The sequence below is a fragment of the Pelophylax lessonae genome, assembly GCF_965119305.1.
Source record: "Pelophylax lessonae genome assembly, chromosome: 5".
NCBI classification, from domain to species: domain Eukaryota; kingdom Metazoa; phylum Chordata; class Amphibia; order Anura; family Ranidae; genus Pelophylax; species Pelophylax lessonae.
In genome coordinates this window covers 1,013,201-1,135,258 of record NC_138772.1, presented here as the reverse complement: position 1 = coordinate 1,135,258, position 122,058 = coordinate 1,013,201, and the positions used below count along the sequence as shown (strand labels likewise).

The 122,058-nt window shown below is 50.8% G+C and overlaps 2 protein-coding genes across 7 annotated transcripts; one reads left to right on the top strand and one right to left on the bottom strand.

Annotated features, from left to right (window-relative positions):
- The first annotated feature begins 6,316 nt into the window (after positions 1–6,316).
- ADCK5 (aarF domain containing kinase 5) lies at positions 6,317–40,575 on the top strand. 2 transcript variants are annotated; one of them, XM_082258627.1, is made up of 14 exons: positions 6,317–6,421; positions 12,086–12,232; positions 16,210–16,285; positions 19,496–19,696; positions 24,484–24,624; positions 24,759–24,872; positions 32,852–32,983; positions 33,291–33,374; positions 35,312–35,393; positions 35,657–35,735; positions 36,777–36,868; positions 38,171–38,420; positions 39,880–39,981; positions 40,144–40,575. In XM_082258627.1, exons 2-14 carry the CDS (start codon positions 12,195–12,197, stop codon positions 40,247–40,249), a joined length of 1,497 nt encoding a protein of 498 aa, XP_082114753.1. In that variant the 5' UTR covers positions 6,317–6,421; positions 12,086–12,194; the 3' UTR covers positions 40,250–40,575. The 2 variants fall into 2 exon arrangements, with proteins under 2 accessions (XP_082114753.1, XP_082114754.1); XM_082258628.1 differs by lacking the exon at positions 6,317–6,421 and having other exon boundaries at positions 12,169–12,232; positions 19,501–19,696.
- A 14,613-nt stretch (positions 40,576–55,188) lies between these two features.
- Positions 55,189–117,202, bottom strand: LOC309556223 (cleavage and polyadenylation specificity factor subunit 1-like). Of its 5 annotated transcripts, none has more exons than XR_014225309.1 (28): positions 117,147–117,202; positions 115,250–115,375; positions 115,120–115,171; positions 113,855–113,949; positions 109,928–110,002; positions 109,442–109,522; positions 106,296–106,376; positions 101,070–101,168; positions 99,534–99,675; positions 92,149–92,327; positions 91,867–92,003; positions 91,603–91,777; positions 91,241–91,447; positions 85,758–85,838; positions 85,536–85,673; positions 85,303–85,455; positions 80,934–81,050; positions 80,284–80,374; positions 77,788–77,872; positions 70,040–70,181; positions 69,073–69,225; positions 68,556–68,732; positions 66,162–66,228; positions 66,033–66,080; positions 65,528–65,813; positions 56,307–56,445; positions 55,395–55,601; positions 55,189–55,227 (listed from the first exon to the last, which is right to left on the bottom strand). XR_014225309.1 is itself a non-coding variant. In XM_082258621.1 (27 exons), the coding sequence occupies exons 2-27, from the start codon at positions 115,373–115,375 to the stop codon at positions 55,554–55,556; spliced, it is 3,174 nt and encodes a 1,057-aa protein (XP_082114747.1). In that variant the 5' UTR covers positions 117,147–117,202; the 3' UTR covers positions 55,243–55,553. The 5 variants fall into 5 exon arrangements, 2 of the variants coding, with proteins under 2 accessions (XP_082114747.1, XP_082114748.1); XR_014225310.1 differs by lacking the exon at positions 55,189–55,227 and adding an exon at positions 55,243–55,352; XR_014225311.1 differs by lacking the exon at positions 55,189–55,227 and adding an exon at positions 55,243–55,310.
- Positions 117,203–122,058: the final 4,856 nt, after the last annotated feature.

Here is a 122,058-nt window from a genome sequence, read left to right as displayed (position 1 = left end):
AGGAGGGAGGGGATATGAGAGTATATAGGAGGGAGGAGATAGGAGGGTATATAGGAGAGATTATGAGGGTATAGGAGGGAGGAGATATGTGGGTATATAGGAGGAGAAATTGGGGTATATAGGAGGGAGGGGATATGAGAGTATATAGGAGGGAGGAGCTATGAGGGTATATAGGAGGGAGGAGATATGAGGGTATATAGGAGGAGATATGAGGGAAGATATGATGGTATATAGGAGGGAGGAGATATGAGGGTATATAGGAAGGAGGAGATATGAGAGTATATAGGAGGGAGGAGCTATGAGGGTATATAGGAGGAGATATGAGGGTATATAGGAGGAGATATGAGGGTATATAGGAGGGAGGAGATATGAGGGTATATAGGAGGAGATATGAGGGTATATAGGAGGGAGGAGGATATGAGGGTATATAGGAGGGGATATGAGGGTATATAGGAGGGGATATGAGGGTATATAGGAGGGAGGAGATATGATGGTATATAGGAGGGAGGAGATATGAGGGTATATAGGAGGGAGGAGATATGAGGGTATATAGGAAGGAGGAGATATGAGAGTATATAGGAGGGAGGAGATATGAGGGTATATAGGAGGGATATGAGGGTATATAGGAGTGGATATGAGGGTATATAGGAGGGAGGAGATATGATGGTATATAGGAGGGAGGAGATATGAGGGTATATAGGAGGGAGGAGATATGAGGGTATATAGGAGGGAGGGGATATGAGGGTATATAGGAGGGAGGAGATATGAGGGTATATAGGAGGGAGGAGATATGAGGGTATATAGGAGGGAGGAGATATGAGAGTATATAGGAGGAGATATGAGGGTATATAGGAGGGGATATGAGGGTATATAGGAGGGAGGAGATATGAGGGTAATATAGGAAGGAGGAGATATGAGAGTTATATAGGAGGGAGGAGCTATGAGGGTATATAGGAGGGGATATGAGGGTATATAGGAGGTAGGAGCTATGAGGGTATAAAGGAGGGAGGAGATATGAGAGTATATAGGAGGAGATATGAGAGTATATAGGAGGAGATACTGAGGGTATATAGGAGGGGATATGAGGGTATATAGGAAGGAGGAGATATGAGAGTATATAGGAGGGAGGAGGTATGAGGGTATATAGGAGGGAGGAGATATGAGGGTATTAGGAGGGAGGAGATATGAGAGTATATAGGAGGGAGGAAGGTATGAGGGTATATAGGAGGGAGGGGATATGAGGGTATATAGGAGGGAGGAGATATGAGGGTATATAGGAGGGAGGAGATATGAGGGTATATAGGGAGAGGAGGAGATATGAGAGTATATAGGAGGAGATATGAGGGTATATGAGGGAGGAGGGTATATAGGAGGAGATATGAAGGTATATAGGAGGAGATATGAGGGTATATAGGAGGGAAGGAGATATGAGAGTATATAGGAGGGGATATGAGGTTATATAGGAGGGAGGAGATATGAGCGTATATAGGAGGGAGGAGATATGAGGGTATATAGGAGGGAGGAGATATGAGCGTATATAGGAGGGAGGAGATATGAGGGTATATAGGAGGAGATAGGAGGGTATATAGGAGGAGATATGAGGGTATATAGGAGGGAGGAGATATGAGGGTATATAGGAGGGAGGAGCTATGAGGGTATATAGGAGGGAGGAGATATGAGGGTATATAGGAGGAGGAGATATGAGGGTATATAGGAGGGAGGAGATATGAGAGTATATAGGAGGAGATATGAGGGTATATAGGAGGGAGGAGCTATGAGGGTATATAGGAGTTGAAATGAGGGTATATAGGAGGAGATATGAGGGTATATAGGAGGGAGGAGATATGAGGGTATATAGGAGGAGAAATGAGGGTATATAGGAGGGAGGAGATATGAGGGTATATAGGAGGGAGGAGCTATGAGGGTATATAGGAGGGAGGAGATATGAGGGTATATAGGAGGAGATATGAGGGTATATAGGAGGGAGGAGATATGAGGGTATATAGGAGGGAGGAGATATGAGGGTATATAGGAGGGAGGTGATATGAGGGTATATAGGAGGGAGGAGATATGAGGGTATATAGGAGGGAGGTGATATGAGGGTATATAGGAGGGAGGAGATATGAGGGTATATAGGAGGGAGGTGATATGAGGGTATATAGGAGGGAGGAGATATGAGGGTATATAGGAGGAGATATGATGGTATATAGGAGGGAGGAGATATGAGGGTATATAGGAGGGAGGAGATATGAGGGTATATAGGAGGGAGAAGATATGAGGGTATATAGGAGGGAGGAGATATGAGGGTATATAGGAGGGAGGAGATATGAGGGTATATAGGAGGGAGGTGATATGAGGGTATATAGGAGGGAGGAGATATGAGGGTATATAGGAGGGAGGTGATATGAGGGTATATAGGAGGGAGGAGATATGAGGGTATATAGGAGGAGATATGATGGTATATAGGAGGGAGGAGATATGAGGGTATATAGGAGGGAGGAGATATGAGGGTATATAGGAGGGAGGAGATATGAGGGTATATAGGAGGGAGGAGATATGAGGGTATATAGGAGGGAGAAGATATGAGGGTATATAGGAGGGAGGAGATATGAGGGTATATAGGAGGGAGGAGATATGAGGGTATATAGGAGGAGATATGATGGTATATAGGAGGGAGGAGATATGAGAGTATATAGGAGGGAGGAGATATGAGAGTATATAGGAGGGAGGAGGTATGAGGGTATATAGGAGGGAGGAGATATGAGGGTATATAGGAGGGGATATGAGGGTATATAGGAGGGAGGAGATATGAGGGTATATAGGAGGAGATATGATGGTATATAGGAGGGAGGAGATATGAGAGTATATAGGAGGGAGGAGATATGAGGGTATATAGGAGGGAGGAGATATGAGGGTATATAGGAGGAGATATGAGGGTATATAGGAGGGGATATGAGGGTATATAGGAGGGAGGAGATATGAGGGTATATAGGAGGGAGGAGATGAGGGTATATAGGAGGAGGAGATAGTATGGTATAAAGGAGGACAATATGATGGAATATAGGGAGGAGATATGAGGGTATATAGAAGATATGTATATAGGAGGGTATATAGGATATATGATCGATTATGTACAGAGTTTTCAAGCTCTGAGGGAGTATGATGGTATATAGGAGGGAGGAGATATGAGGGTATATAGGAGGAGATATGAGGGTATATAGGAGGGAGGAGATATGAGGGTATATAGGAGGGAGGAGAAATGAGGGTATATAGGAGGGAGGAGCTATGAGGGTATATAGGAGGGAGGAGATATGAGGGTATATAGGAGGGAGGTGATGAGGGTATATAGGAGGGAGGTGATATGAGGGTATATAGGAGGGAGGAGATATGAGGGTATATAGGAGGGAGGAGATATGAGGGTATATAGGAGGGAGGAGCTATGAGGGTATATAGGAGGGAGGAGATAGGAGGGTATATAGGAGGAGATATGAGGGTATATAGGAGGGAGGGGATATGAGAGTATATAGGAGGGAGGAGCTATGAGGGTATATAGGAGGAGATATGAGGGTATATAGGAGGGAGGAGATATGAGGGTATATAGGAGGGAGGAGATATGAGGGTATATAGGAGGAGATATGAGGGTATATAGGAGGGAGGAGATATGAGGGTATATAGGAGGGAGGAGATATGAGGGTATATAGGAGGGAGGAGATATGAGAGTATATAGGAGGGGATATGAGGGTATATAGGAGGGAGGAGATAGGAGGGTATATAGGAGGGGATATGATGGTATATAGGAGGGAGGAGATATGAGAGTATATAGGAGGAGATATGAGAGTATATAGGAGGGAGGAGATATGAAGGTATATAGGAGGAGATATGAGGGTATATAGGAGGGAGGAGATATGAGAGTATATAGGAGGGGATATGAGGGTATATAGGAGGGAGGAGATAGGAGGGTATATAGGAGGAGAAATGAGGGTATATAGGAGGGAGGAGATATGAGGGTATATAGGAGGGAGGTGATGAGGGTATATAGGAGGAGCTATGAGGGTAAATAGGAGGGAGGATATATGAAGGTATATAGGAGGAAATATGAGGGTATATAGGAGGGGAAATGAGGGTATATAGGAGGGAGGAGATATGAGGGTATATAGGAGGGAGGAGATAGGAGGGTATATAGGAGGAGATATGAGGGTATATAGGAGGGAGGAGCTATGATGGTATATAGGAGGGAGGAGATATGAGAGTATATAGGAGGGAGGAGCTATGAGGGTATATAGGAGGGAGGAGATATGAGGGTATATAGGAGGAGATATGAGGGTATATAGGAGGAGATATGAGGGTATATAGGAGGGAGGAGATATGAGGGTATATAGGAAGGAGGAGATATGAGGGTATATAGGAAGGAGGAGATATGAGAGTATATAGGAGGGAGGAGATATGAGGGTATATAGGAAGGAGGAGATATGAGAGTATATAGGAGGGAGGAGATATGAGGGTATATAGGAGGGGATATGAGGGTATATAGGAGGGAGGAGATATGATGGTATATAGGAGGGAGGAGATATGAGGGTATATAGGAGGAGATATGAGGGTATATAGGAGGAGATATGAGGGTATATAGGAGGGAGGAGATATGAGGGTATATAGGAAGGAGGAGATATGAGGGTATATAGGAGGGAGGAGATATGAGGGTATATAGGAGGGGATATGAGGGTATATAGGAGGGGATATGAGGGTATATAGGAGGGAGGAGATATGAGAGTATATAGGAGGGAGGAGATATGATGGTATATAGGAGGGAGGAGATATGAGGGTATATAGGAGGGAGGAGATATGAGAGTATATAGGAGGGAGGAGATATGAGGGTATATAGGAGGGAGGGGATATGAGGGTATATAGGAGGGGATATGAGGGTATATAGGAGGGAGGGGATATGAGGGTATATAGGAGGGAGGAGATATGAGGGTATATAGGAGGGAGGAGATATGAGGGTATATAGGAGGGAGGAGATAGGAGGGTATATAGGAGGGGATATGAGGGTATATAGGAGGTAGGAGATATGAGGGTATATAGGAGGGGATATGATGGTATATAGGAGGGAGGAGATATGAGAGTATATAGGAGGAGATATGAGAGTATATAGGAGGGAGGAGATATGAGGGTATATAGGAGGGGATATGAGGGTATATAGGAGGGGATATGAGGGTATATAGGAGGTAGGAGATATGAGGGTATATAGGAGGTGATATGAGGGTATATAGGAGGGAGGAGATATGAGAGTATATAGGAGGGAGGAGATATGAGAGTATATAGGAGGGAGGAGATATGAGGGTATATAGGAGGGGATATGAGGGTATATAGGAGGGGATATGAGGGTATATAGGAGGGGATATGAGGGTATATAGGAGGTAGGAGATATGAGGGTATATAGGAGGGGATATGATGGTATATAGGAGGGAGGAGATATGAGAGTATATAGGAGGAGATATGAGAGTATATAGGAGGGAGGAGATATGAGAGTATATAGGAGGAGATATGAGAGTATATAGGAGGAGATATGAGAGTATATAGGAGGGAGGAGATATGAGGGTATATAGGAGGTATGAGGGTATATAGGAGGGAGGAGGGTATATAGGAGGGAGGAGATATGAGGGTATATAGGAGGGAGGTGATGAGGGTATATAGGAGGGAGGAGGGTTAGTCGGATGGTGAATTGTGCGGTGAAGTAATATGGAGAGATTTCCTTTCCTCTGCATCTCCATTCATCTCCATCTCCTCTATAGGAGAAATGCCCGGATCTCCGCACTCCGGATTGTTACATTGTTCCCACACAGAGGGGAGATACAATGTATACATCTGCAGACACTGACCCCGCCCACAGCCTGATCACATGACAGGGGAGGGGGGATGTCCACCTGACCAGAAACAGGCAGGAGACACCATGCTGAGACTGGTGAGAGACATCCACAGGAGAGACACAGATATATATATATATATATACAGAGAGAGAGATAGAGAGAGAATGCAATCTAGAGATATAAATATGTGTATATATACAGAGAGGGGAGAGACTGCACAGATATATATATATATATATATATAGAGAGAGAGGAGACAGTCTGGGTTGGTGATATTGGAGGCGGAGCCTCAGGAGGTGGAGCGTACATATTTAATTAGTGGACATGACAGGAGGCGGGGTCTGCATATGTAACGAGCCTATTACATGGACCGCCTCCAGGCTGCTATAGAATATTGCCCACCAATCCTGAGGGCCAGGATTGGACAGCTGTGGGTGGTCATGTGACATTTTCTCTCTTTCGCAGGTTCTGCTCTGTCGGTATCACAGTTCTGTGCTGAGCCGCTGTCACCGCGATGTCTCCGCCTCCGTCCGAGGATTCACCACACAGACCACCAGGTGAAAGACCCCCTATGTGTGCCAATAACCCCGCCCATTGCGTCTGCATCCTATCTTGTATATGTTTCAGGCGGTGATGGGGGCGCCAAACCGCCTGGAAATTACATTTTATAATCTGCACTCTAAAAGAGCCAAACTCAGAATGAACAGACTGCATGCTATTGGCTACTATTTGTGTATGGAGGATGAGGTGTCAGGCACAGTATACGGTATGGAGGACGGGGTGTCAGGCACAGTATACGGTATGGAGGACGGGGTGTCAGGCACAGTATACGGTATGGAGGATGGGGTGTCAGGCACAGTATACGGTGTGGAGGACGGGGTGTCGGGCACAGTATATGGTATGGAGGATGGGGTGTCAGGCACAGTATACGGTATGGAGGACGGGGTGTCAGGCACAGTATACGGTATGGAGGATGAGGTGTCGGGCACAGTATACGGTATGGAGGATGGGGTGTCAGGCACAGTATACGGTATGGAGGATGGGGTGTCAGGCACAGTATACGGTATGGAGGATGGGGTGTCGGGCACAGTATATGGTATGGAGGACGGGGTGTCAGGCACAGTATACGGTATGGAGGACGGGGTGTCAGGCACAGTATACGGTATGGAGGATGGGGTGTCAGGCACAGTATACGGTATGGAGGACGGGGTGTCGGGCACAGTATATGGTATGGAGGACGGGGTGTCAGGCACAGTATACGGTATGGAGGACGGGGTGTCGGGCACAGTATATGGTATGGAGGATGGGGTGTCAGGCACAGTATACGGTATGGAGGACGGGGTGTCAGGCACAGTATACGGTATGGAGGAGGGGGTGTCAGGCACAGTATACGGTATGGAGGAGGGGGTGTCGGGCACAGTATACGGTATGGAGGATGGGGTGTCAGGCACAGTATACGGTATGGAGGACGGGGTGTCAGGCACAGTATACGGTATGGAGGACGGGGTGTCAGGCACAGTATACGGTATGGAGGACGGGGTGTCAGGCACAGTATACGGTATGGAGGACGGGGTGTTAGGCACAGTATACGGTATGGAGGATGGGGTGTCAGGCACAGTATACGGTATGGAGGATGGAGTGTCAGGCACAGTATACGGTATGGAGGACGGGGTGTCAGGCACAGTATACGGTATGGAGGATGGGGTGTCAGGCACAGTATACGGTATGGAGGACGGGTGTCAGGCACAGTATACGGTATGGAGGATGGGGTGTCAGGCACAGTATACGGTATGGAGGACGGGGTGTCAGGCACAGTATACGGTATGGAGGACGGGGTGTCAGGCACAGTATACGGTATGGAGGATGGAGTGTCAGGCACAGTATACGGTACGGAGGACGGGGTGTCAGGCACAGTATACGGTATGGAGGACGGGGTGTCAGGCACAGTATACGGTATGGAGGACGGGGTGTCAGGCACAGTATACGGTATGGAGGATGGAGTGTCAGGCACAGTATACGGTACGGAGGACGGGGTGTCAGGCACAGTATACGGTATGGAGGATGGGGTGTCAGGCACAGTATACGGTATGGAGGACGGGGTGTCAGGCACAGTATACGGTATGGAGGATGGGGTGTCAGGCACAGTATACGGTATGGAGGACGGGGTGTCAGGTACAGTATACGGTATGGAGGACGGGGTGTCAGGCACAGTATACGGTATGGAGGACGGGGTGTCAGGCACAGTATACGGTATGGAGGATGGGGTGTCAGGCACAGTATACGGTATGGAGGACGGGGTGTCAGGCACAGTATACGGTATGGAGGATGGGGTGTCAGGCACAGTATACGGTATGGAGGACGGGGTGTCAGGCACAGTATACGGTATGGAGGATGGGGTGTCAGGCACAGTATACGGTATGGAGGACGGGGTGTCAGGCACAGTATACGGTATGGAGGATGGGGTGTCAGGCACAGTATACGGTATGGAGGACGGGGTGTCAGGCACAGTATACGGTACGGAGGATGGGGTGTCAGGCACAGTATACGGTACGGAGGATGGGGTGTCAGGCACAGTATACGGTATGGAGGATGGGGTGTCAGGCACAGTATACGGTATGGAGGACGGGGTGTCAGGCACAGTATACGGTATGGAGGACAGGGTGTCAGGCACAGTATACGGTATGGAGGATGGGGTGTCAGGCACAGTATACGGTATGGAGGATGGGGTGTCAGGCACAGTATACGGTATGGAGGATGAGGTGTCAGGCACAGTATACGGTATGGAGGATGGGGTGTCAGGCACAGTATACGGTATGGAGGATGGGGTGTCAGGCACAGTATACGGTATGGAGGATGGGGTGTCAGGCACAGTATACGGTATGGAGGATGGGGTGTCAGGCACAGTATACGGTATGGAGGACGGGGTGTTAGGCACAGTATATGGTATGGAGGATGGGGTGTCAGGCACAGTATACGGTATGGAGGACGGGGTGTCAGGCACAGTATACGGTATGGAGGACGGGGTGTCAGGCACAGTATACGGTATGGAGGACGGGGTGTTAGGCACAGTATACGGTATGGAGGATGGGGTGTCAGGCACAGTATATGGTATGGAGGACAGGGTGTCAGGCACAGTATACGGTATGGAGGATGGGGTGTCAGGCACAGTATATGGTATGGAGGACGGGGTGTCGGGCACAGTATATGGTATGGAGGATGGGGTGTCAGGCACAGTATACGGTATGGAGGACGGGGTGTCAGGCACAGTATACGGTATGGAGGACGGGGTGTCAGGCACAGTATACGGTATGGAGGATGGGGTGTCAGGCACAGTATACGGTATGGAGGACGGGGTGTCGGGCACAGTATATGGTATGGAGGACGGGGTGTCAGGCACAGTATACGGTATGGAGGACGGGGTGTCGGGCACAGTATATGGTATGGAGGATGGGGTGTCAGGCACAGTATACGGTATGGAGGACGGGGTGTCAGGCACAGTATACGGTATGGAGGAGGGGGTGTCAGGCACAGTATACGGTATGGAGGAGGGGGTGTCGGGCACAGTATACGGTATGGAGGATGGGGTGTCGGGCACAGTATACGGTATGGAGGACGGGGTGTCAGGCACAGTATACGGTATGGAGGACGGGGTGTCAGGCACAGTATACGGTATGGAGGACGGGGTGTCAGGCACAGTATACGGTATGGAGGACGGGGTGTTAGGCACAGTATACGGTATGGAGGATGGGGTGTCAGGCACAGTATACGGTATGGAGGATGGAGTGTCAGGCACAGTATACGGTATGGAGGACGGGGTGTCAGGCACAGTATACGGTATGGAGGATGGGGTGTCAGGCACAGTATACGGTATGGAGGACGGGGTGTCAGGCACAGTATACGGTATGGAGGATGGGGTGTCAGGCACAGTATACGGTATGGAGGACGGGGTGTCAGGCACAGTATACGGTATGGAGGACGGGGTGTCAGGCACAGTATACGGTATGGAGGATGGAGTGTCAGGCACAGTATACGGTACGGAGGACGGGGTGTCAGGCACAGTATACGGTATGGAGGACGGGGTGTCAGGCACAGTATACGGTATGGAGGACGGGGTGTCAGGCACAGTATACGGTATGGAGGATGGAGTGTCAGGCACAGTATACGGTACGGAGGACGGGGTGTCAGGCACAGTATACGGTATGGAGGATGGGGTGTCAGGCACAGTATACGGTATGGAGGACGGGGTGTCAGGCACAGTATACGGTATGGAGGATGGGGTGTCAGGCACAGTATACGGTATGGAGGACGGGGTGTCAGGCACAGTATACGGTATGGAGGACGGGGTGTCAGGCACAGTATACGGTATGGAGGACGGGGTGTCAGGCACAGTATACGGTATGGAGGATGGGGTGTCAGGCACAGTATACGGTATGGAGGACGGGGTGTCAGGCACAGTATACGGTATGGAGGATGGGGTGTCAGGCACAGTATACGGTATGGAGGACGGGGTGTCAGGCACAGTATACGGTATGGAGGATGGGGTGTCAGGCACAGTATACGGTATGGAGGACGGGGTGTCAGGCACAGTATACGGTATGGAGGATGGGGTGTCAGGCACAGTATACGGTATGGAGGACGGGGTGTCAGGCACAGTATGCGGTACGGAGGATGGGGTGTCAGGCACAGTATACGGTACGGAGGATGGGGTGTCAGGCACAGTATACGGTATGGAGGATGGGGTGTCAGGCACAGTATACGGTATGGAGGACGGGGTGTCAGGCACAGTATACGGTATGGAGGACAGGGTGTCAGGCACAGTATACGGTATGGAGGATGGGGTGTCAGGCACAGTATACGGTATGGAGGATGGGGTGTCAGGCACAGTATACGGTATGGAGGATGAGGTGTCAGGCACAGTATACGGTATGGAGGATGGGGTGTCAGGCACAGTATACGGTATGGAGGATGGGGTGTCAGGCACAGTATACGGTATGGAGGATGGGGTGTCAGGCACAGTATACGGTATGGAGGATGGGGTGTCAGGCACAGTATACGGTATGGAGGACGGGGTGTTAGGCACAGTATATGGTATGGAGGGTGGGGTGTCAGGCACAGTATACGGTATGGAGGACGGGGTGTCAGGCACAGTATACGGTATGGAGGACGGGGTGTCAGGCACAGTATACGGTATGGAGGACGGGGTGTTAGGCACAGTATACGGTATGGAGGATGGGGTGTCAGGCACAGTATATGGTATGGAGGACAGGGTGTCAGGCACAGTATACGGTATGGAGGATGGGGTGTCAGGCACAGTATACGGTATGGAGGATGGGGTGTCAGGCACAGTATACGGTATGGAGGACGGGGTGTTAGGCACAGTATATGGTATGGAGGATGGGGTGTCAGGCACAGTATACGGTACGGAGGACGGGATGTCGGGCACAGTATACGGTATGGAGGACGGGGTGTCAGGCACAGTATACGGTATGGAGGACGGGGTGTCAGGCACAGTATACGGTATGGAGGACGGGGTGTTAGGCACAGTATACGGTATGGAGGATGGGGTGTCAGGCACAGTATACGGTATGGAGGACGGGGTGTCAGGCACAGTATACGGTATGGAGGATGGGGTGTCAGGCACAGTATACGGTATGGAGGATGGGGTGTCAGGCACAGTATATGGTATGGAGGACGGGGTGTCAGGCACAGTATACGGTATGGAGGACGGGGTGTCAGGCACAGTATACGGTATGGAGGACGGGGTGTCGGGCACAGTATATGGTATGGAGGACGGGGTGTCAGGCACAGTATACGGTATGGAGGACGGGGTGTCAGGCACAGTATATGGTATGGAGGACGGGGTGTCAGTATACAGTGTAAAGGGTCCATGTATAATCTCTATGGCTCCTGCGGGGCCCCGGCACAGTGTGGCTCCCAGTGTCTCTCCTCTGTATCTGGTGTGTGGAGGACAGATGAGGAGATAATGGCTGCAGGTCAGGGACAGCCGGCTGCCGGGTGGGGACAGGAGGGGGGTGAGGGGTTTCTCTGTGTTTCTGTCTCGGCGTATATTTAACCTCCTGTTCTCCGGACGGATGTGGTGAGGCAGACATGGCTGCATGTGACCCGGGAATTCTGGGTAATGGGCCCCTATCTGAGGATGTGCAGTATAATGATGATATACTGTCGGTGCTCAGTGATCAGAATTTCTCTTTATCTCACAGATCCTCCCTGCGGCGATGGCCCCGAGTTCTGTGGCTGGGCTCTCTGCTTGGGGTCCCATCTTTCGGGGCTCTGGCTTATTACACATCAGATGGACCTAAGAGGAGAAGGATGAGGATATCGGCACAGGGCATGCTCCGCTTCTGCAGGTGAGACCCCGGATTGGCAGCGGGTGGTTGGGGGTTGGGGGTAGAGATAGTCTTCTGATCTCATGGCCTTCACACCACCCATCTGGTGTCTGCAGAACTTCCACCAAAACCGCCCGGAATCCGTCCCTCCATCCTCTATATGGGGTGGAATCGGCACTTCGCATTCATCCAGATATTCCACAGAAGAGGCCTCGGCGCTTCGCCTGGTTCCTCTGTAGGTGAAACCTGAAAAACTGATTTCCATCTATGGGGGGCGCTAACCAGCAGACGTCTCACCTTGTGTTGTGGTGTTGTACCCCCATCCACCCCTTAAACTCCTGAACACTCCTAAAACCCCGGTCACAGCTAAGTTACCATATACATGGGGGGAAATAATGATTTGATCCCTGCAGATTGTGTAAGTTTGCCTACTTACATAGAAATGGCGGGTGTATAATTTTTATCATAGGAGTATTTTATATGATAGAGACAGAATATCAACCAAAAATCCAGAATAACACATGATACAAATGTTATAAATGGAGTTGCAGTTCATGGAGTAAAATAAGTATTTGATCCCTTAGTAGTTGGTGGAGAAACCCTTGTTGGAAGCACATAGGTCAGACGTTTCTTGTAGATGGAAGCACAGAGGTCAGACGTTTCTTGTAGATGGAAGCACAGAGGTCAGACGTTTCTTGTAGTTGGAAGCACAGAGGTCAGACGTTTCTTGTAGATGGAAGCACAGAGGTCAGACGTTTCTTGTAGTTGGAAGCACAGTGGTCAGACGTTTCTTGTAGTTGGGAAGCACAGAGGTCAGACGTTTCTTGTAGATGGAAGCACAGAGGTCAGACGTTTCTTGTAGATGGAAGCACAGAGGTCAGACGTTTCTTGTAGATGGAAGCACAGAGGTCAGACGTTTCTTGTAGATGGAAGCACAGAGGTCAGACGTTTCTTGTAGATGGAAGCACAGAGGTCAGACGTTTCTTGTAGTTGGGAAGCACAGAGGTCAGACGTTTCTTGTAGTTGGAAGCACAGAGGTCAGACGTTTCTTGTAGTTGGAAGCACAGAGGTCAGACGTTTCTTGTAGTTGGGAAGCACAGAGGTCAGACGTTTCTTGTAGTTGGGAAGCACAGAGGTCAGACGTTTCTTGTAGTTGGAAGCACAGAGGTCAGACGTTTCTTGTAGTTGGGAGCACAGAGGTCAGACGTTTCTTGTAGTTGGGAAGCACAGAGGTCAGACGTTTCTTGTAGTTGGAAGCACAGAGGTCAGACGTTTCTTGTAGTTGGGAGCACAGAGGTCAGACGTTTCTTGTAGATGGAAGCACAGAGGTCAGACGTTTCTTGTAGTTGGGAAGCACAGAGGTCAGACATTTCTTGTAGTTGGGAAGCACAGAGGTCAGACGTTTCTTGTAGTTGGGAAGCACAGAGGTCAGACGTTTCTTGTAGTTGGGAAGCACAGAGGTCAGACATTTCTTGTAGTTGGGAAGCACAGAAGTCAGACGTTTCTTGTAGTTGGGAAGCACAGAGGTCAGACATTTCTTGTAGTTGGGAAGCACAGAGGTCAGACGTTTCTTGTAGTTGGGAAGCACAGAGGTCAGACGTTTCTTGTAGTTGGGTAGCACAGAGGTCAGACATTTCTTGTAGATGGAAGCACAGAGGTCAGACGTTTCTTGTAGATGGAAGCACAGAGGTCAGACGTTTCTTGTAGATGGAAGCACAGAGGTCAGACGTTTCTTGTAGATGGAAGCACAGAGGTCAGACGTTTCTTGTAGTTGGGAAGCACAGAGGTCAGACGTTTCTTGTAGTTGGGAAGCACAGAGGTCAGACGTTTCTTGTAGTTGGGAAGCACAGAGGTCAGACGTTTCTTGTAGTTGGGAAGCACAGAGGTCAGACGTTTCTTGTAGTTGGGAAGCACAGAGGTCAGACGTTTCTTGTAGATGGAAGCACAGAGGTCAGACGTTTCTTGTAGATGGAAGCACAGAGGTCAGACGTTTCTTGTAGATGGAAGCACAGAGGTCAGACGTTTCTTGTAGATGGAAGCACAGAGGTCAGACGTTTCTTGTAGTTGGCCCCCAGGTTTGCACACATCTCAGGAGGGATTTTGGTCCTCTCTTCTTTACAGATCTTCTCTAAATCCTTAAGGTTTCTTGGCTGTCACTTGGAAACTCGAAGTTTCAGCTCCTCCATAAATGTTCTATAGGATGAAGTTCTGGAGACTGGCTAGGCCACTCCATGACCTTAATGTGCTTCCTCTTGAGCCGCTCCTTTGTTGCCTTTGCGGTGTGTTTTGGGTCATTGTCATGCTGGAAGACCCATCCATGACCCATCTTCAGTGTTCTGGCTGAGGGAAGAAGGTTCTCATCCAAGATTTTACAATACATGGCCCCGCCCATTGGCCCCTCAATGCGGCAAAGTCGGCCTGTACCTTTATCAGAGAAACAGCCCCAAAGCATCGTTTCCACCTGGATGGTGGCTGTAGGGACGGTGGCTGTAGGGACGGTGGCTGTAGGGACGGTGACTGTAGGGATTGTGGCTGTAGGGACGGTGTCGTCTGTAGGGACGGCGGCTGTAGGGACGGTGACTGTAGGGACGGTGGCTGTAGGGACGGTGTCGGCTGTAGGGACGGTGACTGTAGGGATGGTGTTCTTCAGGTCATAGTCAGCATTTTTCTTCCTCCAAATTCTGAGTTAATGCCAGAGGGCTGAATTTTGGTCTCATCTGACCACAGCACTTTCTCCCAATCCTTCTCTGAATCATTTAGATGTTCATTGACTACATGTGCCCTCTCTAGGAGGGGGACCTCACGGGCGCTGCAGGATTTTAATTAGTGGTGGGCGTATTGTGTTACCAAGGCTCAAAATTTCAAGTCCTGAGCCACTAGCCAGGCCTTAAGAGTTACTCGCCACCAGTTGCCCCACCCAACCCCTACTCTGCCCTGCCCCTAAGTCTGTTTCTAAACACGGCCTCATCAGTGCCCATCAGTACAGCTTATTAGTTCTGCCTTATCAGTGGCCATCAGTGCAGCCTCATTAGTGCCCATCAGTGCAGCCTCATTAGTGCCCATCTGTACAGCATATCAGTAATGCCTCTTCAGTGGCCATCAGTGCAGCAGGGAGGAATCAGGAGGAAACTGTGAGGAGGATCTGGCGGCCGGATCACACAGAGCGGGGATCTCCCGATGTTACACAGCTTGTATATAACATAACTTGACTGGCCTGCACAGAGTCCTGACCTCAACCCAATCGAACACCTTTGGGATGAATTAGAGCGCAGACTGCGAACCAGGCCTTCTCATCCAACATCAGTTCCTGACCTCACAAATGCGCTTCTGGAAGAATGGTGAAACATTCCCATAGACACTCCTAAACCTTGTGGTCGGCCTTCCCAGAAGAGTTGAAGCTGTTATAGCTGCAAAGGGCGGAGCCAACCCAATATTGAACCCTACAGACTAAGACTGGGAGGCCATTAAAGTTCATGTGTGTGTAAAGGCAGGCGTCCCAATACTTTTGGTAATAGAATGTATGTGTAATGTGCTTTGCTGGTAGAAAACAAACTGGCACGTCACTGCTGTCTGTACAGAGCTCTGTGTTGTTTAGCAGCACAGAGCTCTCTTCTGTCCTTTGCTCAGCCCATTGGTGGGTCCCGGACATAAATCATTGGCCAGGACCCGCTCATCGGCTTGTGCTGCAGCCAACGACAGCTCGGGTTTCAGGGTGCAAACAGGGTATTTCATGGAGCCCTTTTTGGTGGATCTCTGGAAAATTGGTGGGAAAATCTAGCCAATCGATTCCTCAGATCCACCACACATCTACTCTGTAACAATTTGCACCTGGCTGGCTCCAGTACTTTGAGGAAATGAGCAGAGACAGAAGATCCAGATAGCTGCAGAGCGGGCACCAGCACAGCAGAATGCACCTTCCTACAAGCTGGGGTCCTGGATTGGGTTCTGAATCGGTTCTAAATGTTCCTCACTGATATCTCCCTGATTTCCTCTCACAGGTCTCTGAAGATCGGCACCCACATATCCATAGATTACTGGTGGACCAGAAATGTGACCCTGAGGAAGGAGGATGAGGTGAGTGCAGGGCGGATGGCGCCATGAGGTGTCACCGCCCTGAGAATGCTGATTCTGGTTCTGGGAAATCCAGAAGGGTTCATATACAGTGACGGCGTGGGGAAGTATGACCTGGCTGTGTTCCTTGGTTGCTGCCCCCATCAGGGTGAACGAACCGCTCAACACATAATTGTTTTTTTCAGTATGAAGTCAGGAGCGCCGGCACAGATAGTCCAATAATATGATAATGATATGAAATGTGTATTGGATACAGTATAACCAACGCATTTCAGGGGAAGATCTCCCCTTCTTCAGGGCTTAAATGTAAAGTATTGTGATTACATCTGGATGGGATTCTCCCCTGAGGCTACTAAACAAGATGAGGTATCAGCGTCTCCACATGGAGATGAGGCCCTTCCCCTGAAACGTATTGGATAGATTGTATCCAATAAACATTTTATGTCCGTATCAAGGTAAGAGGTGCAAGATCCTCAAACTGCCATCTCCATCATAAAGAATGCTCACCTACCAGCTTGCACGGACCTCCTATTACAGAAGATCCAACCTTGAGATGCCACGACGACGAGAAATCCAACTTGCACGGACCTCCTATTACGGAAGATCATTAACACTTGTGACTCAAAACCCAGCCAGGGCCTTTCTCCATCCAGGAGAACTTAAGGGGCATGAAGATCCAACCTCGAGATGCCACCAACACGAGAAATCCAACTTGCACGGACCTCCTATTACGGAAGGTCATGAAGATCCAACCTCGAGATACCACAACACGAGAAACCCAACTTGCACGGACCTCCTAATACAGAGGGTCAGTGACAATTGCGGTACAAACCCAGCCAGGATCCTTATCCGTTCAGAGAACTTATAAGAGCATGGAGTTCCACCCTTAAGAGGTCACCGGAAATCCCCCAAAAAATATCTCACCATAGTGTAAAATCCTTTCAACTTTCATTGTATCAAATATAGGTTGCACTTCAAGAAATCTTTAAAATCATGTTGGCACTACAAAAGCCGGCCGGCTAATTCACAGCCACCCATTCTTTCAGGATCAGAAAAGCACGGTGACGTCAGCACATCGCTTCCAGCCCAACGCGTTTCGTTACACAATGACATCTTGGCTTTATACCCAAACCAATTATCTGTTTGTTCACCACTATCACAGAGACAGCCGCCTAAGGACTTGTTCACACATGCGGCCAGGGGACAGTAAAAATAGGTGTCCAAGCTGTGATTTTACTCCCCCCCCCCCCCCCCAACCTTCCTAATACCAAACCCAACATGGTGTTAGAGGAGCTGATTGGCTGCCTTGTGCTAGAACCGCTCTTCAGCAGCTCTTATCAATGACATTGTTTTCAGCTCTGTCTGAGGACTTCAGAGCATCTCCACCCACAGTGGGGGAAAATAATGATTTGACCCTTGCAGATTGTGTAAATTTGCCCACTTACAAAGAAATGGCGGGTGTATAATTTTTATCATAGGTGTATTTTATATGATAGAGACAGAATATCAACCAAAAATCCAGGAAAATCACATGATACAAATGTTATAAATGGAGTTGCAGTTCAGAGAGTAAAATAAGTATTTGATCCCTTAGTAGTTGGTGGAGAAACCCTTGTTGGAAGCACAGAGGTCAGACGTTTCTTGTAGATGGTCACCAGGTTTGCACACATCTCAGGAGGGATTTTGGTCCACTCTTCTTTACAGATCTTCTCTAAATCCTTAAGGTTTCTTGGCTGTCTCTTGGCAACTCAAAGTTTCAGCTCCCTCCATAAATTTTCTATAGGATGAAGGTCTGGAGTCTGGCTAGGCCACTCCATGACCTTAATGTGCTTCTTCTTGAGCCACTCCTTTGTTGCCTTGGCGATATGTTTTGGGTCATTGTCATGCTGGAATACCCATCCATGACCCATCTTCAGAAGGTTCTCATCCAAGATTTTACAATACATGGCCCCGTCCATTGGACCCTCAATGCGGCAAAGTTGGCCTGTACCTTTATCAGAGAAACAGCCCCAAATCATCATGTTTCCACCTGAATGGTGGCTGTAGGGACGGTGTCTGTAGGGGCAGTGTCTGTAGGGACGGTGTCTGTAGGGGCGGTGACTGTAGGGGCGGTGTCTGTAGGGGCGGTGTCTGTAGGGCCGGTGTCTGTAGGGGCGGTGTCTGTAGGGACGGTGACTGTAGGGATGGTGACTGTAGGGGCCGGTGTTCTTAGGGTCATAGTCAGCATTTTTCTTCCTTCAAACACGGTGAGTCAACTTATTGCCAAAGAGCTGAATTTTGGTCTCCTCTGACCACAGCACTTTCTCCCGAATCCTTCTCTGAATCATTTAGATGTTCATTGGTATGACTGTAAATGTGCCGTTCTGAGGAGGGGACCTTGCGGGCGCTGCAGGGTTTCAATCCATGGCGGTGTATTGTGTTACCAATGGATTGTTTGGTTATTGTGGTCCCAACTGCCTGGAGATCATTCACAAGCTCCTCCCGTATAGTTCAGGGCTGATCCCTCACTTTTCTCATGACCATCCTCACCCCATGAAGTGAGATCTTGCATGCAGCAACACACAGAGGGTGATTGATGGTTATTTTATATTTCTTCGATTTTTGAATAATCGCTCCAACAGTTGTCTCCCTCTCGCCAAGCTTCTTGCTGATGGTCTTGTAGCCTTTCCCAGCCTTGTGCCGGTCTCCAATCTTCTCCCTGACCTCCTCTGACAGCTCTTTGGTCTTCCCATGATGGTGAGCTGTGATTGGAGGAAAGAGATTCTGTGGGCGTGTGTCTTCTATATACATAACGAGGTGTCGTTAGGAGCTCCTTCTTACATTGACAGGACTAATCTGTGACCACCTGAGCCCCTACTGTAACCAGTCTGTGGGAGGCAGAATTATTGTTGGTTGGTAGGGGATCAAATACTTATTTTACTCACTGAATGTACACAATCTGCTATTTTCCTATGGGGGGGGGGTTGCTCTGTGGTCCTGTCACACTTCCTGTTCTAGGGTGACAACGTGCTCCTCCATAAATACAGTACGGGGAGTGTTGTCACCCTAGGACGGGAAGGGTGTTACTGGCGGGATCACCAGATACACATGTATAATATTATAAAGCATGGTGGGTGGAGGGAGATGGCATTGGCAGGCCTCTAGGTGTAGATTTTTTTTTGTCCCTGTGATTTTTGGTGTCTGATGGTGTCACCTTTGTGTGTCTTGTGGCAGAACAGTCCGCTGCACCAGGCCGTCATGTCTCAGTGTCACCAGCGGACAGCAGACAGACTGGTGGACGGGGCCCTGCTGAACGGGGGTCTCTACATCAAACTTGGACAAGGTCTGTGCACCTTCAACCATCTACTGCCGCCAGAGTACATCGCAACGCTGCGGGTGCTGGAGGACCAGGCGCTGCCACGGAGGGCCAATGAGGTGAGGACGCCACTCCAGGAAGAGGCTTTGTCTTTAGATTCTGTTCTGTTAGTCCTGGAACTGGCCCTGCGACCCTCAGAGCAGTCTGCCCCTATGAAAGTCAAGGTGAGCTGTAGGTGCAGCTTGTAGACCAGAGGCGAGCTGTAGGTGGAGCTTGTAGACCAGAGGTGAGCTATGGGTGGAGCTTGTAGACCAGAGGTGAGCTGTAGGTGGAGCTTGTAGACCAGAGGTGAGCTGTAGGTGGAGCTTGTAGACCAGAGGTGAGCTATGGGTGGAGCTTGTAGACCAGAGGTGAGCTGTAGGTGGAGCTTGAAGACCAGAGATGAGCTGTAGGTGGAGCTTGTAGACCAGAGGTGAGCTGTAGGTGGAGCTTGTAGACCAGAGGTGAGCTATGGGTGGAGCTTGTAGACCAGAGGTGAGCTGTAGGTGGAGCTTGAAGACCAGAGATGAGCTGTAGGTGGAGCTTGTAGACCAGAGGTGAGCTGTGGGTGGAGCTTGTAGACCAGAGATGAGCTGTAGGTGGAGCTTGTAGACCAGAGGTGAGCTGTGGGTGGAGCTTGTAGACCAGAGATGAGCTGTAGGTGGAGCTTGTAGACCAGAGGTGAGCTGTGGGTGGAGCTTGTAGGTCAGAGGTGAGCTGTAGGTGAAGCTTGTAGGCCAGAGGTGAGGTGTAGGTAGAGCTTGTAGACCAGAGGTGTAGGTGGAGCTTGTAAAGCTTGTAGTCCAGAGGTGAGGTGTAGGTGGGGCTTGTAGACCAGAGGTGTAGGTGGAGCTTGTAGACCAGAGGTGAGCTGTAGGTGGAGCTTGTAGACCAGAGGTGAGCTGTGGGTGGAGCTTGTAAACCAGAGGTGAGCTGTAGGTGGAGCTTGTAGACCAGAGGTGATCTGTAGGTGGAGCTTGTAGACCAGAGGTGAGCTGTAGGTGGAGCTTGTAGACCAGAGGTGAGCTATGGGTGGAGCTTGTAGACCAGAGGTGAGCTGTGGGTGGAGCTTGTAGACCAGAGGTGATCTGTAGGTGGAGCTTGTAGACCAGAGGCGAGCTGTAGGTGGTGCTTGTAGACCAGAGGTGAGCTATGGGTGGAGCTTGTAGACCAGAGGTGAGCTGTAGGTGGAGCTTGTAGACCAGAGGTGAGCTGTAGGTGGAGCTTGTAGACCAGAGGTGAGCTATGGGTGGAGCTTGTAGACCAGAGGTGAGCTGTGGGTGGAGCTTGAAGACCAGAGGTGAGCTGTGGGTGGAGCTTGTAGACCAGAGGTGATCTGTAGGTGGAGCTTGTAGACCAGAGGCGAGCTGTAGGTGGTGCTTGTAGACCAGAGGCGAGCTGTAGGTGGAGCTTGTAGACCAGAGGCGAGCTATGGGTGGAGCTTGTAGACCAGAGGCGAGCTGTGGGTGGAGCTTGTAGACCAGAGGTGAGCTGTGGGTGGAGCTTGTAGACCAGAGGTGAGCTGTAGGTGGAGCTTGTAGACCAGAGGTGAGCTGTGGGTGGAGCTTGTAGACCAGAGGTGAGCTATGGGTGGAGCTTGTAGACCAGAGGTGAGCTATGGGTGGAGCTTGTAGACCAGAGGTGAGCTATGGGTGGAGCTTGTAGACCAGAGGCGAGGTATGGGTGGAGCTTGTAGACCAGAGGCGAGCTATGGGTGGAGCTTGTAGACCAGAGGTGAGCTGTAGGTGGAGCTTGTAGACCAGAGGCGAGCTGTAGGTGGAGCTTGTAGACCAGAGGTGAGCTGTAGGTGAAGCTTGTAGGCCAAAGGTGAGGTGTAGGTGGAGCTTGTAGACCAGAGGTGTAGGTGGAGCTTGTAAAGCTTGTAGGCCAGAGGTGAGGTGTAGGTGGAGCTTGTAGACCAGAGGTGTAGGTGGAGCTTGTAGACCAGAGGTGAGCTGTAGGTGGAGCTTGTAGACCAGAGGTGAGCTGTGGGTGGAGCTTGTAGACCAGAGGTGAGCTGTAGGTGGAGCTTGAAGACCAGAGATGAGCTGTAGGTGGAGCTTGTAGACCAGAGGTGAGCTGTGGGTGGAGCTTGTAGACCAGAGATGAGCTGTAGGTGGAGCTTGTAGACCAGAGGTGAGCTGTGGGTGGAGCTTGTAGACCAGAGATGAGCTGTAGGTGGAGCTTGTAGACCAGAGGTGAGCTGTAGGTGGAGCTTGTAGACCAGAGGTGAGCTATGGGTGGAGCTTGTAGACCAGAGGTGAGCTGTAGGTGGAGCTTGAAGACCAGAGATGAGCTGTAGGTGGAGCTTGTAGACCAGAGGTGAGCTGTGGGTGGAGCTTGTAGACCAGAGGTGAGCTATAGGTGGAGCTTGAAGACCAGAGATGAGCTGTAGGTGGAGCTTGTAGACCAGAGGTGAGCTGTGGGTGGAGCTTGTAGACCAGAGATGAGCTGTAGGTGGAGCTTGTAGACCAGAGGTGAGCTGTGGGTGGAGCTTGTAGACCAGAGATGAGCTGTAGGTGGAGCTTGTAGACCAGAGGTGAGCTGTGGGTGGAGCTTGTAGGTCAGAGGTGAGCTGTAGGTGAAGCTTGTAGGCCAGAGGTGAGGTGTAGGTAGAGCTTGTAGACCAGAGGTGTAGGTGGAGCTTGTAAAGCTTGTAGTCCAGAGGTGAGGTGTAGGTGGAGCTTGTAGACCAGAGGTGTAGGTGGAGCTTGTAGACCAGAGGTGTAGGTGGAGCTTGTAGACCAGAGGTGAGCTGTAGGTGGAGCTTGTAGACCAGAGGTGAGCTGTGGGTGGAGCTTGTAAACCAGAGGTGAGCTGTAGGTGGAGCTTGTAGACCAGAGGTGAGCTGTAGGTGGAGCTTGTAGACCAGAGGTGAGCTATGGGTGGAGCTTGTAGACCAGAGGTGAGCTGTGGGTGGAGCTTGTAGACCAGAGGTGAGCTCTGGGTGGAGCTTGTAGACCAGAGGCGATCTGTAGGTGGAGCTTGTAGACCAGAGGCGAGCTGTAGGTGGTGCTTGTAGACCAGAGGCGAGCTATGGGTGGAGCTTGTAGACCAGAGGTGAGCTGTAGGTGGAGCTTGTAGACCAGAGGTGAGCTGTAGGTGGAGCTTGTAGACCAGAGGTGAGCTATGGGTGGAGCTTGTAGACCAGAGGTGAGCTGTGGGTGGAGCTTGTAGACCAGAGGTGAGCTGTGGGTGGAGCTTGTAGACCAGAGGTGAGCTGTGGGTGGAGCTTGTAGACCAGAGGTGATCTGTAGGTGGAGCTTGTAGACCAGAGGCGAGCTGTAGGTGGTGCTTGTAGACCAGAGGCGAGCTGTAGGTGGAGCTTGTAGACCAGAGGCGAGCTATGGGTGGAGCTTGTAGACCAGAGGTGAGCTGTGGGTGGAGCTTGTAGACCAGAGGTGAGCTGTAGGTGGAGCTTGTAGACCAGAGGTGAGCTGAAGGTGGAGCTTGTAGACCAGAGGTGAGCTATGGGTGGAGCTTGTAGACCAGAGGTGAGCTATGGGTGGAGCTTGTAGACCAGAGGTGAGCTATGGGTGGAGCTTGTAGACCAGAGGTGAGCTATGGGTGGAGCTTGTAGACCAGAGGCGAGGTATGGGTGGAGCTTGTAGACCAGAGGCGAGCTATGGGTGGAGCTTGTAGACCAGAGGTGAGCTGTAGGTGGAGCTTGTAGACCAGAGGCGAGCTGTAGGTGGAGCTTGTAGACCAGAGGTGAGCTGTAGGTGAAGCTTGTAGGCCAAAGGTGAGGTGTAGGTGGAGCTTGTAGACCAGAGGTGTAGGTGGAGCTTGTAAAGCTTGTAGGCCAGAGGTGAGGTGTAGGTGGAGCTTGTAGACCAGAGGTGTAGGTGGAGCTTGTAGACCAGAGGTGAGCTGTAGGTGGAACTTGTAGACCAGAGGTGAGCTGTGGGTGGAGCTTGTAGACCAGAGGTGAGCTGTGGGTGGAGCTTGTAGACCAGAGGTGAGCTGTGGGTGGAGCTTGTAGACCAGCGGTGAGCTGTGGGTGGAGCTTGTAGACCAGAGGTGATCTATAGGTGGAGCTTGTAGGCCAGAGGTGATCTGTAGGTGGAGCTTGTAGACCAGAGGTGATCTGTAGGTGGAGCTTGTATACCAGAGGTGAGGTGTAGGTGGAGCTTGTAGACCAGAGGTGTAGGTGGAGCTTGTAAAGCTTGTAGGCCAGAGGTGAGGTGTAGGTGGAGCTTGTAGACCAGAGGTGTAGGTGGAGCTTGTAGACCAGAGGTGAGCTGTAGGTGGAGCTTGTAGACCAGAGGTGAGCTGTGGGTGGAGCTTGTAGACCAGAGGTGAGCTGTGGGTGGAGCTTGTAGACCAGAGGTGAGCTGTGGGTGGAGCTTGTAGACCAGCGGTGAGCTGTGGGTGGAGCTTGTAGACCAGAGGTGATCTGTAGGTGGAGCTTGTATACCAGAGGTGAGCTGTAGGTGGAGCTTGTAGGTCAGAGGTGAGCTGTGGGTGGAGCTTTTAGGCCAAAGGTGAGCTGTAGGTGGAGCTTGTAGGCCAGAGGTGAGCTGTAGGTGGAGCTTGTAGGCCAGAGGTGAGCTGTAGGTGGAGCTTGTAGACCAGAGGATAGCAGCCCACTTGTGTTCTGTGGCATTTTGTATTCCCTCTGCCATCCCTATTGATCATCATCCCAGGCCTGTTGGTGTCCTGAGACTCCCAGCCAACCAATCAGAGTCTCTGTGGGTTGAGAAGCAGTTGTATCTGGTTGGTGACTCTGGTGATGAGTGTCGGGGCCCCGGTGGACCTCCTTCTGAGATAAATGAAGATGCTTTTGCATTCCCGTTGACCTGTATGGAGGAATAAGTTCTGAACATCCCTGGGTCCTAACTGTCTCCATCTTCTGGCTCTGCTGCAGGTGAATGAGATCCTGCTGGAAGATTTCGGTGAACCCGTTGAGAAGCTCTTCCAAAAATTTGACCAAAAGCCGATGGCAGCGGCAAGTCTAGCCCAGGTGCACCGCGCCACCTTACATGATGGGATGGAGGTGGCGGTGAAGGTGAGGCTACCTACCTACCCTTCCCATTGGATGATGGGTATAATATGTACATAAGGCCCCCCCCCCCACCAGTGGGGTAACGTTTATCGGCCTCAGGGGACGTCTTTGTGATGCGGTGTCTGCGCTTTCTCCAGGTCCAGTACATTGATCTCCGAGATCGGTTTGATGGCGATATTAGGACTCTGGAATGGCTCCTCCGTCTCATTGAGTTCATGCACCCCAAGTTTGGGTTCAGTTGGGTTCTGAAGGTAAGTGTCCTGTCTTCTCCTCATCCCACCTCCATATCCCCCACAATGTATCACCTTCTATACACCCCTCCTATCTGATCTCCTCCATATCCTCCACAATGTATCACCTTCTATACACCCCTCCTATCTGATCTCCTCCATATCCCCCACAATGTATCACCTTCTATACATCCCTCCTATCTGATCTCCTCCATATCCCCCACAATGTATCACCTTCTATACACCCCTCCTATCTGATCTCCTCCATATCCCCCACAATGTATCACCTTCTATACATCCCTCCTATCTGATCTCCTCCATATCCCCCACAATGTATCACCTTCTATACACCCCTCCTATCTGATCTCCTCCATATCACCCACAATGTATCACCTTCTATACACCCCTCCTATCTGATCTCCTCCATATCCCCCACAATGTATCACCTTCTATACACCCCTCCTATCTGATCTCCTCCATATCCCCCACAATGTATCACCTTCTATACACCCCTCCTATCTGATCTCCTCCATATCCCCCACAATGTATCACCTTCTATACATCCCTCTTATCTGATCTCCTCCATATCCCCCACAATGTATCACCTTCTATACACCCCTCCTATCTGATCTCCTCCATATCACCCACAATGTATCACCTTCTATACACCCCTCCTATCTGATCTCCTCCATATCCCCCACAATGTATCACCTTCTATACACCCCTCCTATCTGATCTCCTCCATATCCCCCACAATGTATCACCTTCTATACATCCCTCCTATCTGATCTCCTCCATATCCCCCACAATGTATCACCTTCTATACACCCCTCCTATCTGATCTCCTCCATATCCCCCACAATGTATCACCTTCTATACATCCCTCCTATCTGATCTCCTCCATATCCCCCACAATGTATCACCTTCTATACATCCCTCCTATCTGATCTCCTCCATATCCCCCACAATGTATCACCTTCTATACACCCCTCCTATCTGATCTCCTCCATATCCTCCACAATGTATCACCTTCTATACACCCCTCCTATCTGATCTCCTCCATATCCCCCACAATGTATCACCTTCTATACATCCCTCCTATCTGATCTCCTCCATATCCCCCACAATGTATCACCTTCTATACACCCCTCCTATCTGATCTCCTCCATATCCCCCACAATGTATCACCTTCTATACACCCCTCCTATCTGATCTCCTCCATATCCCCCACAATGTATCACCTTCTATACCCCCCTCCTATCTGATCTCCTCCATATCCCCCACAATGTATCACCTTCTATACATCCCTCCTATCTGATCTCCTCCATATCCCCCACAATGTATCACCTTCTATACACCCCTCCTATCTGATCTCCTCCATATCACCCACAATGTATCACCTTCTATACACCCCTCCTATCTGATCTCCTCCATATCCCCCACAATGTATCACCTTCTATACACCCCTCCTATCTGATCTCCTCCATATCCCCCACAATGTATCACCTTCTATACATCCCTCTTATCTGATCTCCTCCATATCCCCCACAATGTATCACCTTCTATACACCCCTCCTATCTGATCTCCTCCATATCACCCACAATGTATCACCTTCTATACACCCCTCCTATCTGATCTCCTCCATATCCCCCACAATGTATCACCTTCTATACACCCCTCCTATCTGATCTCCTCCATATCCCCCACAATGTATCACCTTCTATACACCCCTCCTATCTGATCTCCTCCATATCCCCCACAATGTATCACCTTCTATACACCCCTCCTATCTGATCTCCTCCATATCACCCACAATGTATCACCTTCTATACACCCCTCCTATCTGATCTCCTCCATATCCCCCACAATGTATCACCTTCTATACACCCCTCCTATCTGATCTCCTCCATATCCCCCACAATGTATCACCTTCTATACACCCCTCCTATCTGATCTCCTCCATATCCCCCACAATGTATCACCTTCTATACATCCCTCCTATCTGATCTCCTCCATATCCCCCACAATGTATCACCTTCTATACACCCCTCCTATCTGATCTCCTCCATATCCTCCACAATGTATCACCTTCTATACATCCCTCCTATCTGATCTCCTCCATATCCCCCACAATGTATCACCTTCTATACACCCCTCCTATCTGATCTCCTCCATATCACCCACAATGTATCACCTTCTATACACCCCTCCTATCTGATCTCCTCCATATCCCCCACAATGTATCACCTTCTATACACCCCTCCTATCTGATCTCCTCCATATCACCCACAATGTATCACCTTCTATACACCCCTCCTATCTGATCTCCTCCATATCCCCCACAATGTATCACCTTCTATACACCCCTCCTATCTGATCTCCTCCATATCACCCACAATGTATCACCTTCTATACCCCCCTCCTATCTGATCTCCTCCATATCCCCCACAATGTATCACCTTCTATACACCCCTCCTATCTGATCTCCTCCATATCCCCCACAATGTATCACCTTCTATACACCCCTCCTATCTGATCTCCTCCATATCCCCCACAATGTATCACCTTCTATACACCCCTCCTATCTGATCTCCTCCATATCCCCCACAATGTATCACCTTCTATACATCCCTCCTATCTGATCTCCTCCATATCCCCCACAATGTATCACCTTCTATACACCCCTCCTATCTGATCTCCTCCATATCCTCCACAATGTATCACCTTCTATACACCCCTCCTATCTGATCTCCTCCATATCCCCCACAATGTATCACCTTCTATACATCCCTCCTATCTGATCTCCTCCATATCCCCCACAATGTATCACCTTCTATACACCCCTCCTATCTGATCTCCTCCATATCCCCCACAATGTATCACCTTCTATACACCCCTCCTATCTGATCTCCTCCATATCCCCCACAATGTATCACCTTCTATACCCCCCTCCTATCTGATCTCCTCCATATCCCCCACAATGTATCACCTTCTATACATCCCTCCTATCTGATCTCCTCCATATCCCCCACAATGTATCACCTTCTATACACCCCTCCTATCTGATCTCCTCCATATCACCCACAATGTATCACCTTCTATACACCCCTCCTATCTGATCTCCTCCATATCCCCCACAATGTATCACCTTCTATACACCCCTCCTATCTGATCTCCTCCATATCCCCCACAATGTATCACCTTCTATACATCCCTCTTATCTGATCTCCTCCATATCCCCCACAATGTATCACCTTCTATACACCCCTCCTATCTGATCTCCTCCATATCACCCACAATGTATCACCTTCTATACACCCCTCCTATCTGATCTCCTCCATATCCCCCACAATGTATCACCTTCTATACACCCCTCCTATCTGATCTCCTCCATATCCCCCACAATGTATCACCTTCTATACATCCCTCCTATCTGATCTCCTCCATATCCCCCACAATGTATCACCTTCTATACACCCCTCCTATCTGATCTCCTCCATATCCCCCACAATGTATCACCTTCTATACATCCCTCCTATCTGATCTCCTCCATATCCCCCACAATGTATCACCTTCTATACATCCCTCCTATCTGATCTCCTCCATATCCCCCACAATGTATCACCTTCTATACACCCCTCCTATCTGATCTCCTCCATATCCTCCACAATGTATCACCTTCTATACACCCCTCCTATCTGATCTCCTCCATATCCCCCACAATGTATCACCTTCTATACATCCCTCCTATCTGATCTCCTCCATATCCCCCACAATGTATCACCTTCTATACACCCCTCCTATCTGATCTCCTCCATATCCCCCACAATGTATCACCTTCTATACACCCCTCCTATCTGATCTCCTCCATATCCCCCACAATGTATCACCTTCTATACCCCCCTCCTATCTGATCTCCTCCATATCCCCCACAATGTATCACCTTCTATACATCCCTCCTATCTGATCTCCTCCATATCCCCCACAATGTATCACCTTCTATACACCCCTCCTATCTGATCTCCTCCATATCACCCACAATGTATCACCTTCTATACACCCCTCCTATCTGATCTCCTCCATATCCCCCACAATGTATCACCTTCTATACACCCCTCCTATCTGATCTCCTCCATATCCCCCACAATGTATCACCTTCTATACATCCCTCTTATCTGATCTCCTCCATATCCCCCACAATGTATCACCTTCTATACACCCCTCCTATCTGATCTCCTCCATATCACCCACAATGTATCACCTTCTATACACCCCTCCTATCTGATCTCCTCCATATCCCCCACAATGTATCACCTTCTATACACCCCTCCTATCTGATCTCCTCCATATCCCCCACAATGTATCACCTTCTATACACCCCTCCTATCTGATCTCCTCCATATCCCCCACAATGTATCACCTTCTATACACCCCTCCTATCTGATCTCCTCCATATCCCCCACAATGTATCACCTTCTATACACCCCTCCTATCTGATCTCCTCCATATCCCCCACAATGTATCACCTTCTATACACCCCTCCTATCTGATCTCCTCCATATCCCCCACAATGTATCACCTTCTATACATCCCTCCTATCTGATCTCCTCCATATCCCCCACAATGTATCACCTTCTATACACCCCTCCTATCTGATCTCCTCCATATCCCCCACAATGTATCACCTTCTATACACCCCTCCTATCTGATCTCCTCCATATCACCCACAATGTATCACCTTCTATACACCCCTCCTATCTGATCTCCTCCATATCCCCCACAATGTATCACCTTCTATACACCCCTCCTATCTGATCTCCTCCATATCCCCCACAATGTATCACCTTCTATACACCCCTCCTATCTGATCTCCTCCATATCCCCCACAATGTATCACCTTCTATACACCCCTCCTATCTGATCTCCTCCATATCACCCACAATGTATCACCTTCTATACACCCCTCCTATCTGATCTCCTCCATATCACCCACAATGTATCACCTTCTATACACCCCTCCTATCTGATCTCCTCCATATCCCCCACAATGTATCACCTTCTATACACCCCTCCTATCTGATCTCCTCCATATCCCCCACAATGTATCACCTTCTATACACCCCTCCTATCTGATCTCCTCCATATCCCCCACAATGTATCACCTTCTATACACCCCTCTTATCTGATCTCCTCCATATCCCCCACAATGTATCACCTTCTATACACCCCTCCTATCTGATCTCCTCCATATCCCCCACAATGTATCACCTTCTATACATCCCTCTTATCTGATCTCCTCCATATCCCCCACAATGTATCACCTTCTATACATCCCTCCTATCTGATCTCCTCCATATCCCCCACAATGTATCACCTTCTATACACCCCTCCTATCTGATCTCCTCCATATCCCCCACAATGTATCACCTTCTATACACCCCTCCTATCTGATCTCCTCCATATCCCCCACAATGTATCACCTTCTATACACCCCTCCTATCTGATCTCCTCCATATCCCCCACAATGTATCACCTTCTATACATCCCTCCTATCTGATCTCCTCCATATCACCCACAATGTATCACCTTCTATACATCCCCTCCTATCTGATCTCCTCCATATCACCCACAATGTATCACCTTCTATACACCCCTCCTATCTGATCTCCTCCATATCACCCACAATGTATCACCTTCTATACACCCCTCCTATCTGATCTCCTCCATATCCCCCACAATGTATCACCTTCTATACCCCCCTCCTATCTGATCTCCTCCATATCCCCCACAATGTATCACCTTCTATACACCCCTCCTATCTGATCTCCTCCATATCCCCCACAATGTATCACCTTCTATACACCCCTCCTATCTGATCTCCTCCATATCCCCCACAATGTATCACCTTCTATACATCCCTCTTATCTGATCTCCTCCATATCCCCCACAATGTATCACCTTCTATACACCCCTCCTATCTGATCTCCTCCATATCCCCCACAATGTATCACCTTCTATACACCCCTCCTATCTGATCTCCTCCATATCCCCCACAATGTATCACCTTCTATACACCCCTCCTATCTGATCTCCTCCATATCCCCCACAATGTATCACCTTCTATACATCCCTCCTATCTGATCTCCTCCATATCCCCCACAATGTATCCCCTTCTATACATCCCTCCTATCTGATCTCCTCCATATCCCCCACAATGTATCACCTTCTATACACCCCTCCTATCTGATCTCCTCCATATCCCCCACAATGTATCACCTTCTATACATCCCTCCTATCTGATCTCCTCCATATCCCCCACAATGTATCACCTTCTATACACCCCTCCTATCTGATCTCCTCCATATCCCCCACAATGTATCACCTTCTATACACCCCTCCTATCTGATCTCCTCCATATCCCCCACAATGTATCACCTTCTATACATCCCTCCTATCTGATCTCCTCCATATCCCCCACAATGTATCACCTTCTATACACCCCTCCTATCTGATCTCCTCCATATCACCCACAATGTATCACCTTCTATACATCCCTCCTATCTGATCTCCTCCATATCACCCACAATGTATCACCTTCTATACATCCCTCCTATCTGATCTCCTCCATATCCCCCACAATGTATCACCTTCTATACACCCCTCTTATCTGATCTCCTCCATATCACCCACAATGTATCACCTTCTATACACCCCTCTTATCTGATCTCCTCCATATCCCCCACAATGTATCACCTTCTATACACCCCTCCTATCTGATCTCCTCCATATCCCCCACAATGTATCACCTTCTATACACCCCTCCTATCTGATCTCCTCCATATCCCCCACAATGTATCACCTTCTATACACCCCTCCTATCTGATCTCCTCCATATCCCCCACAATGTATCACCTTCTATACATCCCTCCTATCTGATCTCCTCCATATCCCCCACAATGTATCACCTTCTATACATCCCTCCTATCTGATCTCCTCCATATCCCCCACAATGTATCACCTTCTATACACCCCTCCTATCTGATCTCCTCCATATCCCCCACAATGTATCACCTTCTATACACCCCTCCTATCTGATCTCCTCCATATCCCCCACAATGTATCACCTTCTATACACCCCTCCTATCTGATCTCCTCCATATCCCCCACAATGTATCACCTTCTATACATCCCTCCTATCTGATCTCCTCCATATCACCCACAATGTATCACCTTCTATACACCCCTCCTATCTGATCTCCTCCATATCCCCCACAATGTATCACCTTCTATACACCCCTCCTATCTGATCTCCTCCATATCCCCCACAATGTATCACCTTCTATACACCCCTCCTATCTGATCTCCTCCATATCCCCCACAATGTATCACCTTCTATACACCCCTCCTATCTGATCTCCTCCATATCCCCCACAATGTATCACCTTCTATACACCCCTCCTATCTGATCTCCTCCATATCCCCCACAATGTATCACCTTCTATACACCCCTCCTATCTGATCTCCTCCATATCCCCCACAATGTATCACCTTCTATACATCCCTCCTATCTGATCTCCTCCATATCACCCACAATGTATCACCTTCTATACACCCCTCCTATCTGATCTCCTCCATATCCCCCACAATGTATCACCTTCTATACACCCCTCCTATCTGATCTCCTCCATATCCCCCACAATGTATCACCTTCTATACACCCCTCCTATCTGATCTCCTCCATATCCCCCACAATGTATCACCTTCTATACACCCCTCCTATCTGATCTCCTCCATATCCCCCACAATGTATCACCTTCTATACATCCCTCCTATCTGATCTCCTCCATATCCCCCACAATGTATCACCTTCTATACACCCCTCCTATCTGATCTCCTCCATATCCCCCACAATGTATCACCTTCTATACACCCCTCCTATCTGATCTCCTCCATATCCCCCACAATGTATCACCTTCTATACATCCCGTTCCTCATACAGGATCTGAAGCACACTTTGGCACAGGAATTGGACTTTGAGAACGAGGGGCGAAATGCTGAGCGATGTGCGGAAGATCTGAGGAAGCTTCCATATGTCCTCATACCCAAAGTACACTGGAAGTACACCAGCAAGGTGAGGAGGAGGCAAACCAACCCCAAACCAACCCAAACCCAACCCAAACCAACCCCAACCCAATCCCAACCCAAACCAGTCCCAAACCAACCTTAACCCAAACCAAACCCAAACCAACCCCAACCCGGGGCTATAGATGGTGTGTAGATGGAGATTCTATGCAACTGTGATATGTAGAAGCGCCCCTCAGTACAGCTGTGATATGTATTGAATATTCAGTGTTTTGAGAGATGAAGATTCTGCTCTGTGCTGGTAGGCGGAGCCTCTGTGTGCTGCTTAGTATTAACTCCGCCTCCTCTCTCCACAGCGCGTGCTGACGGCGGATTACTGCGAGGGCTGTAAAGTCAGCAGTGTGGACAGGATCAAAGAGCAAGGCCTGGAGCTGAAAGATGTGAGTGGAATTACCCGCAGTGATGTGATGGATGGGTCTGATATACTCTGAGATTGTACATTGTGTGTTCCAGTATTGTCTACCCCAGCCAGTAATTGTTACCATGTGCTATGTTTATGTGTGGATTGGGAAAGATCCGATTCTCCGGCCTGTGGATTGGTAAGGATGTGGATTGGCCTGATTCTTAGGCCTGTGGTTTGGGAAACATGTGGATTGGTCCGATTCCCAGGCCTGTGGATTGGTCCGCTTCTCAGGCCTGTGGATTGGTCCGCTTCTCAGGCCTGTGGATTGGTGCGATTCCCAGGCCTGTGGATTGGTCCGCTTCTCAGGCCTGTGGATTGGTCCGCTTCTCAGGCCTGTGGATTGGTCCGCTTCTCAGGCCTGTGGATTGGTCCGCTTCTCAGGCCTGTGGATTGGTCCGCTTCCCAGGCCTGTGGATTGGTGCGATTCCCAGGCCTGTGGATTGGTCCGCTTCTTAGGCCTGTGGATTGGTGCGATTCCCAGGCCTGTGGATTGGTCCGCTTCCCAGGCCTGTGGATTGGTCCGCTTCTCAGGCCTGTGGATTGGTGCGATTCCCAGGCCTGTGGATTGGTCTGCTTCTCAGGCCTGTGGATTGGTCCGCTTCTCAGGACTGTGGATTGGTGCGATTCCCAAGCCTGTGGATTGGTGCGATTCCCAGGCCTGTGGATTGGTGCGATTCCCAGGCCTGTGGATTGGTGCGATTCCCAGGCCTGTGGATTGGTCCGCTTCTCAGGCCTGTGGATTGGTCCGCTTCTCAGGCCTGTGGATTGGTCCGCTTCTCAGGCCTGTGGATTGGTGCGATTCCCAGGCCTGTGGATTGGTCCGCTTCTCAGGCCTGTGGATTGGTCCGCTTCCCAGGCCTGTGGATTGGTCCGCTTCCCAGGCCTGTGGATTGGTCCGCTTCCCAGGCCTGTGGATTGGTCCGCTTCCCAGGCCTGTGGATTGGTCCGCTTCTCAGGCCTGTGGATTGGTGCGATTCCCAGGCCTGTGGATTGGTCCGCTTCCCAGGCCTGTGGATTGGTCCGCTTCTCAGGCCTGTGGATTGGTCCGCTTCTCAGGCCTGTGGATTGGTCCGCTTCCCAGGCCTGTGGATTGGTCCGCTTCCCAGGCCTGTGGATTGGTCCGCTTCTCAGGCCTGTGGATTGGTGCGATTCCCAGGCCTGTGGATTGGTCTGCTTCTCAGGCCTGTGGATTGGTCCGCTTCTCAGGCCTGTGGATTGGTCCGCTTCTCAGGCCTGTGGATTGGTCCGCTTCTCAGGCCTGTGGATTGGTCCGCTTCTCAGGCCTGTGGATTGGTGCGATTCCCAGGCCTGTGGATTGGTCCGCTTCCCAGGCCTGTGGATTGGTGCGATTCCCAGGCCTGTGGATTGGTCCGCTTCCCAGGCCTGTGGATTGGTGCGATTCCCAGGCCTGTGGATTGGTCCGCTTCTCAGGCCTGTGGATTGGTCCGCTTCCCAGGCCTGTGGATTGGTCCGCTTCCCAGGCCTGTGGATTGGTCCGCTTCCCAGGCCTGTGGATTGGTGCGATTCCCAGGCCTGTGGATTGGTCCGCTTCCCAGGCCTGTGGATTGGTGCGATTCCCAGGCCTGTGGATTGGTCCGCTTCTCAGGCCTGTGGATTGGTCCGCTTCCCAGGCCTGTGGATTGGTCCGCTTCCCAGGCCTGTGGATTGGTGCGATTCCCAGGCCTGTGGATTGGTGCGATTCCCAGGCCTGTGGATTGGTCCGCTTCCCAGGCCTGTGGATTGGTCCGCTTCCCAGGCCTGTGGATTGGTCCGCTTCCCAGGCCTGTGGATTGGTGCGATTCCCAGGCCTGTGGATTGGTCCGCTTCTCAGGCCTGTGGATTTGTGCGATTCCCAGGCCTGAGTGTCGGCAGTGTGGGAACGGTTGGCTCACTGTCCTTCGCTCTGTCTTGCAGGTGGCGGAGAAGGTGATAAAGGTCTTTGCTGAGCAAATTTTCTTTACGGGATTCATCCACGCCGACCCCCACCCTGGAAACGGTAATAACGCACAGCACACTGTATACTGACAGGGGGGGGGGGTCACACGAGTCCGGTGTGAGATTTCCCATCTGTGCTTGTATGCCAAAATATTGCCAAAAGTTGGACCACAGCCTGCAGATATTCCTGCAAGTGCCGGGCCAGAGCCGCATTCACAGATAGATGATGGGAACTGACATCAGATAACATGACCGCCGTGTCCCCATATCATTTACAGTCACCCCCATGGGCAGATGGTGACCCCAACTCTTTTGTCTCTGCAGTTCTAGTGAATGTGGGGACAGATGGGAAGGCGCGGCTGGTTCTCCTGGATCACGGACTGTATGAGTTCCTGAGTCAGCGGTAATGTGGTGTGCTTGTGTCACTTCCTGTGTGTCTGACATTGTGTACAGTGAGGTGTGTGTGTCACTTCCTGTGTGTCTGACATTGTGTACAGTGAGGTGTGTGTGTCACTTCCTGTGTGTCTGACATTGTGTACAGTGAGGTGTGTGTCACTTCCTGGGTGATATTCACAGTGTATAGTGTGGTATTAATCACCTCCTGTGTGTTATGTTGTGTGCAGTGAGGTGCGTGTCACTTCCTGTGTATCTGACATTGTGTACAGGGAGGTGCGTGTCACTTCCTGGGTTAAATGCACTGTGTGTAGTGGTGAGGTGGATGTCACTTCCTGTGTGTAGTGGTGAGGTGGGTGTCACTTCCTGTGTGTAGTGGTGAGGTGGGTGTCACTTCCTGTGTGTAGTGGTGAGGTGCGTGTCACTTCCTGTGTGTAGTGGTGAGGTGGATGTCACTTCCTGTGTGTAGTGGTGAGGTGGATGTCACTTCCTGTGTGTAGTGAAGAGGTGCGTGTCACTTCCTGTGTGTAGTGGTGAGGTGGATGTCACTTCCTTTGTGTAGTGGTGAGGTGCGTGTCACTTCCTGTGTGTTGTGGTGAGGTGCGTGTCACTTCCTGTGTGTAGTGGTGAGGTGTGTGTCACTTCCTGTGTGTAGTGGTGAGGTGTGTGTCACTTCCTGTGTGTAGTGGTGAGGTGGATGTCACTTCCTGTGTGTAGTGGAGAGGTGCGTGTCACTTCCTGTGTGTTGTGGTGAGGTGTGTGTCACTTCCTGTGTGTAGTGGTGAGGTGCGTGTCACTTCCTGTGTGTAGTGGTGAGGTGCGTGTCACTTCCTGTGTGTTGTGGTGAGGTGCGTGTCACTTCCTGTGTGTTGTGGTGAGGTGCGTGTCACTTCCTGTGTGTCCCTCATTCTGTAAGATGTGGAGTTTGTGACATCCAATCCCTAAGTTTGTAAGTCGGGGTGGGAATATCCTAGTTTAGTGTCTCCAGCACCCATGGGGTGTATGACGGGTGACTTGTATGATGTGCACTGACTGGTACTCTTTGTTGCAGGGATCGAACAGCGCTGTGTAAACTCTGGAGGTCCATTGTTCTCAGGAATCATGCGGCTATGGCAGAGCACTCAGCAGAGCTCGGGGTAAAAGGTTTGTGTCACTTTGCACTCCAGTGATTCTTGGGGGCCCTTTCTGTGTGTCCATCCCCTTGGGTTCTTCCTTTGTGTCCATCCCCTTGGGTTCTTCCCTTGTGTCCATCCCCTTGGGTTCTTCCTTTGTGTCCATCCCCTTGGGTCCTTCCCTTGTGTCCATCCCCTTGGGTTCTTCCTTTGTGTCCATCCCCTTGGGTTCTTCCCTTGGGTTCTTCCTTTGTGTTCAACCCCCTTGGGTCCTTCCCTTGTGTCCAGCCCCTTGGGTCCTTCCCTTGTGTCTAGCCCCTTGGGTCCTTCCCTTGTGTCCAGCCCCTTGGGTTCTTTCTTTGTGTCCAGCCCCTTGGGTTCTTTCTTTGTGTTCAGCCCCCTTGGGTCCTTCCCTTGTGTCCAGCCCCTTGGGTCCTTCCCTTGTGTCCAGCCCCTTGGGTTCTTTCTTTGTGTCCAGCCCCTTGGGTTCTTTCTTTGTGTTCAGCCCCTTGGGTTCTTTCTTTGTGTCTAGCCCCTTGGGTTCTTCCTTTGTGTCTAGCCCCTTGGGTTCTTCCTTTGTCTAGCCCCTTGGGTTCTTCCTTTGTCTAGCCCCTTGGGTTCTTTCTTTGTGTTCAGCCCCTTGGGTTCTTCCTTTGTCTCTAGCCCCTTGGGTTCTTTCTTTGTGTTCAGCCCCTTGGGTTCTTTCTTTGTGTTCAGCCCCTTGGGTTCTTTCTTTGTGTTCAGCCCCTTGGGTTCTTTCTTTGTGTTCAGCCCCTTGGGTTCTTTCTTTGTGTTCAGCCCCTTGGGTTCTTCCTTTGTGTCTAGCCCCTTGGGTTCTTTCTTTGTGTTCAGCCCCTTGGGTTCTTTCTTTGTGTTCAGCCCCTTGGGTTCTTTCTTTGTGTTCAGCCCCTTGGGTTCTTTCTTTGTGTCTAGCCCCTTGGGTTCTTTCTTTGTGTTCAGCCCCTTGGGTTCTTCCTTTGTGTCTAGCCCCTTGGGTTCTTTCTTTGTGTTCAGCCCCTTGGGTTCTTCCTTTGTGTCTAGCCCCTTGGGTTCTTCCTTTGTGTCTAGCCCCTTGGGTTCTTCCTTTGTCTCTAGCCCCTTGGGTTCTTTCTTTGTGTTCAGCCCCTTGGGTTCTTTCTTTGTGTTCAGCCCCTTGGGTTCTTCCTTTGTGTCTAGCCCCTTGGGTTCTTCCTTTGTGTCTAGCCCCTTGGGTTCTTCCTTTGTCTCTAGCCCCTTGGGTTCTTCCTTTGTCTCTAGCCCCTTGGGTTCTTTCTTTGTGTTCAGCCCCTTGGGTTCTTCCTTTGTGTCTACTAATACTGATACCTCTCTCCAGATTACTTCCTGTTCTGTGAGATTCTGCTGCAGCGCCCCCTGTCCCTCACAGGAACGCTGAGCAACGCCCTGACACGGGAGGAGACGCTGTATATGCAGGACATGGCCAAGGAGCATTTTGATGACATCATGAGAGTCCTCCGAGCTTTGCCACGCCCCATGCTGCTGGTATTTCGGAATCTCAATACGGTGCGGGCTCTAAATATTGGACTGGGGGCCCCAGCGGATCGCTATCTCCTCATGGCTCGCAGGTCAGTGTCCCATTTGTGGCTTTCAGTCTCCCACAATGCTCGGCTCAGACATTGTTCTCTTATTCATTTGACTTAATGGTCTTCCCATCCTTCTGCTTGTAGATTGTAAGCTCTTCTGGTCACAGTGCTTTGCTTGCCCTTATTTCAGTGGAGGAGTGTGTAGCGGAACAGGACACCCCTGACTGGGTACCTCCGTTGACAGAAGCTCCTAGTGCTTCCCGAGGGTTTCAAGCACTCCACACCAGACACCATAACCACTTCAGACCCCACGAACCGCTGCTGCTTGGTTGGGGTCTCGCCGCCTCCTACCCACCCTGGACCTACAACAAGGCTCCAGGTTCCTGTGGGTGAACCTCTCTTTCCCCAGAGAGTGCAGCAGAACAAGCTCTTACAAGAGCTTAGGGATTATCTAAGGGAGTATGGAGGACATAGCAATCCCTTGTAGGCGATTCCCCCAATGAGAGACAGAACTCTAGACTAAGGGTGAACTAAAGCCCCGTACACACGTACCGATCGTCGGCCGAACGATCGTCCGTCTTTTGTCCCCGGGCTGTCGTGTCCGCTGAAAAGTGCAAAAGACTGCACACGAATTTTGTCTGCCGACTGCAGAAGTGATGTCATGTGATGGTTAACTTTCCCTGTGTTTTTTCTTTTCTGAGCATGCCCAGTCTTGCAAATCTGCTGTCTGTCGGCCGAATTCTGTATTGACTGGCGAACAATCGGCCGTTCTGGTGTCGGCATACAAAAATTTTAATGCTTGCACGACAGATTCTGTTCGGCCGAAATTGCGCTGTCGGCTGTCGGAAGCATCATACTAACAAGCCGAAAATCGGCCGATCGGTCGTCGGCCGACAATCTGCACGTGTGTACGGGCCTTAACTCTAGAACAACTTTATTGAACAGACTTATATACAGTTTTCACCCACAAGGTTACCACCCAGGTGGACCTTGTTGAAGACTGGACGTAACATTCACCATCCAATAGGAACAGAGCTTTACACTCTCATACAGTGTACACAAAAATATACAATGTGGGACAATTCCCCCCTCCCCCTTAGCATCCAATCCACATACCTATATACATCCCATAATAAGTTTCTCTTAAGGCAGACAGACAGAACAATGGGAGGTCATTAACACTTAACAATGAGACAGGGCAATCCACATTCCCTCCCAATACACAAACAAAAGGAAAACCTGTCTGACATTGAAAGATATGTAATATACACAGCATTTAGGGAGAACAGATTTCATGGCAATTAGGAATAAATCTTTATATTCCTATATGGAGATATGGCTGGCAAATATGACCGTCCCATCTGTAGCAATTCAAACCATTAATTATCTGTTTTTAACTTCCAGTAATGGTGAATACTGTCACAGAGAGTATTCTGTGTTAGGTAGAGGACTCTGTACATTGGTGGTTTCTCTGATCCCCTCATTGTCTCTCGTTTTTCAGCGCGGTGCGAGCGTGGAGGCGCCTGGCAAAGCAGAATTCCTCGGGGATCACACGCTGGCTGTCCGTGATGTGGGAACATTTAAAGTTTGAGGCATCACTCAGGTAAGCAGCTACAACTGGATCTAGCTGGAGTTGTCTTAACTGTGGCGCCTATAGATCGGTCAGAGGTTAGTCATGTGACCTACACAATGACCTTTCACCCCTTGGTAGATTATGATGTATAATAAATGTGTTCTGACTGATCTTGTTTCTGTCATTCTCCAGGTGGGACAGCTTCATGCAACATTTCACCTTCTTCATTATCCGTCTTCTCATCCGCTTCAACTTCCTCGCTGAAAACGAGCAGATTCGGCAGTTCCTTCAGTCATAGATGGTGCTACAGGGACCTCCCACCACAGAATCGGCTACTGAACCTCCAGACGGGAAGCTGGTTTGGCTCAGAGGCTTGATACACATTTGCCAAAGCTGCCGCCAATGCCAATAAAACCGGTTTGTCAAGGTCTTTTGAGATGCCGGACAAAGCCAAAATCAGAACTTCCAGAACCTCATCAGAGGACAATGTGTACATAGAGGACTTTATTACAAAGGGCAAACAATAGACCTTACTTTGTGATGGCTCATAGCTCCATCTGGGTGCAGACATTGGAAGAATGGGATGCTGGGATCACCTTTTATTACAGGACAGTGATGGAGGGTAAAGTGTAAATAGTGGGAACACAAGTCTGGTCCTATGAGAGCTTTTTTAGGCCTGCAGATCTGTCCAAAAATAGGAGAGCTCCATCCATGCCTGAGTTGATTTTTATGCAGAGATGACCAGAGACACCCACTTGGGCACTGTGGGGCTCATTCTGGAATGGCAGGGCTTGTTTTCTCTGACTCAGGTATTGCAAGTCTTTTTCCCTCTGGCTTGGTTAGGCACAATGGAGCTTGTTCTCTCTGGCCCAGTTGGGCACCCCAGGGCTTCTTTTTTCCGGTTCAGTGAAGCAAAGTGGAAACTGTTCTCTCTGGCCCAATTCAGCACCCCAGGGCTTATTCTCTTTGGCTCAGTCAGACTTGACAGAGTTTGTTTTTTCCAGCCTAACATGGTGGAGCTCATTCTCTCTAACCTAGCTGGGCACCCTAAGGGCTCCTTCTCTCCAGCTAAGTCAAGTATGGTGGAGACTGTGTTTTCTATCTGGCCCAATAGGGCGCCCCAGAGTTCATTCTCTCTTGCGCAATTGGGCATTCCCAGGGCTCATTCTCTCTGGCCCAATTGGGCACCCCCATGGCTCATTCTCTCTGGCCCAATTGGGCACCCCCATGGCTCATTCTCTCTGGCCCAATTGGGCACCCCCATGGCTCATATTCTGTGGCGGAATTGGGCGTCCCCAGAGCTCATTCTCTCTGGCTGTATTGAGCATCCCCAGGGCTCATTCTCCCTGGCCGAATTTTGGCATTCCCAGGGCTCATTCTCACTGGCCGAATTTTGGCATTCCCAGGGCTCATTCTCTCTGGCCCAATTGGGCGCCCCACCGCTTATTCTCCCTGGCCCAATTGAGCGCCCCAGGGCTCATTCTCTCTGGACCAATTGGGAGGCCCTTGGGCTAATTCTCTCTGGCCCAGCTGGGCACCCACAGGGCTCATTCTCTCTGGACCAATTGGGAGGCCCTTTGGCTAATACTCTCTGGCTCAGTTGGGCACCCCAGGGATCATTTCCTTTGGCTCTGTCAGGCATGACAGAATTTGTTTTCCCCCAGCCTGGTATGGTGGAGCTTGTTCTCTCTGACCTAGCTGGGCACGCTAAGGGCTCCTTCTCTCCGGCTCAGTCAAGCAGGCAGTGACTCTAATGGTAGCACCGAGGCTAGTTAACCACTTCAACTGCGGAGGATTTACCAGGCCATTTATTGTGATATGGTACTGCGTTACTTTAACTGGCAATTGCACGGTCGTGGAACACTGTACCTAAATAAAATGTTTGTCCTTTTTTCCCCCACAAATAGAGCTTTCTTTTCATGGTATTTGATCACCTCTGTGGTTTTTATTTTTTGCGCTATAAAAAAAGACAATTTTGAAAAAAATGGGATTTTTGACTTACCGTAAAATCCATTTTTCTGATGTTCATTGACGGACAAAGCTTCAGATGTTCATAACCATTGGGTTATACTCTTCCCTACAGGAGTAGGGCACTAGGCAGAAAAAAAAGTCTGGCTGTGCCCATGGGCAGTCCCAGGGGGGGGTATACTCCCTCGGTCTACTATAGGCATTCAGTTTAGTTACAAGCAGTGTCAGAAGAATTACAACTCCACAGAGGAGTGGGGTGCTGGGTCCGTCAATAAATATCAAAGAAATAGATTTTATGGTAAATCAAAAATCCCATTTTCTCTTTTGTTCATTGACGGACACAGCTTCAGATCTTCATAACTGTTGGGACGTCCAAAAGCAGTGTTAGACATGAGGGGTGGGAACAGCAAAAAAATTCCCAAGGCTAAATAGTAGCCAACCAGGCAACAGGAGCTCAACCAAAAAAACTGGAACCCACCTGAAAAAACAATACACCCTCGAAGAGGATGAGGTCCTCAACAGCAGTCTGCAAAACCTTGTGGCCAAAAGAAGCATCCGCAGATGCCAACACATCCACTTTATAAAACTTTGTGAAAGTGTGCACCGACGACCAGGTGGCCTTGCAAATCTGCGTCACTGACTTATCAGAGAAAAAAGGAACTTGACCCTTGATGGAATAGGCCTGAAACACTGTCTGATCCGTCTGAAAATGGTCGCAGAGGAAGCGGACAACCCTTTACAAGTCCCATCCATGAACACAAAGAGAAAGTCTGACTTCCTGAAAGACTCTGTAGCTGCCAGGTACACCCTAATTGCCCAGACCACATGCAAGGCAATTTCCTTTTGGATGTTTAGGCCTGGGACACAGGGAAGGCAACACAATGTCTTCATTCAAATAAAAATCAGAGACAACCACCTTATCTCTGTGAATGACAGGATAACTCCGCTAGTTTTGACACCATACGCTCAGAGGTGAAAGCAACCAAAAAGGCAAACTTCTGGGACAGCGTAAGCAGGGGAATCTCCCGAAGATTCTCAAAGGGAGGCTTCTGGAGGACCGAAAGAACCAAATTGAGGTCCCAAGGTGGGAACGGAGCACGCACTGGAGGAACCAAGTGTCGGACACCCTGAAGAAAGGTATGCACCACGGAGTGAGTGGCCAAAGATCGTTGGAAGAACACCGCCAAAGCTGACACCTGGCCCTTGATGGTACTCGAGGCCAATTTCTGTTCAACCCCCCGGTTGAAGAAAGGTCAAGATCTGAGCCTCCGAAAAGGAGCGAGGATGAACCCCAAGAGACTCACACCACGCAATGTACATCTTCCATGTACGATGGTAGATCTTCCTAGAAGTTAGAGGGGCTTTTAAACTAGGAGATGGGGGGAGGATCCAAATGTAGAATTAGCCAGTGGGGAGCAAGGTTCTGTGGCCATTAGCGTAGGGTGACCAGAGATTCAAAAGGTAGGTAGGCTGACAAATCGAAAGTGCAGCCTCACAACATCTAACGAGGATTTAGTATGCAACCTGACAAAATTACGAGGTTTCTATGCCAATGCTAGAAGTCTGGCCAACAAGATGGGAGAACTGGAAATGCTAATGCATAAAGAGGATTTTGATTTTGTGGGAATTTCAGAGACTTGGTTTCACAGCTCTCATGATTGGCTGGCAACCATTCAGGGGTATTCCCTATATCGCATAGATAGGGAGGAAAAAAAAAAAAAGGGGGAGCGGTATGCCTGTATATCAAGAACAATCTGCAAGTAAATATGAGGGATGATATCATGAATGGAGCTAGGGAGGAGATGGAATCCCTATGGGTAGAGCTTAAAAGGGAAGGTACTATGGGGAAAGTAATATTGGGTGTATGCTATAGGCCCTCCAACCAGAGGGAGGTGGGGGAGTAGGACCTCCTATCACAGCTTGGAATGGCAGCAAGGATGGGAAATGTAATTATAATGGGGGTTTTAATTATCCAGATATAGACTGGGCAGAAGGAACCACGCATTCATTTAAGGCTCGCAGATCCTCCCCGAGAGGAAGCTTCCAATGAATGTCGGCGACCAGCTGCACCAGAACGGCGTACCAAGCCCGGCGAGGCCTATCCAGGGCCACGAAGATGAACGGAATCCTTTCTGCCTTGATCCTTTGTTGAAGTCTTGGCAGAAGCTTGAGAGAAGGGAAGCGTAAATCAGATGATACTGACCTCACGGGACCACAGCACTTCTGTGGCATCCGCCAGAGGATCCCATGAAGGAGCCACAAACCTCTGCACCTTTCTGATGAGCCGAAACACCAACAGATCCACCTCGGGGGTGCCCCATGGAGACCCAACTAAAGAAACACCTCCGGATGTAACGACCACTCCCCTCGGTCCAACGCCTGCCGACTAAGGTAATCCGCCTGCCAGTTTTCCACCCTGGGAATGTGTACGGCGGGGAGGGCTGTAATGAAACTGTTCTGGCTACCTCCAGAGCTGCCAGGACACTTCTTGTGCCCCCTTGGTGATTGGCATAAGCCACGTGGCGTTGTCCGATTGAATTCGCACTGGAAAACACTGAAGACGATCCGTCCAATGGTCCAGACACAGTCTGATCGCTCTGGGTTCAAAGATATTGATCAGCAGTCTGGACTCTTCCAGCGTCCAGATCCCCTGAGCAGAATGCTTGCCGAGGATGCCTCCCCAGCCGGACAGGCTGGCATCCGTGGTCACCACTGTCCAATACAAGGGAAGGAAGGATTTGCCCGGCCGAAGTGTCGGAGAACGAAGCCACGATATCAGGGAATCCATTGTTCCCCCACTCAGTTCTGATTGTACAGAGACTGCGGAGTCTTGCCCAATTTGGTCAGAATCTCCATTTGCAGGGACCTCGCATGGAACTGTGGAAAAGCCTTTTCATGCGCGGTTGCAGACGTGGACGAATCATCCTCATTATCAGAAGATTCCAGGCGCGTGGTTGCAGACCACCCAACAGGGTGACCCACGTCTGGGGCTGCTGACTCAGATTCAGGATCAGATGAGGCAGGGTAAGGTGGGGGACGCTTTTTGCCAGCCCGTCGCTGGAAGACCACCTCCACCCAGGACACAAAAAAACTCCAGGACTGCCGTCAGTGCATTGATGGATGGTTGGGACCGGAAGGCCCCGCAGCCTCAGAGAGGGGATCAAGCGTGGAGATGTGCCCCAAAGACTCCATGAGTCATCAGGGGGACCCCACAAAAAGTTTAAAACACTGCAAGGAACAATCCCCACAGCGATGGCAACACCACCAAGCGATCCTCAGCAGACAGGGAGAGAACCCCACCAGACTCACCACCCAGCAGAAACAGGCAACTGCAGCCACCAGGATAATCTGCACTCCACGTGCGACGATCAGGAAGTGAAAGGATCCAGGAGTCAGCACCAGGGGATGAGGAGGGGCTCCCACCGCCGAAATCGCCACCCATAGGTTTCCACTGTCATGGGCGCCTAACTAAAAATCTAACTAAAATAAAACATTTTGCCAGGACCAGAGATCCCAGCAAGGAACTAGGTCCATACTCCTGACTAGGCAGAAAAAAACTGAGTGCCTATAGCAGAGTATACACCCTGGGACCGCTCATAGGCGTAGACAGACTTTTTTTTCCTGCCTAGTCTACTACTCCTGTAGGGGGCAGGATAACCCAATGGTTATGGAGATCTGAAGCTGTATCTGTCAATGAACGAAATCGAAACAATATTTTTTACTTTCTGCTATATAACGGTATCAACTCTTCTGGGAAGGCTATCCATAAGGTTTAGGAGGGTGTCTATGGGAATGTTTGACCATTCTTCCAGAAGCACATTTGTGAGGTCAGGCGTTGATGTAGGATGGTAAGTTTGGGGTGGAGGAAGTTGACTGGCCTGCACAGAGTCCTGACCTTAACCCAATAGAACGCCTTTGGGATGAATTAGAGCGGAGATTGCGAGCCAGGCCTCTCATCCAACATCAGTCCCTAACCTTAAAAATGCGCTCCTGGAAGAATGGTCAAACATTCCCCCAGGACAGAAAGAGAGAAAAAAAAATCTCTAACTAAGGCAAAGACCTGAGGTGAGATCTAATGGTAAGGGAAATCTTAAATTGAGGAGAGATCTAACGTTCAGGACAAAGACCAGAAGTGAGATTTAACGTGAGGTTTAAGTGAGATTTAAGACAAAGACCAGAAGTGAGATTTAAGACAAAGACCAGAAGTGAGATTTAAGACAAAGACCAGAAGTGAGATTTAAGGGGAAAGACCAGAGGTGATATCTAACGTTGAGGGCAAAGACCAGAGGTGAGATCTAACGTTAAGGGAAATCTAAAATTGAGGAGAGATCTAACGTCCAGGACAAAGACCAGAAGTGAGATTTAACGTGAGGTTTAAGTGAGATTTAAGACAAAGACCAGAAGTGAGATTTAAGGGGAAAGACCAGAGGTGAGATCTAACGTTGAGGGCAAAGACCAGAGGTGAGATTTAACGTTGAGGGCAAAGACCAGAGGTGAGATCTAACGTTGAGGGCAAAGCCTAAAGGAAAGATCCAACATCGAGGACACTTGTTCTGGTGACAGCTGTCCAAGAGGAGGATTTTCTCACTTTGAATATATTCCATCTCACGTCCTCTTGTGTCTACAGGCAAGGAAGTAAAAGAGTCTTCTCCCCAAAGAAAAACAGGGATTTTAATACTAAAGTAGTGGGTGTAAATACACTTTAGGGTGGACTTTCCATAGTAAACATTTTTTTCCCCAGTCCTATGCCCTCCCTAACCCTAAGGCCTTTATCACCCACAAAAAAAAAAAAAAGAGAAAAAAACCTCAGTCCCCCACCTTGGAGATTTCTGGGAGCCACTGGTGACTTCATTGTGGCCATCAGCACAGCTGGGAGCTCAAATTCCTGCAAAAATGCAATCTTATTGGATTTCAAGAGCAGAGATTTGGATTCACTCGTGCCTACCAAAGATGTCTGAGGCTGGGGCATTATTTTGGGGTGAATTGTTTATTTACAAATTCTTATAGAAAGTCGGTATGAAGTCTTTTTTCTTCTTCTTCTATAAAGAAGAGTGTATGAGTCATGTCCTGGAAAGGTGCCGTATAGGAGAAGCAGAGAATACACTATGGCTGGCCATGCTGCATAGGCTCTCTTGTTCAGCCCATGGGATGAATGAGAGAAATTGAATAGATTCCTCCATCCACATTAACATCGTCGATGAAGGAACCACCATCACCTACTGTATTCAATCATCTGCAACGCCCATGGCTGCCTAAATAACAATGTTGCTGCTGATCAGTGACTGTACCTGTTTTTGCTGATACATCTGGATGCGGTCCCTCTTCCTCCAAAAATTTCCCACCGCCTTCAATTTTTATAATCAAAGATTGAAGCCAAGTGCTGACAAGCAGTGTATGGCCAGCATAAGATATGTGATCCTCCACCTCACCCATTTATATGGAGAGATGCCCTGGGGGATAATCAGAGGGTTATGGCCCTCCAGCCCACCCATTTATAGGGAGAGATGCCCTGGGGGATAATCAGAGGGTTGTGGCCATCCAGCCCACCCATTTATAGGGAGAGAGGCCCTGGGGGATAATTAGAGGGTTGAGACCCTCCAGCTCCCCCATTCATATGGAGAGATGCCCTGGGGGATAATTAGAGGGTTGAGACCCTCCAGCTCCCCCATTCATATGGATAGATGCCCTGGGGGATAATCAGAGGGTTATGGCCCTCCAGCTCACCCATTTATAGGGAGAGATGCCCTGGGGGATAATCAGAGGGTTATGGCCCTCCAGCTCACCCATTTATAGGGAGAGATTCCCTGGGGGATAATTAGAGGGTTGTGGCCCTCCACCTCACCCATTCATATGGATAGATGCCCTGGGGGATAATCAGAGGGTTGTGGCCCTCCAGCCCACCCATTTATAGGGAGAGATGCCCTGGGGGATAATCAGAGGGTTGAGACCATCCAGCTCACCCATTCAAATGGAGAGATGCCCTGGGGGATAATTAGAGGGTTGAGACCCTCCAGCTCCCCCATTCATATGGATAGATGCCCTGGGGGATAATCAGAAGGTTGAGACCCTCCAGCTCACCCATTCATATGGAGAGATGCCCTGGGGGATAATCAGAGGGTTATGGCCCTCCAGCTCACCCATTTATAGGGAGAGATGCCCTGGGGGATAATCAGAGGGTTATGGCCCTCCAGCTCACCCATTTATAGGGAGAGATTCCCTGGGGGATAATTAGAGGGTTGTGGCCCTCCACCTCACCCATTCATATGGATAGATGCCCTGGGGGATAATCAGAGGGTTGTGGCCCTCCAGCTCACCCATTCATATGGAGAGATGCCCTGGGGGATAATTAGAGGGTTGAGACCCTCCAGCTCCCCCATTCATATGGATAGATGCCCTGGGGGATAATCAGAAGGTTGAGACCCTCCAGCTCACCCATTCATATGGAGAGATGCCCTGGGGGATAATCAGAGGGTTATGGCCCTCCAGCTCACCCATTTATAGGGAGAGATGCCCTGGGGGATAATCAGAGGGTCATGGCCCTCCAGCTCACCCATTTATAGGGAGAGATTCCCTGGGGGATAATTAGAGGGTTGTGGCCCTCCACCTCACCCATTCATATGGATAGATGCCCTGGGGGATAATCAGAGGGTTGTGGCCCTCCAGCTCACCCATTTATAGGGAGAGATGCCCTGGGGGTAATCAGAGGCTCTTACTGAAGCTTGGTCTGGTTCTAGCGGGTAATCATCCATTTTTTTTTCTCTGAGCCAGTTAACTGATCCTCCTACTTCTGAAGGATTTATGTGGTCTTCATCCTTGGGGGGCCTCCTTCCTGCTCACACACTACAGCGCACTTCATAGACACTAAATATGATGACATCACTATGTGATCATGGGGACCGGTGTCAGGCTGTGAATAAATAACACAATGCAAGGCTTGGACAGGGTGGTCCTTCGCACTAAAGCCCCGTACACTCGTAGCGATTGTCGGCCGTAAATATTCGGCCGCCAAACGATCGGCCGATTGTCGGCTTGTTAGTATGATGCGTCCGACAACCGACATCGACTTTTCGGCCCGAACAGAATCTGTTGTGCAGGCATTAAAATTTTTGTTGGCCAACACCAGAACGGCCGATTGTTCGCCAGTCAGTACAGAATTCGGCTGACAAACAGCCGATTAGCAAGACTGGGCATGCTCAGAAAAGAAAAAACACACGGAAAGTTAACCATCACATGACATCACTTCTGCAGTCGGCTGTTGTTGGCCGACAAAATTAATGTGCAGTCTTTTGCAGTTTTCAGCCGACAGGACAGCACCGGACAAAAGACGGCCGATCGTTCGGTACGTGTGTACGGGGCTTAACAGTCCGTATTGTAGGAGGCCACAGGGTTCAGGCTGTGCCTGCTGCAGAGTAACGCTGGACATATACTGTGCAATTTTCTTTACATTTTATCATAACTATATAATAAAAACATATAATTGGAATAAACAATTCTTTTACTTTGTATCGAATCAGGCAGACCCCCCTCCTACATTGTTTATGGTAGATATAATGGATATTGAACAGTGTGTGGTCACCTTGAGACAGGGGTGCTCAACCTCTTGAAAAGCAAAGGCCACTTTGGTAACCGTTTGCAGGCGACAAAGAGCAATGCAGGTCATGTAATTGAGCCCTCAGGGGCCTGAAACCTTTAGAAGGCTGCGTTCCCATTGATGCACCTGCAGGTTACCTGCACCGGCCCATAGACTTCTATTATATCCTGCAGGTTACCTGCACCGGCCCATAGACTTCTATTATATCCTGCGGGTTACCTGCACTGAGCCCATAGACTTCTATTATATCCCGCGGGTTACCTGCACTGAGCCATAGACTTCTATTATATCCTGCAGGTTACCTGCACTGAGCCCATAGACTTCTATTATATCCTGCAGGTTACCTGCACTGAGCCCATAGACTTCTATTATATCCTGCGGGTTACCTGCACTGAGCCATAGACTTCTATTATATCCTGCAGATGTGGGGCATTTTCTGAAAGTGCACCAAACCCGCAGGTAATAACAGAAGTTTTAATTCCCACAGGTCACAAACAAACTTTACATGCTTTATACAAACACAATGCTCCGGCTCTCTGATCACACTGCTGCCTTATACACACAATGCTCTTCCTCTCTACCCCCCTCGTCCCCGGATCCCACTGCTGCCTTAAACACACAATGCTCCGCCTCTCTGCTCCCCTCGGATCACACTGCTGCCTTATACACACAATACTCCAGCTCTCTGCCTCTCCCCCCGATCACACTGCTGCCTTATACACACAATGCTCCACCTCTCTGTCCCCTTCCCCTGGATCACACTGTTGCCTTATATACACAATGCTCCACCCCCCTTGGATCACACTGCTGCCTTATACACACACACACACAATATTCCGGCTCTCTGCCCCCCCTGATCACACTGCTGCCTTATACACACAATGCACCGCCTCTCTGCTCCCCTCCCCTTGGATCACACTGCTGCCTTATACACACACACACACACACACAAATACTCCGGCTCTCAGACCCCCCCCCAATCACACTGCTGCCTTTTACACACAATGCTCCACCTCTCTGTACCCTTCCCCTGGATCACACTGCTGCCTTATACACACAATGCTCCGCCCCTCTGCTCCCCTCGGCTCACACTGCTGCCGTATACACACACACACAATACTCCAGCTCTCTGCCCCCCCCCCCCCCCCATCACACTGCTGCTTTTTACACACAATGCTCCACCTCTCTGTTCCCTTCCCCTGGATCAGACTGTTGCCTTATACACACACACACACACACACACAATACTCCGGCTCTCTGCCCCCCCCCCCCGATCACACTGCTGCCTTATACACACAATGCGCCGCCTCTCTGCTCCCCTCCCCTTGGATCACACTGCTGCCTTATACACACACAATACTCCGGCTCTCTGCCCCCCCCCCAATCACACTGCTGCCTTTTACACACAATGCTCCACCTCTCTGTACCCTTCCCCTGGATCGCACTGCTGCCTTATACACACAATGCTCCGCCTCTCTGCTTCCCTCCCCTTGGCTCACACTGCTGCCTTATACACACACACACACACACACAACACACAATACTCCGGCTCTCTCCCCCCCCCCCCTGATCAAACTGCTGCCTTTTACACACAATGCTCCACCTCTGTCCCCTTCCCCTGGATCAGACTGTTGCCTTATACACACGCAATACTCTGGCTCTATGCCCCCCCCCCCCCGATCACACTTCTGCCTTATACACACAATGCTCCACCTCTCTGCACCCTTCCTCTGGATCACACTGCTGCCTTATACACACACACACAATGCTCCACCTCTCCTTCCCTCCCCTCGATCACACTTCTGCCTTATACACACAATGCTCTGCCCCTCTCCCCCCTGGATCCCATTGTTGCCTTATACACACAATGCTCCGCCTCTCTGCACCACCTCTCCCGCCTGGATCACGCTGCTGCCTTATACACACACAATGCTCCACCTCTCCTTCCCTCCCCTCGATCACACTGCTGCCTTATACACACAATGCTCTGCCCCTCCCCCCCCGGATCCCATTGCTGCCTTGTACACAAAATGCTCTGCCTCTCTGCCCCCCCAGCTCCCACTGCTGCCTTATACACACACAATGCTCCGCCTCTCTGCCCCCCTCCCAGTTGGATCCCAATGCTGCCTTATACACACAATGCTCAGCTTTCTGCACAGATTCATTATTGGATCTCACCTCCCCTTATCAAACCATGTGCTTGTGTGTATCCGTACACATTGAGAAAAACATGGGGTGGTATACATCCTGGACCAGGGCATCACTGAGCTCCTGAACAGACTGAGGTGCAATCTGGCGGTGTCGGATGGACGGAAACATAATGTCCCAGAGGTGTTCTATTGGATTTAGGTCAGGTGAGCGTGGGGGCCATTCAATGGTGTCAATTCCTTCATCCTCTCACCACATGAGGCCGGGCATTGTCGTGCACTAGGAGGAACCCAGGACCCACTGCACCAGCGTAGTGTCTGACAATGGGTCCAAGGATTTCATCCTGATACCTAATAGCAGTCAGGGTGCCGTTGTCTAGCCTGTAGAAGTCTGTGCGTCCCTCCATGGATTTGCCTCCCCAGACCATCACTGACCCACCACTGAACCGGTCATGCTGAATGATGTTACAGGCAGCATAACCTTCTCCACAGCTTCTCCAGACCCTTTCACGTCTGTCACATGTGCTCAGGGTGAACCTGCTCTCATCTGTGAAAAGCACAGGGTGCCAGTGGTGGAGCTGCCAATTCTGGTGTTCAATGGAAAATGCCAATCGAGCTCCACGGTGCCGGGCAGTGAGCACAGCGCCCACTAGAGGACGTCCGGGCCCTCAGGCCACCCTCATGAAGTCTGTTTCTGATTGTTTGGTCAGAGACAATCTCACCAGTGTCCTGCTGGAGGTCATTTTGTAGGGCTCTGGCAGTGCTCATCCTGTTCCTCCTTGCCCAAAGGAGCAGATACCGGTCCTGCTGATGGGTTAAGGACCTTCTACGGCCCTGTCCAGCTCTCCTAGAGTAACTGCCTGTCTCCTGGAATCTCCTCCATGCTCCTGAGACTGTGCTGGGAGACACAGCATACCTTCTGGCAATGGGACGTATTGATGGGCCATCCTGGAGGAGTTGGACTGCCTGTGCAACCTCTATAGGGTCCAGGTATGGCCTCATGCTACCAGTAGTGACACTGACCCCCTCTATAGGGTCCAGGTATGGCCTCATCCTACCAGTAGTGACACTGACCTCCTCTATAGGGACCAGGTATGGCCTCATACTACCAGTAGTGACACTGACCCCCTCTATAGGGTCCAGGTATGGCCTCATGCTACCAGTAGTGACACTGACCCCCCTCTATAGGGTCCAGGTATGGCCTCATGCTACCAGTAGTGAGACTGACCCCCTCTATAGGGTCCAGGTATCCCCTCATACTACCAGTAGTGACACTGACCCCCTCTATAGGGTCCAGGTATGGCCTCATGCTACCAGTAGTGACATTGACCCCCTCTATAGGGTCCAGGTATGGCCTCATACTACCAGTAGTGACACTGACCCCCTCTATAGGGTCCAGGTATGGCCTCATACTACCAGTAGTGACACTGACCCCCTCTATAGGGTCCAGGTATGGCCTCATACTACCAGTAGTGAGACTGACCCCCTCTATATGGTCCAGGTATCTCCCCATACTACCAGTAGTGAGACTGACCCCCTCTATAGGGTCCAGGTATGGCCTCATACTACCAGTAGTGACACTGACCCCCTCTATAGGGTCCAGGTATGGCCTCATGCTACCAGTAGTGAGACTGACCCCCTCTATAGGGTCCAGGTATGGCCTCATGCTACCAGTAGTGAGACTGACCCCCTCTATAGGGTCCAGGTATGGCTTCATGCTACCAGTAGTGAGACTGACCCCCTCTATAGGGTCCAGGTATGGCCTCATACTACCAGTAGTGAGACTGACCCCCTCTATAGGGTCCAGGTATCTCCCCATACTACCAGTAGTGAGACTGACCCCCTCTATAGGGTCCAGGTATGGCCTCATACTACCAGTAGTGACACTGACCCCCTCTATAGGGTCCAGGTATGGCCTCATGCTACCAGTAGTGAGACTGACCCCCTCTATAGGGTCCAGGTATGGCCTCATACTACCAGTAGTGAGACTGACCCCCTCTATATGGTCCAGGTATCTCCCCATACTACCAGTAGTGAGACTGACCCCCTCTATAGGGTCCAGGTATGGCCTCATACTACCAGTAGTGACACTGACCCCCTCTATAGGGTCCAGGTATGGCCTCATGCTACCAGTAGTGAGACTGACCCCCTCTATAGGGTCCAGGTATGGCCTCATGCTACCAGTAGTGACACTGACCCCCTCTATAGGGTCCAGGTATGGCCTCATACTACCAGTAGTGACACTGACCCCCTCTATAGGGTCCAGGTATCCCCTCATACTACCAGTAGTGACACTGACCCCCTCTATAGGGTCCAGGTATCCCCTCATACTACCAGTAGTGACACTGACCCCCTCTATAGGGTCCAGGTATCCCCTCATACTACCAGTAGTGACACTGACCCCCTCTATAGGGTCCAGGTATGGCCTCATGCTACCAGTAGTGACATTGACCCCCTCTATAGGGTCCAGGTATGGCCTCATACTACCAGTAGTGACACTGACCCCCTCTATAGGGTCCAGGTATGGCCTCATACTACCAGTAGTGACACTGACCCCCTCTATAGGGTCCAGGTATCCCCTCATACTACCAGTAGTGACACTGACCCCCTCTATAGGGTCCAGGTATGGCCTCATGCTACCAGTAGTGACATTGACCCCCTCTATAGGGTCCAGGTATGGCCTCATACTACCAGTAGTGACACTGACCCCCTCTATAGGGTCCAGGTATGGCCTCATACTACCAGTAGTGACACTGACCCCCTCTATAGGGTCCAGGTATCCCCTCATACTACCAGTAGTGACACTGACCCCCTCTATAGGGTCCAGGTATGGCCTCATGCTACCAGTAGTGACACTGACCCCCTCTATAGGGTCCAGGTATGGCCTCATGCTACCAGTAGTGACACTGACCCTAGCCAAAAACAGAAAAGATGAGTAGGGGAAAAAAAATGTCAGTGGCCTCCACCTGTAAAACCATTCCTGTTTTGGAAGTTGTCTCATTGTTGCCCATCTAGTGCACCTGTTAATCATTTTAAGCTGCTTTGGTGTTAAATTAACAACCCCCTCTGCTACTTAACTTACCAGATCAATGTCCCGGGAGTTTGACTTGATGCTATACTCTGATTAAAAAGTGTTCCTTTCATTTTTTTGAGCAGTGTATATACCACAGGGCTCCTCCCCCTCCCATATATACCACAGAAAACCCGTATCCCCATATATATATATATATATATATATATATATATATATATATATATATATATATATATATATATATATACATATATATACACACACACACACACACACACACACACACACACATACACACACATATACACACATATACACACACATATACACACATATACACACACACACACACACCACAGAGGGCTCCTCCCCCTCCCATATATACCACAGAAAACTCATCTCCCTAAATAGCAAACATTCTAGAAATAAATGAGACTTAATATGAAATAACTTCTTATATTTACAAAAACAAAACATCTAAAAATGGCGGTTGGCAGTTGTAGATCCAGGTTGGGTGTCGCTGAGCTCCTCCTGTACTTTGGAGATCCCTATTGGGTGTCGCCGAGCTCCTCCTGAACTTTTGGAGATCCATGTTGGGTGTCGCCGAGCTCCTCCTGTACTTTTGGAGATCCCTATTGGGTGTCGCCGAGCTCCTCCTGTACTTTGGAGATCCAGGTTGGGTGTCGCCGAGCTCCTCCTCAACTTTTGGAGATCCAGGTTGGGTGTCGCTGAGCTCCTCCTGTTCTTTCCTCCGGCAGGAACCAATAAAGCACATCGTTGTGTGAAAAACTTGATATTCATATAAAAACCCACAAAATATACAAAGACATGTCCAGTCCAAAAAAAAAAAAAACCACGGGGCTCAGAAATGAGCCGTCACCCGATCAATTTCCAACAAATCTTCCATAATCTGAGGAGAGAAGAGATGATGGATGTTAGAGCATGGAGAGGTAAGAACAGCCAGCAGGGGGAGCACCAATACAGCCTACAGACTTCCTCCACCCCTTCTATATACCAATGAGGACACCCAGCAGGGGGCACACCAATATAGCCTACAGACCTCCTCCACCCCTTCTATAGACCAATGAGGACACCAATACAGCCTACAGACCTCCTCCACCCCTTCTATAGACCAATGAGGACACCAATACAGCCTACAGACCTCCTCCACCCCTTCTATAGACTGAGGACACCCAGCAGGGGCACACCAATACAGCCTACAGCCCTCCTCCACCCCTTCTATAGGCCAATGAGGACACCCAGAAGGGGGGGGGGGCGCACCAATACAGCCTACAGACCTCCTCCTCCTCCTCCTCCTCCTCTTCTATAGACTAATAAGGACACCCACTATAGGGGGTGCACCAATACAGCCTATAGACCTCCCCATCCCTTCTAGAGACCAAATGACACCTATACTCCTTTTAGAGATAAATTATTAAGCACATCTTGCAGGGGCGTACTAATGCAGTCTACACACCCCAACCATTGAGAACCTACAAACCCCCTTCCCCCCTTTCATAGATAAACTAATGAGGACACCCTGCAGGGGATTAAGGAAACATTTCAGTGTAAGATAAAATCTGTAGAAATCCTGGAAATAACATTCTGCTCTCACTATTTCTGGGGTGGTTCCGATCTTCTTGGCGAGTTCGGTGCGTTCCATGCTGCTCAGATACATGAATCGGTTTAGCAGTTCGCCATCTAAAACGTTTTTTACGGCGTTCTGAAGGGTGCGGCGGCCGTTGTGCAACATCCTGAGATGAAGAAAAGAGAAATCACAGATTTTATAGAGATTAACAGTAATATTAAACGTACATCCTAAATGTACAGATTACTGGATAGTAACATTTATAGGAAAAGTTGATCCAGGGAAAATCCGATTATCTCTCGGGGGATCAGGAAGGAATTTGTTCCCCTGCTGCAGCATATTGGATCATGCTTTGCTGGGGTTTTTGCCTTCCTCTGGATCAGCTGCGGGTATAGGATTGTATAATTATTTTTCTTTTCCCCTTTTATTGGTTGAACTGGATGGACTGCTCTTTTTTCAACCAGACTAACTATACGTAAACCTATTCAACAGAAGAGAAATGGAAAGCCAGCTTCAGTACAACCCCTCCTCTACCCATTGTGGATAACCTGTTCCAATGGCAAAGGAAAAACTGGTGGGTGGGTGGGTGGGGGTAGTCCCCCCCCCCCCCCAACGTCCATTTGTGAGAAGGTCAGCTGTGTCCTTCAATGAACAATAGGGAATTCTTTCTTCCTTCCCTTTACTTCTTCCCTTTCCATCCATGGAGGGACAGAAGAATTCAGAAACAGCTGGGATGTCCAAAAGCAGTCCAACTGATGGGCGGTCCACAGCCACTGACAGGCCCAAAACATAGGACTGATAACTGTCTGCAACTCCAAACTACCTGAAGGACCAACATCTAAATCTTATACAGATGGGGGAAAGCAAGACAAGGAGAAGCTGCTGGTGAGTGGAGAAGTCACCGAGAGTCAACTTAATGCCACAAAAACCGGTGGAGCCTTATATACCTACCTGATAAGGGAAAAAGAGAACCACAACTTGATGCGGTCAACAGGAAAAAAAAAAAAAAAACACAGAAAAAACCCCCAGAGCGAACCTTGGACAAAAAAACGGTCCTTAAAAAAAGATGAGCCAGCCTACACATGAAGGTCCAAACCTCACATTCCCATCCCTTAGGAGAATATTCTACGATACAGTTGAGGTTGCTCGGCAAGGCCGGCCACCAATCTTTCAAAATGAGATATCCAAAGAAAGTGGGAATCCTCACAGCACAACAGTCAAAAGACTGATAGAGAATTCAAGGGTACGAAACCAGTCTGAATGAAGAGGGAATCTGGAACATGAGAGGTCCCCCTACAAGTTGGAGTAATGAAAGGTAAACTGCTAACCCAGACTGGTACGCCAAGGCCCAGAACAACAGGATGAGCAAAAACCATCCTCTGACACCTGGAGATATTTCTAGGGCCTGACAGAGGAACCCTGCAGGGTCTGCCTAACACTGAATACAGAACATGGTTTTAAAAATCTCCTGAACTGCCCAGTCCAGTGAAGCATCCGTATCCGTGGATCCAGGGACAGGAACCTCAGCTACACTCAGTGGCGTAGCGTGGGTTGTCAGTGCCCGGGGCAAGGTAAGTAATTTGCGCCCCCTACACATACCTACTAGACCATTACACAGGCCACTACACTGACACCTACACTGACCTAGCTGACCACAACACAGACCTACCTTATTCCTACACTGACCTACCTAATTACTATACTGACACCTACACAGACCTACCTGGCCACTACACAGACACCTACTCTGACCTACCTGATCACTACACTGAGCTATCTAATTACTATACTGACACCTACACTGAACTACCTGACCACTACACTGACCTACCTGTTTCCTGTACTAACCTAACTGATCACTATACTGACACCTACAGAGACCTATCTAACCACTACAGAGACCTACCTGAGGAGGCGATCCGGAGTGAAGGGGACAGCGTGTCAGCGGCCAGCTGGACAGCAGGGGGAGACTCCGGAAGCAGTACTGCACATCACATGCACTGAGCCACAGACTGCCATCTTCACCCACGACCAGCCCCGCCCCCTGGCTGCACGTGACACCTTCAGCGGTCCGCCGCTCTTCCTGCACAAAGCGGCAGTCACAGAGCCAAGAAGAGGAGTGCGGGCGGGCAGGCCGCTGGACGGGTTATCATCAGAATAAAGGGACACTATGATCCCGCGGATGCCGGGCCTGGGATGCGCCCCCCTAAATGTTGCGCCCGGTGCGAGTGGCCCCCTCAGCACCCCCCACGCTACGCCACTGGCTACACTGCCAGGAACATTTGTCTGATTAACCAAGGAAGACATCTGGAGAAACTTCAAAAGGCTGCAGATAGTCACGGATGGTGATCAGGGCCTAGGAAGGCCTACGAACTTACTCTATCCCAAAAAAAATTGGGTACACCTTCAGCAGGAGCCCAGCATGTTCCACCTGGTGACAAAGCAGGGGTGCATAGAGCCCTCCAGCGAGGATGCTTTCTCCATTGCAGGAGGTGAGGAGCAATCAGGTGTGCAAACCTCTCCCTTTGATGCAGAGACCACTGGCTGAGGAACCCAGATACAATGCATTGTCTCTACAGTGCAGTTTAGAGAAGAACGCTTTGTCCAGTGTAGGGAGAGACCATATGTCCTGTTACAGGGAGAACATCCATAACTTCATTTCTGTGAAGGTCCTGCAATACCTGGGTCATGTTTAACTTCGGAAGTTAAACCACTGTAGGATCCCCCAATGAAGAGAGAACCAACTGTTTTGGGAAACCTGACTGAAATCCTGGGTATAAGGACACCAAGCAAGTGAGGTTCCCCTGGGGTGTTGAAAGGTGAGGAGGAAAGAGTTCCCCCAAAGAGACAGGTCATACCTATTCCAAAAAAACAAAACATCTAGAGAACTTGCCCAGAGCCCAGATGCCTAGCAATGGGGGGAAGGGAGGGGATGGGGTTAAGAAGCACTAAGAGTTATCAAGAGAGGGGGAGAGTAATGCCAGAGAGATAAGCTACCCAATGACCCATCAGGGAGCACAAACAGCCCCCACCTTTACGTAGAAGGCTTTTCAGAGGGGTTAGCCGATCTCTAGTTTCAATCCCTACAGGCTGAGTGGGAGTTAGGTTGAAGGCCCACGATTACCAACCGCCCAAGTAGATGAAGGAGAAGGGTGGGATTTCTCCGACCCCTGCGCAGACCTCCAATGTTGAAGCAAGAGCAAACTGGCCACCTGTGTCATTGCTAATCATGGTGCCAAATTAGGGCTGAAAGGCATACCTCACTTGAAAGGTAATCAAGTCCAATACTCTTAAGATGAAGCATCCCAACCACACTGCCAGGGTGCTGTGCCCACCTAGGTGGACATCAGTCCCATGCAAGGCACAAGGGAAAAAATGCTCACAAACTCTCAGGTTGGGCCCAGGACCTTTCAGGGTATTACCAGTCTACACAAAGGAGTGTCTCAAATAGAAGGTGTAGTAGAAAAGGTCTTCACAGTTGTAGGAGCTCTAAAAAGACCCAAGGCCTGGAACATCAGGCTGATCCTCTAAATGTCAGGGAAACACCCACTGCATTAAAAATGTTTGAAACGACCTACTGTAAATCTGAGGTAGCGGCCCCTGAATCAAAGATGTGGAGAGGAACCAAAGGCCAGGCTTGATAAAAAGGCTTGGGTGGATCAGAGAGACTGAGTGAGATCCAGCAGAGTACCTCATTATCTGAGCACAAAAAAGTCCTGAGTGGATATGGGGTCCCTGTGGACATGGGGAAGTGTCTGGGTGCCAGGAAACCAGACATCACAGGGATGCAGGTAAAGTAAAGCAGTTTATTGAAGCAGAGAACAATAAAACGCACAGCAAGAGTGAGAAAGCGAGGATCAGGAACAAGCCGGGATCAAATCCAGAAGCGGGTAGGCACCCAAGCCGGGGGTTGAGTCCAGAAGCAGATCGTCTACCGATGCGAGGGTCGAGAACCAGGAGAGTCGTCAGTCAAGCCAGGTCATTCACGGAGAACAGAAGACTGCTAGCAGAGAAGCACCTTGGAGCACAAACGCAAGGACAAGGACTGCAACTCATCAGGTAATAGATATAGTCAGGTGTATAGCATCATCACTGTGCGACACCCAGGCAAGTAATGATGCAATCAGTTTATAAGAGTGCAGTCTGCACATGTCCAAGATGGCTGCCAACAATCGGGAAAGGTAAGACCTTCACAGTACCCTCCTCTCACCTGTTTCTGAGGAAAGCAAGCATGGAAAGCGTGCAGAAGGGCGGGAGCATGAACATCAGAGGAGGGAACCCAGGAGCACTCCTCAGGACCATAGCCCTACCAGTGCACCAGGTATTGAACCGGACCTCGGAACAGACAACAATCCAAGTTGCTGCTAACCTCATACTCCTCATGATTGCCCAGAGGAATGGGACGAGGAAGTGAAGAAGTATAGTGATTGCAAACCAGTGGCTTCATATGTGACACGCGAAAGACATTGGAAATACTCATGCCAGGGGGAAGACCAAGGACTTGGGCCCCTGGGTTCATCTTACGGAGGATGCGAAAAGGACCAACGAAAACAGGGTGCCAGTTTTGGAGTGGGCACCCTGAGGTTGAGATTACGGAAGAAGCAGATAAACGTCTCCAGTCTGCCTGGAGCTTCGGACGCTGGGACCGTAAAGACTCATGAATCTGCACCCAAGAGGAACGGAGGGAATGAAGATGATCCTCCACAGACGGGATGTCCTGGGTTGGAACCCATAACTGGCCATGAATGGAGACATTCCACAAGACGAGTTGATGGCAGAGTTCCTGGCCATCAGAGGATCAACCCAATTGTCCTAAAAGGTCAGAGATATAGCAGCAGAGAAATTGCTCCAGAGCTTGCTCGGAATGCTCAGCGGCACCATTGGACTGCGGATGGTAGGCCGAGTTGAATACCTAACTAGGAGCAAAAGGCACACCAGAACCTAGAGACAAACTGACTCCCACGGTCTGAGACAATCTCTTTAGGCAACCCGTGTAAACGGAAGACCTCCCTGGCAAACACTGATGCAAGCTCCTGAGCAGTAGGCAGCCTCTTAAACAGAACACAGTGGCACATTTTGGAGAACTGGTTGACAACCATGAGGATAACCGTTTAACCTAGAGACGCGGGAAGTTCCACAATAAAATCCATGGCCAGGTGAGACCAGGGACGCTCCTTATTGGGAATGGGATGCAGTAGGCCCAAGTTAAGGTGCAGAGGAGATTTGTTCTGGGCAAAGACCAAAGAAGCAGCCACATACACAGCATCAGTGTGGAGAGATGGCCACCAGAACTGACTTGAAATAGCCCAGGACATCTGGTTCTTACCAGGATGACCGGCAGTCTTGGAATTGTGGTACATGCGCTACAGTCTGATACGCAACCCCTCAGGTACAAAACATTTGCCAGCAGTCTCTCAGTGGGAGCCTCAGGTTGGGCAGCCAAGATCTGAGGTTAAGTTGGTACGGATGGCAGCCAGGATATGATCTGAAGGTATGACCGGTGTCGACACAGAGTCCTCCCTGGACATCTCAGAATACTGGAAAGACAAGGCATCCGCCTTAACATTCTTGGAGCCGGGCAAATAGGAGACCATATAGTTAAAACGAGACAAGAACAAGGCCCATCTGGCCTGATGAGGTGTGAGCCTCTTGGCCTCAGAGATACGTCAGATTCTTATGATCATGAGAACAGGAACCACAGAACCTTCGAGCAAGTGTCCACTCTGAGAGCCAGGAGAATGGCCCAGAGCTCTCTGTCACCAATCTCGTAATTACATTCGGCTGGAGACAGCTTCTTGGAGTAGAACCCCCAAGTTAGTAAAGGTCCACCAGGTGTCCAACGCTGGAGCAGGAGGGCGCCTACTCCCATTTCAGACGCATCCACCTCTAGGACAAAGGGCAAACCAGGATTGGGATGAGAGGAGCCAAAAATGAAAGCAGACTTGACGGCCTCGAAAACTTGGATGGCAGCAGGTGTCCAATTGTGGGAATCGCTGTCCTCCTTGGTGAGATCTGAGATAGGTTTGGCTAGAGAGGAAAAGTTCCTGATAAATTTCCGATAGTAGTTGGCAAACCCAAGGAAACCCTGAATGGAACAGAAACCACTGGGGAGAAGCCATTGTAAAACAGCCAAAACCTTTCTGTGGGTCCATCAAGAACCCTTAAGCGGAAATTATGTAGCCCAAGAAGGCAACCTGAGACAGGTGGAATTCACATTTCTCAAGCTTACAGAGAAGTCCATTCTCACGCAACCGCTGAAGCACCCGTCTCACATCCAGGTAGTGTGATTCAATAGAGTCCAAGTAAATCAAAATGTTGTCCAAATAGACTACCACGCATTGCTGAAAACAATCACAGACATCACTGATGAACTTCTGGAAGACAGCTGGCGCATTGCACAATCCAATGGGCATAACCAGAGAATTAGAATGACCGGTTCTGGTATTAAACGCGGTCTTCCACTGGCTGCCCTCCTTGATCCTTACGAGGTTATACGCGGCCCTTAGGTCAAGCTTGGTAAAGCCCGTTGCTCCCTTGAGGCGATTGAACAATTCAGTAATCAACAGAATCGGGTATGCATTCTTGACTGTGATGCGATCGAGGCCCCTATAATCAATGCAAGGTCTCAACTCACCCCCCTTTTTCTTTATGAAGAAAAAAACGGCACCCGCTGGAGAAGTGGACTTGCGAATGTGCCCCCGGGCAAGCATCCGCAACGTACTCCTCCATGGCCTTATTCTCCGCAACCGAAAGAGGATAAACCCTGCCACGAGAGGGAATAGCACCAGGTTGCAAGTCTATAACACAATCGTACGGACGATGAGGAGGAAGAGTACCAGCGCGCAGCTTGTCAAATACATCTTGATACTCATGATATTCAATAGGCAACAATGAATCTGAGGAGGTACAAAGTACAAACAGCGCCACACTGTGGAGACCAAGAGAGGATCTTGATCGACTGCCAAAGGTCGGCTTGGGATTTTTAAAGGCAAGGGTGCCCCAAAACAACAGAGCAGTGCGGGGACGAAATAACCTGGAAACAGGTCGACTACCTGTGAACAGCCCCTATCGCCATATCAACCTGAACAGTCTCGTGGGTAACCTGTGCCGATTGCAGGGGTCTGCCATCAATTGCCATGATAACTAAAGGAGAAACACGAGGCTGCAAGGGTATGGAATTCGCAGTAGCAAATATACTGTCAATAAAATAACCACCAGCACCGGAGTCTCCCTCTCTCAGCTACCGCTCTGCCTCCTATACCCCAGGCTCCACATTCAGCTCCCCCTCTGCCTCCCATACCCCGGGCTCCACATTCAGCTCCCTCCTCTCTGCCTCCTATACCCCGGTCTCCTCAAACCGCTCCTTCTCTGCCTCCCATACCCCGAGCTCCAGAATCACCTTCCTCTGCTTCCTATACCCCGGGCTCCACATTCAGCTCCCTCTCTGCCTCCTATACCCCGGGCTCCACATTCAGCTCCCTCTCTGCCTCCTATACCCCGGGCTCCATAATCACCTTCCCCTCTGCATTCTATACCCCCCTGGCTCCACAATCCGCTCCCTCTGCTTCCTATACCCCTGGCTCCATAATCACCTTCCTCTGCCTCCTATACCCCGGGCTCCACATTCAGCTCCCTCTCTGCCTCCTATACCCCGGGCTCCACATTCAGCTCCCTCTCTGCCTCCTATACCCCGGGCTCCATAATCACCTTCCCCTCTGCATTCTATACCCCCCTGGCTCCACAATCCGCTCCCTCTGCTTCCTATACCCCTGGCTCCATAATCACCTTCCTCTGCCTCCTATACCCCGGGCTCCACAATCAGCTCCCTCTCTGCCTCCTATACCCCGGGCTCCACAATCAGATCCCTCACTGCCTCCTTTACCCCTGAGCTCCACAATCAGCTCCCTCTCTGCCTCCTATACCCTGGGCTCCACAATCAGATCCCTCTCTGCCTCCTTTACCCCTGAGCTCCACAATCAGCTCCCTCTCTGCCTCCTATACCCCGAGCTCCATGATCACCTTCCTGTCCGCCTCCACATTCAACTCCCTCTCTGCCTCCTATACCCCGGGCTCCACAATCAGCTCCCTCTCTGCCTCCTATACCCCGAGCTCCATGATCACCTTCCTCTCTGCCTCCACATTCAACTCCCTCTCTGCCTCCTATACCCCTGGGCTCCACAATCAGCTCCCTCTCTGCCTCCTATAACCCGGGCTCCTCAATCACCTTCCTCTCTGCCTCCTATACCCCTGGCTCCTCAATCAGCTCCCTCTCTGCCTCCTTTACCCCTGGGCTCCACAATCAGCTCCCTTTCTACATCCTATACCCCTGGGCTCCACAATCAGCTCCCTCTCTGCCTCCTATACCCCGGGCTCCTCAAACCGCTCCCTCTCTGCCTCCTATACCCCTGGGCTCCACAATTAGCTTCCTCTCTGCCTCCTATACCCCTGAGCTCCACAATCAGCTCCCTCTGCTTCCTATACCCCTGGGCTCCACTAATCAGATCCCTCTCTTCCTCCTATACCCCTGAGCTCCACAATCAGCTCCCTCTCTACATCCTATACCCCGGGCTCCTCAAACTGCTCCCTTTCTGCCTCCAATACCCCTGGGCTCCACAATTCGCTTCCTCTCTGCCTCCCATACCCCTGGCTCCTCAATCAGCTCCCTCTCTGCCTCCTATTCCCCCGGGCTCCTCAAAGTGCTCCCTCTCTGCCTCCTATACCTCGGGCTCAGCATTCAGCTCCCTCTCTGCCTCCTATACCCCAGGCTCCATAATCACCTTCCTCTCTGCATTCTATACCCCTGGCTCCTCAATCAGCTCCCTCTCTGCCTCCTATATCCCTGGCTCCACAATCAGCTCCCTCTCTGCCTCCCATACCCCTGGGCTCCTCAATCAGCTCCCTCTCTGCCTCCCATACCCCTGGGCTCCTCAATCAGCTTCCTAAAAGTCGCACGATTTTACAGCGATTTTGTGGCTGGATTCAAAAAAGTGCAGGGACTACTTTTAAGTCGTTGCGTCTTGAAGTCATACAGATATGAATAGTACTCATTGGAAATTATGGAGTACGACTTGTCATGTGACTTTGCAAACCAAAATCGCAGGACAAGTCGCACAAGTGTGAAAGGGGCCTTAGAGGTTATAAATCATTGATCTTAGTGGAGTCCATTCATAAATGGGCACAAATGGGCCATATTAGGAAGGCTTACAGATGTGACTTCAGTTTCTTCAAACAAACATCAGCACACGTACCTGAAGGCTTTTGGGTTGAGCCCGGCGTGGTGTGGAATCCAGGTAAGGAGATGATTCTGCAACATAAGCAATCTGCGATACGTCTTCTCCTGCATAGGGAGCAGGAGGCCAATGCCACCATCCAGCGTAGCGAACCACGTGATGTGTTTGTTGTCCCATAATGCAGTTTTACGACTGGAGCCTTCGTTGGCTCCGCGGCATGGAGTCCTCCAGAAAGCATTGACATGGGAGCCCGCATGGAAGTCTGCTCGTCTCAGGAGGCGCAATCCCCCAAAACTTTCCTTGGCTGGAACAAATAATGGAGACATAGAACCAGCATCAGGACTGCTTTATATCACAAAGAATGTGTATGCTGAAAGACAGACAGGTGGGCTGGAGCTCAGGATAAAAGCCTTCTGCCACCACGGTCATCAAGACATGGAAAGTACATGGAGCTCCAGCATTGGAGATGGCTGGTGAGGAGGCGATGACACTGAAAGTATAAAGAAAAGAAGGAATAACTCACCTGCTGGAAGGTACATATAGAGGAGGAGGTTCCGGTCACGGTCAGACACTAGAATATAAAGGAGGTTGGTAAAAAAACGCAGCATAAAGAGTCATGTCCCCCCTCCTATCTTCATCAATTGGAACTCACCAAGGAAGCCAAGCTGATTGTTGTCCACCAGGAACTCCACACTATACACCTCCAGAGGCTTCACATCCTAAAAGAGAAAGGAGAGTCAGAGACTGGAGGAGAGCCAATCAATCACCAGTAATGATACTTCTCATTAGAAGGATCGAGGAAATAGGGGAGGAGAGTGAACTCACCCAGGTGACCAATGATAGGGAAGGGATAGGAGAGGGGCGTGCACTCACCCTGCTGACCAGTGAAAGGGAAGGGATAGGAGAGGGGCGTGCACTCACCCAGCTAACCAGTGACAGGGAAGGGATAGGGGAGGAGCGTGCACTCACCCTGCTGACCAGTGACAGGGATAGGGGAGGAGCGTGCACTCACCTGCTGACCAGTGACAGGGATAGGGGAGGGGCATGCACTCACCTGCTGACCAGTGACAAGGAAGGGGTAGGGGAGGGGCATGCACTCACCCTGCTGACCAGTGATAGGGAAGGGGTAGGGGAGGAGCGTGCACTCACCCTGCTGACCAGTGATAGGGAAGGAATAGGGGAGGAGCGTGCACTCACTCTGCTGACCAGTGATAGGGAAGGGATAGGGGAGGAGCGTGCACTCACCCTGCTGACCAGTGATAGGGAAGGGATAGGGGAGGAGCGTGCACTCACTCTGCTGACCAGTGATAGGGAAGGGATAGGGGAGGAGCGTGCACTCACCCTGCTGACCAGTGACAGGGAAGGGATAGGGGAGGAGCGTGCACTCACCCTGCTGACCAGTGATAGGGAAGGGATAGGGGAGGGGCGTACACTCACCCTGCTGACCAGTGATAGGGAAGAATAGGGGAGGAGCGTGCACTCACCCTGCTGACCAGTGACAGGGAAGGGATAGGGGAGGAGCGTGCACTCACCCTGCTGACCAGTGACAGGGAAAGGATAGGGGAGGAGCGTGCACTCACCCTGCTGACCAGTGATAGGGAAGGGATAGGGGAGGGGCGTACACTCACCCTGCTGACCAGTGATAGGGAAGGGATAGGGGAGGAGCGTGCACTCACCCTGCTGACCAGTGATAGGGGAGGAGCGTGCACTCACCCTGCTGACCAGTGATAGGGAAGGGATAGGGGAGGAGCGTGCACTCACCCTGCTGACCAGTGATAGGGGAGGAGCGTGCACTCACCCTGCTGACCAGTGACAGGGAAGGGATAGGGGAGGAGCGTGCACTCACCCTGCTGACCAGTGACGGGGAAGGGATAGGGGAGGGGCGTGCACTCACCCTGCTGACCAGTGACAAGGAAGGGATAGGGGAGGAGCGTGCACTCACCCTGCAGACCAGTGACAGGGAAGGGAGAGGGGAGGAGCGTGCACTCACCCTGCTGGCCAGTGATAGGGAAGGGATAGGGGAGGAGCGTGCACTCACCCTGCTGACCAATGACAGGGAAGGGATAGGGGAGGAGCATGCACTCACCCTGCTGACCAGTGAGAGGGAAGGGAGAGGAGAGGAACGTGCACTCACCCTGCTGACCAGTGACAGGGAAGGGAGAGGGGAGGAGCGTGCACTCACCCTGCTGACCTGTGACAGGGAAGGGATAGGGGAGGAGCGTGCACTCAACCTGCTGACCAGTGAGAGGGAAGGGATAGGGAAGGAGCATGCACTCACCCTGCTGACCAGTGACAGGGAAGGGATAGGGGAGGAGCGTGCACTCACCCTGCTGACCAGTGACAGGGAAGGGAGAGGGGAGGAGCGTGCACTCACCCTGCTGACCAGTGACAGGGAAGGGATAGGGGAGGAGCGTGCAATCACCCTGCTGACCAGTGATAGGGAAGGGATAGGGGAGGAGCGTGCACTCACCCTGCTGACCAGTGACAGGGAAGGGATAGGGGAGGAGCGTGCACTCACCCTGCTGACCAGTGACAGGGAAGGGAGAGGGGAGGAGCGTGCACTCACCCTGCTGACCAGTGACAGGGAAGGGATAGGGGAGGAGCGTGCACTCAACCTGCTGACCAGTGAGAGGGAAGGGATAGGGAAGGAGCATGCACTCACCCTGCTGACCAGTGACAGGGAAGGGATAGGGGAGGAGCGTGCACTCACCCTGCTGACCAGTGACAGGGAAGGGAGAGGGGAGGAGCGTGCACTCACCCTGCTGACCAGTGACAGGGAAGGGATAGGGGAGGAGCGTGCAATCACCCTGCTGACCAGTGATAGGGAAGGGATAGGGGAGGAGCGTGCACTCACCCTGCTGACCAGTGATAGGGAAGGGATAGGGGAGGAGCGTGCACTCACCCTGCTGACCAGTGATAGGGAAGGGATAGGGGAGGAGCGTGCACTCACCCTGCTGACCAGTGACAGAGAAGGGAGAGGGGAGGAGCGTGCACTCACCCTGCTGACCAGTGACAGAGAAGGGAGAGGGGAGGAGCGTGCACTCACCCTGCTGACCAGTGAGAGGGTTTTGCTCTCCTCCTGGTAGCGCAGCAATGAGATGCTTTTCATGAGGTCTGCAGCCAGAATGAAATTCTTTACGCTGATCATCTGGTGGATATAAAGCTGAGTATCGATGAACGCCATCCCCGTCAGATCGTTGTCCTTCAGACTCCAGAGGAAGATCTGTGAGGAATGAAGACAATGTGATAGTTTGAACAGCTCTACTACAGAGCTTAAGGTGATAAGGCCACCTTCCTACAATGCACAGGGGTTAGGGTAGGGAACTCCCACAATGCACAGAATGTGATGACAAGTCCACATTTCCCAAGCAGATAGTCACTGGATTGCCATGCAGTGAACCAATATGGCGGCAATCTACTTACTATATCTCTGACCCTCCTAATCTCTCTCAGTCAAAGAGGAGATAATCGGAGGAGGATCAGGCTTTCAGGATGTGGAGCCTTGCTCTTCACATAGCATGATGAGAACATAACCCCCCCAGAAGCCATCCTCCATTACTCACCTTCTGACCAATGGCCGTCACCAGATAGCCGTTACAATGGCAGAGGGCGGTGACCGGACCCTTCTGCTCCTTCTCGTACAGAACCTTAAACTTGTTCTTGGTCAGAGGCTGCCCCGGCTCCGGCACCACTTCAATGATGTCCATGATAAGTATCTGAAGATGGGAAGAGAGAGCAGCATTAATGATAACCTGGTAACGGGAGGGGGATGTAATATTTAGTTTGCAATGTGAACTGTGCACATCAGGATGGAGGATTATGGATGGTGACAACAGTGGAACATGTCTATGTAAGGTGTGTTGAAACAGCCATTCATAGTCTCCATCAGAAGTCCCTGTGACAGAATGACACTGCAGGAGCACAACTGGGAGACAAGGACACCCTTATAACAGTAAGTGCCTGAACAAGGGCCTTGATGACATGATTACCAAGGATTACTTTCCAATATTTGCTTATTTACAGATAAGATATCTGTAACGACACCCCAAAGTATGAAAGGGGTTACAGTCGTCTAGGATAATCCGCTCCTGAACACCAGGACAGCTATCGACCACTTCCTGTGCCTTACAGTGTATAGGAATAAAATAGATCTCCATATTTCCTGAGCGATACTGGTAATGCATATTACTGTCCCATTAGAAGTAGTCCAAACCATATCCTCAGTGTACACCACCCTCCCAGTCACCCATAAAAGATGCAGGGTGACTAAAACATAAGAAAGCCACACAAGGCTGGACATGGTGCCTCCCAACCTCTTTAAAGGAATTTGGGGTCCACAACCCCCATGCCCAAAGTGACTCCTGTCACAATATCTTTGGAAACCAAGGAAATGATCCTCGGTCTATATTTCCATAGTGCAACAGTCACTAACCCTTCCCCCGTCTGACACAAGAAAACTGTAGATAGGCAGTCCATTCATCTCAGGACTTATGATGGACAGCTGAAAAGACTTCCAATAATGTGACTTACCCGCCCTCTACAGGTCACCTCCTCTCCCTGCATCACACATGTGCCCACAGCAATGTACCCCTTCAGGCCCGACACCGTCTCTTCACTCTTTAAGTTTACGGTTCTCATGCAGGTGGCGTGCTCCCATTCGTCCAAATCAATCCTGAAACATAAGAAGATGCGAGATTTATACCATGTAACAGACCAAAAACTGAAATCACTGTCCTCCTAAACATAGACTTTCAACCAAAATAACTGTCCTCCTAAACACCGACCTTCACCCAAAACACCGACCTTCACCCAAAACAACTGTCCTCCTAAACACCGACCTTCACCCAAAACAACTGTCCTCCTAAACACCGACCTTCACCCAAAACAACTGTCCTCCTAAACACCGACCTTCATCCAAAACAACTGTCCTCCTAAACACCGACCTTCATCCAAAACAACTGTCCTCCTAAACACCGACCTTCATCCAAAACAACTGTCCTCCTAAACACCGACCTTCACCCAAAACAACTGTCCTCCTAAACACCGACCTTCACCTAAAACTACTTTCCTCCTAAACACAGACCTTCACCCAAAACTACTGTCCTCCTAAACACCGACCTTCACCCAAAACAACTGTCCTCCTAAACACCGACCTTCACCCAAAACAACTGTCCTCCTAAACACCGACCTTCACCCAAAACAACTGTCCTCCTAAACACCGACCTTCACCCAAAACTACTGTCCTCCTAAACACCGACCTTCACCCAAAACTACTTTCCTCCTAAACACAGACCTTCACCAAAAACTACTGTCCTCCTAAACACAGACCTTCAACCAAAACAACTGTCCTCCTAAACACCGACCTTCCACCAAAACAACTGTCCTCCTAAACACCGACCTTCAACCAAAACAACTGTCCTCCTAAACACCGACCTTCAACCAAAACAACTGTCCTCCTAAACACCGACCTTCAACCAAAACAACTGTCCTCCTAAACACCGACCTTCAACCAAAACAACTGTCCTCCTAAACACCGACCTTCAACCAAAACAACTGTCCTAAACACCGACCTTCAACCAAAACAACTGTCCTAAACACCGACCTTCAACCAAAACAACTGTCCTCCTAAACACTGACCTTCACCCAAAACAACTGTCCTAAACACCGACCTTCAACCAAAACAACTGTCCTCCTAAACACCGACCTTCACCCAAAACAACTGTCCTCCTAAACACCGACCTTCACCCAAAACACCGACCTTCACCCAAAACAACTGTCCTCCTAAACACCGACCTTCATCCAAAACAACTGTCCTCCTAAACACCGACCTTCAACCAAAACAACTGTCCTCCTAAACACAGACATTCACCCAAAGCAACTGTCCTCCTAAACACCGACCTTCACCCAAAACAACTGTCCTCCTAAACACCGACCTTCACCCAAAACAACTGTCCTCCTAAACACCGACCTTCAACCAAAACAACTGTCCTCCTAAACACCGACCTTCAACCAAAACAACTGTCCTCCTAAACACAGACATTCACCCAAAACAACTGTCCTCCTAAACACCGACCTTCCACCAAAACAACTGTCCTCCTAAACACCGACCTTCCACCAAAACAACTGTCCTCCTAAACACCGACATTCAACCAAAACAACTGTCCTCCTAAACACCGACCTTCACCCAAAGCAACTGTCCTCCTAAACACCGACCTTCACCCAAAACAACTGTCCTCCTAAACACCGACCTTCAATGAAAACAACTGTCCTCCTAAACATCGACCTTTAACCAAAACAACTGTCCTCCTAAACACCGACCTTCACTCAAAACAACTGTCCTCCTAAACACTGACCTTCAACCAAAACAACTGTCCTCCTAAACACCGACCTTCACCCAAAACAACTGTCCTCCTAAACACCGACCTTCAACGAAAACTACTGTCCCCCTAAACACCGACCTTCAACCAAAACAACTGTCCTCCTAAACACCGACCTTCAACCAAAACAACTGTCCTCCTAAACACAGACATTCACCCAAAGCAAATGTCCTCCTAAACACTGACCTTCAACCAAAACAACTGTCCTCCTAAACACAGACCTTCAACCAAAACTACTGTCCTCCTAAACACAGACCTTCAACCAAAACTACTGTCCTCCTAAACACCGACCTTCAACCAAAACAACTGTCCTCCTAAACACCGACCTTCAACCAAAACAACTGTCCTCCTAAACACCGACCTTCAACCAAAACAACTGTCCTCCTAAACACAGACCTTCAACCAAAACTACTGTCCTCCTAAACACCGACCTTCAACCAAAACAACTGTCCTCCTAAACACCGACCTTCAACCAAAACAACTGTCCTCCTAAACACCCTAAACACAGACCTTCAACCAAAACAACTGTCCTCCTAAACACAGACCTTCAACCAAAACAACTGTCCTCCTAAACACCGACCTTCAACCAAAACAAATGTCCTCCTAAACACAGACCTTCAACCAAAACAACTGTCCTCCTAAACACCGACCTTCAACCAAAACAAATGTCCTCCTAAACACCGACCTTCAACCAAAACAAATGTCCTCCTAAACACCGACCTTCAACCAAAATAACTGTCTGCCTAAACACCGACCTTCCACCAAAACTACTGTCCTCCTAAACACCGACCTTCAACCAAAACTACTGTCCTCCTAAACACAGACCTTCAACCAAAACAACTGTCCTCCTAAATACTGACCTTCAACCAAAATAACTGTCCTCCTAAACACCAACCTTCAACCAAAACAACTGTCCTCCTAAACACCGACCTTCAACCAAAACAACTGTCCTAAACACCGACCTTCAACCAAAACAACTGTCCTAAACACCGACCTTCAACCAAAACAACTGTCCTCCTAAACACTGACCTTCACCCAAAACAACTGTCCTAAACACCGACCTTCAACCAAAACAACTGTCCTCCTAAACACCGACCTTCACCCAAAACAACTGTCCTCCTAAACACCGACCTTCACCCAAAACAACTGTCCTCCTAAACACCGACCTTCACCCAAAACACCGACCTTCACCCAAAACAACTGTCCTCCTAAACACCGACCTTCATCCAAAACAACTGTCCTCCTAAACACCGACATTCACCCAAAGCAACTGTCCTCCTAAACACCGACCTTCACCCAAAACAACTGTCCTCCTAAACACCGACCTTCACCCAAAACAACTGTCCTCCTAAACACCGACCTTCAACCAAAACAACTGTCCTCCTAAACACCGACCTTCAACCAAAACAACTGTCCTCCTAAACACAGACATTCACCCAAAGCTACTGTCCTCCTAAACACAGACCTTCACCCAAAACAACTGTCCTCCTAAACACTGACCTTCAACCAAAACTACTGTCCTCCTAAACACAGACCTTCCACCAAAACAACTGTCCTCCTAAACACCGACCTTCCACCAAAACAACTGTCCTCCTAAACACCGACATTCAACCAAAACAACTGTCCTCCTAAACACCGACCTTCACCCAAAGCAACTGTCCTCCTAAACACCGACCTTCACCCAAAGCAACTGTCCTCCTAAACACCGACATTCAACCAAAACAACTGTCCTCCTAAACACCGACCTTCACCCAAAGCAACTGTCCTCCTAAACACCGACCTTCACCCAAAACAACTGTCCTCCTAAACACCGACCTTCAATGAAAACAACTGTCCTCCTAAACACCGACCTTCAATGAAAACAACTGTCCTCCTAAACACTGACCTTCACCCAAAACAACTGTCCTCCTAAACATCGACCTTTAACCAAAACAACTGTCCTCCTAAACACCGACCTTCACTCAAAACAACTGTCCTCCTAAACACCGACCTTCACCCAAAACAACTGTCCTCCTAAACACCGACCTTCACCCAAAACAACTGTCCTCCTAAACACCGACCTTCAACCAAAACTACTGTCCTCCTAAACACAGACCTTCACCCAAAACAACTGTCCTCCTAAACACAGACCTTCAACCAAAACAACTGTCCTCCTAAACACCGACCTTCAACCAAAACAAATGTCCTCCTAAACACCGACCTTCAACCAAAATAACTGTCCTCCTAAACGCCGACCTTCCACCAAAACTACTGTCCTCCTAAACACCGACCTTCAACCAAAAATACTGTCCTTCTAAACACAGACCTTCACCCAAAACAACTGTCCTCCTAAACACCGACCTTCAACCAAAACAACTGTCCTCCTAAACACCGACCTTCAACCAAAACAACTGTCCTGCTAAACACCGACCTTCAACCAAAACAACTGTCCTCCTAAACACCGACCTTCAACCAAAACAACTGTCCTCCTAAACACCGACCTTCAACCAAAACAAATGTCCTCCTAAACACCGACCTTCAACCAAAACAAATGTCCTCCTAAACACCGACCTTCAACCAAAACAAATGTCCTCCTAAACACCGACCTTCAACCAAAACAACTGTCCTCCTAAACACCGACCTTCACCCAAAACAACTGTCCTCCTAAACACGACCTTCACCCAAAACAACTGTCCTGCTAAACACCGACCTTCAACCAAAACAACTGTCCTCCTAAACACAGACCTTCACCCAAAACAACTGTCCTCCTAAACACTGACCTTCACCCAAAACAACTGTCCTCCTAAACACCGACCTTCCACCAAAACAACTGTCCTCCTAAACACCGACCTTCAACCAAAACAACTGTCCTCCTAAACACCGACCTTCCACCAAAACAACTGTCCTCCTAAACACGACCTTCACCCAAAACAACTGTCCTGCTAAACACCGACTTTCAACCAAAACAACTGTCCTCCTAAACACGACCTTCAACCAAAACAACTGTCCTCCTAAACACCGACCTTCAACCAAAACACCTATCCTCCTAAACACAGACAATCAACCAAAATAACTGTCCTCCTAAACACAGACCTTTAGTGCTGGTTCACACTGAAGCGGCACGACTTCGGGGCGACCTGTGAAGTCGCGTGCACCGCGACTTCGGCGCGACTTGCACGGACTTCATAAAATGAATGTCTATGCAAGTCACTCCAGGTCGCCCCGAAGTAGTACAGGACCCTTTTTCTAAGTTGGAGCGACTTGTGTCGCTCCTATTAGAACCGTTCCTGTGCTACACAATGGACCGTGACGGTGCGCGACTTGCCAGGCTGACCAAGTCGCCTGACAAGTCGTACTAGTGTGAACCGGCACTTAACCAAAACAACTGTCCTCCTAAACACCGACCTTCAACCAAAACAAATGTCCTCCTAAACACAGACAATCAACCAAAATAACTGTCCTCCTAAACACCGACCTTCAACGAAAACAACTGTCCTCCTAAACACTGACCTTCACCCAAAACAACTGTCCTCCTAAACACCGACCTTCAACGAAAACAACTGTCCTCCTAAACACCGACCTTCACCCAAAACAACTGTCCTCCTAAACACAGACCTTCACCCAAAACAACTGTCCTCCTAAACACGACCTTCCACCAAAACAACTGTCCTCCTAAACACTGACCTTCACCCAAAACAACTGTCCTCCTAAACACCGACCTTCACCCAAAACAACTGTCCTCCTAAACACCGACCTTCACCCAAAACAACTGTCCTCCTAAACACTGACCTTCACCGAAAAAACAACTGTCCTCCTAAACACCGACCTTCAACCAAAACAACTGTCATCCTAAACACCGACCTTCACCCAAAACAACTGTCCTCCTAAACACCGACCTTCAACGAAAACAACTGTCCTCCTAAACACAGACCATAACCATGCTATTCTCCTGAACACAGATCTTCAACCTAAAACTGCTGCAAAAACACAGACCTTCAATCAAAAGTACTGCCCTTCTAAACACAGGCCTTCAACTAAAAACCTCCATCTTCCTCAACATAGACCCCCAACCGAAAAAAACACTCATACAGTCCTCCTGAACACAGATCCACCATACTGAATTCCTGAACACAGACCTTCAACCATAAACCACTGCCTTCTTGAACACAGACTTTGGTATTACAGCACACAGACCATTAATCGAAAACAACCAGCCTCATTACTGAGCACCAACCCACTGAAGGTTGAACCCTCATTACTAACCATAGAACTTCAATCAAATTCATGGCCTCATATTAAAAAAGAGACCTTCAACCAAACACCACTGGCTTCACTCCTGAACACAGGCCTATGACCAAGAACCATTGGCCTCACTCCTGAACACAGGCCTTCAAACCAAGGACTGCTGGCATCAGTCCTGAATATAAACCTTCAACTAGGAACCTCTATTCACACTCCTGAACACAGACCTTCAACCAAACACCACTGGCCTCACTCCTGAACACAGACCTTGGACCAAGAACCACTGGCCTCACTCCTGAACACAGACCTTGGACCAAGAACCACTGGCCTCACTCCTGAACACAGACCTTGGACCAAGAACCACTGGCCTCACTCCTGAACACAGACCTTGGACCAAATACCACTGGCCTCACTCCTGAACACAGACCTTGGACCAAGAACCACTGGCCTCACTCCTGAACACAGACCTTGGACCAAGAACCACTGGCCTCACTCCTGAACACAGACCTTGGACCAAGAACCACTGGCCTCACTCCTGAACACAGACCTTGGACCAAGAACCACTGGCCTCACTCCTGAACACAGACCTTGGACCAAAAACCACTGGCCTCACTCCTGAACACAGACCTTGGACCAAGAACCACTGGCCTCACTCCTGAACACAGACCTTGGACCAAGAACCACTGGCCTCACTCCTGAACACAGACCTTGGACCAAGAACCACTGGCCTCACTCCTGAACACAGACCTTGGACCAAATATCACTGGCCTCACTCCTGAACACAGACCTTGGACCAAGAACCACTGGCCTCACTCCTGAACACAGACCTTGGACCAAGAACCACTGGCCTCACTCCTGAACACAGACCTTGGACCAAGAACGACTGGCCTCACTCCTGAACACAGACCTTGGACCAAGAACCACTGGCTTCACTCCTGAACACAGACCTTGGACCAAGAACCACTGGCCTCACTCCTGAACACAGACCTTCAACCAAACACCACTGGCCTCACTCCTGAACACAGACCTTCAACCAAACACCACTAGACTCACTCCTGAACACAGACCTTCAATCAAACACTGATTTTACTCCTGAATATAAACCCTTAACTAGGAAACACTAGTCTGACTCCTGAACGTAGATCTTCAACCAAACACAAACCTTCACTACTGGAATATACTAATTACTCATTAAAATAAAGCAGCATTCTCCCAGGGACCCAAAGGCAGAGGAGGAGGGGCCATCCCAGGGACCCAAAGGCAGAGGAGGAGGTGCCATCCCAGGGACCCAAGGCGGAGGAGAAGGGCCATCCCAGGGACCCAAGACGGAGGAGGAGGTGCCATCCCAGGGACCCAAGGCAGAGGAGAAGGGCCATCCCAGGAACCCAAGGCGGAGGAGGAGCGACCATCCCAGGGACCCAAGGCGGAGGAGAAGGGCCATCCCAGGGACCCAAGGTGGAGATGTTTCAGAGCTGGTTAGGGACAACATTGCCCAAAGGGTGAGTTGGCTTTCCTAGTACTAATCTTGCCAGAGACAGGGCTTATACCCCCTGTAAGGAAAAGGAGACATTCTGTTATTAAGCGCTATTAGCTGATGAGGATGAAAATGGATTACAGAAAGCTGGAACACTGATCATTATTTCCCATCAGCCTGGAAGATGACAGAACTGGGTACACTACCTGGTGTTCGGGATTGTCTCCCAGCTGACAGGTGAGATTAGCTGGATGGAAAACGCCTCTTGGATAGGTGGCATATAGCGATCGTCTACAAGAACAAATAAAAAAAAAAGAAGGACCCCTTGAGTTGTACAGAAATCCCACACAACACAGAGAAGAACGTTAAACGGCTTTGGACAACATGAAACCATTGTAAGATGTGACCAAGAGAGAAGGTAGGTGACTACAGGGAGCACAAGAGAGAAGGTAGGTGACTACAGGGAACACAAGAGAGAAGGTAGGTGACTACAGGGTACACAAGAGAGAAGGTAGGTGACTACAGGGAACACAAGAGAGAATGTAGGTGACTACAGGGAACACAGGAGAGAAGGTAGGTGACTACAGGGAACACAAGAGAGAAGGTAGGTGACTACAGGGAACACAAGAGAGAAGGTAGGTGACTACAGGGAACACAAGAGAGAAGGTAGGTGACTACAGGGAACACAAGAGAGAAGGTAGGTGACTACAGGGTACACAGAGAGAGAGAAGGTAGGTGACTACAGGGAGCACAGAGAGAAGGTAGGTGACTACAGGGAACACAGGAGAGAAGGTAGGTGACTACAGGGTACACAAGAGAGAAGGTAGGTGACTACAGGGAGCACAGAGAGAAGGTAGGTGACTACAGGTAACACAAGAGAGAAGGTAGGTGACTACAGGGGACACAGGAGAGAAGGTAGGTGACTACAGGGAACACAAGAGAGAAGGTAGGTGACTACAGGGTACACAAGGCAGAAGGTAGGTGACTACAGGGAACACAAGAGAGAGAGAAGGTAGGTGACTACAGGGAACACAAGAGAGAGAGAGAAGGTAGGTGACTACAGGGAACACAGGAGAGAAGGTAGGTGACTACAGGGTACACAAGAGAGAAGGTAGGTGACTACAGGGTACACAAGAGAGAAGGTAGGTGACTACAGGTAACACAAGAGAGAAGGTAGGTGACTACAGAGAACACAAGAGAGAAGGTAGGTGACTACAGGGAACACAAGAGAGAAGGTAGGTGACTACAGGGAACACAAGAGAGAAGGTAGGTGACTACAGGGTACACAGGAGAGAAGGTAGGTGACTACAGGGAGCACAGGAGAGAAGGTAGGTGAATACAGGGAACACAAGAGAGAAGGTAGGTGGCTACAGGGGACACAAGAGAGAAGGTAGGCGACTACAGAGAACACAAGAGAGAAGGTAGGTGACTACAGGGAACACAAGAGAGAAGGTAGGTGACTACAGGGTACACAGGAGAGAAGGTAGGTGACTACAGGGAGCACAGGAGAGAAGGTAGGTGAATACAGGGAACACAAGAGAGAAGGTAGGTGGCTACAGGGGACACAAGAGAGAAGGTAGGCGACTACAGAGAACACAAGAGAGAAGGTAGGTGACTATAGGGAGCACAGGAGAGAAGGTAGGTGACTACAGGGAGCACAGGAGAGAAGGTAGGTGAATACAGGGAACACAGGAGAGAAGGTAGGTGACTACAGGGAGCACAAGAGAGAAGGTAGGTGAATACAGGGGACACAGGAGAGAAGGTAGGTGACTACAGAGAACACAGGAGAGAAGGTAGGTGAATACAGGGGACACAGGAGAGAAGGTAGGTGACTACAGGGAACACAGGAGAGAAGGTAGGTGACTACAGGGAACACAAGGGAGAAGGTAGGTGACTACAGGGAACACAAGAGAGAAGGTAGGTGAATACAGGGAACACAGGAGAGAAGGTAGGTGACTACAGGGAGCACAGGAGAGAAGGTAGGTGAATACAGGGAACACAGGAGAGAAGGTAGGTGACTACAGGGAGCACAGGAGAGAAGGTAGGTGACTACAGGGAACACAAGAGAGAAGGTAGGTGAATACAGGGGACACAGGAGAGAAGGTAGGTGACTACAGGGAGCACAGGAGAGAAGGTAGGTGAATACAGGGGACACAGGAGAGAAGGTAGGTGACTACAGGGAACACAGGAGAGAAGGTAGGTGACTACAGGGAACACAAGAGAGAAGGTAGGTGACTACAGGGTACACAAGAGAGAAGGTAGGTGACTACAGGGAACACAAGAGAGAAGGTAGGTGACTACAGGGAACACAAGAGAGAAGGTAGGTGACTACAGGGAACACAAGAGAGAAGGTAGGTGACTACAGGGAACACAAGAGAGAAGGTAGGTGACTACAGGGAACACAAGAGAGAAGGTAGGTGACTACAGGGAACACAGGAGAGAAGGTAGGTGACTACAGGGAACACAAGAGAGAAGGTAGGTGACTACAGGGAACACAAGAGAGAAGGTAGGTGACTACAGGGAACACAGGAGAGAAGGTAGGTGACTACAGGGAACACAGGAGAGAAGGTAGGTGACTACAGGGAACACAGGAGAGAAGGTAGGTGACTACAGGGAGCACAGAATATTTGAGGATATCAGACACAAGGACATGGGGGGATGGAATAGGAGACCATACAATATGTCCCCTGGGCTCTGCTCACCTCTCTCCATGGTCTCAAACTCCTTCTCCTCCCCAGTCATGCGAGGGATCCGAGAACACGTGTCATGTACGCTTGTGACAACTGCATACACCTGGAACAGCAGAACAAGCAATGGCAGCGTTATGACCCAACAGATTATATTCATCTTCATATTCTGTATACAACCATTCATTGGCCTCCATTCACACACTAAGGCAGGCGACTTTAGATGGGTGTGACCTGGATGTGACTTGTTGTCCCTCTGCAAAGTCGGACCCCACTGTTGCATGTAAAACATTCAGGTCCAACCTTCATGCAACCTTTCAGAGTTAACATTGAAGTCTATGGCCCTCAAGTTGTAGGAAAGTTGACCCAAATCAGTGCATGAACTACTTTGATGTCACTGGGACTTTAGGTCGCACATATATGAATGAATGGCTATCATTGGAAAACATGGGGAATGACTTGTCATGTGACTTTAATGTCACATGACAAGTTGCGCAAGTGGGAATGGGGTCTTGATGATCTAAATCAGAGAGCCCCACCAGGACAGACCAGTTAGGCTCCATTCACACTTGTATGCGACTTTTGGGTAGAACTTTGGACCAATACTGTGCAGTGCGGGGACCTCACAAATCTCCTTCCACAGGTGGGTCAGGCTAATGTCTCACCTTGGACTCCACATGATAGGACACGTAGTGCGCCGTGCAGCGAAGCGGAATCTTCCGGACAGGCCAGGGAGCGTCATAGGATAAGTAAGCAGGAAGGACGCTGATCCGTAATTCACCCTGCAGAACAAAACAGACGCTATAAAAACGTTCCCACAAAGCAGCAGAACTCCCCGCCTTCATTTCCTGTGTGCGGTTCTAATCCTTCCCCCAGCATGGGGACACAGGGACCTTCCAAGAAATGGCCTTCAAGTATCTCTTCCTACCCCTGCCATCGCCCCATAGATTTCACTGAGAGACACACAGAGGGGACCCCCCCCCCCCATACTGCTCCTCCTGCATCCCTACTGACTGAGAGACACACAGAGGGGACCTCCCCACCATACTGCACCTCCTGCATCCCTACTCACTGAGAGACACAGAGAGGGGACCTCCCCACCATACTGCTCCTCCTGCATCCCTACTGACTGAGAGACACACAGAGGGGACCCCCCCCCCCATACTGCTCCTCCTGCATCCCTACTGACTGAGACACACAGAGGGGACCTCCCCACCATACTGCTCCTCCTGCATCCCTACTGACTGAGAGACACACAGAGGGGACCCTTCCCACCATACTGCACCTCCTGCATCCCTACTGACTGAGAGACACAGAGGGGACCCTTCCCACCATACTGCTCCTCCTGCATCCCTACTGACTGAGAGACACACAGAGGGGACCTCCCCACCATACTGCTCCTCCTGCATCCCTACTGACTGAGAGACACACAGAGGGGACCTCCCCACCATACTGCTCCTCCTGCATCCCTACTGACTGAGAGACACAGAGGGGACCTCCCCACCATACTGCTCCTCCTGCATCCCTACTCACTAAGAGACACACAGAGGGGACCTCCCCACCATACTGCTCCTCCTGCATCCCTACTGACTGAGAGACACAGAGGGGACCTCCCCACCATACTGCTCCTCCTGCATCCCTACTGACTGAGAGACACAGAGGGGACCTCCCCACCATACTGCTCCTCCTGCATCCCTACTGACTGAGAGACACACAGAGGGGACCTCCCCACCATACTGCTCCTCCTGCATCCCTACTCACTAAGAGACACACAGAGGGGACCTCCCCACCATACTGCTCCTCCTGCATCCCTACTGACTGAGAGACACACAGAGGGGACCTCCCCCCCATACTGCTCCTCCTGCATCCCTACTGACTGAGACACACAGAGGGGACCTCCCCACCATACTGCTCCTCCTGCATCCCTGACTGAGAGACACAGAGGGGACCTCCCCACCATACTGCTCCTCCTGCATCCCTACTGACTGAGAGACACACAGAGGGGACCTCCCCCCCATACTGCTCCTCCTGCATCCCTACTGACTGAGAGACACACAGAGGGGACCCCCCCCCCCCATACTGCTCCTCCTGCATCCCTACTGACTGAGAGACACACAGAGGGGACCCTTCCCACCATACTGCTCCTCCTGCATCCCTACTGACTGAGAGACACACAGAGGGGACCCTTCCCACCATACTGCACCTCCTGCATCCCTACTGACTGAGAGACACAGAGGGGACCTCTCCACCATACTGCTCCTCCTGAATCCCTACTGACTGAGACACACAGAGGGGACCCCCCCCCCCCCCATACTGCTCCTCCTGCATCCCTACTGACTGAGAGACACACAGAGGGGACCCCCCCCCCCATACTGCTCCTCCTGCATCCCTACTGACTGAGACACACAGAGGGGACCTCCCCACCATACTGCTCCTCCTGCATCCCTACTGACTGAGAGACACACAGAGGGGACCTCCCCACCATACTGCTCCTCCTGCATCCCTACTGACTGAGAGACACACAGAGGGGACCTCCCCCCCATACTGCTCCTCCTGCATCCCTGACTGAGAGACACAGAGGGGACCTCCCCACCATACTGCTCCTCCTGCATCCCTACTGACTGAGAGACACACAGAGGGGACCTCCCCCCCATACTGCTCCTCCTGCATCCCTACTGACTGAGAGACACACAGAGGGGACCCCCCCCCCCATACTGCTCCTCCTGCATCCCTACTGACTGAGAGACACACAGAGGGGACCCTTCCCACCATACTGCTCCTCCTGCATCCCTACTGACTGAGAGACACACAGAGGGGACCCTTCCCACCATACTGCACCTCCTGCATCCCTACTGACTGAGAGACACAGAGGGGACCTCTCCACCATACTGCTCCTCCTGAATCCCTACTGACTGAGACACACAGAGGGGACCCCCCCCCCCCCATACTGCTCCTCCTGCATCCCTACTGACTGAGAGACACACAGAGGGGACCCCCCCCCCCATACTGCTCCTCCTGCATCCCTACTGACTGAGACACACAGAGGGGACCTCCCCACCATACTGCTCCTCCTGCATCCCTACTGACTGAGAGACACACAGAGGGGACCCTTCCCACCATACTGCACCTCCTGCATCCCTACTGACTGAGAGACACAGAGGGGACCCTTCCCACCATACTGCTCCTCCTGCATCCCTACTGACTGAGAGACACACAGAGGGGACCTCCCCACCATACTGCTCCTCCTGCATCCCTACTGACTGAGAGACACAGAGGGGACCTCCCCACCATACTGCTCCTCCTGCATCCCTACTGACTGAGAGACACACAGAGGGGACCTCCCCACCATACTGCTCCTCCTGCATCCCTACTCACTAAGAGACACACAGAGGGGACCTCCCCACCATACTGCTCCTCCTGCATCCCTACTGACTGAGAGACACACAGAGGGGACCCTTCCCACCATACTGCACCTCCTGCATCCCTACTGACTGAGAGACACAGAGGGGACCTCTCCACCATACTGCTCCTCCTGCATCCCTACTGACTGAGAGACACACAGAGGGGACCCTTCCCACCATACTGCACCTCCTGCATCCCTACTGACTGAGAGACACAGAGGGGACCCTTCCCACCATACTGCTCCTCCTGCATCCCTACTGACTGAGACACACAGAGGGGACCTCCCCCCCATACTGCTCCTCCTGCATCCCTACTGACTGAGAGACACACAGAGGGGACCCCCCCCCCCCATACTGCTCCTCCTGCATCCCTACTGACTGAGAGACACACAGAGGGGACCCTTCCCACCATACTGCTCCTCCTGCATCCCTACTGACTGAGAGACACACAGAGGGGACCCTTCCCACCATACTGCACCTCCTGCATCCCTACTGACTGAGAGACACAGAGGGGACCTCTCCACCATACTGCTCCTCCTGCATCCCTACTGACTGAGAGACACACAGAGGGGACCCCCCCCCCCCCATACTGCTCCTCCTGCATCCCTACTGACTGAGAGACACACAGAGGGGACCTCCCCACCATACTGCTCCTCCTGCATCCCTACTGACTGAGAGACACACAGAGGGGACCTCCCCACCATACTGCACCTCCTGCATCCCTACTGACAGAGACACAGAGGGGACCTCCCCACCATACTGCTCCTCCTGCATCCCTACTGACAGAGACACAGAGGGGACCTCCCCACCATACTGCACCTCCTGCATCCCTACTGACTGAGAGACACACAGAGGGGACCCTTCCCACCATACTGCACCTCCTGCATCCCTACTGACTGAGAGACACAGAGGGGACCTCTCCACCATACTGCTCCTCCTGCATCCCTACTGACTGAGAGACACACAGAGGGGACCCCCCCCCCCCCCATACTGCTCCTCCTGCATCCCTACTGACTGAGAGACACACAGAGGGGACCTCCCCACCATACTGCTCCTCCTGCATCCCTACTGACTGAGAGACACACAGAGGGGACCTCCCCACCATACTGCACCTCCTGCATCCCTACTGACAGAGACACAGAGGGGACCTCCCCACCATACTGCTCCTCCTGCATCCCTACTGACAGAGACACAGAGGGGACCTCCCCACCATACTGCACCTCCTGCATCCCTACTGACTGAGAGACACACAGAGGGGACCTCCCCACCATACTGCTCCTCCTGCATCCCTACTCACTGAGAGACACACAGAGGGGACCTCCCCACCATACTGCACCTCCTGCATCCCTACTGACTGAGAGACACGCACAGAGGGGACCTCCCCCCCATACTGCTCCTCCTGCATCCCTACTGACTGAGACACACAGAGGGGACCTCCCCACCATACTGATCCTCCTGCATCCCTACTGACTGAGAGACACACAGAGGGGACCTCCCCACCATACTGCTCCTCCTGAATCCCTACTAACTGAGACACACAGAGGGGACCTCCCCATCTGCATCCCTACTGACTGAGAGACACAGAGTGGACCCTTCCCACCCCTCCCCACCATGCAAAGAAAGGTCTTCTCACCTGCCGGTTGAAGTAAAGGAACCCTCTGGGGCAGTTGACGTTGTGGAAGGGGGCAAACGATTCAATGGATCCATCGATGGTCATGGGGTGCAGGCGTAGGGCGCCACGGTTGGTGACTAGCAGCCAGTGAGGGGAGGGGCCACATATGAACACCTAAGAAGTAAAGAAAATGTGAGTGACAACCTATAATCTGACCCCCTTGACTGAACACCTTCCTGCAAGTGATCACTCACCCCTGAATATCCATAGATGTCCTGGAAGAACCGAAATCGTGCAACGCGACCACGGGCGCCATGATCCTCCACCGATCCTTCAGGCTTCTTCTTAGACTGTTTCTGCTTCTTCTCCCTGATATTTATATTATGAGGAACCTGGAGGAGAAGATTGAGGCGCAGACTTGAAGAGAAGTCCTTCTAGAGAAGAAGTTTCATCAACAGATTTTTATCACTACTCACCTTTCTAAATCGAACTTTCAGATTCCCTTGAGAGTCGTGTGCAAACGCTTCATAGATCAGCAGCTCAGAATCCACGAGGACCTGCCAAGTCACAGCATAGTTATACAGTGGGTGTCTGAACCATACAACTGCAACGGGGGGGCAGAACAAATGTGAATACAGGGATGCACATACAGGTGGACGGCCCTGATAAATTGGACCAATACGGCAACAAAAGTGAGTACACCCCTAAGTGAAAATGTCCACATTGGGCCAATTAGCCATTTTCCCTCCCCGGTGTCATGTGACTTGTTAGTGTTACAAGGTCTCAGGTGTGAATGGGGAGCAGGTGTGTTAAATTTGGTGTTATCGCTCTCACTCTCTCATACTGGTCACTGGAAGTTCAACATGGCACCTCATGGCAAAGAACTCTCTGAGGATCTGAAAAAAAGAATTGTTACTCTACATAAAGATGGCCTAGGCTATAAGAAGATTGCCAAGACCCTGAAACTGAGCTGCAGCACGGTGGCCAATACCATACAGCGGTTTAACAGGACAGGTTCCACTCAGAACAGACCTCACCATGGTCCACCAAAGAAGTTGAGTGCCGTGCTCAGCGTCATATCCAGAGGTTGTCATTGGGAAATAGACGTATGAGTGCTGCCAGCATTGCTGCAGAGGTTGAAGGGGTGGGGGAGGGGTCGGCCTGTCAGTGCTCAGACCATACGCCGCACACTGCATCAAATTGGTCTGCATGGCTGTCATCCCAGAAGGAAGCCTCTTCTAAAGATGATGCACAAGAAAGTCCGCAAACAGTTTTCTGAAGACAAGCAGACTAAGGACATGGATTACTGGAACCATCTCCTGTGCTCTGATGAGACCAAGATAAACTTATTTGGTGTCAGATGGTGTCAGGCGTGTGTGGGGGCAACCAGGTGAGGAGTACAAAGACAAGTGTGTCTTCCTACAGTCAGGCATGGTGGTGGGAGTGTCATGGTCTGGGGCTGCATGAGTGCTGCCGGCACTGGGGAGCTACAGATCATTGAGGGCACCATGAATGCCAACATGTCCGGAGGTGTTCTATCTAGGCCAGGGGTTTTTCTGACCATTCCTCAATCTACATATTGCTAAATTTTCCCTCCTCCAGACTTTGTCTGCTGGAAGCTGAACCCCTTTTGGTTTTCCCTGTTTAACAATCTTGATGGTATGCGACTCTAATTGTAGCATTTTTTGACTGATAACAGGCACTCGGCCACTCCAGGCATTGTGTGGGACACACTAAAGGCATTTATTAAAGGCTTGTGTATACCAGAGGTCTAGACCATTAAATCTAGTACTAGACAATGGGCAGCAGATGCTAGTGCAGCGGTAGAGCGGAAAGGAACTATATACAAACACCCAACACTGAAAGTGAGAATAGATGGTTGAATGCACAGAAGATGTATCGTGAGCTACAACTCCAACAAGCAACCAGTTAACAGTTCTTTGCCTCTCAGGCCTATTTTTAGGAAGGGGGACAGTCAGGGTATATGCTGGCCGTCATATCTAGAGCCTAGCGCCCATCATCAGTCATACATAGAATACTAACTCGCACAGGGGAGGTGGTCACTGATACTCCACCCATTCTGCAGGAATTTAGATCCTACTTTCAGGATCTTTATTCTTCCAAGGTGTCCTATGACAAATCTGAATTCGTGACATTTTTGGCTGACATTTCTTTTGCCTCGGACAGGAAGATGCTCAATGTTCCCATTACTTTAGGGGAGTTGCAGACTGCCTTGGCTACGTTCTCAAATTCTAAGGCCCCTGGTATTGATGGCATACCGATGAAACTTTATAAGAAGTTTAGTGGTGTTCTTTTGCCGGAGCTTCTGCACACTCTTCTAGATGCTCAGAGGAGAGGCTCACTGCCACGGTCTATGTATGAGGTGGTGGTTGTTCTGCTGAAGCCCAGGAAAATCCCTGAGTGCCCTGTGTCCTATAGACCTATTTCCCTTTTGACAACTGATGAATGCCAACATGTACTGTGACATACTGAAGCAGAGCATGATCCCCTCCCTTCAGAGACTGGGCCGCAGGGCAGTATTCCAACATAACGACCCCAAACACCTCCAAGATGACCACTGCCTTGCTAAAGAAGCTGAGGGTAAAGGTGATGGACTGGCCAAGCATGTCTCCAGACCTAAACCCTATTGAGAATCTGTGGGGATCCTCAAACAGAAGGTGGAGGAGGGGAAGGTCTCTAACATCCACCAGCTCTGTGATGTCATCATGGGGGAGGGGAAGAGGACTCCAGTGACAACCTGTGAAGCTCTGGTGATCTCCATGCCTAAGAGGGTTAAGGCAGTGCTGGAAAATAATGGCGGCCACACAGAATATTGACACTTTGGGCCCAATTGGACATTGTCAATTACACTGTTATACAAGCTGTACACTCACTACATTACATTGTAATGGACCATACCACTGCAGAGGGAAGTATAGTTATATATGAATTTAGGATGGAACATACCTCTGTAAAAGGGAAGTGGAGTTACATATAAATATAGGCAGATGGATCATACCACTGCAGACAGAGGTCAGCTTATAGAAAAAACATAGGGGGGAGGACTATACCACTGCAGACAGAAGTCAGGTTATATAGAAAAACAGAAAGATGGACCATACCACTGCTGAGGGAAGTCACATTATAGTACATATACAGCGCCTTGAAAAAGTATTCACACCCCTTGAAAATTTTTAACATTTTCTCATGTTGCAACCAAAAATGTAAATGTATTTTATTGGGATTTTATGGGATAGACCGACACAAAGTGGCACAGAATTGTGAAGTGGAAAGAAAATGATAAATGATACAAATAAATCTGTGAAAAGTGTGGCTGCATTTGTATTCACCCCCCTTTACTCTGATACCCCCTATTAAAATCTAGGGGAACCAATTGCCTTCAGAAGTCACCTAATTAGTAAATAGAGTCCACCTGTGTGTAATGTAATCTCAGTATAAATACAGCTGTTCTGTGAAGCCCTCAGAGGTTTGTTAGAGAACCTTCGTGAACAATCAGCATCATGAAGGCCAAGGAACACACCAGACAGGTTAGGGATAAAGTTGTGGGGAAGTGTAAAGCAGGGTTAGGTTATAAAAAAATCTCCCAAGCTTTGACCATCTCACGGAGCGCTGTTCAATCCATCATGGGAAAATGGAAAGAGTATGGCACAACTGCAACCTTACCAAGACATGGCCGTCCACCTAAACTGACCGGCCGGGCCCCTACCAAGACATGGCCACCCACCTAAACTGACCGGCCGGACGTTTGACCATCTGTTGTGGCATTGTCCGTGTGTGCGTGGATTTTGGGCCCAGGTTGTCCAGTTCCTCCACGATCAGATGGGTGCTCCTGTGACACTCGACCCCGGATTATACCTTTTGGGGCATTTCCAGATGTTGAGATGAACAAACACATGGTTCAGTTCTTACATGAGACCCTCTTTCTGGCCCATAAACTCCTGGCTAGGAGTTGAATTCAACAGGCTGTACCTACCTTGGCAGCATGGATCAACGAAGTTAATACTACTCTCCCCTATAAGAAAATCATTTATATCAACAGGGGGTGCCCTGGCAAATATCAAAGTGTGGGATCGGTGGCTTCATTCTCATACCACTTGTACGTCTTGATTACTACTGTACTGTTCAGATGCTTGTGAATAGTTTCTTTGCATTTGTTTTTTTCAGCCGTTTCTTGTTGTGTATATCTTGAGCTGTTTTCGGTACACAATAAAGTTGTTTTGATTTAAAAAAAAAAAAAAACTGACCGGCCGGGCAAGGAGAGCATTCATCAGAGAAGCAGCCAAGAGGCCCATGGGAACTCTGGAGGAGCTGCAGAGATCCACAGCTCAGATGGGAGAATCTTTCCACAGGACAACTATTAGTCGTGCGCTCCACAAATCTGCCCTTTATGGAAGAGTGAGAAGAAGAAAGCCATTGGTGGAAGAAAGCCATAAGAAGTCCTATTTGCAGTTTGGGAGAAGCCATGTGGGGGACACAGCAAACATGTGGGGGAGGAGCTCTGCTCAGAGGAGACCAAAACTCTATGTGTGGGGGATAACTAACTCTGCACATCACCCTGATCCCACCATCCCCACTGTGAAACACGGTGGTGGCAGCATCATGGTGTGGGGATGCTTTTCTTCAGCAGGGACAGGGAAGCTGGTCAGAGTTGATGGGAAGATGGACGGAGACAAATACAGGACAATCTTAGAAGAAAAGACTTGAAACTGGGGTGGAGGTTCACCTTCCAGCAGGACAACGACCCGAAACATCCAACCAGAGCTACAATGGAATGGTTTACATCAAAGCATATTCATGTGTTAGAATGGCCCAGTCACAGCCCAGACCTAAATCACATTGAGAATCTGTGGCAAGACTTGAAAATTGCTGATCACAGACGCTCTCCATCCAATCTGACAGATGAGATATTCTGCAGAGAAGAATGGGCAGAAATGTCCTCTCTAGATGTGCAAAGCTGGGAGAGACATCCCCAAAAAGACTTGCAGCTGTAATTGGAGGGAAAGGCGGTTCTACAAAGTATTGACTCTGGGGGGTGAATACAAATGCAGCCACACTTTTCACAGATTTATTTGTATCATTTATCATTTTCCTTCCACTTCACAATGATGTGTTACTTTGTGTCGGTCTATCACATAAAATCCCAATAAAATACATTTACATTCCTGGTTGCAACAGGACAAAAAGTAGAAAATTTTAAGGGGTACGAGTACTTTTCAAGACACTGTAAATATAGGCAGATGGAAGTCACGTTACATATAAACATAGGCACAGATGGACCATACCACTGCAGGAGGGAAGTCAGATTATATAGAAACACAGGCAGATGGACCATACCACTGCAGGAGGGAAGTCCAATTATATAGAAACACAGGCAGATGGACCATACCACTGCAGGAGGGAAGTCAGATTATATAGAAACACAGGCAGATGGACCATACCACTGCAGGAGGGAAGTCAGATTATATAGAAACACAGGCAGATGGACCATACCACTGCAGGAGGGAAGTCAGATTATATAGAAACCTAGGCAGATGGACCATACCACTGCAGGAGGGAAGTCCAATTATATAGAAACATAGGCAGATGGACCATACCACTGCAGGAGGGAAGTCCAATTATATAGAAACATAGGCAGATGGACCATACCACTGCAGGAGGGAAGTCCAATTATATAGAAAATGCAGGCAGATGGACCATACCACTGCAGGAGGGAAGTCCAATTATATAGAAACACAGGCAGGTGGACCACACCACTGCAGGAGGGAAGTCAGATTATATAGAAACATAGGCAGATGGACCATACCACTGCAGGAGGGAAGTCACATTACACACAAATATAGACAGGTAGACCCCCTCTGTTAAAGGGATTGCAAACTAACAAGTTATAGCGAGGAGCCCCAGACAGACAGTGAAAACTCTGCCTCAGGTGATATCTTACCAGTAAATAAGGGCGACTTTGTCGGTTTCCCAGACCCACCAGCAGAACCTCCTTCACCAGGGGAATTTCACTTTGCCTTGTTACTTCTTCTTTTCGGACTTCTCCTTGAGTAATGGGCTGTCCAAAGGAACTATCCACAAGAACTTTCAACCCCACTGGGAAATTCTTGACGAGGAAGACCAGACGCCACTCGGGGACTTGGTAGATCTGCGTAGAAAGATCTTGGTCAGGACTGGACAGCTTATGATAATGTTGGCTTTAATCTGGACAACTCAGGGTTGCCAAGAGCCTGCAGTGCATATGGAACTGTTGATTCTTCTCAACAGATCTCCCAAAGACCCCTTCACCTCCCAGGATCTCACCTCCATTATACCATTGTCTCTGACCACTACACACCAGTGTGTCGGCTCAGCCTTATACTGGGAAGAATCACGATCTGCGTTGGGATTATTGCTCCTACGAGATTCGTCCTTACTGGGGCTGGACGGGAATCCTGAATCTCCATACAGCATCTCGTCCTCGTCATCTACAGAGCGGCTGACACCATACACAAGATGAATGATCAGTGGATATACGACAGACATACCTCAGTTTTTGCACTATCCCTCTACCACTGCAAGTCTCACCTGATCTCCTGCAACAGGCTGTCTCCTTCAGATACACTCTGGGGGGCGCTGTCTTCCTTCACCGGGGCAGATCTGGTCTCTGTGGTGAACATACCACTGACGTCACGATAAATGCAGACAGCGATGACCTTCGATTGCTGGGCAGAGACATAATAAAGGGGGAGCTCTACATTAGGATGGTACAAAGTAGAGGCAGAAGGAGGCAGAAGCGAGGATCCCATTACTACCCCCCTCCGCCCAGCAGCCTGTAACATGCCCAGGGCAGTGGGGACATCTACTCACATAATGTATGCTGGGTTTCTGTAGAGCGAGACGATGAGATTTGCCTCCATATGTGTCACTTTTTAGCTGAAACATCGCCAACTGGCCTTCCGAACTAAGAATGACCACATAGGGGTCCGCCACGGTACAGTGAACAATGGGGGAGCCCAGATCCACCGGGATGAAGTGCAGCTGATTCACTGAGACACAAAACAGACACCATTGACAGGTTTTAGTGAACATTTGCAGAGAGGCCAAGAAAAAACTGAGGGCAGATACAACTTTAACCACTTAAGCCCCTGAGGATTTGGCTGCTCAAAGACCAGGGCCTATTTTGCGATTCGGCACTGTGTGACTTTAACGGACAATTGCACGGTCGTGCGACGCTGTACCCAAATGAAATTGACGTCCTTTTTTTCCCACAAACAGAGCTTTCTTTTGGTGCTATTTGATCACCTGTGCGATTTTTACTTATAAACAAAAAAAGTGACAATTTTGAAAAAATAATATTTTTCACATTTTTTTATATTAAATTCTCAAAAAAAAATGTAAAAATCTAAATTTTTTAACTTTTTAGGCCAATTTGTTTTCTGCTACATATTTTTGGAAAAAAAAAAAAATCGCAATAAGCGTATTTTGATTGGTTTGCGCAAAATTTATTGCGTTTACTAAGGGAAAGATTTATGTCATTTTTATTGTTTTTTTTTCTACTAGTAATGGTGGCGATCTGCGATTTTTTTTGCAGGACTGCGACATTGCGGAGGACAGATCGGACCCCTGACTGACATTTTTGACACTTTTGGGGGTACCAGTGACATTACTACAGTAATCAGTGCTATACATATGCACTGTTACTGTCAAAATGACACTGGCAGGGAAGTGGTTAACTTAATTGGTGATCAGTGGGTTAAATGTATCCCTAGGGGCGTGTTTCTAACTGTGGGGGGGCGTGGCTAGTGATGTAACCACAGAGACATACAATCCTGATGCAAGTATAGTCTCTGCACTTACACCAGGGAGAATGACGGACGGCTGTGTTTACATCAGCCGTCTGCATTTCTCCCTCTCCAGCGGGAGATCGCGAGTGACCGGCGAACATCGGAGCCACCGGTCACACGCGCAGGGATGCCCGCGAACGAGCGGGGGCGGGAGCACGTCTCCAGCGGCGCGCGCTCGCCCCCTACAGGCTCCTGGACGAGCGACATAGTACTACGTCCGTTTGCCCAGGAGCGGCTGACTGCCGCAGTAAATATACCGACGGCGGTCGGCAAGTGGTTAAAGTAACAGTTTCGTTGCCAGAGCTGTTTTTGCATACATGGGATTTTTGACTTACCGTAAAATCCATTTCTCTGGTGTTCATTGACAGACACAGCTCCTGATTCTTTTTAACCATTGGGTTATACTGCCCCCTACTGGAGTAGGACACTAGGCAGTAAAAAGCTTGACTACACCTATGGGCAGGCCCAGGGGGTATAAACCCACTCTCAGCTATAGGTACTCAGTTTTGTTACAAGCAGTGTCAGATGAAAGCCAACTCCTGAGGGCTGGGTGCTGTGTCCGTCAATGAACATCAGAGAAATGGATTTTACGGTAAGTCAAAAATCCCATTTTCGCTTTCATTCATTGACGGACACAGCTCCTGATCTTCATAACCATTGGGATGTCCCAAAGCAGTGTTAAACATAAGGGTGTGGGAAAACAAAAAAATTCCCAAAGCTAAACATAGCCAACCAGGTAACATGGAGCTCACCTGAGAAAACAACACACCCTCGAAGAGGATCAGGTCCTCTAAACAGCAGCCTGCAAAACCTTGCGGCCAGAAGATGCAAACATATTAACTTTATAAAAGTGTACACAGACAACCAGATGGCCGCCTTGCAAACCTGCATCACTGATGCCCAATGACGGAAGGCCCAGGAGGCACGAAGTGCCTGAGTAGAGTGCGCCTTAACAGGGAAAGGAGGAACCTGACCCCTAATTGAATTGGCCCGAATTACTGTCTGTCTGATCCATCTGGAAATGGTGGCAGCAGAAACGGTCAACCCTTTTCGAGGTCCAACAGCGAGTACAAATAGTGACTCCCTATTTTCACTTCCTAAAAGACTCCGTAGCTGCCAGTTAAACCCTGATTGCCCAAACCACATCCAGGGAATGCAGAGCAATTTCCTTAGGATTTATAGGCCTGGGACATAGGGAAGGCAACACAATGTCTTCATTCAAATGGAAATCAGAGACGACCTTTGGAAGGAACGAAGGACAGGGATGAAGAACCACCTAAGCTTTGAAAACCATCAGGTAAGGTGGACAAGACAATGCCGCCAGCTCCGACACCCAGCACACAGAAGTAATAGCCACAAAAAAGGCCACCTTCTGGCACAACGTAAGCAGGGGAACCTCCCAATATTTTCGAAGGGAAATTCTGGAAAACTGACACCACCAATTTGAGGACCCATGGCGGCAATGGAGACCGCACCAGAGAGTCAAGCTCCCTGGATAAAAAGGTACACACCAAGGAAAGTGTGGCCAATGGACGTTGAAAGAAAACAGCCAAGGCCGAAACCTGGCCCTTGATGGTACTCAAGGCCAAGCGCTGCTTAACCCCATTGGAGGAAAGCCAAGATCCAAGCCACCGAAAAGGAGCCAAGGGAGAACCCCAAAAGACTCACACCACGCAATGTACATCTTCCAAATACAACTGTAGATCTTCCTAGAGGTAGATTTTCAAGCCTTTAACAGTGTAGAAATCACTGATTCAGATAAACTTCTGTCCCTCGGCTTTCAACAGCCAAACCGTTAAAACCAGCGACTGTAAAGCAGGATGGAAGATTGGTCATTGAGACAGCAGATCTTCCCTGAGAGGAAGTCTCCAAGGAGCATCAGCGACCAGCCGTACCAGATCGGCGTACCAAGACCGGTGAGGCCAGTCTGGAGCCACCAGACCAGAAAGACCGGAATCCCTTACTGCCTCGATCCTGCACAGGAGTCTTGACAGAAGTTTGAGAGGGGGAAAGGCATAAATCAGACGATAGAGACGCCAAGGAGCCACTAAATGCGTCTGCAGCATCAGCCAAAAGATCCCGAGACCATGCCACAAACCTCTGTACCTTCCATGGAATGTGTACAGCAGAGAGGGCTGGAACGATCGTTCTGCCCACCTTAGAATGCCAGCTACTTTCTGATCCACCAGGGCACATCTTGTGCCCCCATGGTGATTGACATAGGCCACGGCCGTGGCATTGTCCGATTGAATTCATTCCGTTCACCCCTGAAGATGAATTGTCCAAGGATCCAGAAAGTCTGATCGCTCGGAGTTCCAGTACATTGATCAGCAGTCTGGATTATTCCCGAGTCCAGACCCCCTGAGCACAAGCTGTGCCAAGGATGCCTCACCTCCTGGACAGGCTGGCATCCTTGGTGACAACCGCCCAGTACAGGGGGAGAAGGATATCCCTGTCGTAGTGCCGGAGAATGAAGCCACCCTTAGAGACTGTGGTTTCTTGTCCCATTTCACCAGAATCTCTTTTTGCAGAGATCTCATGTGGAATCCACCCAGATAGTCCAGTTTTGTGGATGGAACCAGAGCAGATATCTGAAGGTTCAGAATCCAACGGAACTCCCTCAGAGATCACAGAGTAATCTCCAAGGTGTCCAACAAAACAGTCGGAGACTCAGCTCGCAGAAGATAGTCCACGTAACCCAGTACCACAATCCCCCACTAACACAACAATGCTAGCACCGGGGCTAACACTTTGTGAGGACCCGTGGAGCAGAGGTGAGACGAAAGGTAAACGCCACAAACGGATAATGCTCCTCACCCACGGCAAAGCGGAGGAAGCGCTGGTGACCGGCACATATTGGAATGTGAAGGTAGGCGTCCTTGATGTCGATAGAAGCGAGAAAATCCCCCAGATGTAAGGACGTCACTACCAGGCGAATGAACTCCATTCGAAACTTCTGTACCCGCACAAAGCAGTTTAGTATAAAAAGAGAAAAATAACCGCGCTAAAGTGAATAATATATAAAGAGCAGTGACTTCAAGTGCGACCACACCCTCAAATAATGTATAGAAAAATAAGCCGCGCTGCGTGATGTGGGTAAACAAAAAATTAATGTCCAAACAAAAATCAATGTCCCAAATATCAACTTGATTGACGCTGAAAACAGATCACACTCCACGGTCTCTGTAGGAAATGTGCTTACCGGATAGCCACTAAAATCTGCAAGATTCATATGCTGAGATATAGTCACAGATCCGGGAGATGGGAGTTGTCAAAGTCCTCAGCGAATATTGTGAATAATATGCAAAAGAAAGAAAACTTGCATAGTGTAATACCGTAATTTATAAATTTCCACCACCAATATGGAATCCCTATCAATTGTGCAGCAGCTCACCAAATGAATAATGAGTAAACGTGGATAGCCCAGTGTAAAAAAAAGGAATGTGGAAACAAACCACCACCAATTGTGAAGCCTCTTACCGAAAAAATAAGTCAAATGAGCAAATAGGTTAATCCAGATCGCCAAGAAACCAGAAACGTCACTCAAAAGCCCTATAGGCCTCTTACCAGATGACAAATAATCCAAGCAGTAGATCTAATAACGCTTTCCCATCATACGTGAAGCTCCGGGACCAACAGCATCAATGGTGTTTACTATGAACTCAGTACTAGGATGTAGCCCGAGGGAAAGAGAAAGCGCCAATAGTGTAATAAAATAATAACTGGTTTATTGATTAAAAGGAAAAACACTCTCAAACATTGTAGATAAAATCGCGATGGATGGGAGCCGCCGGCCGGACGGCAAAGCACATCCGCTCCTAGGATAACTTCCGGGATGACGTCAGCACGCCGCGACCTGACGGCGTTTCGTCCAAGAAGACGTTATCAAAGCAGTTTAGTGCCTTGAGAATTGGACGTACCTTGCCTTGCTTTCAGGGAACTGTAAACAGGTTTGAGTAAAATCCCTGAAAACATTCTGAACCCAAGACCAGGACAATCACCCCATTAAGTCCTTGTACCAGAGAGGTCCACGGATCCGGAAATCAGCGAAGACATCCCCCCACTCCAGATACAGATGAGGGCGCCCCTTAATGCAGAGGAAGCCTTGTCCGCAGGTCTGGAAGAGCCCATCGTGGCTTGCCAGACCAGGTTTGTTTGGATCCTCCAGAGGATGCCCCGAAAGGCTTTGAGCCCTTGTCAGTTGGCCCTGAAGGATTTTTATCCCTTGAGGGACGAAAAAGGCCTCTTATGAGCAGAGAAGAATGGCCCACGTCTACGACAGGGCTCCCTGCCCTCAGTAGGCTGCGGAAGAAGAGTACTCTTCCCCCCATGAGACCCTTAATGAGGTCATCCAAGGAAGCTACAAACAGGCGATCCCCCCAAAGGGGAGATCAGATAAGGCCTTTTTAGAAGCCTGGTCCGCAGACCAGCATTGTCAGCCAGATAAGACTCCGAAGGACCACGGCTGATACAGACAGCCTAAAATCAAAGGAGCCGCATCCAAAGAGGCATCACAGATAAACTGTAGCCCTTGGATCAACTGACCAACCAGCCTTGCAAAGACAGGGAGAAGCTGTTTCCCCACCAGGTCCTGGCGTAAAAGTTTAGAGCACTCGTCAGGGTTTGCGACACCAGGGCAATAGTAAACACTGGCCTAAGCTGAACCAGCCATAGTGAAACATATGGCGGGCCAGAGCCTCCGCTCTCCCATTACCAGATCTTTAAGGCCAAGGATTCCTCAACTGGAATGAAGGAAGCTTTATTTAACCTGGAAACTAGCGAGTCCACTACAGGTGGGACCGTCCACTTATTAAGCAGGGAATCCCTAGAAGGATATCACATAGCAAAACGCTTAAAGACCACAAGAGTGCGTTTTGGACAACCCCACTGTTATGTGACAATGTTTTCAAAGTAAGCGGGAAAGGGGGAACACCTCCGCCACAGTGGAGGACCTGTGGTGCCAAAAGGGACCGGCGCCTCCGACACAGCATTTCTGCCATGTTTAAAATGTCACGCTCTGACACAATCCGTGCATCCACCAGTGCCTTTTCACGCACAGCTAGAGGAGCAGAGGAAACATCCTCACTGTCTGAGCACTCAGGGTGCATGGACGCAGATCCAGTAGGAAAAAAATCACCTTAAAAAAAGGAAAAAATTGCCAAGACCAGAGATCCCAGCAAGGAACGAGGTCCCTACTCCTGACTAGGCAGAAAAAAAAAACTGCGTGCCTATAGCTGAGTGTGGGTGTATACCTCCTGGGACTGCCCATAGGCGTAGTCAAGCTTTTTCCTGCCCAATGTCCTCCTCCTGTAGGGGGCAGTATAACCCAATGGTTAAGAAGAATCAGGAGCTGTGTCCGTCAACGAATGAAAGAGAGAAATCAATTTTAGGCCTTAAGATTACCCAAAACCCCAAACATGATATATTTTCTGAAAGCAGACACCCTAGAGGAGTGATGGAGAACCTTGGCACCCCAGATGTTTTGGAACTACAGTGTGGAGCAGCAGGAAGGTGAGCGGGGTCGTGACTGGAGCAGAGCAACTAGCAGATGACACACGTAGTGTGCAACATGGGAACACTATAGCAGAAGGTGAGCAGAGACTGTAGAGAGGACTGAGAGGCAGAGGATCTGCAAAGCTGGGGGACCAGAGCAGGTGGTGCGCAGCATGGGAGCAATATAGCAAGAGGGGGATGCAGACCTAAGAGAGGAGGATCAGCAGAACTAGGGGTTACTACTGAGCAAGGGATCAGCAAAGCTGGGGGTACTACTGAGCAAGGGATCAGCAAAGCTGGGGGTACTACTGAGCAACGGATCAGCAAAGCTGGGGGTACTACTGAGCAAGGGATCAGCAAAGCTGGGGGTACTACTGCACAGGGGATCAGCAAAACTGGGGTTTACTACTAAGCGGGGGATCAGCAAAGCTGCGGTTTACTACTGAGTGGGGGATCTGCAAAGCTGGGGTTTACTACCGAGTGGGGAGAATCAGCAGAGCATGGGGTACTAATGAGCTAATGGAACTGCTGAACTTGGGTGGTAAAAAGCTGAGGATCGGCTGAACGGGGACACTGATCAGAGAAGCATGATGAAGCGGTAGGCGTATTAAATGTGCATTAAAGTAGAAGCGGGGTAGAAGCGGGGTGGAAGCAGGGTGGAAGCAGGGTGGGGGAGGAAGCAGGGAGGAAGCAGGGTGGAAGCAGGGTGGAAGCGGGGAAGAAGCGGGGAAGAAGCGGGGAAGAAGCGGGGAAGAAGCGGGGAAGAAGCGGGGAAGAAGCGGGGAAGAAGCGGGGAAGAAGCGGGGAGGAAGCGGGGAAGAAGCGGGGAGGAAGCGGGGAGGAAGCGGGGAGGAAGCGGGGAGGAAGCGGGTGTATACGAGTCCTGAGCATGAAGCAGCAGATCCCGGCACTCACCTCCCTCTAGCAGACGGATGCCCAGGGGGGACACTTGTACGATGTATTTATTGTCTCCGATGTTCCCAGCGTACACAGTGGGGCCCTGTGTGGCGAATCCACTGGTGTCCAGTTCCATGATTTCCTGTCCAGTCTGGAGGATCTGCAGGAGGACAGAAGAAGAAAATGCTCTATGATGCGAAATCGTACTGCCGCCATCTCCCGGCACAGCAATCCAGGACCGCGCGGAACATTTGTGGGGAGAGCATGGTGAGCCATGGCGGAGATCTGTAGTGTGTGTGTGTGGGGGATGGTGAGGGCTGGTCTTCGGTGGATAGTGAGCAGTGGCAGTTGCTGGTCACATGATGTGGTAATACAGAAGAAAAGGAAGAGATTCACTTCACCGTCACACTGACCACACCGGACCCGCTCCGTGGACCAACCAGCAGGCAGCTGACATTTCACACTGTCCTACTTGTAAATTTACAAACGTCTGGATGCAAATTGATGTCATCAGAATACAAAAAGCTTCATGGTTCAGGACACGCCTACTTAGGGGAACCCCGAACCCCCCCCCCCCGATGCGTTTCTCCTTAGTATGTTACTCTGGTTTTCTGGTGAAACACGTCAGTAAGGGATTCCAGTAGCGGGACTTGTGATTGGTTTGTACGGCGAGGGTGGGCGGCCCCCAATCTGTCGGCACCTCGTCTCCTCACTATACAAGCTTCAGGAGCCGCGATTTCTCTTCTCATATACAAGTATACGCCCCTTTCCCATGGGCGGACCAATCAGACCACCCACTGCCCGCTATGGAGCGGCGGAGGTCAAAGGACATTGACACCCACTCCGCTAAAAATAGATCTGATCAGATGGATAAGGACAGGCGTTCCATTTCCATCCAACCGCCCCATAGAGGAAAGCAGGCCGTGTCTGCGTCCGCTCTGCATCAGCAGACACAGACCCGTCACCCGTCTGCTCAGCGGGGATCAGCGGACGCAGACATGGACCCGCCACCCGTCTGCTCAGCGGGGGATCAGTGGACACAGACCCGTCAACGTCTGCTCAGCGGGGGATCAGTGGACACAGACCTGTCAACGTCTGCTCAGCGGGGATCAGCAGACACAGACCCGTCTGCTCAGCGGAGTTCAGCGGTCAAGGACCCGTCACCTGCCTGCTCAGCAGAGATCAGCGGACACAGACCCGTCACCCGTCTGCTCAGCGGAGATCAGCGGACAAGGACCCATCACTCGTCTGCTCAGCGGGGATCAGTGGACACGGACCCGTCACCTGTCTGCTCAGCTGGGATCAGCGGACACGGACCCGTCTGCTCAGCGGGGATCAGTGGACACGGACCCGTCACCCGTCTGCTCAGCGGGGATCAGCAGACACAGAGCGATGACACGACTGCTCAGCATCCCTCAGTCCCAGTACCAGTGACACCTTCTTCCTTACATCTCCTGATTGTACACCATTCCTCAGTCCCGGTACCAGTGAGGAGGACATGGAAGGGAGCTCCCCTCCCCAGCTCCCATTCTCAGGGCAGCCATATTTTCTTACCATGGTGGAGTCTTCTCGGCTCAGGATAAGAAAACCATGGCGGTTCTTCTCCTCCTCCTCATCTGCTTCCACGGCCGTCTCCCCCGTGTCCTCAGACTGCTGAAGGGACAAGAAAAGATGGTGGTAAGAGAAGACATAGAAGAAGCCTGACAGAGAGACGAGGAGAAGAGAAGAGAGGAGAGGAGAGGAGAGGAGAGGAGAGGAGAGGAGAGGAGAGGAGAGGAGAGGAGAGGAGAGGAGAGGAGAGGAGAGGAGAGAAGAGAAGAGAGAGGATGAGTGACACCATACTGGGGGGCGGTGAGGAGAGGGAAGGATGAGTGACACCATACTGGGGGGGCAGGGAGGAGAGAGAAGGGTGAGTGACACCATACTGGGGGGGCAGGGAGGAGAGAGAAGGGTGAGTGACACCATACTGGGGGGGGCAGGGAGGAGAGAGAAGGGTGAGTGACACCATACTGGGGGGGGGGCAGGGAGGAGAGGGAAGGATGAGTGACACCATACTGGGGGGGGGGGGGGAGGAGAGGGAAGGGTGAGTGACACCATACTGGGGAGCAGGGAGGAGAGGGAAGGGTGAGTGACACCATACTGGGGAGCAGGGAGGAGAGGGAAGGGTGAGTGACACCATACTGGGGGGCAGGGAGGAAAGGGAAGGGTGAGTGACACCATACTGGGGAGCAGGGAGGAGAGGGAAGGGCGAGTGACACCATACTGGGGGGACAGGGAGGAGAGGGAAGGGCGAGTGACACCATACTGGGGGGACAGGGAGGAGAGGGAAGGGCGAGTGACACCATACTGGGGGGGCAGGGAGGAGAGGGAAGGGCGAGTGACACCATACTGGGGGGGCAGGGAGGAGAGGGAAGGGCGAGTGACACCATACTGGGGAGCGGGGAGGAGAGGGAAGGGTGAGTGACACCATACTGGGGGGGCAGGGAGGAGAGGGAAGGGCGAGTGACACCATACTGGGGGGGCAGGGAGGAGAGGGAAGGGCGAGTGACACCATACTGGGGAGCAGGGAGGAGAGGAAAGGATAAGTGACACCATACTGGGGAGCAGGGAGGAGAGGGAAGGATCAGTGAGACCATACTGGGGGCAGGGAGGAGAGGGAAGGGTGAGTGACACCATACTGGGGAGCGGGGAGGAGAGGGAAGGGTGAGTGACACCATACTGAGGGGCAGGGAGGAGAGGGAAGGGTGAGTGACACCATACTGGGGGGCAGGGAGGAGAGGGAAGGGTGAGTGACACCATACTGGGGAGCAGGGAGGAGAGGGAAGGGCGAGTGACACCATACTGGGGAGAAGGGAGGAGAGGGAAGGGCGAGTGACACCATACTGGGGGGACAGGGAGGAGAGGGAAGGGCGAGTGACACCATACTGGGGGGGCAGGGAGGAGAGGGAAGGGCGAGTGACACCATACTGGGGAGCAGGGAGGAGAGAGGAGGATAAGTGACACCATACTGGAGGGCAGGGAGGAGAGGGAAGGGTGAGTGACACCATACTGGGGAGCAGGGAGGAGAGGGAAGGGTGAGTGACACCATACTGGGGGGGGTGAGGAGAGGAAGGATCAGTGAGACCATACTGGGGAGCGGGGAGGAGAGGGAAGGGTGAGTGACACCATACTGGGGGGGCAGGGAGGAGAGGGAAGGGCGAGTGACACCATACTGGGGAGCAGGGAGGAGAGAGGAGGATAAGTGACACCATACTGGAGGGCAGGGAGGAGAGGGAAGGATGAGTGACACCATACTGGAGGGCAGGGAGGAGAGGGAAGGGTGAGTGACACCATACTGGGGGGCAGGGAGGAGAGGGAAGGGTGAGTGACACCATACTGGGGGGCAGGGAGGAGAGGGAAGGGTGAGTGACACCATACTGGGGGGCAGGGAGGAGAGGGAAGGGTGAGTGACACCATACTGGGGAGCAGGGAGGAGAGAGGAGGATAAGTGACACCATACTGGAGGGCAGGGAGGAGAGGGAAGGGTGAGTGACACCATACTGGGGAGCAGGGAGGAGAGGGAAGGGTGAGTGACACCATACTGGGGAGCAGGGAGGAGAGAGGAGGATAAGTGACACCATACTGGAGGGCAGGGAGGAGAGGGAAGGGTGAGTGACACCATACTGGGGGGCAGGGAGGAGAGGGAAGGGTGAGTGACACCATACTGGGGGGGCAGGGAGGAGAGGGAAGGGCGAGTGACACCATACTGGGGAGCAGGGAGGAGAGAGGAGGATAAGTGACACCATACTGGAGGGCAGGGAGGAGAGGGAAGGATGAGTGACACCATACTGGGGAGCAGGGAGGAGAGGGAAGGGTGAGTGACACCATACTGGGGGGCAGGGAGGAGAGGGAAGGGTGAGTGACACCATACTGGGGGGCAGGGAGGAGAGGGAAGGGTGAGTGACACCATACTGGGGAGCAGGGAGGAGAGGGAAGGGCGAGTGACACCATACTGGGGAGAAGGGAGGAGAGGGAAGGGCGAGTGACACCATACTGGGGGGACAGGGAGGAGAGGGAAGGGCGAGTGACACCATACTGGGGGGGCAGGGAGGAGAGGGAAGGGCGAGTGACACCATACTGGGGAGCAGGGAGGAGAGAGGAGGATAAGTGACACCATACTGGAGGGCAGGGAGGAGAGGGAAGGGTGAGTGACACCATACTGGGGAGCAGGGAGGAGAGGGAAGGGTGAGTGACACCATACTGGGGGGGGTGAGGAGAGGAAGGATCAGTGAGACCATACTGGGGAGCGGGGAGGAGAGGGAAGGGTGAGTGACACCATACTGGGGGGGCAGGGAGGAGAGGGAAGGGCGAGTGACACCATACTGGGGAGCAGGGAGGAGAGAGGAGGATAAGTGACACCATACTGGAGGGCAGGGAGGAGAGGGAAGGATGAGTGACACCATACTGGAGGGCAGGGAGGAGAGGGAAGGGTGAGTGACACCATACTGGGGGGCAGGGAGGAGAGGGAAGGGTGAGTGACACCATACTGGGGGGCAGGGAGGAGAGGGAAGGGTGAGTGACACCATACTGGGGGGCAGGGAGGAGAGGGAAGGGTGAGTGACACCATACTGGGGAGCAGGGAGGAGAGAGGAGGATAAGTGACACCATACTGGAGGGCAGGGAGGAGAGGGAAGGGTGAGTGACACCATACTGGGGAGCAGGGAGGAGAGGGAAGGGTGAGTGACACCATACTGGGGAGCAGGGAGGAGAGAGGAGGATAAGTGACACCATACTGGAGGGCAGGGAGGAGAGGGAAGGGTGAGTGACACCATACTGGGGGGCAGGGAGGAGAGGGAAGGGTGAGTGACACCATACTGGGGGGGCAGGGAGGAGAGGGAAGGGCGAGTGACACCATACTGGGGAGCAGGGAGGAGAGAGGAGGATAAGTGACACCATACTGGAGGGCAGGGAGGAGAGGGAAGGATGAGTGACACCATACTGGGGAGCAGGGAGGAGAGGGAAGGGTGAGTGACACCATACTGGGGGGCAGGGAGGAGAGGGAAGGGTGAGTGACACCATACTGGGGGGCAGGGAGGAGAGGGAAGGGTGAGTGACACCATACTGGGGGGCAGGGAGGAGAGGGAAGGGTGAGTGACACCATACTGGGGGGCAGGGAGGAGAGGGAAGGGTGAGTGACACCATACTGGGGAGCAGGGAGGAGAGGGAAGGGTGAGTGACACCATACTGGGGGGCAGGGAGGAGAGGGAAGGTTGAGTGACACCATACTGGGGGGCAGGGAGGAGAAGGAAGGGTGAGTGACTCCATACTGGGGGGCAGGGAGGAGAGGGAAGGGTGAGTGACACCATACTGGGGGGCAGGGAGGAGAGGGAAGGGTGAGTGACTCCATACTGGGGGGCAGGGAGGAGAGGGAAGGTTGAGTGACACCATACTGGGGAGCGGGGAGGAGAGGGAAGGGTGAGTGACACCATACTGGGGGGCAGGGAGGAGAGGGAAGGATGAGTGACACCATACTGGGGGGCAGGGAGGAGAGGGAAGGATGAGTGACACCATACTGGGGAGCAGGGAGGAGAGGGAAGGGTGAGTGACACCATACTGGGGAGCAGGGAGGAGAGGGAAGGGTGAGTGACACCATACTGGGGGGCAGGGAGGAGAGGGAAGGATGAGTGACACCATACTGGGGAGCAGGGAGGAGAGGGAAGGATGAGTGACACCATACTGGGGGGCAGGGAGGAGAGGGAAGGTTGAGTGACACCATACTGAGGGGCGGTGAGGAGAGGGAAGGATAAGTGACACCATACTGGGGAGCAGGGAGGAGAGGGAAGGGTGAGTGACACCATACTGGGGGGCAGGGAGGAGAGGGAAGGTTGAGTGACACCATACTGGGGGGCAGGGAGGAGAAGGAAGGGTGAGTGACTCCATACTGGGGGGCAGGGAGGAGAGGGAAGGGTGAGTGACACCATACTGGGGGGCAGGGAGGAGAGGGAAGGGTGAGTGACTCCATACTGGGGGGCAGGGAGGAGAGGGAAGGTTGAGTGACACCATACTGGGGAGCGGGGAGGAGAGGGAAGGGTGAGTGACACCATACTGGGGGGCAGGGAGGAGAGGGAAGGATGAGTGACACCATACTGGGGGGCAGGGAGGAGAGGGAAGGATGAGTGACACCATACTGGGGAGCAGGGAGGAGAGGGAAGGGTGAGTGACACCATACTGGGGAGCAGGGAGGAGAGGGAAGGGTGAGTGACACCATACTGGGGGGCAGGGAGGAGAGGGAAGGATGAGTGACACCATACTGGGGAGCAGGGAGGAGAGGGAAGGATGAGTGACACCATACTGGGGGGCAGGGAGGAGAGGGAAGGTTGAGTGACACCATACTGAGGGGCGGTGAGGAGAGGGAAGGATAAGTGACACCATACTGGGGGCAGGGAGGAGAGGGAAGGGTGAGTGACACCATACTGGGGGGCAGGGAGGAGAGGGAAGGATGAGTGACACCATACTGGGGGCAGGGAGGAGAGGGAAGGGTGAGTGACACCATACTGGGGGCGGGGAGGAGAGGGAAGGGTGAGTGACACCATACTGGGGGCAGGGAGGAGAGGGAAGGATGAGTGACACCATACTGGGGGCAGGGAGGAGAGGGAAGGGTAAGTGACACCATACTGGGGGCAGGGAGGAGAGGGAAGGGTAAGTGACACCATACTGGGGAAGCGAAGTGAAGAGAGAAGATGGAACACTATGTGGAGATCAGACTGGTAAAGAATCGGTTTCACCAGACGGAACACCAACCTCATTGGGTGAAATGACCGTCCACATATCATGACAGCCGGGGAGTTCAAAGGTCGTCACCACTTGGGGTCGGATACTCTTCTGTGATGAGATAAACAAAGGTTAAAGGTTAATTTTTGCTGCAACCAAGTATATTGTAACATTATAGAAATGTGATTGCCTAAAAAGGCGTCAAAATGTTAAAGATTTAAAAAGTGTGCAAAGAAAAAAAAAAAAAAACACAAATATTCCTATAAATACTGCGCACATTTCCTGGTGTATCGGAGTCCAGAGAAATTCTCACTGCGTGCCCCCTCTCACTGCGAGCCCCCTCTCACTGCGTGCCCCCTCTCACTGCGAGCCCCCTCTCACTGCGAGCCCCCTCTCACTGCGAGCCCCCTCTCACTGCGAGCCCCCTCTCACTGCGTGCCCCCTCTCACTGCGAGCCCCCTCTGACTGCGAGCCCCCCCTCACTGCGAGCCCCCTCTCACTGCGAGCCCCCTCTCACTGCGAGCGGCCTCTCAACGCGAGCCCCCTCTCACTGCGTGCCCCCTCTCACTGCGTGCCCCCTCTCACTGCGTGCCCCCTCTCACTGCGTGCCCCCTCTGAGCCCCCCCCCTCTGCGTGCCCCCTCTGACTGCGTGCCCCCTCTCACTGCGAGCCCCCTCTCACTGCGAGCCCCCTCTCACTGCGAGCCCCCTCTCACTGCGTGCCCCCTGCCTGCACGCTCCCTGCCTGCGCGCCCCTCTGACTGCACGCTCCCTGCCTGCGCGCCCCTCTGACTGCACGCTCCCTGCCTGCGCGCCCCTCTGACTGCGCGCCCCTCTGACTGCACGCTCCCTGCCTGTGCGCCCCCTGCTAGGGTAATTTTATTACATTGTTCTTTGCTCACTCCAAGGATTATAGAACCCTCTATGTAATGAAGAAGAGCAGAGGGGGAGGAGCTCTGCAGTCCTATCCTAGGGTGACTGCTCATCTCTATGCCCTTGGAGGAGGACACGGGAGTGGCACCATGACGTCATTGTTCTCGGGCCATGCAAACAGGTTTTTTTTTTTCTTAAAGCAAAAAAATAAAAAACCCAAAAAAGGGAAAGTGTTAATATGTATTAAAAAAAAAAAAAAAAAAAAAATTATATATATATATATATATATATATATATTTTTTTTTTTAATGGGCCACCATCTCTGCGTGCAGTAGTGAACACGTATGTAGCTCACACCCACACATATGAGGTTAATGCAGCAAACGTCAGATTGAGAGCAATAATTCCAGCCCTGGACCTCCTCTGTACCTCTAAACAGGTAATAAGTAAAAATTAAAAAAAAAAAGAAACATTTTATGGTCAGTTGGATACACCAATAATGGGTGCAAATACGCTGCCCTCCTCCCAGGAGGATAGATACATCTCCAGTAAGGGGTAAATACACCGTTTACTATCCTCTTCCTAGTTGTTTTGAAGGAGCAGACATATGATGGACGGTTGGATACGTCTTTAGTAATGGGGGCACTGATATTTTGCTTTCTTCTCATTGTCTCTGGAGGAGCAGCCATATGATGGACGGTTGGATACGTCTTCAGTAATGGGGGCACTAATATTGTGCCCTCTTCTCATTATCTCTGAAGGCGCAGGCATATGATGGGCAGTTGGATACATCTTCAGTAATGGGGGCACTGATATTTTGCCTTCTTCTAATGGTCTCTGGAGGAGCAGCCATATGATGGACGGTTGGATACGTCTTTAGTAATGGGGGCACTGATATTTTGCTTTCTTCTCATTGTCTCTGGAGGAGCAGACATATGATGGACGGTTGGATACGTCTTCAGTAATGGGCAAGGATATTTTGCCCTCTTCTCATTGTCGCTGGAGGAGCAGACATATGATGGACGGTTGGATACGTCTTCAGTAATGGGGGCACTGATATTTTGCCCTCTTCTCATTGTCTCTGGAGGAGCAGCCATATGATGGACGGTTGGATACGTCTTCAGTAATGGGGGCACTGATATTGTGCCCTCTTCTCATTGTCTCTGGAGGAGCAGACATATGATGGACGGTTGGATACGTCTTCAGTAATGGAGGCACTGATATGTTGCCCTCTTCTCATTGTCTCTGGAGGAGCAGACATATGATGGACGGTTGGATACGTCTTCAGTAATGGAGGCACTGATATTGTGCCTTCTTCTCATTGTCTCTGGAGGAGCAGACATATGACGGGCGGTTGGATACGTCTTCAGTAATGGGCAATGATATTTTGCCCTCTTCTCATTGTCGCTGGAGGAGCAGACATATGATGGGCGGTTGGATACGTCTTCAGTAATGGGGGCACTGATATTGTGCCCTCTTCTCATGGTCTCTGGAGGAGCAGACATATGATGGGCGGTTGGATATGTCTTCAGTAATGGGGGCACTGATATTTTGCCTTCTTCCCAGTGTCTCTGGAGGAGCAGACATATGACGGGCGGTTGGATACGTCTGTCCCTATAAAGCCCTGACACAGAAAGGCGTCGCTGTCACTGAACAGTTTCAGATGTACAGATCCACTTAGATAGGCTCTGTAAAGGTTTTGAAAATGTTCTAGCTGTAATTTTGCCCTGACAGACTATGTAAGGTGTTACTCTGGGTATGGGAGGGGAAATACATGCTATAGATGAAAGGCCGGGCCGGCTGCCCTGGGCACTGTGGTATCATGTGAGGGGGGGGGGGGGGTGCAACATGAGGAGATGGGAGGGGGGATTAGAATTATTCTAGAGGGGGTGCTAGGAACGGTGATTTGGGGGGGGGGGGGGTTGATTTATGTTGGGAGGGGGAATGGTGGGAGAGGATTTGTGCTAACAGGGGGGGAATTTGGGGGTCTGTGCTAGAAAAGGGGATATGGTAAAAAGGGGAGGGAATTTGTGGTAGGTGGGGAAAACATTTTTGGGGGAGAGATTTGCTGACACACAATGCTCATACATCTGGGGGTTGGGGGGGGGGGCAGTTTGGTATGTTTGCCCTGGGCTCTAGGTGTCCCGACACTGGATGAAGGAACTCTGACTGAGCAATAGATCCCCGCTCCCCCTAAGAGTGTTCTACCCAATCATCCAGCCTAGTGTTTCAATCTGTAGAATGTGAACTTTACTGCCAAGAAAAATTAAACTTGGATGAAAGGTTAAAGGTTACCGGCCTCACCTGGAGCACCGAGAGAGCCCCGTTCTTCCCGTATCCGGAACACAAGACGATCTCCAAGTCCGGCTCCGTGCTATTCTGAAACTACAATGTCAGCAGTGTTATTACTAATGGTGGGGACAGGAAAGGGGAGGAGCCACTGCAAATGGGAGAGGGGGAGGGAAGTGCAATGCAGACAAGGGAGGGACCACTGTAGACAGAGGAGGGGACATTGAATGCAAGGAGAAATGCACAGGGGAGGAGGCACTGCAGACAGTAAAGGGGAAGGGGAGGAACCACTGAGGATGAGAGAAGCAATGCAGACAGGAGAGGGGGAGGAGGCACTGCAGACAGGAGAGGGGGAGGAGGCACTGCAGACAGGAGAGGGGGAGGGGCCACTGAATGCAAGGAGCAATGCACAGGGGAGGAGGCACTGCAGACAGAAGAGGGGAAAGGGGAGGAACCATTGAAGAGGGGAGGAGCACCCATAAAGCAGCCAGGGTCACTTACCTCCTCAGACAGAAAGGCCGGCTCCCCCATGGACGCCATGGCACACGGTCCGATGTTTAGGATGCTGTCACAAACCTGTATGGGAATCAGAAGGATAACATTTCATAAAATTCTGCTTCTACATACAAAGCCTCATCGAGAGATCTTCTTCTTCAGTGCAGTGACTGATAAACCAGACAAACCACAAACTGGAATTTACTTTGCCAGTGATTGGTGGAGACCGGTTGCCATTGGTGGCCACACTAAAAATATAAAGCTTGTAGTAGGATCAACGTGACACCAATTCAGATTGTGCAATTCTATGCACCTAATGAAAGAGACAGAACTCTTTATGTGCCACCATTACCATGAGACCTATGTCATGTGTGCTCCACCATTACCCCACCATGGAAACACCCTGGAGGCCCATGTCATGTGTGCTCCACCATTACCCCACCCTGGAGGCCTATGTCATGTGTGCCCCACCATTACCCCACCCTGGAGACCTATGTCATGTGTGCTCCACCATTACCCCACCCTAGAAACACCCTGGAGACCTATGTCATGTGTGCTCCACCATTACCCCACCCTGGAAACACCCTGGAGGCCCATGTCATGTGTGCTCCACCATTACCCCACCCTGGAGGCCCATGTCATGTGTGCTCCACCATTACCCCACCCTGGAGGCCCATGTCATGTGTGCTCCACCATTACCCCACCATTACCCCACCCTGGAGGCCTATGTCATGTGTGCTCCACCATTACCATGAGACCTATGTCATGTGTGCTCCACCATTACCCCACCATGGAAACACCCTGGAGGCCCATGTCATGTGTGCTCCACCATTACCCCACCATGGAAACACCCTGGAGGCCCATGTCATGTGTGCTCCACCATTACCCCACCCTGGAGGCCCATGTCATGTGTGCTCCACCATTACCCCACCCTGGAGGCCCATGTCATGTGTGCTCCACCATTACCCCACCCTGGAGGCCCATGTCATGTGTGCTCCACCATTACCCCACCCTGGAGGCCCATGTCATGTGTGCTCCACCATTACCCCACCATTACCCCACCCTGGAGGCCTATGTCATGTGTGCCCCACCATTACCCCACCATTACCCCACCCTGGAGGCCCATGTCATGTGTGCTCCACCATTACCCCACCATTACCCCACCCTGGAGGCCTATGTCATGTGCGCTCCACCATTACCCCACCATGGAAACACCCTGGAGGCCCATGTCATGTGTGCTCCACCATTACCCCACCCTGGAGGCCCATGTCATGTGTGCTCCACCATTACCCCACCCTGGAGGCCCATGTCATGTGTGCTCCACCATTACCCCACCATTACCCCACCCTGGAGGCCTATGTCATGTGTGCCCCACCATTACCCCACCATGGAAACACCCTGGAGGCCCATGTCATGTGTGCTCCACCATTACCCCACCATGGAAACACCCTGGAGGCCTATGTCATGTGTGCCCCACCATTACCCCACCATGGAAACACCCTGGAGGCCTATGTCATGTGTGCTCCACCATTACCCCACCATGGAAACACCCTGGAGACCTATGTCATGTGTGCTCCACCATTACCCCACCATGGAAACACCCTGGAGGCCCATGTCATGTGTGCTCCACCATTACCCCACCATGGAAACACCCTGGAGGCCCATGTCATGTGTGCTCCACCATTACCCCACCATGGAAACACCCTGGAGGCCCATGTCATGTGTGCTCCACCATTACCCCACCATGGAAACACCCTGGAGACCTATGTCATGTGTGCTCCACCATTACCCCACCATGGAAACACCCTGGAGACCTATGTCATGTGTGCTCCACCATTACCCCACCATGGAAACACCCTGGAGGCCCATGTCATGTGTGCTCCACCATTACCCCACCATGGAAACACCCTGGAGGCCTATGTCATGTGTGCTCCACCATTACCCCACCATGGAAACACCCTGGAGACCTATGTCATGTGTGCTCCACCATTACCCCACCATGGAAACACCCTGGAGGCCCATGTCATGTGTGCTCCACCATTACCCCACCATTACCCCACCCTGGAGGCCTATGTCATGTGTGCCCCACCATTACCCCACCATGGAAACACCCTGGAGGCCCATGTCATGTGTGCTCCACCATTACCCCACCCTGGAAACACCCTGGAGGCCCATGTCATGTGTGCCCCACCATTACCCCACCCTGGAAACACCCTGGAGGCCCATGTCATGTGTGCTCCACCATTACCCCACCCTGGAAACACCCTGGAGGCCCATGTCATGTGTGCTCCACCATTACCCCACCATGGAAATACCCTGGAGGCCCATGTCATGTGTGCTCCACCATTACCCCACCCTGGAAACACCCTGGAGGCCCATGTCATGTGTGCTCCACCATTACCCCACCCTGGAGGCCTATGTCATGTGTGCCCCACCATTACCCCACCCTGGAGGCCTATGTCATGTGTGCCCCACCATTACCCCACCCTGGAGACCTATGTCATGTGTGCTCCACCATTACCCCACCCTAGAAACACCCTGGAGACCTATGTCATGTGTGCTCCACCATTACCCCACCATGGAAACACCCTGGAGGCCCATGTCATGTGTGCCCCACCATTACCCCGCCCTGGAAACACCCTGGAGACCTATGTCATGTGTGCTCCACCATTACCCCACCCTGGAGACCTATGTCATGTGTGCTCCACCATTACCCCACCCTGGAAACACCCTGGAGGCCCATGTCATGTGTGCTCCACCATTACCCCACCCTGGAGGCCTATGTCATGTGTGCCCCACCATTACCCCACCCTGGAGACCTATGTCATGTGTGCTCCACCATTACCCCACCCTGGAAACACTCTGGAGACCTATGTCATGTGTGCTCCACCATTACCCCACCATGGAAACACCCTGGAGGCCCATGTCATGTGTGCTCCACCATTACCCCACCATTACCCCACCCTGGAGACCTATGTCATGTGTGCTCCACCATTACCCCACCATGGAAACACCCTGGAGGCCCATGTCATGTGTGCCCCACCATTACCCCGCCCTGGAAACACCCTGGAGACCTATGTCATGTGTGCTCAACCATTACCCCACCCTGGAAACACCCTGGAGGCCCATGTCATGTGTGCTCCACCATTACCCCACCATTACCCCACCCTGGAGACCTATGTCATGTGTGCTCCACCATTACCCCACCATTACCCCACCATGGAAACACCCTGGAGGCCTATGTCATGTGTGCTCCACCATTACCCCACCATGGAAACACCCTGGAGGCCCATGTCATGTGTGCTCCACCATTACCCCACCCTGGAAACACCCTGGAGGCCTATGTCATGTGTGCTCCACCATTACCCCACCCTGGAAACACCCTGGAGGCCCATGTCATGTGTGCTCCACCATTACCCCGCCCTGGAGGCCTATGTCATGTGTGCTCCACCATTACCCCACCCTGGAAACACCCTAGAGACCTATGTCATGTGTGCGCCGCCATTACCCCACCCTGGAGGCCTATGTCATGTGTGCTCCACCACTCCTTATGTACCACTATTGCCCCACCCAGTAAAGACCCTAGGAGGTTCCACAATTACCCCAGCTTACACCTCTGAGCCCAGGTCAATGGGCTGACAGCAGTTTGTCACCGTCACCCTCTAGGCCTATGTCACCGGGCTTTCATTTGCTTCAGAATGGATTCTCTCCCCATACAGGTCAATGGGAAAGCTGCTTGGTACAGGTGATTAGGAGGTCGGCTGCAGGTTGAACGCCCCCATCAATAACTGTGCACTGATCTCAGAACTGACACAAATGCTGAGCCCCACTGACAGATTCTAAGAGAGGTGGGGGGGGGGGGGAATTAGGGGGGGTAAAAGAGAAGACATTCATGTCTCCAATCAGAGAATTGTATTTTTAGTCTCTGCAAACCTCAAAGGAGTATGTGGAGAGCTGCGTGCCGGACTGCAACTCACTGCCGTACACCTCGATCTCATCAATCTCATCCACCAGGGCCCCTTTACCACCTGCAGAGATACAAAAGGTGAGCAGAAGGGTAAGAAGCTGCATTTCCTATAAAACAGAATAAAATTATCCTAGAAAGACACTGGACTGCTGGGAGAACAGAGGCAGCACAATATTCATCCATAGGGGGGCAGCAGTGAGCACTGGAATATACTATGGAGGAGACAGCAGAGAGAACAGAGGTAACACAATATTCATCCATAGGGGGCAGCAGTGAGCACTGGAATATACTATGGAGGAGACAGCAGAGAGAACAGAGGTAACACAATATTCATCCATAGGGGGCAGCAGTGAGCACTGGAATATACTATGGAGGAGACAGCAGAGAGAACAGAGGTAACACAATATTCATCCATAGGGGGCAGCAGTGAGCACTGGAATATACTATGGAGGAGACAGCAGAGAGAACAGAGGTAACACAATATTCATCCATAGGGGGCAGCAGTGAGCACTGGAATATACTATGGAGGAGACAGCAGAGAGAACAGAGGTAACACAATATTCATCCATAGGGGGCAGCAGTGAGCACTGGAATATACTATGGAGGAGACAGCAGAGAGAACAGAGGTAACACAATATTCATCCATAGGGGGCAGCAGTGAGCACTGGAATATACTATGGAGGAGACAGCAGAGAGAACAGAGGTAACACAATATTCATCCATAGGGGGCAGCAGTGAGCACTGGAATATACTATGGAGGAGACAGCAGAGAGAACAGAGGTAACACAATATTCATCCATAGGGGGCAGCAGTGAGCACTGGAATATACTATGGAGGAGACAGCAGAGAGAACAGAGGTAACACAATATTCATCCATAGGGGGCAGCAGTGAGCACTGGAATATACTATGGAGGAGACAGCAGAGAGAACAGAGGTAACACAATATTCATCCATAGGGGGCAGCAGAGAGCACTGGAATATACTATAGAGGAGACAGCAGAGAGAACAGAGGTAACACAATATTCATCCATAGGGGGCAGCAGAGAGCACTGGAATATACTATGTGGGAGACAGCAGAGAGAACAGAGATAACACAATATTCATCCATAGGGGGCAGCAGTGAGCACTGGTCACACACAGACAATGGAAGGGAATGGGACAATATATAGCCATCAATCGGGGGGCAGCAGTGAGCACTGGTCACAGTGGAATATCAGCCTTGCACACTCACCAGGACGTGGCAGAGCATTATCCACTCGTTTCTTCTTAGTGGGGGGCTCCTCCTGGAACAGAACTGGTTTATTAAACTCCGGAGAACAGTCAGGACCTCCACCCCAGTCCTCCAACTGACTGTTACTCACCACCTTGTCTGGGTCTTTGCTGGGTGCAGAAGAAGGGTTGTCCTGAACCTTCTCTGTGTACCTGAGGAGCAGCGAGTTCCCCAGACGGGAGCCCAGGAATAAATATCCGGGCTCCATTAAGGTCATCTGTGGAGAAGGAGGGGGGAGGTTAGTGGATGATGGGGATCAGCGGAGAAGGAGGGGGAGGTTAGTGGATGATGGGGATCAGCGGAGAAGGAGGGGGGAGGTTAGTGGATGATGGGGATCAGCGGAGGAGGAGGGGGGAGGTTAGTGGATGATGGGGATCAGCGAAGAAGGAGGGGGGAGATTAGTGGATGATGGGGATCAGCGAAGAAGGAGGGGGGAGATTAGTGGATGATGGAGATCAGCGGAGAAGGAGGGGGGAGGTTAGTGGATGATGGGGATCAGTGGAGAAGGAGGGGGGAGGTTAGTGGATGATGGGGCTCAGTGGAGAAGGAGGGGGGAGGTTAGTGGATGATGGAGATCAGCGGAGAAGGAGGGGGGAGGTTATTGGATGATGGGGCTCAGCGGAAGAGGGGGGAGGTTAGGGGATGATGGGGCTCAGCGGAGGAGGAGGGGGGAGGTTAGTGGATGATGGGGCTCAGCGGAGAAGGAGGGGGGAGGTTAGTGGATGATGGGGCTCAGCGGAGAAGGAGGGGGGAGGTTAGTGGATGATGGGGCTCAGCGGAGAAGGAGGGGGAGGTTAGTGGATGATGGGGATCAGCGGAGGAGAGGGGAGGTTAGTGGATGATGGGGATCAGTGGAGAAGGAGGGGGGAGGTTAGTGGATGATGGGGATCAGTGGAGGAGGGGGGAGGTTAGCGGATGATGGGGATCAGTGGAGGAGGGGGGAGGTTAGTGGATGATGGGGCTCAGCGGAGAAGGAGGGGGGAGGTTAGTGGATGATGGGGATCAGCGGAGGAGAGGGGAGGTTAGTGGATGATGGGGATCAGTGGAGAAGGAGGGGGGAGGTTAGTGGATGATGGGGATCAGTGGAGGAGGGGGGAGGTTAGCGGATGATGGGGATCAGTGGAGGAGGGGGAGGTTAGTGGATGATGGGGCTCAGCGGAGGAGGGGGGAGGTTAGTGGATGATGGGGCTCAGCGGAGGAGGGGGGAGGTTAGTGGATGATGGGGATCAGTGTAGAAGGAGGGGGGAGGTTAGTGGATGATGGGGATCAGTGGAGGAGGGGGGAGGTTAGCGGATGATGGGGATCAGTGGAGGAGGGGGGAGGTTAGTGGATGATGGGGATCAGTGGAGGAGGGGGAGGTTAGTGGATGATGGGGATCAGTGTAGAAGGAGGGGGGAGGTTAGCGGATGATGGGGATCAGTGGAGGAGGGGGGAGGTTAGTGGATGATGGGGATCAGTGGAGGAGGGGGGGAGGTTAGTGGATGATGGGGATCAGTGTAGAAGGAGGGGGGAGGTTAGTGGATGATGGGGATCAGTGGAGGAGGGGGGAGGTAGCGGATGATGGGGATCAGTGGAGGAGGGGGGAGGTTAGTGGATGATGGGGATCAGTGGAGGAGGGGGGAGGTTAGTGGATGATGAGGCTCAGCGAGAAGGAGGGGGGAGGTTAGTGGATGATGGAGATCAGCGGAGAAGGAGGGGGGAGGTTAGTGGATGATGGAGATCAGCGGAGAAGGAGGGGGGAGGTTATTGGATGATGGGGCTCAGCGGAAGAGGGGGGAGGTTAGGGGATGATGGGGCTCAGCGGAAGAGGGGGGAGGTTAGGGGATGATGGGGATCAGTGGAGAAGGAGGGGGGAGGTTAGTGGATGATGGGGATCAGTGGAGAAGGAGGGGGGAGGTTAGTGGATGATGGGGATCAGCGGAGAAGGAGGAGGAGGTTAGTAGATGATAGGGATCAGCGCTCCCCTCCGGTCCTGGCAGAATACTCACAGATGTGGTCAGCACGCTGGCAGCCGCTTTGTCAAAGTGAAAAGAGCGAACGCTTCGCATCCATCGGTGATCAGGGTCAGCACATAGCTGAGGAGGGAAGAATACAGGAGACAATGTAAGAGAGGACATCTATACCGCTTATATATATATATATATTACATTTCTTCCCCGCCCGGACACAGAAATTCAGAACCAGTCAGGAAATTCACGAGTAGTCCAGCTGAGGGGGGACAGCAGCCACTGATAGACCCAAGAAGAATTGGGATCCAAAACACCGGAGACAAAACGGGGGGACCTGAGCACTCAAACTACCCATGGATCCACCCAGATGTACAAACCACACCCCTTTTAAAAATAAACCTGCGCACATCCATGCAGGCGGCTAATCAGGTGGGTTAGACGACCTCTGGTTTTGATCCCTACAGCCTTCAGCCAGCCAAAGCTAATTCCTATCTCGTCCCGTTCACCATGTATGGGCCGGCCAATTGTACCCAAGGCAATCCAAAACGATGGACTTGGGTACAACCAGCCTGTCGGATTTTACAATCGATTACACATAGTTACATAGTTAGTGAGGTTGAAGATCCCAGTCCACCCAGTCCAACCTATGATGAGTGTGTGTTCGCTTAGCAATAATCAGTGTGTTCTCCCAGCGGAAACAACTCCCCCACCCCCCGCCCGCAGGGAGAACAAAATTTCTCCGCAGGAGGGATTCCCCCAGCAACACTTACAGCGAATAAAGCGATTTTCTTTCCTGCATCATCTATGGCTGCCCTTATTAGGAGGAAGTCCTTGAATCCTCTGAACTTCCTGCATACCTAGATGGAGAAGGGTGGGATTCCTCTGACCCTCTGCCTCACCCAATGGAGCAAAGAATAGGCCCATGGTGACCACCCAATGACAAAAGAAGTCTCAGGATCGGGATAACCAGTGTTGCTTCCTTCAGGTAAGTGTCCCCAGAAACAATAGCAGAGTTGGGGCGGAGGTCACCCATGGCTTTGGGACGGTCCTTTGTGTGTCTTAGAGAAGATCGGTTGCTACCACACAGTAATACTGCAACCAGACCAGACGTCAGGTAGGGCCTCATGTGCTGAAAGACAGCGGCAGCTGCTCCTGGGCGAGGGTTTATGAGGCCAGAGGTGACCAAATCACTGAAGGCGGACAGTAGGAGGAGACCAGGGGGTTCATCTAGCACTTCAGGAGGAGGAGCAGCAGATGGACGCCGCCTCTTCCAGGCTGAATGGTGGAAAAAGAGCATAGAGGACGGGCAGCATTCCACCCGGTGGAAGATGTTGGTGCTCCATCCCTCACTTAGTAAGTCAGTCAGTCAAGTCAGTCCGTCAGTGAGACAGTCAGTAAGACATTCAGACAGTCTGTCAGTCAGTAAGAGACAGTCAGTAAGACATTCAGACAGTCCGACAGACAGACAGTCCGTGTCGGGGATTAAAAAGGAGGTGCCCAACAGTGCAAACAGCAGACCCTTTTTCAGGTCTGGTACAGATTTTAAGGAAGTCTGACTCATTGACTGTCATTGGCAGACTTGTCCTATTGTCAATCTATTGAGATGGAATGTGGATTGTGTTAAGTCTGCCTGTCCCATTGTTAAATGTTAATGAGCCCACATTGTTCTGTCCAGATGGCTAGAGAATTAGTTCAGGTTAATTCTATTTCTATATACAATTTCATCTGCATATGATAACGTAATCAGCCAACCCCTGACCTGTGTGTGGTAATATGATCAGGAGGGGGGTGTGGACATGTGTGTATAAACTGAGTGTTAAACTGTTCAATAAAGGAGAAGGTTCCAAAACTTGTATGAGCTAAGTTGTTGGCTAGCTTTGTATGGGGGCGGCTGGGAATTGATATCTATGTCCATGACTGCGAGGAAGTTGTATACTGACAGAAGACCACAAGTACAGTGTGGGTCGGTGGTTCCCTTACAGTATTTTATTGGGATTTTATGTGATAGACCGACACAAAGTGGCCATAATTGTGAAGTGGAAGGAAAATGACACAATTAAATCTGTGAAAAGTGTGGCTGCATTTGTATTCACCCCCCAGAGTCAATACTTTGTAGAAGCTCCTTTCCCTGCAATTACAGCTGCAAGTTTTTTTGGGGAGGTCTCTACCAGCTTTGCACATCTAGAGAGGACATTTCTGCCCATTCTTCTCTGCAGAATATCTCAAGCTCTGTCAGATTGGATGGAGAGCGTCTGTGAACAGCAATTTTCAAGTCTTGCCACAGATTCTCAATGTGATTTAGGTCTGGACTGTGACTGGGCCATTCTAACACATGAATATGCTTTGATGTAAACCATTCCATTGTAGCTCTGGCTGGATGTTTCGGGTCGTTGTCCTGCTGGAAGGTGAACCTCCGCTCCAGTCTCAAGTCTTTTCTTCTAAGATTGTCCTGTATTTGGCTCCATCCATCTTCCCATCAACTCTGACCAGCTTCCCTGTCCCTGCTGAAGAAAAGCATCCCCACACCATGATGGATGGTGTGTTCAGGGTGATGTGCAGTGTTAGTTTTCCCCCACACATAGTGTTTTGGTTGAATTTTGGTCTCCTCTGAGCAGAGCTCCTCCCCCCACATGTTTGCTGTGTCCCCCACATGGCTTCTCCCAAACTGCAAACAGGACTTCTTATGGCTTTCTTCCACTAATGGCTTTCTTCTTCTCACTCTTCCATAAAGGGCAGATTTGTGGAGCGCACGACTAATCGTTGTCCTGTGGACAGATTCTCCCACCTGAGCTGTGGATCTCTGCAGCTCCTCCAGAGTTCCCATGGGCCTCTTGGCTGCTTCTCTGATGAATGCTCTCCTTGCCCGGCCGGTCAGTTTAGGTGGACATCCATGTATTGGTAGGGGCCCGGCCGGTCTGTTTAGGTGGACATCCATGTATTGGTAGGGGCCCGGCCGGTCTGTTTAGGTGGACGGCCATGTCTTGGTAGGGTTGCCCGGCTGGTCAGTTTAGGTGGACGGCCATGTCTTGGTAGGGTTGCCCGGCTGGTCAGTTTAGGTGGACATCCATGTATTGGTAGGGGCCCGGCCGGTCTGTTTAGGTGGACGGCCATGTCTTGGTAGGGGCCAGGCCGGTCAGTTTAGGTGGACGGCCATGTCTTGGTAGGGTTGCCCGGCTGATCAGTTTAGGTGGACATCCATGTATTGTAGGGGCCCGGCCGGTCAGTTTAGGTGGACGGCCATGTCTTGGTAGGGTTGCAGTTGTGCCATACTCTTTCCATTTTCCCATGATGGATTGAACAGCGCTCCGTGAGATGGTCAAAGCTTGGGAGATTTTTTAAAACCTAACCCTGCTTTACACTTCTCCACAACTTTATCCCTGACCTGTCTGCTGTGTTCCTTGCCATTCATGATGCCGTTTGTTCACTAAGGTTCTCTAACAAACCTCTGAGGGCTTCACAGAACAGCTGTATTTATACTGAGATTACATTACACACAGGTGGACTCTATTTACTAATTAGGTGAATTCTGAAGGCAATTGGCTCCTCTATATGTTAGGGGTATCAGAGTAAAGGGGGGTGAATACAAATGCAGCCACACTTTTCACAGATTTATCTGTATCATTTATCATTTTCCTTCCACTTCACAATTATGGCCACTTTGTGTCGGTCTATCACATAAAATCCCAATAAAATACATTTACCTTTTTGGGTGTAACATGAGAAAATGTGGGACATTTCAAGGGGTGTGAATACTTTAAGGCTCTGAAGCCCCGCATGGTCAGTACAGCCGGCCCCGATCCAGATATCGGATATATTCGAGACCCGGCTCAGGTAGCCATGACGGCCGGGGGATCTCGGAGGAAAAAATACCACAAAGTGAGACGGCTTCGCCAGAAATCAGCGAGCCAATCCTTCAGAGGCACCCAACTGCCGAGGGCACTGATAGAAATAACTGAGGCATGCTGGGTAGAGGAGGGATGGAATGGGAGATGGATTTCTACCCCTTGGTCAGTGTCTGAACCTCCAGCAGGTGGCAGCATTACCCGACTGTTCTCACAATTCCTGTGTCCTTCAATGGACAATTTACAAATTATATTTATTACAATTCTGGGATCCAAACTTCAAGAATCCAAAGAATAAACATTTCACCAAAGCACTCCGTATACAGAGGGATCTCTAGGGGCCTGGCAGTATACAGAGGGATCTCTAGGGGCCTGGCAGTATACAGAGGGATCTCCAGGGGCCTGGCAGTTTACAGAGGGATCTCCAGGGGCCTGGCAGTATACAGAGGGATCTCCAGGGGCCTGGCAGGATACAGAGGGATCTCCAGGGGCCTGGCAGTATACAGAGGGGTCCCCAGGGGCCTGGCAGGATACAGAGGGATCTCCAGGGGCCTGGCAGGATACAGAGGGATCTCCAGGGGCCTGGCAGGATACAGAGGGGTCCCCAGGGGCCTGGCAGTATACAGAGGGATCTCCAGGGGCCTGGCAGTATACAGAGGGATCTCCAGGGGCCTGGCAGTATACAGAGGGATCTCTAGGGGCCTGGCAGTATACAGAGGGATCTCCAGGGGCCTGGCAGTATACAGAGGGATCTCCGGGGGCCTGGCAGTATACAGAGGGATCTCCAGGGGCCTGGCAGTATACAGAGGGATCTCCAGGGGCCTGGCAGTTTACAGAGGGATCTCCAGGGGCCTGGCAGTATACAGAGGGATCTCCAGGGGCCTGGCAGTATACAGAGGGATCTCCAGGGGCCTGGCAGTATACAGAGGGATCTCTAGGGGCCTGGCAGTATACAGAGGGATCTCCAGGGGCCTGGCAGTATACAGAGGGATCTCCAGGGGCCTGGCAGGATACAGAGGGATCTCTAGGGGCCTGGCAGTATACAGAGGGATCTCTAGGGGCCTGGCAGTATACAGAGGGATCTCTAGGAGGATCTGTAGGGATCTGGC

Bases quoted from the DNA above. Each gene is read 5' to 3' on its own strand.
- ADCK5 (XM_082258627.1), top strand. From the start codon at position 12,195: ATGAGGATATCGGCACAGGGCATGCTCCGCTTCTGCAG. The intron at 32,984-33,290 runs GTGAGGAGGAGG...CTCTCTCCACAG, and splicing joins ACTGGAAGTACACCAGCAAG to CGCGTGCTGACGGCGGATTA. The intron at 36,869-38,170 runs GTTTGTGTCACT...ACCTCTCTCCAG, and splicing joins AGCAGAGCTCGGGGTAAAAG to ATTACTTCCTGTTCTGTGAG.
- LOC309556223 (XM_082258621.1), bottom strand. From the start codon at position 115,375: ATGACCTTAATGGAGCCCGGATATTTATTCCTGGGCTCCCGTCTGGGG. The intron at 113,950-115,119 runs GTGAGTGTGCAA...GTATCTCTGCAG, and splicing joins TAATGCTCTGCCACGTCCTG to GTGGTAAAGGGGCCCTGGTG. The intron at 66,081-66,161 runs GTGAGTTCCAAT...TTTATATTCTAG, and splicing joins CAATCAGCTTGGCTTCCTTG to TGTCTGACCGTGACCGGAAC.